The 142,907-nt window shown below is 43.7% G+C and overlaps 5 protein-coding genes and 1 pseudogene across 16 annotated transcripts; 3 read left to right on the top strand and 3 right to left on the bottom strand.

Moving 5' to 3' along the window:
- Nucleotides 1-717: 717 nt before the first annotated feature.
- Nucleotides 718-44,876, bottom strand: C4bpa (complement component 4 binding protein alpha). The gene is made up of 11 exons (XM_052736691.1): nucleotides 44,711-44,876; nucleotides 42,153-42,335; nucleotides 40,372-40,471; nucleotides 39,117-39,202; nucleotides 38,769-38,960; nucleotides 34,530-34,709; nucleotides 27,546-27,734; nucleotides 15,508-15,696; nucleotides 8,935-9,102; nucleotides 1,212-1,387; nucleotides 718-882 (listed from the first exon to the last, which is right to left on the bottom strand). The coding sequence occupies exons 1-11, from the start codon at nucleotides 44,874-44,876 to the stop codon at nucleotides 718-720; spliced, it is 1,794 nt and encodes a 597-aa protein (XP_052592651.1).
- On the top strand, nucleotides 4,018-4,950 carry LOC128109370 (high mobility group protein B1-like; annotated as a pseudogene).
- A 10,110-nt stretch (nucleotides 44,877-54,986) lies between the features above and the next one.
- On the bottom strand, nucleotides 54,987-66,082 carry C4bpb (complement component 4 binding protein beta). Its single transcript, XM_052736846.1, has 6 exons — nucleotides 63,977-66,082; nucleotides 63,283-63,453; nucleotides 61,618-61,794; nucleotides 60,914-61,007; nucleotides 55,725-55,851; nucleotides 54,987-55,190 (listed from the first exon to the last, which is right to left on the bottom strand). The coding sequence occupies exons 1-6, from the start codon at nucleotides 64,026-64,028 to the stop codon at nucleotides 55,035-55,037; spliced, it is 777 nt and encodes a 258-aa protein (XP_052592806.1). The 5' UTR covers nucleotides 64,029-66,082; the 3' UTR covers nucleotides 54,987-55,034.
- Nucleotides 66,083-66,267: 185 nt separating this feature from the next.
- On the bottom strand, nucleotides 66,268-92,858 carry Pfkfb2 (6-phosphofructo-2-kinase/fructose-2,6-biphosphatase 2). 8 transcript variants are annotated; one of them, XM_052736838.1, is made up of 17 exons: nucleotides 92,426-92,858; nucleotides 91,636-91,791; nucleotides 84,940-85,065; nucleotides 84,360-84,456; nucleotides 83,908-83,974; nucleotides 83,691-83,765; nucleotides 83,309-83,365; nucleotides 82,264-82,388; nucleotides 79,113-79,320; nucleotides 78,576-78,722; nucleotides 77,802-77,906; nucleotides 76,990-77,119; nucleotides 76,290-76,352; nucleotides 75,798-75,862; nucleotides 75,019-75,198; nucleotides 74,329-74,397; nucleotides 66,268-68,120 (listed from the first exon to the last, which is right to left on the bottom strand). In XM_052736838.1, exons 2-17 carry the CDS (start codon nucleotides 91,769-91,771, stop codon nucleotides 68,055-68,057), a joined length of 1,716 nt encoding a protein of 571 aa, XP_052592798.1. In that variant the 5' UTR covers nucleotides 91,772-91,791; nucleotides 92,426-92,858; the 3' UTR covers nucleotides 66,268-68,054. The 8 variants fall into 8 exon arrangements, 7 of the variants coding, with proteins under 7 accessions (XP_052592798.1, XP_052592799.1, XP_052592801.1 ...); XM_052736839.1 differs by having other exon boundaries at nucleotides 66,269-68,120; nucleotides 74,329-74,401; XM_052736836.1 differs by lacking the exon at nucleotides 66,268-68,120 and having other exon boundaries at nucleotides 69,304-74,397; nucleotides 92,426-92,490; nucleotides 92,755-92,858.
- A 281-nt stretch (nucleotides 92,859-93,139) lies between these two features.
- Nucleotides 93,140-101,271, top strand: Yod1 (YOD1 deubiquitinase). Of its 2 annotated transcripts, XM_052736845.1 has the most exons (3): nucleotides 93,140-93,383; nucleotides 93,872-94,956; nucleotides 95,809-101,271. In XM_052736845.1, the coding sequence occupies exons 2-3, from the start codon at nucleotides 94,608-94,610 to the stop codon at nucleotides 96,510-96,512; spliced, it is 1,053 nt and encodes a 350-aa protein (XP_052592805.1). In that variant the 5' UTR covers nucleotides 93,140-93,383; nucleotides 93,872-94,607; the 3' UTR covers nucleotides 96,513-101,271. The 2 variants fall into 2 exon arrangements, with proteins under 2 accessions (XP_052592805.1, XP_052592804.1); XM_052736844.1 differs by having other exon boundaries at nucleotides 93,140-94,956.
- On the top strand, nucleotides 94,849-121,630 carry CUNH1orf116 (chromosome unknown C1orf116 homolog). 4 transcript variants are annotated; one of them, XM_052736832.1, is made up of 4 exons: nucleotides 94,849-94,956; nucleotides 114,559-114,744; nucleotides 118,022-118,202; nucleotides 119,349-121,630. In XM_052736832.1, the coding sequence occupies exons 2-4, from the start codon at nucleotides 114,640-114,642 to the stop codon at nucleotides 120,875-120,877; spliced, it is 1,815 nt and encodes a 604-aa protein (XP_052592792.1). In that variant the 5' UTR covers nucleotides 94,849-94,956; nucleotides 114,559-114,639; the 3' UTR covers nucleotides 120,878-121,630. The 4 variants fall into 4 exon arrangements, with proteins under 4 accessions (XP_052592792.1, XP_052592795.1, XP_052592793.1 ...); XM_052736835.1 differs by having other exon boundaries at nucleotides 118,025-118,202; XM_052736833.1 differs by lacking the exon at nucleotides 94,849-94,956 and adding an exon at nucleotides 96,731-96,845.
- Nucleotides 121,631-142,907: the final 21,277 nt, after the last annotated feature.

Raw genomic sequence — 142,907 nt, forward strand, 5'->3', positions numbered from 1 at the left:
TGTTAGGGAAGAGGCTCCAGCCATGTTCATTCAATATCAATGAAAACGGTGATCAAATCAGACAAAAGACTTGAGAATGTGAAGATGGCTGATGTGGTCTTCATAGTCATCAATCCTTGGAACTTCCTTCTCTGGGGCTACAGTAAGGTCTGAGAGAATCTATGTGAGTTCCCTTCAAGGGGGGATGGTGGCTAACATGCGGCCTGAATGAAAGAGGGGCTTTTCACAGTTCAGAGGAGACTGGGTAGCCTTCAGTGGGTAGCCTGGACCGGGCTGGTTGTAGGGGGTGGAATAGGGGATGTTGGCAGTTACTAGGAACACTAAGGGGCTGGCTGATGTGCACACGTAAGACTGTGAGATGAGGCAGTCCACAGACACAATAGTGTGAGTGCACTAAAATGAATTTCGTACCTCATATTTTTAAATAAATGGGTTAGTTTTATACAGTAGTAAATGAATACAAGAGCAAAATTGATTTTGAATTGAAAATATGTGCACGTTGTATTCAGAAAAAGCAAATTTACGAGCCACAAGATGATTAATTATTTCATGAACTTAAAACATTATGCTTTAATGAATTATCCTAACCAGATATTTATTATCATGAACATTAGTGCCAAAGCGACCAGAGGTGCTAAGTGCAGGCGACCTGTTTTGGCACCGACGTCAGAAAGACAATGCCATGCTTCTTCCTCCTTCTTGAGGAGCTTCCAGTCATCACTCCAGGGTAGTTTGTGTTTCCTTGCTAATCTGTAGCTCTAATAGCTCAATCTCCCGAGACAGCTTGTAAATCTCCAGCGCCATTTTCACATCATTGGGATTTGGCAGACATTGCATCAACTTCTTGCCTGTGTACACATGCTCACAGTCTTTGGAGGCCTCCTGAAAGAGATGGAGGTTTGGGGCAGCAGTGAGTGACTCCAGATGATCGTTAAGAAATAGAGCAGCATTACCTTACACGGTCTTAAAAAAAAAAAAATAGGAGGCGGTACTCCTAGGTCTATGGAACTTCACTCTTGACAGGATTCAGTAGTTCATGTCCTCAAAGGAAAATAGGAAAATGTACTGTGCCAATTTACCAAATGACTTTGAGGAAAACACAGGTTCTCTGAATGACTTAGAAATGATTCACAAGTCATAGGTCAGCACTATTGGCTGGGAAGCCATCTTGGTGTTTGATGGCACAGAACTTCTTGATTTGTGCCACTTACCTGCTCACATTTGGGCAGCTCTGGGTACCAGGTTCCATTCTCTGAACAAGTGATACTTTGGGAACCTAGCATGGCAAAGCCAAAGTGACACTGGACGGTGATATTTTCAGATTCAACATATTGATCTTTGTTGGCAGACAGCAATCCATTCCTTATCTCTGGTTTCTGGCACAGAGCTATAATGAAAACATGTTTTAGATAATTGTGTCTGAGGAGAAAAACGTAATAGTCTGTAGTAAAGAGAAACAACTGATCTTGTGTGTAGTTTATTCTGCTTTCCATTCATTTTGTTAGCAAAATATTGATGAGCATTTTTCTTGAGCATAACAGTCTATGTATACTATACGACTTTGACTCAAGTCTCATGATTCTCCTGCTAAGTGAGTCTATTATTTTCCCATTTTGTGAAGAAGAAAACTCAGATACAAAGAAGGTAAGAACTTTTTTCATGGCTATAATGTTTAAATAACATGACAGGATAGTTGTAACAGTGTATATGACACCAGATTCTCTCTTGACACATTAACTCTTACTGTAAATAGTTGTGCAAGACTCTAATCATGAAGTTTTGATCTTCTGTGAGCAGAGGGGACAATTATGCCAAATAAATCACAAATTACCATGAATATAGTTATACTAATATTACATGAACGTAACCTAAGACCTAATCCTGACTCCTCCTGCTCCCTATAACCAATTGGCACTATGCTTTCTCAACACACCACATCTACACCATGGTAGGTGGAGCCTTGCAAAAGTTCTGAGGGTAAAACCTGTCACTCTGTTTGAAATTAGCCCAACAGAGACTGTGCTGATACCACAACAAGTTCTGTTGAACTTTTTACAGGCCCACAGGTGTAATTATAACATGTTTTGCTTCTATAATATTTCTTAAAACATATATAAGAAACTGAGAATATGAGCTGCCTCAAGAAGGCTGAAGTAGAAGGAAGTAATATTGTGCACGTTTTTCTGTGGTTTTGTATGGAATATCATCCGTTTATATTAGTTATTTAAAATAAGCAAAACTGACTCTACCAGAGACCATGCTGACTGCAAGACGTCTGGGTAGGCTGCCCTCCTCCAAACTCCCTCACTATCTCAGCATCCTTCCACCCTATCCCCAGTCCAGCATCCTCCTAGCTGCCATGCCACAGCCTCCAATCGGGGCAAAGACTCCCCTCTCTACCAGATACTGTACAGACTGAAGCAAGAAGTCCAGGTAAGCTGCCAGCCAACCAAACTCCCCTACTCTCTCACCCTCTTGGTGTCTCCCCACTCTGTCCCCAATCATGAGCCTTTCTAATCACTGTGTTCCATCCCCCAACTGGGGAAGAGACTTCCTGCTCTACCAGAGACCACAGTTGCTGCCAGAAGTCCAGCCTCCACTCCAGCCCCTGCTCAGCCACAGGCCACATTTACCAGAAGACAAGAGAAGAAATAGAAACCAAGGAACAACATCCATCCAACAAGGACTAACTCAGAAATTGTCACCTTGACCTACAATCACCCCAACCCCAGATGCCTAGATGTCAGAACACAATCAATAACAGCCAAGCAGTATGTCATGACCAGAGCCCAGCTATCCTATTACAGCAAGCCCTAAATACTCCAACACAGCTCAAGCACAGGGAAAAGGACCTGAAAACAAACTTTATGAAGATGATTGAGGTCCTTAAAAAGGAAATGAATAAATCCCTTAAAGAAAGCCAGGGAAAACAAACAAACAGTTCAAGGAAATGAATAAAACTGTTCAAGACCTGAAAATGGAAATGGAAGCAATAAAGAAAATACAAAATGAGGGAATTCTGGAAATGAAAAATCTAGGTAAGTGAACAGGAACCACCACGGATGCAAGCATCACCAACAGACTATAAGACATGGAAGAGAGAATCCCAGGCATAGAATATAATATATAGAAGAAATAGATACATCGGTCAAAGAAAACGTTAAATCTAAAAAGTTCCTGACACAAAACACTGGGAAATCTGAGACACTATGTAAAGACCAAGCCTAAGAATAATAGGAATACAAGAAGGAGAAGAATCCCAGTTCAAAGGCTCAGAAAATACTTTCAACAAAATCATAGAAGAAAAATTTCCTAACTTTAAGAAATATATATAGGTACAAGAAGCTTAAAGAACACCAAATAGATTAGACTAGAAAAGGAAATCCTCTCACCACATAATAAAATACTAAATATATAGAACAAAGAAAGAATACTAAAAGCTGCAAGAGAAAAAGAGCAAGTAATATATAAAGGTAGACCTATTAGAATTACACCTGATTTCTCAATGGAGACTCTAAAAGCCAGAAGGACCTGGACAGCTGTCCTGCAGACTCTAAGAGAAAACAGATGCAAGCCCAGATTATTACACCCAGCAAAAACTTTCAATCACCATATATAGAGAAAACAAGATATTCCATGATAAAGTCAAATTTCAACAATATCTATCCACAAATCCAGCCCTACAGAGGGTACTAGAAGGAAAACTCCAACCTGAGGAGGATAACTACACACTGAAAGCCATGGGAAATAATCTCACACCAGCAAAAGAGAGAGAGAGAGAGAGAGAGAGAGAGAAGCATACACACACACACACACACACACTCACTCACTCACTCACTCACTCACTTGTATACCATCATCAAAAACAGCAAAAAACACCCCAGGAATTACAGGAATTAACAATCATTGGTCATTGATATCTTTTGATATTAATGGGTTAAATTCCCCCAATTAAAAGACACAGACAGCGTCGGGGCAAGCGCGAGCCAGACGGGCACTGGGCGACTCTGTGCCTCGCGGAGGAAAATCAACTAAACATGGGCAAAGGAGATCCTAAGAAGCCAAGAGGCAAAATGTCCTTATATGCATTCTTTGTGCAAACTTGCCGGGAGGAACACAAGAAGAAGCACCCGGATGCTTCTGTCAACTTCTCAGAGTTCTTGAAGAAGTGCTCAGTATGGCAGAAGACCATGTCTGCTAAAGAAAAGGGGAAATTGGAAGACATGGCAAAGGCTGACAAGGCTCGTTATGAGAGAGAAATGAAAACCTACACTATCCCCCAAAAAGGGGAGACCAAAAATAAGTTCAAGGACCCCAATGCACCCAAGAGGCCCCCTTCGGCCTTCTTCTTGTTCTGTTCTGAGTATCACCCCAAAATCAGAGAGCACCCCGGCTTGTCCATCAGGGACGTGGCGAAGAAGCTGGGGGAGATGTGGAACAACACCGCTGCGGACGACAAGCAGCCCTACAAGAAGAAGGCTGGGTGAAGGAGAAGCATGAGAAGGATATTGCTGCCTACAGAGCTAAAGGAAAACCTAATGCAGCAAAGAAGGGGGTCGTCAAGACTGAAAAGACCAAGAAAAAGAAGGAAGAGGAAGATGAGGAGGAGGATGAAGAGGAAGACGAAGACGAAGATGAAGAAGGTGATGATGAATAAGTTGGTTCTAGCGCAGTTTTTTTTTCTTGTCTATAAAGCATTTAACCACCCTGTACACAACTCACTCCTTTTAAAGAAAAAAAATTGAAATGTAAGGCTGTGTAAGATTTGTTTTTAAACTGTACAGTGTCTTTTTTTGTATAGTTAACACACTACCGAATGTGTCTTTAAATAGCCCTGTCCTGGTGGTATTCTCAATAGCCACTAACCTTGCCTGGTACAGTCTGGGGGTTGTAAATAGACATGGAAATTTAAAGCAGGTTCTTGTTGGTGCACAGCACAAATTAGTTATATATGGGGACGGTAGGTTTTTTTGTTTTTATTTTTTTGTTTTTGTTTTTTTTTTTTCATCTTCAGTTGTCTCTGATGCAGCTTATTATGAAGATAATTGTTGTTCTGTTAACTGAATACCACTCTGTAATTGAAAAAAAAATTGCAACTGTTTTGTTGACATTCTGAGTGCTTCTAAGTAAATACAATTTTTTTATTAGTTAAAAAAAAGACACAGACTAATAGAGTGGATGTGCAAACAGGATCCATCCTTCTATATATACAAAAAACACACCTCAACATCAAAGATAGACATTACCTCAGAGTAAAGGGTTGGAAAACGATTTTTCAAGCAAATGGGCCTAAGAAACAAGCTGGTGTAGCCCTTCTAATATCTAACAAAATAGACTTCAAACCAAAATTAATCAAGAAGGATAGGGAAGGACTTATCAAAGGAAAAGTTCACCAAGATGGTATTTCAATTCTTAATATCTATGCCCTAAATGCAAGGGAACCCACTTTTGTAAAAGAAACATTACTAAAGCTTAAATCACACACTAACCTCCACACATTGATAGTGAGAGAGTTCAATACCCCACTCTCACCAACAGATAGGTCACCCAGACATAAAATAAACAGAAAAATACTGGAGTAAACAGATGTTATAAACAAAATGGACCTAACAGATATCTACAGAACATTTTACCCAAACATGAAAGAACATACCTTCTTCTCAGCACTTCATAGAACTTTCTCCAAAACTGACCACATACTGTGCCACAAAACAATTGAAACAGATACAAGAAAATTAAAATAACCCCCTGGGTCATATTAGACAACCACATATTAAAGCTGGATTTCAATAACAAGATAAACAACAGAAAGCCTACAAACTCATGGAAACTGAACAACTCTACTCAATGACTACTGGGTCAAGGCAGAAATAAAAAAAAAATTAAAGAGTTTCTAGAATTCAGTGAAAATGAATATACAACATACCCAATCTTATGGGACACAGTGAGAGCTGTTCTAAAAGGAAAGTTCATAGCACTAAGTGCCTGCATAAAGAAATTGGGGAGATCTCATACAACACACTGAAAACTATAACAAAAAGAAGCAAATGCACCTAAGAGGAGTAGATGGCAGGAAATAATCAAACTGAGGGCTGAAATCAACAAAATAGAAACAAAGAGCAATACAAAGAATCAATGAAACAAAGATTTGCTTCTTTGGGAAAATTAACAAGATAGACAAACCCTTATCCAAACTAACTAAAAGATAGAGAAATAATATCCAAATTAACAAAACCAGAAACAAAAAGGGGGTCATAACAACAGATACCAAGGAAATCCAAAGAATCATTAGGTCATACTTTAAAAACCTATACTCCACAAAACTGATAAATCTAAAAGAAATGGACAATTTTCTCAATAGATACTACTTAACAAAGTTAAATCAAGATCACAGAAACAATTTAAATAGACCTAAGGAAATAGAAGCAGTCATTAAAAGTCTCCCAAACTAAATAAATAAATAAATAAACAAAAAAACAGGGACCAGATAGTTTCTGTGCAGAATTATACCAGACTTTCAAAGAAGAGCTAACATCAATACTCTTCAAATTATTCCACAAAATAGAAACAGAAGGAACATTGCAAAAATTCATTCTATGAAACCATAGTCATCCTGATACCCAAACTACACAAAAAGAGCAACAAAGAAAGAGAATTATGGGTCAATTTCTCTATGAACATAGATGTAGAAATACTCAATAAAATACAGGCAAACTGAATCCAAGAACACACCAAAAAGATCATCCACTGTGACCACATAGGCTTCCTCCCAGAGATGTAGGGATGGTTCAACATATGAAAATCTGTCAATGTAATCCACCATATAAACAAATTGAAGGAAAGAAAAGCACATGATCATCTCATTATAAGGTGAAAAAGCCTTTGGCAAAATTCAACACCCCTCCATGATAAAACTCTTGTAAAGAGAGATGACCGTCCACACTAATGGAAGCCCATGAACTGTGGACTGGTGGCTGTGGAGCCCCCATGGAACTGGACTAGGCCCTCTGGATACGGAAGACGGTTGTTTGGCTCAAACTGCTTGGGGGGCACCCAGGCAGGGGGATCAGAATCTGTCCCTGGTGCATGGGCAGGCTTCTGGGAATCTGGTGCCTGTGGTGTGACGCCTTGCACAGCCTTGGTGCAGTGGGAAGGGGCTTGGACCTGCCTAGGCTCAGTGTGTGGGCTCTGCTGACTCCCCATGGGAGACCTTGATTTGGGGGATGTGGGACTGCAGGGTGGCTTGGGAGAGAGGGCTGGAGAGTGGGAGGAAGAGGGAAAATCTGTGGGTGGTATGTGGAGTGAGTAGAAAATTTCTTAATAAAGAAAAATGAAAAAAAAAAGTCTTGTAAAGAATAGGGATACAAAGGATATACCCCAACATAACAAAGGTATTTTTCAACAAGCCTATAGCCAACATCAAATTAAATGAAGAGAAACTCAAAGCAATTCCACTAAAATCAGGAACAAGATAAAGTTGTCCACTCTCTCCATATCTATTGAATATAGTATTTGAAGTTCTAGCTAGAGCAATAAGAGAACTACAGGGGATCAAGAGGACACAAATTGGAAAGAAAGAAGTCAAATGTCGCTACTTGCAGATGATGTGATAGTATCCATAAGGGAGATGCATGGGTCTCCTTGGGAAGGGGAAATAGAATAGATTTTGTGGGTGGACTAGGAGCAGGTGGGGATGGGAACAAGGAGGGATCAGGCAGGGAGAGGGGGTGAAGGGAGAGAGGCACTAGAAGAGATGACTGGAATTGGAGGACATTTGGGGGGCAGGTGATGTGGAAACCTAGTCCAGCAGAAACTCAGGAGTCTACGAGGGTGGCCCTAATGAGGACTCCTAGTAATGGAGGAATCAGAACCTGAACCAGCCATCCTCTATAACAAAGCAAGGCTTCCAGAGGTGGGATGGGGACACCAACCCAGCCATAAGACCTTCAACCTATACTCTATCTTGCCTTCAAGTTGTACTGGGGCAATGGAGGCACAGAACTTGTGGGAGTAGCCAACTAATGACTGGTCTAACTTGAGTTCCATGCCACAAGAGGGAGCCTATGCCTGACACTGCCTGGATGAGCAGGAATAGAGGCTAGATAGCCCAGGCTAGATAGATAGAAAAAAATCAATAAAATGATTCCCAAACATATTCTTATATGCTCATAAATTGGTGCCTGACCCAATTGAGTCATCAAAGAGGCTCCTATTGGCAGATGATGGGAGCAGATACAGAGACCTACAGCCAAACATTAGGTAGAGAGCCAAAATTGAAGATCTCCATCAGGTTCCTCCCCTTGTAGCTCCAGGAACCCTATGGAAGAGGAGGAGAAAGAAATGTAGGAGCCAGAGGGGTCAAGGACACCAGGAGAAATGGCTGACAGATATCAACTTAGCAAGACTCATAGGGGCTCACAGAGACTGAAGTGACAATCATGGAGCCTGCATGGGTCTGCACTAAGAACTCTGCATATATGTTATGGTTGTAGCTTGATATTTTTGTGGGGCTCCTAACAGTGGGAGGAGGGGTCTCTCTGTCTCTTTTGTCTGCTCATGAGATCCATTTCCTCTTACTGAGTTGCTTCACCCAACACTGATATGAGAATTTGTGCCTAGTCTTATCCAATCTTGTTATGCCAAATTTAATGGACATTCCTGGGAGGCCTGTTCATTTTTGAAGGAAAATGGAAGAGGAATCTGGAGGGTAGGGGAGGTAGGATTGGGGGTAGGAGGGATGGAAGAAGGGAAAACTGAGGTTGGAATGTATTAAAAACAAAAAATAGAAAAAGAAAGAAAAGAGAAATCATATAATTACAAGAAAAAAAATAATCAAATGTTTTGTCCTTCATCTGTCAGGGAATAATTTTGCTCTCCATTCCTGACAACAATTCTACCCATGTGGCCATGGAGTGGGAAGCGGGTGGAAGTTACCTTTACACTGTGGAGCTGCTGAGCTCCATTGTGAAAACAGGCAGGAGATATTTGCCTCTCCAACCAGTCTGTATCCTTTATCACACTGATATGTTGCCACAGTTGTGATGAAGTTACGAGATGTGGTGGTATAATGTCCATGGGCAATGTCTGGAGGAAATTTACAACCTGTATGATAAAACACAGGAGAGAAGGTGAGCCTGTAAAATATGTCAAACAGCACTTCCCAGGAGTTGTGCATCCTGGCTGATTCATTCTGTCTTTCTTTCCTCCCTGCCTGGAAGATCCCTGGACCAAAGCCATTCACTTGAATGACCTTGGAAGCCTCAGGTTCAGGAACTTGGAAGTCTCAAACTATCCACTGGTATAAGTTGGATGGTGAATAAGTTAAAGGCTTAGCTCCCAGATGACACTATCGGAAGGTGTTGGAAACTTTACTAGGTGGGGCCTCATGGGAGGTTCTTAGGTCACTAGAGGCTTTCTGGTTATGGAGACTGTGTGTTTCCAGCCCTCTCGTCTCTTCCTTTCCTCTCTGCCTCATGACTGGGAAAATAATTTCGCTCCAACTTACACTCTTGCCATGATGCATCACCTTTACACAAGTCTAAAGCAATGGATTCAACCTCTGACACTGTAAGCAGGCCCTCAATTAACTGTTTCCTTTTATAAGAGTTGCCTTGGTCATGGTGTCTCTTCACAGCAATAGACACCCCAACTAAGACAGTAAGACGCTTATATAACTAAATATGTTGAAATGGCCATTTTCATATTTCTATTAAATTCCCTGGCTTCTTCACTCCAAAGTTAGGATTTTGGAGACTTCAGTCTTCTCTTAACAACAGCTGAACCCTATGCGATAAACTTACTATAAAAGAATAATTCAGTTTTGAGTAAATGAAGTCACTGATTTAGCAAAGGCCTGTTTTTCTCCATCCGTATCAGAAAAGAGGCTAGGAACAGCATTGACACGATTGGAAACGTCAAGAGCATATGCTTCCAGCTTGGGTCTCGGGCTGGGATAACTCTCCTGCGTTCCTACAGTCAAGCAGCAGTTCTCCTCATGGGGGTCACCTAATATCATCTGCACGTCAGATATTTACATTACAATTCATAACAGTAGAAAAATTACAGTTATGAAGTAGCAGTGGGAATAGTTTTATGGTTGGGGGTCACCATAACATGAGGAACTGTATTAAGGGGTCGCAGCATTTGAAGGTATAAAGATATCTTGACAATCCAGATATCCATAGTACATTACATTGATCTAATATATTAATGGCATCATGCTAATTCTAGTGATAAACATGAAATGGCTAGCATGATGGTACTCCAATGTACAGAATATGAACATTCCAGGACTTGCCACACTGACAATTTTTTTACTTTCAAGGTTTAGTAACTATTAGGTATCCATTGAAGCCAAAGTCACATAACTTGCCACTTGCACATCCTACTATAAGGAAGGCACCAAGCAGTCCTTTCCAGACTCTAGAGGCAGTATAATCTTCACTTGGGAATATTGCTCTAAGCCCTATACTAGGTGACACGTGAGACTGCCAGGTTTGAGTGGTGCTTCTGTTTGGAAAGGAATGTTTAGCAGATCTGGGTGAGTCTATAGTGAAATCATGCTGATGCTAGTCTATAGGATTGGGCTTTGTGTGTTGAAGCTGGCTATAATAGGGAAATCTTCAAATGTTGGTGGGAAATGCACATCATAGGCTACAGAGGTCCTGAAGGAAAGATGTGCACTGCAGATGAGAATTACATGCTGATTGAAACACAAACCCTGGCATTTTACCATTTTACTTAGTCCTTAGACAAGGCTCCCAACCTTGGGTCAACTGACCATACAGCCAGAATCATTTGTCACGAGTGAGATCTGTCAAATGTATCAAGTTATAAAGCCGGACAAGTATCCATTATAAAATGGAAATGAAACATTCGGGATCAGACACTGGAAGAGTCTGACGACATTTCTGAAAATGCACCCCAGAAATCTCAGTCCCTACTGCTGCATGGGTGCCTTAGCTCACACTTCTGGCTACAGGATTCTCCACTCTAGCTCACGGGCAGGATGGGGAAAGGTCTCAGCATGATTCATGGATGGACGTTTTGCTCTGTGTGTACAAGTTGAAATGAATGGGGGTTCCATTAAACCCTGTCAGGGTCCTCTCAAAGGGGAGCCTTCCTGATAGGCCAAGCTGTAGGTAGCATGCCTGAAAAGAAGTGGCCCAAGAAGTGACTACATTCGGATTATTGAGATAGAGTGAAGGGTTTATCTGGCCAGATATCTGTAAGGAGAAAGATGGGAATACTGGGCACAATACTGAAATACTGGAATCCTAGCAGGGAAGCAGTCGACACACAGAGTGGGCAGGAAGGTTGAAGGTTTTCGTTGTGTGTGTTAACGGCAGCGCATCCCCTATTAAGAGGTGTTAAAGGACCGAGTAGATATCTACCAGTTAAAGTTGGATATCCCCTGTCATTGTCTTTTTTAACTCATGCAATCAAACAAGTAGAATCAGGGGATAGGAGAAGCACTTCATGGTGGTTGAGTGGAAGACACGCAGGGGCCAACAACATGGACTCCCATTCACCAAGACCAATCATCATTATGGACTTTCCAACATTCCATCAATGACGTCTTTGATAATGACACTGTGGCTGGAAGTAATCAAAAAGCCACAGTAGCAATTATCTTTATCAGACTCCTTCTACCCTGGAAGACTGTGATTTGTTTTGATAGGTAAATATTGCAGGAATGAGTTTGCCTTTCTTGACTGCTCAACCTCAATCTTAAGTACTTCCTTTAAGGACTACAGAGTAGACTGGTTAAACAATTAGAGGATGAGAGGACTAAGGACACGCAACCCCAAAATATGATTGCTGCATTGATCATTTAGAGACGAAGGCAACTTGAGAAACTAGCTGCAGAGAGGACTATCTAAACTGCCACTTTCCCACCTATAGCAAGCCATGAAATTTCCCTTGAGGAAGATACCGTCCTTGCACCAGCCCAAGAAAATATCAACAGAAATGGAGGCTGTTGCTGCTGCAATGTGCCTATACACTAAATTCTCTAAAATAACCCCTATGATCCACTAGCTTTACACCCCACATAGACCTCCCACTTATGGTAAACAGACTCTTCACTTGAGCCCAAAGATGCTTGGTAGATGCCTTTTATTCTAAAGCAGAATAAAGCCTGGCATCTCTGCCTCCATTTTCTAAAGGTATCTCCTTTGTTTGAACAGTTGAGGTCATGTTCCTGGTTGATTTGGCGTATGAGTCACATGCTGCAGTTTGAACATCAAGTATCTCCCTCAAAAAAGGTGCTGGATTTGAAGTTCTAGCTCCCAATACAACGGTGTTCAAATGGGGCTTTAAGGAAGCAATTGGATCATGAGGGTTCTGACTTCTTCAAGAGATTAATTCCATTTATAGATTCCTAATTTGATGGCATTTGGGTGAAGTAATGGAAAGGTTAGAAACTAGGGCCTAGTTGTCGGAGGTGGGACACTGTGGACATGTCTTTGAAGTATGTATCTTGTTCTATTCCCCTTCCTTCCAATATCTCTCTGCTTTCTGGCCACTGTGAAGTGTTCAGCTCTTCCCCACCATGATATTCCATTGCAACTTCATCATAGACTCAAAAGAATTGAACCAGCTGTCTTAGTGAGGGTTTCTATTGCTGTGATGAAATGCCATGACCAAAAAGCAAGTTGGGGAGGAAAGGGTTTATTTGGCTTACACTTCCACATTGCTGTTCATCACTGAAGGAAGTCAGGACAGGAATTCAAGCAGGGCAGATACTGAAGGCAGGAGCCGATGTAGAATTCCACAGAGGGGTGCTGCTTACTGGTTTGTTTCACATGGCTTGCTCAGCATGTTTATAGAACCCAGGACCACCAGCCCAGGATGGCATCACCCACAATGTACTGGATCCTCCTGCATTGATCACTAATTGAGAAAATGCCTTACAGCTAGTACACCAGTCAAACTAAGCGTAACCTGCTTCTATTGCCATGGCCAAAATAAATCTTCCCTTCTTTAAGCTGTTTCTCTCAGGTACTCATCTAGCAATAGTTAAAGTGTTAACCATTTAAGGGTCTGTCTAAGCCAGGCAGTAGTGGCACACGCCTTTAATCTCAGCATTCTGGAGGCAAAATAGAGGAAAAAGTCAGCAAAATGGATGAGAAAAAACAGCAGTATAAAAAAGCCAACAACATGGAAATAAATTCAGCAAATAAACTGGGATTTTTGAAAAACACAGAAATATAAATGAAAACCTCCACGGATCAAAGGAAAAACACAACGAAGGCACCACCAACTCCCACTTGACAAGCAGAAGACAGGATGTCAGGGAGAGAAGACAAGGTTGAGGGTTATCACATACGAACACAGATGAGAAGAAAAGGAAATGGTTGTGACAATAGCATCCAAGAACTCTGGGATGTGAGTGAGGGAACACACCTAAGAATCCACGGGCCAGGAGAAAGAACGGAGACAGATGCTGAAGGCATTGAGAATCTATTCAATGAAGTTAAAGCAGAAAGGTCTCAGATCTAGAGAAAGAAAAAAGCATTAAAATAAGAGGCATTTAGAAAGAAACGGAGATTCAAACATAAGATATGGCCCCTTCTATTACATACTATACTCATGATATGAAATATACAGAGCAAAGAGATAATATTAAAAGCTGGAAGGGAACAATGCCAACATACCTACAACAAAAGAAGCATCAGAAAAACATCAGGTCTTTTTTCACTCATCAAGTCTAAAAGTTGGGAAACTATGGAATGTTTCAAGCCCTGAAATCGGTACCTAATGATTATAACCAGCAAAGCCATTATTTCTGTTGAGTCTCTTACTCCTGCAATAAAACACCCTGACAAAAGCAACATAGGGTGGACGTCTCAGGGTTTTTATTGCTGTGAAGAGACACCACGACCATGGCAACTCTTACAAAGAAAACATGTAATTGAGGTGGCTCACTTACAGTTGCAAAGGTTCAGTCCATTTAACAGCATGATGGAGAGCATGGCAGCGTGCAGGCAGATGTGGTGCTGGAGGAGTAGCTGAGCGTCTTACATCTTGCAGGCAATAGGAGATGAACTGAAACCCTGGGCAGTATCCTGAGCATAGGAAACCTCAAAGCCTGCCCCCACAATGACACACTTCCTCCAACAAGGCCATGCATACTCCAACAAAGCCACACCTCCTAATAGTGTCACTCCCTGTAAGATTATGGGGCCAATTACATTCAAACTACCACAGTGGGATTATTTTTGTTCACAGTTCCAGGTCCATCACTGTGGAGAAGTAAGCAGCAGTAACTTGAAGCTGCTAGCCACATTACAGCCATAGTCAGGAAACAGAGGGGGGATTAAAACACACATGCACACTCAGATCATTCTCACCTTTTCATCAGTCCAGGGCCCAACCTATGAAATGGTACCCATACTCAAGGTAGGTCTTCTCATATCAATTAGCATGATTAAAATAGTCCCCACCACCACCCATGGCATATATACCAACAGGCCTACCTAATCTAGTCTGAGAGTCTCCTCTCAGGTGATTCTTGCTGACAATTAAAACTGACCATAACAGCTATCTTTTGAAACTGACAGAGAACAAAGGCTATTCCAAGTCAAGCACAAACTAAGGCAGTTAATACCACCACACTACTACCACAGAAGACACAAAAAGGAACTCTATACAGAGGAGGAAGACATTTTCAATGACAAGAGCACAGAAAACAATAAACACCACGAGAGAAATGGCTGAATGCAGGAGAGCTAGGAAGGAACCTGTCATGTCCAACAGAGTAAACAAACCCCTAAAACAAATAGAGGAGAACACAAAGAACAAACAGTAACTCAACCAACCAGAGAAACAACCAACATCACAGGAACTGGTCATTGTCCATTAATAATAACCTTCCACGTAAATGTTCTCAAATCATCCAGAGAAGGACAGACTCTGGCTGACTATTGATTGCAAAAATGAGATGCAACTTTCTGTGGTCTCCAAGAAACATTCAATGACTGAGAGTCAAAGTTTGAAAAAAGATTTATCCAGCAAGTGGAAACCAAAAATGAGGGAGAATAGCTATTCTGGTATCTGATAAAGTAGATTTCAAAACAAAATTGCATTAGAGATGAAGAAAATCACTAGTTTAGTGGAGGAAACAATGAAACAAAAAGAAAACAGGATTTCCTATGTAGTTCATCCTTGTCACTATGCTGCCCAAGCCAGCTTTGACCTTACATTTTCCCTGCATTTGGTCTCTTGATAAAACTTCCTTTAATGATCTCCACACTATTAATATAAAGAAACTCCGGGGCTGGAGAGGTGGCTCAGTGGTTAAGGTCACTGGCTGCTCTTCCAGAGGACCCAGATTCAATTCCCAGCACTCACATGGCAGCTCACACTGTGTGTAACCCCAGTTCCAGGGGATCTGACACCCTCAGACACATATGTAGGTAACACACCAATACACATAAAATAAATACATTTTTAAAAATTAAAAAAAAAGAAATTGTCCCCCAAAACAGTTCTATTCATTCTTACTCTGATCACATGATGGAGTTCTGGGATACCATGTGCCATCTGATTTGCAAGTAGACAAAAAGGTGCTACCATCATGGCATTTGTATGATACTGTGTCATCATGGAAATAAGTACAGCCATTCTCAGGATACTTTCTTGTATGTTGAATGACTCTAACATTCTTTGGGTCTGGTACTGGACAACATATCTCTAGAAAACAAAAATGGAGAATAAGGGTCAATGAAATCATCAAGAAGGAGTTTCTTACAGTTAATGACTCAATTTCTGCAACTCTGAAGAGAAGTTTGGGGCACAGAAAAGGAAATCCAAAAACTCAATTTCTACCTCCTGTAGAATTTCTTAAAAAAAAAAAAAAAAAAAAACTCAAGTCCAATGACTTCCTCCAAGTAAGCCTTTCTTTCATTGTTTGGTAATTTCAAACATGCATTTAATGTGTTTTAATCAATTCAACTCCAATTCTCTCCACAACAGTTGCTCCCCTAGCCCCTCTCAAATTCATATTTCTTTTTTTCAACACACTGAGTGCACTTGATGCTTCCAGTACATGCACAGGTGTAGGGCCATCTGCTAAAGCATGAGTAGCCTTCTGAGGCTGCATCCTGAACAAAACAACAAAAATTTGACTCTCCATTTCCTAGCAGCCTTCAATTGCTAACAGCTCTGTTTCCTGTCTCTAAATACAAGCAGAGGGCATACCTCTATTGCACCAGTGGGCATATCTTGCCAGGCCAGTGTTGGCAACAGTTCACAGCTGGATAATACTAATGATTGCCTTTCTCTCATCCCCTGCCTGGTAGTGTGCACATCACTTACAATACAATGAAAGATAGCCACTAGGGATAAAGCATCTAGGTTGATATAAACTTGATTTCTCCATATTCTATGACTGAAGTATGAGTGATGGCAATAACCTATAATTGTTAGGGGTCTTTGGCACCCCACTGATCAACACCTATTAAAGAAGTAACCGTATGTGGCACTGTGCTTTTTATTTAATAGCCTATGATGCCTGAGAGAGGCACTGTTGTCTGCAACCCCCATTACAGGGTAACTCCATTTAAACTCTTTATGTATGCATGTATGTATGTTTTTAGGAAGATTACAAAGTAATGGGTTTCCAAATGGCTTTTTAAAAAAAGTCTTTAGTGTCGTCTCTCCCCATACTTTCTCCTCTATCCTGCCCCCCCTCACCTTCCCATTTAACCTTTCCTATTCCACTATGCCCCATTTCCCTCATTATATCAACTGCATTTTTTTCTCCCTTCCATTGAAATATCATGCCGTAGACCCTTCCTATTTTATTAACTACTACGGGTACTACAATTTAAACATATATCTAAAGATACAAAGCCAGCATTCACATGTGAAAGAGAACATGCAATGCTTGTCTTTCTAGGTCTAGGTTACCTCACTCAGAATGATTTCAAGCTCCAGCAATTTACCTGAAAAAATTATTTTTCATAACAGCTGAATAATATTGCATTGCATAAACTTATCACATTTACATTATCCATCCATCAGTTGATGGACATTTGGGCTAGCTCCATTTCCTGACAATTGTGAATAGAGCAGCAATGAACACTGATGAGCGAGTATCTCTGTAGCAGGACTTGAGCCCTTTGAGTATATGCCCAAGAGTGGAATAGCTGGATCATATGGTAGAACTATTTCTAGCATATTGAATAATTTCCACACTGGTTTCAATAGTGGCTGTACCAGCTTGGACTCTAAGAATCAATGAGTAAGTATCCACTTTCCCCATGTTCACAGTAGCATTTGTTCTTATTCCTTATTCCTAATCTTAACCATTCTGACTTTGGTAAAATGGAACCACAAACTAGTTTAATTTGCCTAAAATTCCCTACGGATTTTGAACATTCTAAAAAATATTTTTCAGCCATTAGTATTTCTTCTTTTGAAACTCTGCTTAGTTCAATGTTGAAATTTTTAATTGTGTTGTTTGTTTTCTCTATGTGTTGGTTAGTTTTTGTCAATTTGACACAAACCTAGACATAGCTGGAAAGAAGGAACCTGTTATGGAATATTATTGTTACTCTGTAAAGATATGTTAGTTACATTTGTTTCTGCTGCCTTTGTTAATGATGTAAAGATGTGTTACATTTGTTTATGCTGCATTTAATTATGTAAAGATGTATTGCATTTGTTCCACCTTGCCTGCCTAAGGCACTTGATTGGTCTAATAAATAGCTGAATGGCCAATAGCTAGGCAGGAGGGTAGGTGGGGCTGGTGGGCAGAGAGAATAAGTAGGAGAAGAGAAGAGAATGAAAGGAGAATGAGGAGAGAATGGGAGAAAAGAGAGGGACATGATCAGGGCCAAAAGCCAGGCAGCCACCAAACAGATAGACATAAGAAGCAGTGAAAGTAAGATACACTGCTGTGGAATAATCCTTCTGTACACCGTGAAAATGTGTTGCTCTCATTATTAATAAAAAGCTGATTGGTTGATAGCTGGGCAGAATTTTCAGGGCAGAAAGAATGTTAAGAAGAAGAAGAAGGGCAGAGTCTAAAGAGTCTCAGGCCAAATGCAAAAAAAGCAACTTGAGAAGTTCATAGATGAGGTAAACTAGCCTTGGGGATGCACATAGATTAATAGAAATGGGTTCATTTAAGTTGTAAGAGCTGGCTAGAGACAAGCCTAAGCTATCGGCTGAGTATTTTTAATTAATATTAAGCCTCTTTGTGGTTATTGGGGAGTGGGCTGATGGGACAGAAAAGTCTATCTACAATATACAGAAGGAAAGAAAGGTAAAAATCCCTGAGGTAAAACATAGATGTAGAGAAACAGGTTAAGTTATAAGAGCTAGCAAGAAATGAGCCTAAGCTAAGGCTGAGCATTCATAACTAACAAGTCTCTGTGTCATGATTTGGGAGCTGGTTGGTGGCCCAAAAGAAAGCCTAGTACATTTGGTGTTCCAACATGGGGCAAGAATTTCCACAAGCCCTGAGATAGCTGAAGAAAAAAAAAAAGAAGCCAGTACACTAAGTAGAAACAGCAAGGTAAGTAAAAATGCCTGCTGCAGTGTGGGCACTGGCATCCCAGAGCTGGGACAATTGAATGCAGTTCGCAGTTAAAACATGGCTCTGGGCCAGTCTGACATGGACCCGAGTAGGAGGCGGGACCAGCCACCAGAGCCACTGGTGCAGGGCCTAGCCTCCCCTTGTCAATTTAAAGTTTGGCTCACACACCAGAGAACACTGCAAGTGCACAGCTGCAGGCACTTAGGAAAACAGGTTCAGACAGAGAAAACCTCTATGCAGGTTACAGTGTGTTTTAAAAATGTGCATAAGCTTAAGAAAAAGGGTATAGACGGTCATAGAAAAAAATTAAATAGTTTAAAAATAATAAAGTCTTTAAAGAAAGTAAAGTAATATGAAAAGGATAAGCCACGTAAAGGTGAAAAACACACAGAGAGTCATGATCCTGTATGATGTTGTGTTAACTTAGAATTTTTTGAATGCTAATAAGCAAATGACAGCTGCTGAGAGACATGAGATTTTAGGAGGGACTGGTGAATTAACCAGCCTACAGAGTTAACACAGCCTAGATACTTTAGGAATGCCTTAACTTTAAAATGGAACTCAAAAAATGTATTGCATTGGGGAAGAGGTTATATTTTTGTTTCTACAAGAAACAAAAGGCTGTGGATTCGTTCAAGGTTAATAGCAATCAGGTTTGATGGGGGAGACCCCCTGAAAATTCTGGCTATAGACATTAAAAAAATATAACTAGGAAAACTATAAGACAAGTGACCTATATTTTACCTGCTCAACAAAAAACAAAAGAAAAATCATCTTTGCCTGGCTTCTGTGTAATGCACAGTCCATATTTGTGTTAATGCAGATATGTATGTTACCTTTTAAAGTTTGTGTATTTTCAGACCAAGGGGACCAGACACCAATGAAAACAGGTGGCCCAGGTGACCCAGCCTCTCAGAGTGCATCTGTTGCAGTTTCCTCAGAGTTTCTGCATCCAGAACGGCTTCAAGACTGCTGGCTGAGACAGTCCAGCCTAACAGATTATTATCTAGCCAGGACTGCAGATAAGCCTTACACTTTCCCGTCACACAGAGACTGAACAACAAATATTATGGCTAGTTTTCTCAGGACTTGACCATTATCTCAATTTTCTCTGGTTCCCTAAGGATGCCATGGCCCACAGACAGCAGGAAACAATTTAGACAACAAAACACCCACATTCCCAGTAGGTGGGGTGAGTGACTTTTGGTCATTTGGTGGGCTATAGATGTTTGTCATTATTTAGAGAGAATATAGGATAAAAAGGACAACTACTAACCTCAAGTGTTTTACACTGAGGTTGTGGAATATTAATTTAAGATGTGTTACATTTGTTTATGATGTAGAACATTCATTTAATGATGCAAAGATGTGTTGCATTATTTTATGTTGCATTTATTTAACTCTATGAAGCTGTGTTACTGTGCCTGTCTAAAACACCTGATTGGTCTAATAAAGAGCTGAACAGCCAACAGCAAGGCAGGAAAAAGGATAGGTGGGGCTGGCAGGCAGAGAGAATAGATAAGAGGAGAAATGTAGGAGGAGCAAGATCAAAGAGTAAGAAAAGAAGGGGCCAGCCACCCAGCTACACAGCCAGGTATGGAATAAGAAGGAAAGAAAAGATATGGAAATAAAGAAAGGTAGAAGCCAAGAGGCAAAAGGTAGATAGGATAAATTAAGAAAAGCTGGCTAGAAACTAGCCAAGCTAAGTCCAGGCATTTATAAGAAAAAATAAACCTCCGTGTGTGATTATTTGGCAGGCCCCCAAAGAGTAAAGAGTAAAAACATCCAACTACACATTGGTATGGGCTTTGATATATTGATACAAATTTAAAGTTATTTTTGTTATACTGAATTTATGTTTTAACCCTTATTTGGGGTATTGTACCTATGCAGCTCATTTAAAAAAATGCAATGCATAATTAAGAAATGCAAGTTAATAGTTAGTCATCTATAATAATCAAACCTGTAGTCATGTTAGGAATGTTTTCAAAGTTAAACAGATATATTTTAGATAGATAGATGCTCTTCAAACACTTCAAAGACCTACAGAATATGGCATTTAAAATGTTTTGTTAACATTGGGCTTTTTATTGACAGTGAGATACGTTTGCTCCTGGCAGCACCAATTTCTTCAGAAAGGATGATGGGCATCAAAGAACTTCCATGTAGAGTTTGCTTTCAATTTGGCAAAGCTAGTCATTTGGGCAAGAAACTGTCTTTGCCTTGACTGCTGACAGTATACTGTCCAAACTATATATGCAGGACACAAAGGAAGTGACAGTCAAACTTTGCCAAAACAAAACAGGACAGTCCTTCAAAATTCCTGCTTCATAGAAAAGTCTGCCAGATATGCTAGGCCTGTGGGCTGAAGATTGGATGCTTCAACATTGCAGAGGAACCTTGGGTGACTTCTGTCCAGGTATCCAGCTGTCTCTGTTGCTTTGGAAGTGGCTTGAGTAAACTTTCTGTTTACTCAGGCAATATCATATCCTTCTGGGGTCTTTGATAGAGTTGAAGACTAGACAGTTATAGTTACAGTTTTCTTTAGTTATGATGAAAGATAAATTAGGTACAAAACTTTGGACTCACCAAGACAGGGTAAATAATGGAGTATTTTCTCTGCATTTGCCAAATACAAATGGACTGGATATTGTAAATGTAATCCTTACTTGATAATTGTTCTTGTTGTATATAGTTTTACTATGTCAAAATTAAAACCCTTCCCTTTTGTTTAGACAAAAAGAGGGAAATGTTGTGGAATATTATTTTAACTGTGTAAAGATGTGTTACATTTGTTTATGCTGGTACAGGAACCTCAGCTGAGGAATTGCCTCCATCAGATTGTCCTATGGGCATGTCTAGGAGCATTGTCTTGACTAATAATTGACGTGGGAGGATCCAGCCCACTGTGGGCAGTGCCACTCCTGGGCAGGTAATCTTGGGTTATATAAAAAAGCAAGTGGAACAAGCCATGAGGAGCAAGCTGGAAAGTAGAATTCCTCTGTGGTCACTGCTCCAATTCCTGACATGACTTCCTTCAATGATGGACTGTGACATAGAACTGTGATATAAATAAACCCTTTCCTCAAGTTTTCTATTGATCATAACATTTATAACAGCAATAGAAAGCAAACTAGGGTGCTCAGTGTTTTGTTTTTTAGTTCTTAGTATATTCTAGACATTAACCCTCTGTCAGATGAATGGCTGGTAAAGTTATCTTTCCATTCCATAGGCTGCCTCTTCATCCAAATGATGGTGTCCTTTGCTGTATAGCTTCCTAGTTTCATGAGGTCTCATCTATCAAGTGTTGGTATTGCTGCCTATACCACTGGAGGACTGTTCAGAAAGTCCTGTTCTGTGCATGTAAGCTGGAACATATTCACTGTTTTGCCCTTTAACAGAGTCAAGCTATCAGGTATTATTGAGATCCTTGATGCATCTGGAAATAAGAACTAAGGATCTGGGGCTGAAGAGATGGCTCAGTGGTTAAGAGCACTGACTGCTCTTTCAGAGGACCTGGGTTCATGTCCCAGCACCCACATGGCAGCTCACAACTGTCTGTAACTCCAAGATCTGACATCCTCACACAGTCATACATGCAGCAAAAACACCAATGCAAATAAAATAAAAATAAATTAAAAAAAAAAAAAAAGAACTAAGGATCTGGTGCCATTCCTCGACATGGAGTTATCCAGTTTGTCCAACACAGTTTGTTGAAGATACTGTCTTTTTGCCAATGTGTATTGTTGGTCTCTTTGTCAAAAATCAGAAGGTTTTAGGAGTGTGATCTTATATTTGAGTCTTCAGTTCTACTCTATTGGTCAATGTATCTGTTTTGATGCCAGTACCACGACGCATTCACTACTCATAGCTCCATGGTATAATTTGAAATCAGGGTTGTGATACCTCCAGTGATGTTTTTATCGGTCAGGATTCTTGGCTTTCCTGGAGCTTCTGTATTTCCTGTATTTCAATATGAATTTTGAGATTATGTTTTTGATTTCTACGAAGAATTGGAATTTTGATAAAGATTATATTGAATAATAGATTTTTTGGTAGGCTGGCCATTTAAATAATATTAATCTTACTATTCTATGAGCAAATGATATATTTCCATCTTCAGGTATATTCTTCAACTTCTTCCCTGTTTTAAATATTTCATTGTATGAGTTTTCAGTTCTTTCCTTAGATTTAGTCCAAGATATGTTTTGAGGCTATTAAGAATGGGATTGTTTCCCTAGTTTCTTTCTCAGTGTTTATCACTGGAATATAAGGCTACTGATTTTGTGAGTTCATTTTGTATCCTACAACTTTGCTGAATACACTTATCAGCTATAAGTGTTTTCACTGGAATCTTTAGAGTCTTTTATGTATAGGAATTGTATCATCTGCAAATAAGGACACTTTTTCCTACCCTATCCATGCTGCATGCCACAAGATTAGGCAGTGAGAGCTCAGCTGTTACTTAGAAGGCCAACTAACCAGGAACATGAATTCTGATGGAGGAAACCATCATGCAAGGCATTTTGGAGTTATTGCCTTCTGAATTGACAGCTGTTCTTGCTCTAAGATTTCTTGTGAAGCCATAGCTCTTCCCATCTGTTACAATTTTGGAATTTATTCCCACAGCTTAGCAGTGTTTTGATCATTCATTGGGCACAATTTCCCCTATGCATTGGTATATTTGGATGACTTTCCCCAGCTATGTGTAAAAGTAAGTCACATGGCCAAAAAACCTTTGTTTCTAACATCCAGATCTTTGTTCCATTTCCCAATATAAACTTAGAAGTCTGCCTTCCTGCAATTATTTGTATTGGCAAACAGTTGGTCAGTATTAGTGTCCAGGAAAAATGACCTTACTTAAGACATTCACAGATGCCTAAGGACAAGAATTACAACATGTCTGTAATTGTTGATTCACAGCCTTAGAGAAGATAGGGAACCAGCATACCCTGGTTTCACCTTGCCAGCAGATAAGGGAAATGCTTCCCCAAACTAACCTCACACTAACAAATTCTTAACTCTTTGTACTTACTTTCACCTCGGTTTATTAATTACCTTATTTTCTAGCCGCACTTAGGAATGTAGTATAACAGCACAAATTCCCTTCTTAGATTTTCCTATTGATTTAACTCTCTCCTTCATTTGACCCTGTTCCCTTTAAGACTTCACTGAGGCTTTTACAAGTCACTCCCACCTTGAGTCATAAAGAAAGCCTGACAGTCACTGCCTGGTTGTAGCTCTTAATCTGTTTTTATGACCTTGAAAAAAATCATTGCCAAAGAATTGCTGATTGTGAGTATATATAAACTTCAATCCTTATGGTAGCTGGAGAAGAGTAAAGAGACATGCAACAAAATACAGTATGAGCAGATTCATTTCTTCGCCCTCAAATCATTAGGTTTCCCTTGCTTGTTGTAATGTCTTTTTTGGACCCTGAAAGAGGCCTTTAGGGCTGGTACCTAAAGGACCTCGATACATCCATATGCCCCTTATCTCCTTCACTTGTCTTATTGTTTTAGCTAAGAGTTCCAGTGTACATTGGATATACATGGAGACAGTAGGAAGCCTGGTCTGCTTCCAGATATTAGTGGAAATGCTTTGGGTTCACCTCCATTTAGCATGGTGTGGACTGTGAGCATCTTGTATAATGCCTTTATGATATTGAGATATGCTTGCGAATCTCTAGTTTCTCCAGGGCTTTTATCATAAAGAGATGTTGAGTTCCTCAAAGATCTTTTCTATAGATACTGAGATGACCTCATGGTTTCTGGCCTTGAGTTTATTTACTGATGGATTGCATTTATTGTTACATATGTTGTACCATCTACTCATCTTTTGGATGAAACTAACTTGATCATGGTGGATTGATCATGGTGGATATGATCTTTAATTCAGTTTACAATTATTTTACTAAGCAATTTTGCATTTATGTTCATCATTGACCTATAATTTTACTTTTTCGTTGGGTTTTATCTGGTTCTGGTATCAGGATAATAGAAAATTAGTAAAAAAAAAAAAAAATGGAAGAGTTCCTTTATTTTCTATTATATAAGAATAATTTAGAGAATATTGTTATTACTTATTCTCTGAAGGGCTGGTAGAAAGAATTCTGTGCTGAATCTACCTGGCCCTAGTTTGTTTGTTTGTTTGTTTTGTTTTTTAGTTGAGAGTTTTTTTTTTTTAACTATTGATCCCATGTTCTTGGTTTTTATAGATCTTTTTAAATTATTTGCTTCATCTTGATTCAACTCTGGTTGGTGATATGCATCTAGAAATTCACCCCATTTCCTGTAGATTTTGCTATTGAGTGGAATATAGGTTTTTAAAATGTGGTTTTATGATCCTTTGAATTTCCTAAGTGTCTATTATGTTTCCCTTTTCATCTATGATTTTGTTAATTTGGGTCCTCTCTCTCTTTCTTTTTGTTGATTTGGATATAGGTTTGTCAATCTTAGAAGTCTCGTCAAGGAACCAATTGAGTCTTTGTATTGTTGTTTGTTTATTTGCTGTATTTTATTAATTTTGACCCTGGTTTATCTTTTCCATTCTACTATTTTGTGTGTGGTTTGTTCTCACTTGGCCATGGATTTTAGATGGAGCATTAAGTTATTAATTTGAGAGCTCTCAAAAAAACTCATGTAGGCACTTAGTACTATAAGGTACTCGCTTAAAATTTCTTCTATTGTGTTCCATAGATTTGACATATTGTGTTTCCATTTTCACTTACTTCTAGGAATTTTTAAGTTTCTCTTAATTTCTTTATTGACCCAATTACCATTCATTAGTGTGTATTTTAATTTCTGTGCATTTCTGTAGTTTTTAATTCCCATTGACATCCATCTTTATACTCTTGTTGCCCAACATAGAATGTTATTTCAATTTTTTATATTTGTTGAGACTTTCTTTATCTCCCACTCTTGAAGAAAGTTCTATGGCCTGCTGAGAAGAATAGGTATTCTTTAATGTATTCTATAGATGCCTGTTGGGTCTGTTTTATTTATGTCACTTAATTTTAATATCTCTTTGCTTAGTTTTTGTCTGGTTGACTGTCTATTGGTGAGAGTGAGGCCGTAAAGTCATCCACTATCACTGTTTTGATTAATCTGTAGTTTTAGGTCTAATAGTATTTCCTTTATGAAATTGGGTGTATCTAAATTTGGTGCATACATGGTCAGAATTCTAACAATCCCTTAGTAGATTTTCCTTTTATGAGTATGAAATGACCCTTTATTTCTTCTGACTAGTCTTTGTTGGAAGTTTATTTTGTCAGATAACAAAATAGCTGGCCCTGCTTGTTTTCTAGTTCCATTTTCTTGAGTACCCTTTCTCATCTTTTTACCCTAAGTTGGTATCTATCATTGAAAGCAGAGTGTGTTTCTTGGAGGCAGAAAAAAGATGGATCCCATTTTCTAACCCCATCTGTTAGTCTGTCTCTTTATTGGAAAATCAAGATCATTGATATTAAGAGCTGTTTGTAAACAGTGTTTTAATTCTTGACATTTTGTTGTGATGGTGGTGTTTTCTTAGACCTCTTTAGATTAATCATTCTGGAATTATTTATTTACTCATTATTACCTCTTGGTGTTTTTAATCCTTCTCTTGAGATGAAAGTATTCCTTTCGATGTCCACTGTAGAGACAGCATAGTGACCATAAATCATTGTAATGTGTTTTTACCATGAGACATCTTTGTTTCTCTTGATTATGACTGATACTTTTGCTAGGTATAGTAGTCTAGGTTAGTATGTGTTGTATTTCTGAACTTGTAGAACATCAGTTCAATCCCTTTTGCATTTTAAAATCTCCATTGAAAAATTAGCTGTTATTCTGATGGTCCTGTCTTTATTAAGTGATTTGGCCTTTCTTTTTTGCAGTTTCCAATATTCTTTGTTTCGCGTACTTAGGTTTTTTTAACTATAAAATGTCAAGGGAGTTTTATTTTCTGGTCCAGTCTAATTGGTGTTCTGTATGCCTCTTCTACCTTGATAGGCTCTCCTTAGATTTGGGGAAATTTTTTTCTATGATTTTGTTGAAACTATTTTCTGTCCCTTTGATGTGTGCTTCTTTTCTTCATCTAGACTTTGTTTATATGTTTGATCTTTTTATAGTAATTCCAGAGTTCCTGCATGTTCCATTCATTGGTCATTGATTTTTTTTTATCTTACATTTTCTTTGAGCAAATGATCCAATTCCTCTATCTTGTCTCTAAGCCCACTGACGCCCCACTGACAGGCCAATCAAAACCACTTCATGTTGTTGTGTGTATCCATTAATACATTTTCCAAATGTGATCCATAGCATAAAAATGCCCTGTAGTCTGAGTCTGTCTTTTTTACTGCAAAAATGACAAGCTTCTGCTAGATAGAAAAAAAATGAGGCAATTTTTCTTTCTTAGAAATTTTACTGAGGTCTATAAAATAGTAATTACTCACCTGAGCCCCTCTTTTGTTCCCACAAATAGAAAAAGAGGTAAAAAGGAGCAAGCCCCTTACTGCTGAGGTAAGAATTCTGGGTCAGGAGTTAGTACCTGTCTTCTTGAAGCAAGAACTCTGTTAGGTTGACATACCTGTGGCTCAACTATAAGACATATGCCAATTTGTAGGTTGTTGAATTCATAATGGTCTCATCAACTTTTTCATCTGCCAGAACCCCTAGACTTCACATGGGGGAGGAGGGACTATAGAATCTCATCATGACAAGTGTTGAGCTGAGTGCTGCACCCCAGATCCCCAATCAGTGACGTTGAAACATAAACCTGCATGCTGTCTGGCTTCTATATCTGTTTCTTTTGTTCATTTCTAAAGTGGCCTACAGAACGATTTATAATCTTAGCCCCTGAAACTTTATGACCACTTTTGATATTAAATAGCTTCTACTTTAGTTAAAATAGTGTATTCAAGCTTTATTCTAAGTGATAAAATTACACTCACATAAGGTATAAGGTCCAATCACTTAGATATTTAATACCCACACACGTTTGGGAAACCAGAACTCACCCTTGCATTCTTTGAACGGGCTCCAGGTGAAATCCTTCTGACAAATCACAGCCTGTCTTATAGCAGGCTCATAGCCAGGCTGGCAATTGTAGTATAACACAGTCCCAACCGGAAACAAGTCTTCTTTTGTTGGCTTGGAATTTCGTATCCAGGAAGCATGTGGAATGTCTGGTATATTAGTGCAACTATCTGCTCATAAAACAAGAACAAGAGAAAAGGACATGTATGGTGGTATTGTGTTCCCCAAAATATTGTGCACTCTAATAAACTTATCTGGGGTCAGAGACAGAACAGCCACAATATTAAACATAGAGGATAGGCAGTGGTAGCACACGCCTTTAATCCTAGCATTCCAGAAGCAGAAATCCATGTGTTCAAGGATACAACCAAGCATGGTGACTCACGCCTTTAATCCCAGGGAGTGATGGCAGAAAACAAAAAGGTATTTAAGGCATGAGGACCAGAAACTAGAAGCATTTTGGCTAGTTAAGCATTTGGCTGGTTAAGCTTTTAGGTTTTGAGTAGCACAGTTCAGCTGAAAGCCATTCGGATATGAGGATACAGAGGCTTCCAGTCTGAGGAAACAGAATCAGCTGAGGAATTGGCAAGGTGAGCTAGCTACGGCTTGTTCTGCATCTGATCTACCAGCATTGACCCCAATAACTGGCCTCAGGTTTGATTTTATTAATAAGACTCTTTAAGATTCATGCTACAGACATGGTTAATAGGGCCGCCATAGCCCTCAGAGAGCATGTCTCGTCAAAGGGTACCAACAGGAACTAATCTTCCATAGCTCACGTTGACCACACCAGAAAATGTATAAGGATGTTTGCCAAGATTGGCCCAGCACCTGACAGGTTCTCACCAAAGGCACTACCAACTGCTCTCTGTGTGCTGTACCAACCGCACTCAACAATTCTTTCTGTTGTACTTCAGACAGTTTCGTTTCTAAATTGAAGCATTAGGCTTGTTAAAAGAACATGGCAGGAAAACTATCAACAGCAAAAACTAACTGTATATGGTTTCTTGACTAGAGAAACTAAACAAAAGTCATTTCCCTCATCCAGGAAAACTTAGAACAAGAGCAAACAGAGCACTAACAATTTTGAGCCTAGGCTTTGAGGTCTTTCCTCTTCCCTTACCTGGTACTGTTAGTTTATAAGTAAGACACATTTATCTGCGGAGCTGATGTTCATTATGTTGTATCTCCAAACATTCACCATGGGATATAGAATAAAATCCTTCAGAAAGTACAGATTGACAGTCTTTAATATTCGTGGAGTTGTGCAGCTTTCTACACTGTCCAATTTCAGGATATCTTTATCATCTCATGAAGAAACCCCATGTTTTTAGTATTACTCCTACACTGAGCTTTTTAAATAAATGGAATCACACAATGTGTTTTCTTTCCCATTTTGTAGCTAGCTTCTTTTACTAGAAACCATACTCCAAAATTAATCCATGCCAGCATTTATCAGTACTTCGTTTTTATTCTGTATGATATTTCATTGTATAGCTCAACCAATTTATCACTATTGTCCCATGGATGGGTATTTGGGTTGCTGGCTGTTAAGAACAATGCTGCTCTGAACTTTCATGCAAAACCTTCTGTGTGGATATCTGATATCTGATAGATACTCAGGAAAATGACTGTGAATCATACAGTAACAGCATGCTCATACTTCAGAGGAACTGTTGAAATCATTTTCTAAAATGTCTGTAATAATTTAGATTCCTACCATCAGTGTATAGAGTTCTAATTTTTCCACAAATCTTGGTAACGACGTCAGGCTTTTTATAGAACCATTCTGATATTATTTATTATTGCTAAAAGACAATCTTTACAAGAAATAAGAGAGCAATTTGCTCTGGCTGGAGGCATACAGGAAAACATGAGCACAAGAAAGGTCATTGTGGCCGGGCGGTGGTGGCGCATGCCTTTAATCCCAGCACTTGGGAGGCAGAGCCAGGCGGATCTCTGTGAGTTCGAGGCCAGCCTGGGCTACCAAGTGAGTTCTAGGAAAGGCGCAAAGCTACACAGAGAAACCCTGTCTCGAAAAACCAAAAAAAAAAAAAAAAAAAAAAAAGGTCATTGTATAGATAATTAAGAAGTAAGAGGATGATACAATCATCCATCCCTAGTTAGCAATGGAGATGGGTTTGCAAGACTTCCAAAGACCCCTAGTCCATAGATGCTTAAGACTGTAGTATAAAATAACACAGTCTCTCCACATAGCCTACATACCTCCTCCTCCCACATACTTTAGCTACTGATTTGTCTATGATAATGTCAATATCAGTAAATACTGTTTCAGTAGAGTGTTTAGGAGCTATCAACAGAGAAAGAGTCTGTACATGTTTAGTACAGATACATTTTTTTTCAAATATTTTAAACCCACAGTTGATTGACTTCCCAGATGTGGAAACTGGATACAAAGAATCAAGTAAGCCCATTTCTTCTATACAACTGATTTTAAGGAGCATGCTATAAAAATGAAAAATAATCGAGTTATTAAGCATATGTAGAAATGTGCTATAGTTAACAATAATAGCACAGGGTGATATCTGTAGACAAAGACATATTTGACAATAAAAACAGCAGACATTAGCTGGAATCTACAGGAAGAAATGAAAAGTCTATGATAGAGTGTAGTAAAATTGCTTGCCCTCCGTGTGTAAAGACCTGGGTTTGGTCCCCAACTCAAGAACAATAAGGAGGTAGCTAGAGTGAGACTGCAAGCTATAAATACACAGTTATACTCTGTTTTTCTCTCCACAATCATAAATACATGAAACATAAAATTTTATAAAGTAGTAATCTTACCTGTGCTGTGGACATTGCTCTGTATGCTATGAATGTGTTGCTCTGATTGGTTAATAAATAAAATGCTGACTGGCCAGTAGCCAGGCAGGAAGTATGGACAGAACAAGCAGAGAAGAGAATTCTGGGAACAGGAAGGCTGAGTCAGGAGTCACCAGCCAGACACAGAGGAAGCAAGATGTGAAGGCAGAACTGGGAAAAGGTACCAAGCCATGTGGCTAAACATAAATAATAATTATGGGTTAATTTAACTATAAGATCTAGCTAGCAAGATGCCTGAGCCATTAGGCCAGACAGTTTTAATTAATATAAGCATCTGTGTGTTTACTTGGATCTGAGCAGCTGCAGGAGCCGGGTAGACACAGGAAAACTCCAGCTACATATCTGTTGTCTTGTTTCCAACAATATGGATGTGGAATGTTTCGTTGGATTGTGGGTTCATGCTTTTCTTTACTTTAACTCTATCTTCTCACTGCTGTGTGGCTTCCATCATCTCTAAATGAAAACCCTGATGCTAATTTTGTTGATGCTCTGTGTTTCTCTTGCTGCTTCCTCTCAAAAGCATTTTCTGGTTTTTTTACCTTTCAATATTTTCACATGGTATCTTCAGGATATATGAAAATGTAGCCTTCTTCAGTTCAAGTGAGATTCTTGGATGTATAGATTAAATATTTATGTCAAATTTGGAAATAGTTGATCATTTTTTTTCTCAGAATAATTTTCTCTTCCTTTGTCTCTCTTTTCCTTTTGAAATGCTTGTTACTATTTCTCTTGTGCACTGCTCCTCTTTTCTCCTTTTTTTCTTTCTATGCTACAAATCTCACAATCTCTCTTGCTTCTGTCTATAAAGTCAATTCTCTCTTCATCTTACTTGGGTTTATTATTGAGCTCCTCTCGTAAATTCTCCATTTATTTACTGTGTTTTTCAATTCTCAAACTTGCATTTCATTCTTAAAATAATTTATCTTTATTGGCGTTTCTGTTTGATAAGATATTGTCATAATACTTTCCTTTAATTCTTTAAAGAATGTTTCCTCTAGTTTTAAAACTTATTTATAAAAGCAATTTTGAAAATATTTTCTGTTTAGTCTTATATTTGGGCCAATTTAAGACAGCTTTTATTGCCACCATTTGCTTCATGTGAGTTACTCTTGGTGATTTCTTCATATCTGACCATTATTTCTTGAAAACTGGACATATAAAATAATAGTGATTTGAATACTCTTTTCCCCTCATCACTGTTGGAACTTGTTATTTTCCTTGTTTTCTTGTTTGTTTGTGTCTTGACTGGAGTGCGAATATGTGACATCTAATGACATAACACAGAAAGCACAGCCTTAAGCATCCACATAGTCTTCCTAACTACCTGGAACAACTAATTTTTCTCTTTGATTCTCTTATTGTACTTTTAGCTGATCTACCTCTGTAGTAGTATGTACAACGGCTAGCATTCAATATTATCTGATTGTCCCAGTGTATGGGTTTAAAAAAATCCCTGGAGGCATATATTACTTCATAGTCAGGCCCAATTAAAGTCAGGCTATTGGGGTGTAGGATGTTCAAAGTCTCTGAAGCCTGTTCTAAATCTACTCTAGAATATTCTTTTTTATTTGATTTTTGTTGTGTATATTAACTAGTCACAGTACTGCGCTATAGAAGGGAATTTTCACACAAGTGTATAGTATACACAGTGAGCAGATCCCCTCAAACCCCCTACTTCCCTTTTCTCATCCCTACCCTCCTGTTAGTCCCCTTTGGCCCCCTATTTCACTTCTACTTTTATGGCATATACTCACATGGGATTTTATGTATTGATATATAATTTGGAAATCAGAAATGAGAGAAAACATATGATGTTTGTCTTTCTGAGATTGGGCTTAATTCCCATAATGTGGTTATCTTGTGCTATAGACAGGAAGTGAAAAGACTAAGTCAGTTCCTTCACCAGAACCCTTTCTGTAGTGTAGGGGCTGTGAAATGGGAGAAGAGGTATGTCAGTAAGGAGTCCTACATTCAGCTGTACCCACCACCAAGTACACATAGTCTACAGCCCAGAGTCAAGAGAATGAAATCCATCAATATTTGTTTGTTTCCACGTCTATGAAATGGGGAAACTGGGGGTGATAGTTTGCTGGCTAACCTACTAGAATGTTTCCCTTCCAAGACGGAGCTGTTCAGAAACAGGAGGATACAATTGCTGCAGCTGCTTCACCTGGCTTCTCCATCCTATGCAGTAGAAGGTAGGTGGATGAACAGACCTGATGTCTGGCTGCTGACATCTGCTTAACATAAGCTTTTCACAGCATGGAACTTTAGAAAATTCACAAGATTCAATAACAGCCTATCCCACCCAACAGCAGATGAGAACTGCCATTTATGAGTTCACAGAAAGAGTTCTCAAAGAGTTGTTGTTGCTAGTTCAAGACAATGGCCTCTCAATATTTCTATCAAGTATCCATGGATTTGCTGCACAAATGCTTCTCAATTTGTTGTAACTCCTTTGAGTACTCTCCAAGATGCACTGAATGGTTTCTTTATTTATTTTGGTCAGTTTAATAGATGTTTCTCCAGGGTAGAGATCTACCCCACTACTTGTACCACTGTTACAGAAGTCTCCAAGATAAAGACTCATAATGCTTCATGAGTGTAAAACTAAGAATATCCTTATAAGGCATCAGAAGCCTCTTCCCCTTAACAGTTGTGTGACCTTGAGAAGTCACTTACCTTCTGAAAATGTTTCCTCATCTGCCAAATTAAGGCAATAATATTGCCTACACTTGGTTGATTGCTTTAATTCTTTTTATGAACCAAGGCTAGTTCCAACTTAACATTAGAACATTTATCACTATTGAAAAGATCCACAAGTTAATTGTTTTAGAGTGTCTAGGCCATATAACACTTTTGTACAAAATTAGAAAGGGACATTTTATTACCTGTCTTTCAAAAATCATTTTGCTAGCCAATTATCTATTAACTGCCAAAAATTAATGATATAAGTCTGTAGTGGTATTTGCTCCACCCATGACCTTGGGCTATATGGCCCAAAGGGAGCCTGATGTAACCAGACACTGGCTGACCTGGGAACTGAACCCAGGTCCTCTATAACATTAGTTAGTGCTCTTAACCACTGAGCCATCTCTCTCCTCACTCCAAGAGAATATTGGGCTTCTATGATACTCCGTTTGGAAGTTTATTTTCTTCTTGGCACAAAATGGCCTGCTGGGCAAAGAACTGCCCTTGCCTTGACTACTGACAGTATGAACGCTGTCCTTTCCAGATGAGTAGAAGACAAGGAAAAGCAACTACTGAACCTTGCCAATACAGGGTAAGATGGTCTTTCAAAATTCCTGCTTCTAACATTGGTCTGTCACATTTTCTAGGCCTGTAGCCAAAAATGGATGCCCCAACAGTGACTGCTTAGGCTGTCAGCTGTCTCTGTCAATTCTTGCAGTTTTCAGAAGTTGCTCACTTGCACTTTCTGTTTACTCAGGTAATATTATAGCCTTCTCAGGTCTTTGATGGGGTTGAAGACTAGATAATTATAGTTATAATCCTCTCATATCTTAGCTAAGAACATTTTAGATACTGAAGTTAGAATCTTCAGGATAGGACAGCTATTGGAGTAATCTCAGTAATTTGCCATTTACCTATGATCTGGACTTTTCTGACATTTACATGTGTTTCTTATTTGATGTTGTTTTGTTGGTTGTAGTTCCATTTTTGTTTATGTTATTACCCTTTGTTTTTCCTTGACAATACTTGATAATCATTCTTATTGTATATAGTTTGCATTAGGTTTAGAACCTTCTTATTTAGACGAAAAAGTGGAAAATTTTTAAGAGGTCACATACAACGGCAAGAAGCACCACCTCCTTCGGACCGTATAGCCCAAGGTCATGGGTGGAACAAATATCATTACATAAATATACTAATCTTCTATGTCTACAACATCAATGCTTCTCCTTAGGACTGGAGTGTGAATAACCATGTATGATAGATGACCTTGCAAGGAGTACTAAAGTCACCCTTCTTTCCAACAAGAAAACAAGATAACTATTACTAAACCAAATTTACATTTTTGTGATTCAGAATCTAGACATGAATGTATGTCCACACATTCTTTAGGTTCCAGACATTGAAAGTCTTTCATGGTCCATACTTACTGAGCTCACAGATTGGGGGAGGACTCCAGTTTCCATCAGCTCCACAGTGAATGAAACTGCTGCCTCTGAGGATGAACCCTTTCGTGCAGGTAATTCTAACAGAGTCTTTGTGTTTATAGGTAGTTCTAAATCCAGAAATAATTGTTCCATGTGAAATATCTGGTGGAGAACAGGTGATTCCTAAAGAATTATGAGAAAAGACAAGCAGATTTTAAAAGTTAAAGGGTATTGGGGCAATGGCTCAGTGAGTAAAGTGTACACAAAGACCTAAGTTCTAATCCCCAGAACCCATATAAAAATCCAGCATGGTAGCATACATCTATAGGCTCAGTGATCCTATAATAAGAGAGGAGACTTCCCTAATGCTGGAAGGACAGTCATCTTGGTGTATGCCGCTTTGAAACAAAGCCAGACACGGTAGTGTGCATCTTTAATCCCAGTCCCTGGGAGGCATACATAGTGAGACCCTGTCTCAGGGTGGAAGAGGGGCTGCCTCAAGGTCGAAGGTCACCACTAGCCTCCAAGGTTGTCCTCTGACCTCCACATGCGTACTATGACACTCGTGCACCTGTGCACGTACACGCATGTACACACACACACACACACACACACACACACACACACCACAGATAATTTGAGATCTAGGGATATAGCTTAGTGGAAGGGCACCTGCAACGCATGTATGAGGCCCTGGGTACCACAAAAAAAAAAATGTATCTTGGAAAATTAACATAAATAGTAGAAGGAACTTTATTGAAAAAGACAGGGGATGCCTCTGAAAAAGCCAGTGAAGAAGTCAGAATAAGAAAAAAAATAGACTTTATTTAGAAATAAAGAGCTTTAGATATCCACAAAATAATTGAAAAGGATGCCAGAAAAGAGCAGAGGTGGAAAAAGATCCTTGACACAGAGACCCTTGCCTCAGCTACTCAGTTCTCTGTGGAGAAGGGGAGCAGAAGGCACCCAGAAGCTAAGCCAGACAGAAAATCAGCAAGTCTGACTCTCAAGACAAGCTGAAAACCCTCGTAAGCCTCAGATCCAGCTGTAAGACAGGGATTCCTCTGGCAGATGGGGCTAGCCATGAAGAAAAGTCCCTTTTGTCACAGGACTAAATGACTTTGGAGGCAGCAGCAGAGCAGATACAATCTTGAAGGAAAATCTGTTCCTACAACTGAGCTACCCTATGGGCCTGAGGTAAATCAAACAAACAAAAACCAGCCCCAGGTTAGGGAGCCTTAGTCTGCTGCAGTCTCTAGAGAGGAGAAGCCCAGAGCAATTGTGCTTAAGAGAGGGATGAGTGAACAACTCTTCCAGCCCAGTGAACACAATGAAGGGATTTCCTACAGGCATGCCTGCGAGGCTGTCTTCCAGGTGACTCTGCTTCTGTCCAGCTGATGGTTAACACTAATCATCCCAGATCAAGATGAAAAACCTCAGAATCCCCTGCATAGCAGAAAGAAGTAAGATAATACTAAAAGCGGACAGCATCTACTCAATGGAAGGATAGCAGAAAATTTCCCAAATCTAGAGAAAAGATTTCAAATACAAGGGGCATTCAGAACCCAAAACAGACATGCCAAGAGAAGGACTCCCTCCAAAACATATCAGAGTCAAGATGTTAAAAATGGCCAAAGGGGGCCGGGCGGTGGTGGCGCACGCCTTTAATCCCAGCACTCGGGAGGCAGAGCCAGGCGGATCTCTGTGAGTTCGAGGCCAGCCTGGTCTCCAAAGCGAGTTCCAGGAAAGGTGCAAAGCTACACAGAGAAACCCTGTCTCGAAAAACCAAAAAAAAAAAAAAAAAAAAAAAAAAAAAAAAAAAAAAAAAAATGGCCAAAGGGTAAAAGTCAGGGGCTCAGTGGATTAAAAACACTTGCTGGCCAAGCCTTGACTACCTGAGTTCAATCCCAAAGACCCACATGGTGACTAATTTTCCTGATCAAAACAGACTTTAAAACCCCTCATTAAATTTTATAAGCCAAATCCAAAACCATATTAAAATGATCATATGCCACGACCAAGTTGGTATTATTCCAAAGATCCAATGTTGTTTCAACATAAGTAAATCAGTAAGGTAATATATTCAGCATATAAATAGACTTAAGTACAGAAATCACATGATCATCTCAACTGATACAGATAACACCTTCAACAAAGCCCAACATCTCTGCATGATAAAATTCCTGAAGAAAGTAGGAATAGAAGGCCCACACCTCAACATTGCAAAGGCTATAAACAACTAACCTATACGTGTGTGTGTGTGTGTGTGTGTGTGTGTGTGTGTGAGAGAGAGAGAGAGAGAGAGAGAGAGAGAGAGAGAGAGAGAGAGAGAGAGAGAGACACGGCTGGGGGGGATGGGAGGGGTGGGGGTGGGGATCTGCAAACACCACAGCCAGAAGAGTGTCAATCCACAGGGGGCAATCGGTTCAAAAGAACTGAGTGTAAGTGTTACAGCTCTGATAGAAAGGTATCCTGGCAGCCAGAAGCCAAGGGATACCACAAAGTCACACCACACAAAAAACCTCATACAAGAGATTTATTGGGAGGGGAAAAAACCAGGATGGTGGCTGGGACAAGAAACAGCAGCAAACAGAACAGGATTCAGGGCTTATACAGGGTTTCTTGGGAAGGGGGTGGAACTTTCCAGGGTGGAGATTGGTGGCTTTCAGGTCCAGAAATTGGGCTTTTACTCTGTAGTGTGGGGGTTGGGTCCAGCAGTTAGGACAGTTATTCTGTGAGTGGAACCTGGCAGTTAGAGGTCCTCAGGGGAAGGGCCTGGCCACTCACGTAGCTTGAGTGGCTTAATGCTCAGTAACTGCTGTTGACTCCAGGTAATTTATTTTAGGCATATTTAAGCACAGAACAATTTGGGGAAAAGTTTCCTTGTGGCAAATAACTTAATCCCACATGTGCAACAGAGACAAGGACATGACTGTCCTGAAACTCTTGTAAAGTACAAGTGCTTTCTTCCATAAAGACGGGTTCTATGGTTTAACAGAGTAAGTAGGCTCAAGGTAAACAATGCTCATGACAAGGATCTAGGGGGAAATAGTGCTATAGACTGGCTGAAATAAACAAGCTCAAGAGTCTTGGGGAATCGGTATGGCCTGGCCATACAGATAGTGCAGAGGTCACCAGGCTATTCACCGCATCCATTCCCAGCCTTCTGGGTGGAAAACAGGTTATACATGTCTCCCTTTGAAGAGACGACCCTGTACATTTGATACAAGGGGGGCTTGAGCTCCAAACACCTACTGTTTTGTTCACTATGGTGCAGGTAATGGAGGCATTGCCATGGAGCTTGAAGCGGGGATCGCATCTATAACTAATGGAGGAGCCATATGTGTACATGTCATCACCGCCACTGTGCCTCCCATTGCTGATGTCTGGAGGGGACCCACACTTGACAACTGAGAAATCAGTAGAAGAGAAAGAAATGTTCAGGGATTCCTGGTTTCCCTAATGCTTATATGTGAATATAAGTATCTACATGCTTCCAATACTATAGCCAACATCATACCAAATAGGAAAAATTAGAGTATTTCTTCTAAAATCTGTAATGAGACTCAGGTGCCTACTCTTGCTACTCTTACTCAATTGCAGTACTTGAAACCCTAGCTAGAGCAATAAGACAAGAATAAGAAATAAAGGAATGCAAATAGTAAAGGAAAAAGTCCAAGTATTCCTGTTTGCAGATGGCATGCCCTATAATTTTTTTTTAAAAATTAAAGACTTCATCAGAAAACTCTTAGATTTGATAAATACTCTAGTTCAAAAATAGGATATAAGAACACATACATATTACTAGTTCTGAATAAAAGGTGGCAATATAGTCACTCCCAGCCAAAGGATAGAATTTATTTTTCTTTCTTCTACTAAAGAAATTAGAAAAATATATTTCCAGATGGAAATGCCATGCGACCAAAGAACCTGGACTGCTGAGCTCTATTCTAAGTTGTTGGCATGTCTAGGATGCTCTCCAGGGAAGGTTGTCTGACTGTAGCCAACACCTTTGAACAGACTATAGATGAATGAGAAATTCTTACTTTACCAAATCACTGTGATATGGTGTTATTTGCCACTCTAATGCATTGAATATCTCTTAGCCAAATAATAGATGCACACACACACCCATTCATTTATCTTGAAATTGTTCTACTTCCCACAATAAATTCCCCTTCTTTTTTCTTCTAAGCAAAGCATATGTGAACAATTGAAAGCAGAATTAGCACTGGGACTTACTTTCACAAGTAGGGGGGCTTGAGCTCCAAACACCTACTGTTTTGTTCACTACGGTGCAGGTAATGGAGGCATTGCCACGGAGCTTGAAGCGGGGATCGCATCTATAGCTAATGGAGGAGCCATATGTGTACATGTCATCACCGCCACTGTGCCTCCCATTGCTGATGTCTGGAGGGGACCCACACTTGACAACTGAGAAATCAGTAGAAGAGAAAGAAATGTTCAGGGATGGGCGTGATAACAATTCTTGCAAATGTATGTGGAGGGTTCAAGTGTCAGGAAGGACACACAGAATCATTCCCTAACACAGTTCTGCTTATAGCCAAGTCAAAAAGATTCTTTACTTACTTACACATTGTGGGAGAGGATCGCTCCAGGCAACTCCTTTACTTTGGATCTCACAATAACTAGTGGATGAGCCAACTAAGATATATCTAGACAAGAGAAGGTCAAAGATTTTAATGGAATTCCCACTTTAAATAAAGTTGTGTAAAGGTGATCAAACAGATAATAAAATGAAGAAACGATGTTTTCTCAGCTAAGGAGTCATCATGGAGGGTTTTGGGGAGAGAGGGACAAAGTATAATACCATATGTTTGAGGATGCCTGATAAACCCGTTTCTTTGTGTATTAAAGATTAAAAGTCAAAAAGTTTAGTGACACATATGTACAAAAATGTCATAATGGAACTCATCACTCTGTATGCTAACTTTAAAACTTAATTCGATGGGCGGTGGTGGCATGCGCCTTTAATCCCAGCACTCAGGAGGCAGAGCCAGATGGATCTCTGTGAGTTTGAGGCCAGCCTAGTCTACAGAGTGAGTTCTAGGAAAGGCGCAAAGCTACACAGAGAAACCCTGTCTCGAAAAAAATAAATAAAACTTAATTCAATGTTTTAAAAAATCATCACACATTGTAGTAGGAGAAAATACTTCAAAATGCATTTCAAGTGACAGTTACAAATGATCTACATATTTAAATTAATGCGCACATTAAGATTGTACATTACATAGCAGTGAAAAATCGAACCATATAAAACAAGCATAAAAAGTCCTATAAAAACAAATAAGAGGCCTGAAAGATGGCTCAGCGATTAAGAACCCTTTCAAAGGACTAGAGTATGTTCCCTAACATCTACCTAAATTCACAGAAATCCAGCTGTGTCTGCCTCCTAAGTATAGGAGTAAAGGTTTGCATCATTAAACCCAGCAGGTTTCAGGGGTTTTTTTTTTACATTGTTTATTCTTGAGAATTTCACACACACATTGTATACAATGAAATATAGTCATATACATTGCTATTTCCTCTTCCACCTTCCCTTTGTAAAAAGCTTAAACATGACCTAAATTTGTTATCAGAAAAGGGAAATATAAGAACATGTGCTAGTATCTTGGCTTGTATTTGAATGAGGAAACACTACAAAGATACAAAAGAAATTGGTAAAAGTAAATTCTTTCGTTTAAATATAGGAAGGAATAGGGTACATGGAGAATGGGTAGAAGTGAGAATTCTTAATATATACTCTTAATATCACTTTAAATTTTGAATATAGCTCTTTTTTTAAAGTTAACTTGTAATTATTTCTAAATTACCTTACACTCACCCTTCTGAGCAGCTGAATTCTACCTGTGATCCAAAGGAGAAATCTGTCTTGACTTCCACTTGTCCATTCCGTAATTCTCCTGGATTCCTGCACGATTTTTCTAGAGGAAAATTAAAATGATGGTTAAGTGGTCCCACCATTCACAGATGCAACCATTGGAAACTTAACAGACCTAAGTCTACCTCCACATTCAGAAAGACCTACCTGTCTAGAGTCACATTTATCTCTGAATCTGACACACTGAATTTTTGTTCTGGAGAGAAGATTCACACAAATTTTGATCTCTTTTAATCACCCTGGTGTATTTTAGCAAGAATCATTTTCTTGATTATAAAAGGGAACAAAAAAGAGAAAGCAGACATTGCATGTCATTACTCTTGGGGACTGTGCAGAATGTATGCCCTGCTCACAGTGAATTAGCTCCTCTTCCAAGTCCACAAAATACTTTATTTTATGCATGATTTTACTTAATTTTTAAATTAGTATACAAAATAGTGGGTTTCATTATGACACTTTCATGTAGGGATAGCATTTTATTTTAGTCATATTCACCAGCCATTGTGGTCACCTTCTTTCCCCTAATATATGTATGTATTTATATATTGTGTGTGTGTACGTATGTATGTATATGCATGTTTTTTTTAAATTCCAGATTCTGTGTATAAAAGCAATGCTCACCATGTGTTTGAGGTAAGATTGCTACTTTCTGGCCATTTAACCCCCAGAATATTTTATCATTATTATTATCATTACTATTTTTATTGTTGTTGTTGTTATTGCCATTTGGGGGTTGGCTACAGGCTGCATGTGGAGCTCAGAGGACAATTCCGGAGGGTCAGTTCTCTCCTTCCACCTTTACACAAGTTCCAGGGATGAACCTCAGGTCCCCTTCACCCGCTAACCCATCCTACTAGCCCCAACATTTTTCTTTCTTTCTTTCTTTTCTTTTCTTTTTGTTTTTGAGACATGGTCTGTCACTATGTAGCCCTGGCGGGCCTAAAAATCGCTGTGTAGACCAGGCTGGCCTCCAGCTCAAAGAGGTCCTTGCTTGCCTCTGCTTCCCAAGTGCTGGGATTAAAGGTGTTCACTATCTCACATCAGGCCTTAGTCCCAATATTTATTTAAAGAAGTACCAGGTGAGTTACTGAAAACTTAGTTAGGGTTACTATTGCTGTGATGAAACACCATGACCAAAGCAACTTGAGGAGGAAAGAATTTATTTAGCTTATGCTTTCACATCACAGTCCATCATTGAAGGAAGTCAGAACAGGAACTCAAGCAGGGCCAAGACCTGGAGGCAGGAGCTGAAGCAGAGGCCGTGGAAGAGTGCTGCTTACTGGCCTGCTCCTCATGGCTTAGTAAGTCTGCTTTGTTATAGAACCCAGGACCACCAACCCAGGGATGGAACAACCCACAGTGGACTGGGCCCTCCCCCATCAATCACCAATTAATAAAATGCCCTTCAGGCTTGTCTAGAGTCTGATCTTATGGAGACATTTTCTCAACTGAGGCTCCCTCTTCTCTAATGACTCTAGCTTGTGTGAAGTTGACATAAAACTAACCAGCATAGTATACTGATCTTCATTGCAATTAGCTTATTTCTTATTTTTGTTTTGTTTTATTCTGCTTTTCAGAAGATTTATACATATGTACATTCAAATCGCTAGTTGATGAATTCACTAGTTCCTTAGTGACTTAAGATTCAGTAATTATATAACCCGAGACACTGTTCTGACACTGATAAATACACAGGTGAGAAAAAAATGAATGTTGACACTTACTGACACAGGCGATATCAATCTGCCATTTCCCATCAGGTTTACAGTAAACAATCTGGTTTGAAGACGCTCTACTGTAGCCAGGACGGCAACTGTATTTCAGGGAAGTTGAGCTTTCGAAGTCTGTCTGGTTCATCTCACTTACTGGCATGGCATCAGGTAAATCAGGAGGTGGACCACATTTACCTAGACACCAAGAGGACAGCAACACTAAATGTCATACCTAAGACACAGCATCTTAGCGTTTCAGTGCTATAATTGTAGAGGGAAAACAGTTCTTTCCTCCTCTAATAAAAAAAAAATCATAAATGTACTATTCTCCTGTGTCATGAGTTCATGAGAGATGTACACATATGTCTGTTGATAAATGATAATAACAATGATGATAAAAGGAATACATTTTATCTCTTCTCCACTATATAAAATAATTTTTCTAAAAAGGAGACAGTCATAAATTTCATCAGCCTATATTACCCATCTCTGCTCAGAAAGCATCTATGAAAAGCCAAAAATTGCTACAAATTTGCCTTAAGAGAAACATACTGTTTCATTTGAACTGACATGACAAGCCAGACATGGTGATGTGTAAGAAAGATTATGAATTCAAGTCCAGCCTGGATGGTATAGAAGAGAAAGCATAGAATTCTTGAGACATAAAAATCTTAATCCTACTTTCCCTATTAAAAATGAATAGTGTATAGTATATAGCATATTGATACAAATTTAAAGTTATTTTTACAATGTATATACATATTTCTACTCTTATTTAAGGTATTGTACCTATGCAGTTCATTTAAAAATGTAAGGTAAAGTTCTAGTTTTTGAAAGCTATTATTATGAACTATTTACAACAATCAAGAAACAGGTCAGTAGTTAGTCATCTATAACAATCAAATCTGTAGATGTGTTAGGTATGTTTTTAAGATCATATAGAGATATATTTTAGATAGATAAGTGGTTTTCAAACACTTCAAAGGCCTATGGAATATGGCATTTAAAATGTTTTGTTAATCTAAGGTTTTTCATGACAATGAGAAACATCTGCTCCTGGCAGCACCAATTTATTTCAGAGATGATGGGCATTGAAGAAACTCCTTAGGGAGTTTGCTTTTATTGTGGCAATGTTAGGCCCTGGGCAAAGAAACTGTTCTTGCCTTTGACTGCTGGCAATGTGCTGTGCATACTGAATGTGAAGGACACACAGGAAAAAGACTGTTGAACTTTGCCCAAACAAGGCAGGACAGTCCTTCAAAATTCCTGCTTCACAGAAGAGTCTGCCAGATATTCTGCAGGACACAGAGGAAAGCAACTGACAAACTTTGTCAGTACAAGGCAGAACTGTCCTTCAAATTTCCTGCTTCACTGAAAAGTTTGCCAGATATTCTGGGCCTGTAGGCTGAAGATGGATGCCCCAACATTGCAGAGGAACACTGGGTGACTGTCCAGGCAGCCAAATGTCTCTGTTGTTAGATAATATTACATCTTTCTGGGTCTTGGATGGAGTTGAAGACTAGATAGTTATAGTTGCGGTTTTTCTAAGTTATGATAGAAAGTAAGTTAGGTGTAAAACTTTGGATTCACTAAGATAGGATAGATAATGCATTATTTTCTCTGAATATGGACAGAATATTTTAAATGTAATTCTTACTTGATAACTGTTTTTGTTGTGTATAGTTTTACCATGTTAAAGTTAAAACCTTCCTTTTTATTTAGACAAAAGGGGGAAATGTTGTAGAATATTATTTTAAGGTGTGTTACTTTTGTTTATGTTGTATTTGTTTAACTCTGTGAAATCTGTGTTACTTTGTCTCTCTAAACCACCTGATGGTCTAATAAAGAGCTGAATGGGGAATAACAAAGCAGGAAAAAGGGTAGGCAAGGCTAGTAGGCAGACAGAATATATAAAAGAAGAAGTCTGGGAGGAAAATAAGAAGTATCCAGAGAAGGAAGAAGACTCTAGGAGCCAGCCACCCAGCCATACAACAGTCATGGAGCAAGATTTACAGATGTGCCAGGCGGTGGTGGCACACGCCTTTAATCCCAGCACTCGGGAGGCAGAGGCAGGTGGATCTCTGTGAGTTTGAGGCCAGCTGGTCTCCAAAGCGAGTTCCAGGAAAGGTGCAAAGCTACACAGAGAAACCCTGTCTCGAAAAACCAAAAAAAAAAAAGATTTACAGATGTAAGAAGCCCAGAGGCAAAAGACAGATGGAATAATTTAAATTAAGGAAAGTTGGAAAGAAACAAGCCAAGCTAAGGCCGGGCAATTATGAGTAAGAATAAGCCTCCATGTGTGATTTATTTGGTAGCTGGGTGGCACCCCTCCCCGCCCCCCATAATGGTTTGCTCCTCATTTCTCCATTCCAGACCAATCCCAAGCCATGAAATGTGTTTAATCACTGTTAGACAACATAGGTTTATTTCAAAACCTAGAAACACCTAGCTCCAGATGGCAAAATAAATCCTTTGTTGCTGAAACTGGATCTCCACTAGCTTAACTATCTCATCCAAAGTCTTGTAAGTAACTCTTGGTTGTCCATCTGGACATTTTGCCTACTACTCACCAAAAACAGCAACCCAGAGAGCAGCAATGACGGTCATTTGGAACAAAGTTGGGTCAGAGACTCTCCAGAGCCGAGAGAAGGGCCAGGCCACAGCATCCCTGTCTCTATGAAGCCTCCCATGTGGAGCTCTCGTGGGGCGCATAGCCTGCAGATGCTTTGCCCACATTGGTTCTGCCAGGAAACCTGGGTTTAATAAGCAACCGTTTAATCTACTTGTCACAAAGCATTGGGATAAATGCTACAATTTCCACCTCTTCAAGGAAGTGACAGCCTAGATGGGAAGAAGAGAGGCGAGTAAGGATGTTACCATGAGAAACAACAAGGACTCGCCTCTGCAAAGACCACTGTGGGAAGAGAAATTCATTCCAAGTGGGGAGAGGAAGTGAATTTGCAAAGGAGGATATATCTGAGCAGTGTTTTGTGAAGCCAGAGAATAAATTCAGGTCAGCTGGGAGCAGAAGACAGTGTTTCAACTTTGCAAATCAAGAGACCCCCTCCTCTCTCCTAGTCTCTTATACTAGACACCTGACCCTGTTGGTTATTCAGAATGTAGACACATATTAAAGACTGAAGAGCTAGCATGCACATATAAGAGAAAACACACAATATTTGTCTTTTGGGGTCTAGGTTACTTAGCTCAGGATGATTCCTTTTTCTAGCTTCATCTGTTTACCTGTGAATTTCATAATGTTATCTTCCTTAACAGCTGAGTAATATTGAATTGTGTAAATGATTCACATTTTCACTATTCATTCACCAGTTGATGGACATCTAAGCTATCTCCAATTTCTGGCTATTATGAATAGAGCAGCAATGAACATAAATGAATAAGTATCTCTGCAGAGGGATGTCGAGTCCTTTGGGTGTATGCCCAAAAGTGGAGTAGCAAGATCTTGTGGTAGATCGGTTTTCAGTTTTTGAGGACCCTCCACACTGATTTCCACAATGACTGTATCTGTGTGGACTCCCACCAGCAAGGAATAAGTTTTCCGCTTTCCTCACCAGCATGAGCTGCCATTTGTTTATTGATCTTGGCCATTCTGACTGGAGTAAGACAAAACCTCAAAGTTGTTTCAATTTCCATTTCCTGATAGCTACAGACGTTGAACATTTCTTCGTTTCTCAACTATTTGTGTTTGATCTTTTGGGACCTTTCTGCTTACTTTTCTGCTTAGTTCTGTACCCCATTTTTAATTGGATTATTTATTTTCTTGATGCTCAGGGCTTTTTAAAATTCTTCTTGTAGTCTAGATACTCGCCTTCCAGCCGATGTATAACTGGTAAAGATTCCTGAAAGAGGGTGTCTTTCTTCTTCATTCTATAGGGGTTGCTTTGCCCAAACAATGGTGCCCTTTGCTATATAGAAGCATTCTAACCTCATGAGGTCCTATTTATTAAGTGTTGGTCTTAGTGCCTGTGCTATCAGCATCCTGTTCAAATAGTCCTTTCCTGTGCCAATATGTTCAAACCTATACAACATAGTCCTAAGGATAGACAAAAGGAAAGCTAGAACAGGAGGACCAAATGGAGAGGGGAACGGGAAAGCAGGGTACGGGGGGAATATGGGGAGTGACAACTAATGTTAAAGGCCATTTGAAAAATTCTATGGAAACATGCTACTGTAGAAGCTTCCTAAAAATATTTACATTTATGAAAGGAATTTAAGTAGAGTCACCATATAATGGGGGAGACAATGCCCCAAGTAGACATCTTATGCCACCAAATATCACAAGCTACATCTAAGGCTATTGGCTGCTTTCCACCTGATGGTGAGTTCCCATTTCTGAAGACAGCAACATTTATGTCATCAAACATAGAAAAATGAGCTCATGCCTAACTCGAAGCTTCACCCTTGCTAACTAGCATTCGTGGTACTAGAAAGTATTCTGCACACTAGCGGAGAAGAAAAGTGATCAGCAATACCACCCAGATACAAACTCTGAGACTTACAACAGAGAACTGCCTGCAGGATACACTGGTACATAGTGACACAAATGTCACCAGAGTAAACAACCACTTTTCTTAAATCGGATTTAAGGCCCGCTCCATGAGATGGAACCCAGATATGGCACTGCTACATTGGCCAAGAACTTGAGATTAGATAGGTCATGGGCCTAAAAGAAAACCTATTACTATCATTCTGCTAAATGAACATAACAATAAAATGACCCCTAATGATATCGAAATACCCATAGATTAGTACCTCACTCAATCTTCATCAGAGAAGTGTCTTCTTGCAGTAGATTGGAATTAACACAGACACCCCAAACTGGACAATGTGTAGAAAGTGAGAGGCTTCAAAGCATTCAGTCCTAAATGAGATGTCGTCATCAAACCCCTCCCCTCAAAACTCAAGGATCTATGAAGAAGAGGAGGTGGAAAGATTGTAAGAGCCAGAGGTGGTAGACGATTCTAAGGAAATAGTGGCTTCCATACACAACTCTTAACTTTTTAACTTTAAAAAAAAATAATATGCATAATGTAACTCCATGTATAAATATACAAATATAGTTTGGGTTTGTTTTGTTTTGATTAGGTTTGGTTTTTCAAGATAGGGTTTCTCTGTGTAGCCCTGGCTGTCCTGGAATTCACTCTGTAGACCAGGCTGACCTCGAACTCAGAGATCTACCTGCCTCTGCCTCCTGAATGCTGAGATTAAAGGCATGTGTCACCACCTAGCAAAGTGTTAGGACAGAAAGATTGGCAGAGTCAAGGGATCAAGGAGTTTACCGTGGGGTTGTAACTAGTAACATCAGAAGCTATACCAGTCAAACCCACCAACATGACCTCCCAAACATGAGCTGAACAAGGAGGACGCCAATGAATATACAAAACCAGATGGGGAGAGCTCATAGGGCCTTGATTCTACACACGAAGAACTATAGACAACTTAGGAAAGCTGGGAGGAAGAGAGGTGGTCTTCTCCAGGGAAGAACCACAGCAACTGGTTGTCCAGTGCCAAACGTTCAGCCCTGAAAACACACATACAAGTAACATTATGTGAACTGAACAGGTTATATTTAGGAATATACGGTCGCAATCAGAATTAACGAAAAAAGAGGTCATACATTTGAAATAGAGCAAGAAAGGATGCATGAGAGGATTTGGAGGGAGGAAAGGGAATGGGAAAGTGTAATTAAGTTATAATCTCAAAAATAAAAAAGATAGAACACAGAGGTGTATCTCATAAGGACCTGATGACCAGCTTTACCCACAACCCCCGACCCAAGTGATCAGTAGCTCACTGACCTGCAGTAGCAGAGGAAATGACTCTGTGATGATGCCTTGATCTCTACTGTACTAGTTTCTCCCAAGATGACAGTTGATCACAATATCCTAAAGGCAGCCAGTAATTGCTCCACCAAAAAGTCCCTGGATTCTCCCCACACAAGTGGTCCTTGGATTCTACCCACGCAGGTGGCTGGTCATAGGCAGGTAAATAAAGATGGACAGGGAGAAACTCTCCTCTGTCCCAGTAAATGATTAACAAACTGGAGCAGTGGTATTTGCCTAATCTCCTTCCTCACCAGCCCGCAGTCTTGATCATGTGTTGCAATTATTTATTTTCTTCTCTGCCAACCATTTCCCCTAAGTTAGAAGGGTGATTGGAATTAGATGCCAGAATGTTCCCTTTTTTTTCATAATCATAAGAGTTATGCAACACAAAATCCAACCAGCCTAGAAACCTTGAGAAGTTCAGACCCACTCCAACCCAAGGGATCCTTTTCCCGGGACACTAGGCCCAGGGACATTCAGGGATCCCAGGTCTGGGGGCCTTGCTCTTTGCTTGTCTCCATGAGGTACAAGGAGGTACAACAGATACAGAATGTATCTTTTTAATTGGATTTCTGTTGTGTGATAATGTGCCTAGAACATACTCAGAGCTCAACAAATGTTGACAATAATCCACCAGCAGGCACCAAACGGTCTCAGAAGCTGACCTCACACCGATTACCACTCAGAAGAATGCGATAGAGAGGCTAGCAGTGTTAGACATCACATAAATCTACAAATAATGTCAAACCCTGACACGGCCCATTTAATCTGTTAATCCTAAAGTTTCAGATTTGTGTGCCCAAAAGACTGCTATTGAAAAGCAGTTCTGGACCAGTGAGATGGCTCATTGGGCAAATGTGCATGTTGCCAAGCCTAATGACCTGAGTGTCACCCCCAGCATGAACCAACTCTGATGACCACATGTTTGCCATGCCATGAATGCTCCCCATATAAATTAATAAATGTAAAAAAAAAATTAGTTCTTACCAGATGTAGTGGTACGAGCTTGTAATTGTAGCACTTAGGAGACTGAGGCAGGAGGATTAGGAACTCAAGATCAGCCTGGGCTATATATAAGATCCTGTCTAGGAAATCAAGGGCTGGAGATGTTGCTCGGTGGTAGAGCACTTGTCTAACATGTACAAGGTCCTTGGGTTTGATCAGCACAGCAAAAAAGAAAAAAATTCTTGGTGGTTTCATAATTTATTTTCTGTAATAAACACTAATGGCACCCCAAAATGAGCTCGTCAGGGAAGTTTGACAGGGATGTGAGATTTTAGGATGGGCCTTAAATGATAATCACAAATTACTAGATGAAAATGAGAAGGATATTGGAGGTAAAGAAAGCACAGCCACTTCACAGAGCTCAGAGACTCACTTAGTTTGATAAGAATCGGAACAAAGGACAATTCTACAAAGTCCTGAAAGTTGAATTAGAGGAAATAACACCTTTAAAGTTCACCCTTCAAAGCATCATTTCCAGTGTGTTCCAGCTCTTCGCTCTGTTCTCTGCTGTGGTGGGCGCGGAGCCTCCCCTCCGAGGAGAGCTTGTCTTACTCCGAACAGACCCTTTGGCCTTCTCTTTTACTGCGACCCATTCTGTATTAGTTTTGTCCATGCCATTCTTTTCCCGCTCCTGTCAATGCCAACTTAAAGAGATGGTTCTTCTTTTCTCCATGTTCACTTTGTCTCTTACTCCAATGTGTTCCTGCAGTCTTGCCACAACTTCAACCCCCCTTTCCTTCTTTCATGGGATGCTGCACTTCTCAAGAACGAAGCCTTTGCAAGTTCAAATGTCTTCCATTTATTTCTTATAATTTCTGTGAAGTCTTTAACATTGCCAAACATTTCCATTCTAAACCATTCTTCCCTCTTTGACTCCTGTGAGCGTGCTGTCAACTTGGCCAAAGTTAGAATCATCTGGGCATGTCTGTGGGGGATTATCTTGATTATGTTAATTACGGTGGGAAGACCTGGGCACCACAGGTGACACCATTCCCTCGGCAGGGGGTACTGGGTGATAAAAGACAATGACAGCACATGCATGCATTCATTGTCCTCTTCTGACTGAGACCATAATATGATCAGCTACTTCAAGCTCATGAAGTCTTTAATCTCCTGTCATGATGGACTGTAATTGTGATCTAAAAAATAAAAAACAAAAAGCCCGAAGTTTTCTTTGGAAAGGGTATTTATCACTGCAACAGGAGAAGCTTAAGACAGCTCCCACAATTAACCCTAAACTCTCCTGATTCTTTGAATTTCTCTTAAATTTTTAATAACTCCTTTTCCTCTCTCATCCATAAACATAAATACATTTCATTCCCTTCTCCTTTTTTTATTATTTTATTGTTTAGATGTAGCCCTGGCTGGCCTGGAACTCATAGACCAGGCTGGTCTCTGCTGTGCCTAGCTCTTTTCCTTACTAAAGAAACAAAACAAACAAAAACCTCTTCACTTTAATGAACTTATCTATTCTCATCTTTTAAATACCCCCAGTAGGAGGACCACTCCATAGTATATCATTGTCTTCGATTACTTTCCTAAGTTCTGTTCACATTATTGTTAGCTGTGCAATATAGTCAAATACCTCACACACAGCACATCTAAAAAGAGAACTCTGGGTCCTCAAGAAAGGAATTTCAGGGCTGCTTTTGAATACTTCTTCCCTAATAAAATCAGTCCACAAGTTATTTTGACATAAGTATCCCACAGCTCTCATTCTCTCTGTTTCATTTGAATTTCCTCTGCCATGAGAATAGTTGAGACCATCAGTATCTTTTGTGTGGATGTCTCGGTCTGTTTTCTGTTTCTGTCACAGAATGCCCAAGACAGGTGCCTTATAAAGAACAGAGATTTCCTTCTTATGTCTCTGGAGACTTAAGTCTAAAACCGAAGGGCCTGCTTCTGACAAGGGCTTTGTGGCTGCCTTGTCCCACAGTAGGAGGTGAAGGACAAAAGGACAGGCAGGACAAAAGGACAAGCATGAGGCAAAGAAGGAATGGAACTGAACTCGATTATTTTGTCAGGTCTCCTGTGGTGACTAATACACTCCGTACCAATTTGGTACCAATCCATTCCGAGGACACTAATCCGTAAACCCTAATCAGCTCCTGCACTGGATAGTTTTATGTCAGCTTGACATAAGGTAAAGCAGCGATTCTCAACCTCCCTAACGCTGCGACCCTTTAACACAGTTCTCATGTTACGGTGACCCTCAACCATAAAATTATGTGTTGCTACTTCATAATTAATTTTGCTACTGTTATCAATCGTAATGTAAATTTCTGATATGCACAATATCTGAAATGCAACCCCTGTGAAAGGGTTATTGGACACCCCCAAAGAGGTCATGACATGTTGAGAACTGCTGAGCTAAAGTTATCTGAGAGGAGGGAACCTCAATTAATAAAATGCTTCCTTATGATGGGGCCGTAGGCAAGCCTGTAGGGCATTTCTTAGTGATCAATGGGGGAGGTCCCAGCCCATTTTGGGTGGTGCCATTTCTGGTCTGGTGGTCCTGCGTTCTATAAGAAAGCAGGCTGAGCAAGCCAAGAGGAGAAAGCCAGCAAGCCACACTCCTCCGTGGCCTCTGTACGAATTCCAGCCTCCAGGTTCCAGATCTGCTTGAGTTCCTGTCCTGACTTCCTTCAGTGATAAACTACAAAGTGGTAGTGTAAGCCAAATAAACCCTTTCCTTCCCAACTTGTTTTTGGTCATGGTGTTTCATCACAGCAATAGAAACCCCATTGGAGTAGTCTCCAACACGAACTTTGGGGAACACACTTGAACCACTGCAGTAACCCTTTACTGGTTTCTCCATCTCAACCATTTTCCACCTCGACCCATGCATGCTACAGATGATTTTCCTCACCACTGTGAGAACTCATTCTCTGTGGTGTTCTCATCTCACTCCTTGAAAGCCCTGTGTATCCTGCCTAACAAAAGAAGTGCAAGTTCTCTGACAGACGTTTTAAAACTCTCTGATAGCTGGATTTAAGCAACCTTCCTATCCTTCACCATTGCTCATGTTTCACTCAAGCCAACCCAAGTTACATGCTATTGCCTAAACACGTTCCATGTTTCTTGCATCTCAGCGGCCCTTTCTGGAAAAAAAAGCAAATCAAAGCTTCACTTGAAGACATTAAAGTGCCTTAGGCAAGCCTTCGGGTTCCTGTATCTTTAAGTAAGGAGAAGAAAAGGCACACATGTCACTGCACCATCCCAGACCAAAGGGTTGTCACGGTGTGATTGTTTATGTTCTGACAAATACAGCTTGCCTGGAGATCAGAGGGTGGAGCCAGCCACTGGTTAACCATAGAGGCCAGGCAGCAGTGGCTCACACTTAATCTTTAATCTCAACGCTGGAGGCGGAGAGAGGAAGTGATAAGGTGAGGAGGAGACAGAAGCTGAAGACGTAAGAAGTCACTGGTGGCTGCTCCTCTGCTTCTCTGAACTTTCAGATTATTGCCATGATATCTGGTTTTTATTGACAGGATTAATTAGGTTCTTGCTTCACATGGTGATGAGGGGCTGGGAGTCATCCACTTTTTTGTTTGCTTTTTTTTTTTTTTTCTTTTTGAGACAGGGTTTCTCCGTGTAGTTTTGGAGCCTGTCCTGGAACTCAACTGTGTAGCCCAGGCTAGCCTCGAACTCACAGAGATCGGCCTGCCTCCGCCTCCTGTGAGCAAGGATTAAAGGCATGCTCCACCACTGCCCTGCTTTTGAGTTATCCAAAAGGCAGTAACAGTATTATCACATGAGGTTTAGAAACCTGGCTTCATAAACCAGATGTAAAGAAGAGTCTGGGGCCTAATTCGACTTCTGTCACAATGGGTCATTTTACTTATTTTTATCTTGTTGGAAACATTTTAGTGTTCTTAATAATTCTTTGAGAATTTCACATGGTATATTTTTATAGTATTTTCCCATCCTCCAACTCCTAATTCCCCCCGACCCACAAGACTTCATGTTCTTTCGCTTTAAAAAAAAGTGCCAGGCCATAGTGGCACACAATTTTCATCTCAGCCTTCATGAAGCAGAATCATGTGGTGATGTATTGTGTTCCCCAACATACTGTGTCTTCCAATAAAGTTTACCTGAGGATCAGAGGCAAAAGCCAGCCACTATATAGAAGTCAGGCAATGGTAGCACACGACTTTAATCCTATCACTTGGCAGGCAGATATCTGTCTGGATCTCTGTGAGTTCAAGGCCACATTGGGAACAGAGCCAGGCATGGTGGCACACGCCTTAAATTCCAACACTAGTTAACCATGGAGGTCTGTACAGACAACAGGAAGTGACAGAGCCAGCTGGGCAGGAAGAGGAAGTGATGGAGCTGGACAGAGAGAGCAAATCAGATGGCAGAACAGCAAGGCATATAAGCGTGGGTAGACAGGAAGTAGCTTGCGTTTGGAAGCTGCAGAGTTGGTGAGGTGAGGTTCCCTGTGGCTTTCCCTATTTCCGTGATCTCTCAGGTTTTCACCCCTATATCTGGCTCTGTGTTTTTTATTTAATAAGACCGTTTAGAAATTCGTCTACAGAAGCAGGTGGATCTCTGGGAATTCAAGGCTAGACTGGAGTATAGAGAGAGTTCCAGGACAGCCAGGGCTACACCATAGAAACCCCATCTCCAAAAACAAAAAAGGAAAGGAAAAAATTTACTAAAACCATGGAGTTTGATTTGTGTTGACTAACTCTTCCTGAACATGGGGCCTGCCCTGGAATGTGGCTGATACACCAATGTTACTCCTTTAAAGAGAAGTGATATTCCCTTTCCCAGCAGCTATTAGTTGAGAATAGCTTATTAGCTAGGGGCAGGGCTGTGGCCACTTCCTGTCCTCCGTGCTGGGATGTTTTCCTGTTTGAGTCTGTGCAGGTCCTGGCGTTCTGTCACAGTTTCTGTGAGGTCACATGTGCGTCTTTCCTACTGTGTCTGGAAAATGCTGTGTCCTTAACGTCATCTACCACCTCTAGCTTTTAAACATTTCCACCCTCTCTTCTGCATAACTCCAAGTTTTAAGGGTCGTGGTGTGATGAAAAAAAAAAATCCCATTCAGAGCTGAGCAATTCCAAAGTCTCTACTCTGCATATTGTCCAATTGTCTCTGTCTAAATTATCACCTACTGCAAGAAGGTCCTCTGATGAGTGTTGAGTGATGCACTGATACATGGATATGGCAGTATGTCATTAGGAGTCATTTTATTGCTATGTTCCTTTTGCAGAATCATAATGGTACATTTCCCCTAGGACCTATGACCTCTCTAGTCTCAAGGTCTTGGCCACTTACACGGTGTCGGGGATGGGTTCCATCTCATGAAGAAGGCCTTGAAGCCAATCAAAAAGTGGTTGGTTACTCCCCCAGCATTTGTACCACTGTTGTGCCAATGGGCAGAGCTTGTACGTGGATCATTATTATAGCTTGCAGCATCATAGCTGAAGGTAATTAATGATTACTTTTCTCCTCTGGTAGCATGTATAGAACCTCCCAGCACTGTGAATACTACCCAGAAGGGATGAAACTTCCAGTTGAATACCAGATAAGATTTCTCCATGTGGTATGTCCTAAGTATGTGGTGTCTTCAGCAATAGGGACTTACTATCAAGTTGTCAGAAACAATAATCAATAGCATTGGCAATAATCTTTGGTGCTTGAGAGGTGTATGGGGCTCAGTAGGTAACTTTAAAGATGTAATTGTTGTAAGTATATTTTTCCAGATTGAAAGGTTAGTTCCTATCTCAGAAAATTTTGACTTAAAATTCATGTCTCATGTGAGGTACATTCAGATCAGATGCATGGTTTCTTATTTCCCTCACAGCCAAAGAATGAATCTCTACATTCTCCATTAGCATGTTGTCAACTCTGGTCTGAACCCGATAACCACCAGAGCTGGCCCTTCTACATTCTTAGTAAAATTCCCACACATGCCCCCAAAGCACACATCAGTTGTATGGCCACATGACCTTGCATTTCAGCTCAGTAAGGAATGACCTGCAAGCACCTTCAGAAGCTGTTTATTCACAGGGTATTTCTGTTTCCATCTTGCTTAGCTATGATATTTCAGTAAAATATCTGCCTTCAGCTTAGTTTTCTTCATCTCCAGGGAATACTTCAGTTCTTCCATGGTTACTCCACTTTCCTTCAGTCTTCTCACAAAGCTCTCTGTGGCACCACAAAGGTCCTCAATCTCCCGAAAGGCAAGCTAAGGGAAGAAAAACCTTTAAAGTTACAACCAGGGGGCTGAGATTCAGTTCTCTACTCTGAAACCACTAAGCTGCAAACCCAGGGAACGTTCACGTGGATCTGAGCCCTCAATGTCATCAGTCATTTACATTTTCTGGTTTAAATATATAATCATTAATATTTCTCCAAGAATAAATACAGGCCAAAGTGAGTCCGAAGGAAAACAAATGTGTTCAGAATGTGTTGGAATCTAGAACTGGATCAGCTTCTCACAGTGGCCAGTACTTCCAGATCCCAGGCACTGAGTATAATTATATACCTTCTTTTATATGCTGAATGAGGCAATACATCCCATAAGAAGGTTTTGTGAGGTGTTTGTGATGATGAATGTGAATGTTATCTAGAAATGTGAGTTGGCATTTTATGAGACCCCCCTTCTGCGATCAGGTCAAGGTTACCCAGAAATGAACAGATATCCACTAAGCATATGCCAAGAGTAAAGTCAGGCCCGAGACTGCAGCTAAGAACAAAACGGATAACAGCCCCTACTTACAATTGCTTTCTCAAGTGCAATCTGTTCAGCAGGTCTAGGGGCTTCCTGAACGGGCTCACAGGTAGGATAGGAACTGCTCCACTCCCCATCAATGCATTGCAGCTTCCGTGTGCCCCCTAAACGGTACCTGGAGATGTCAGAACAACGCTTAGCCTCCGCATCTTCTAGGCTGAGCAATGGAGACTGGTTTTGTGTAGCTGTATTTCAGTGTTTCAATCTGCGATCAAATCCACCTTCCTGCCCCCTGAGCCTTAGTGTCCTCTTAAGTTATCTCATTCTAACAAAACAGCTATGAAGCAAAACAGCTCTCCTGAAATGGGGGGCAGACCCAAGGGATGAGTCAACCCAGATTAACATGGCGGAAAGTAAAAACTTCAGAGCCAGTGTGTTTTGGGGGGACGGGTGAGGGAAGAAGTGTTTGACCAATCATAACCTAAACAGGCATCTGTATTAAGCTCTAAAATGCAGGTACAGGTGAATGGGATAAATGAAGGCAGTGGTGTGTGATCAGAAAAGCAAAAGGTGATTCAAAACTGACAAGTGGGACCTAAAGGCTGAAGAAGGTACATGACCCAGATTAAAGCAAGAGAAAGAAAGGGAGGGAACCCCTTCAAGGAGGGAGACCAGTCCATCTGAAGGAGGGTTAGTCCTTATTACAATGCTTTAAGGGTCCAAACTCTAAATCATTACATTTCTGATTTTTTTGTTTAAGGTTTCTGCTCTTGGATTCTGTGGGAAATATCCCATTATCTGTATCTGAGGCAGTTAGAGCAACCCCATTCTTGCAGATGTTCTGCAGACTGTAGGCATACCTGTTGATGGAGGGGGCGGGGTTTAACTGGCCATTTCTCTCCTTTGAAGACAGGAAAACAGAGAAGGAATATAAGGCCTGGTAGACAAGCAGACCAGGCCCATGAGAAGTTCGTTACTGCAGCGTTGAGTACTAGAATCCATTTTCCCTCTGCTCCCTCTGTATATAGATGCTGCTCTGCCTGTAAACATGGTGCAGATCCCTGTTTTCTGGCCTGATGCTACCAAGGATTGCTTGATAATAAAAGATGTCCAAACTCCCATGGAGTCTGCTGATTTCTTCCTTTGGTATCTTCAAATAGTTGTCACCCCTAAAGCCTCTGAGGCCTTCCTGGTGAGAGAGTTTTCATAAAACTAGCCTTGTCAGCAGAATTCCAAAAGGGAATTCTGGGTATGAGCAAATTCTGGGTGTGGACATGGGTTCTGCCAGGGAAACCCTAGGCTGGCCAGAGCCACCTATGTGATTTGATGTGTCCCCATTCTGTGACTTGTGGGAAGCTCCCTGTGAGTATGTGCGCGCCTCAAAAGTCCAAGAAAGATTGCTAGCCAAGTTGAAGGCAACCAACAAATCAGTGTGGGAAAACTGAGTGGCCACTGCTGCCAATGCAAGACAATCATGTTGGCTCAAAGAAGCCATCGAGAAGGAAATAACAGGCTGGAGAGGTGGCTCTAAGGTTAAGAGCACTGACTGCTCTTCCAAAGGACCCGGGTTCAATTCCCAGCACCCACATGGCAGCTCAACACTGTCTGTAACTCCGGTTCCAGGGGACCCGACCGCCTCACACAGACATACATGCAGTCAAAACACTAATGTTCATAAAATAAAAATAAATAAAATTTGCCAGGCAGTGGTGGCTCACGCCTTTAATCCCAACACTTGGGAGGCAGAGGCAGGCGGATCTCTGTGAGAGTTTGAGGCCAGCCTGGTCTACAGAGCGAGATCCAGGACAGCCAGGGCTACACAGAGAAACCCTGTCTCGCAAAACCAAAATAAATAGATAGACAGACAGACAGACAGATAGATAGATAAATGATAAAGAAGGAAATAACACGAGCTCATGAGTGGAAAGATCATAGGGAGAACTAAAGTTAGAAAGAGATGCCAGAGTGGCATAAGTCAACAGCAAAGACACTTCAGCAAAGAAGCTTGAGCTAGCAGATGAGCGTTCACAAGTATGACTCTGCAGCAGACTACCAAGACACAGACAACCTAATGTGGAGATCCCCTGACGATAAGGACTCACACCATCTGCCTGTATCCCCCTAAGACACCCCTCCACTCCTCTAGAGGTAGTGGAACTGAGAGCCAAGTCCAATCAAAAACAGAGTGTGTGCCTCCTACTGAGACTGTGGGACACGAAGGCTGGTGGCATCTCTCCAGTACTGGGGCAGCTGTCATAGTCAGCCACCACAAGGTAATGCGGAGTACTGGCGGCATGGTTAACGACTGTCACTAGACATGCTTGGTCCAACTCTAAAGACAACCCCATGCCAAGTGAAATATAGACACCCGTGGAGGAATTGCAGTCATTCTGGAATGAAACACACAATGTGTGTGGTGACTTTTTCTGGTGCTTACAATGACGTGTACAGTAGAGATGAGAGATGGCATCTTGCACTGGGTACCTCCAGTCAGGTCTGAGCTCTGATATCCAGAAGGTTGCTATGCTATGCCAACAATACTAGAAGGCTCAGATGGTGACAGATTCAGTGGAGAGGAAGACAAACTACAGGGGTGTGCTGTACTCAGAATAAGTAAACACAGAAGCGGGGTGAAAGAGTCATGCAGAGTGGCCCAGGGAGCCTCCCAAATGCAAGCAGCCCCAATTAAACTCAGTGGGTGTCCCCCAACACAGCAGGAATATGAGGGAAACTTGTTGGAAAGAAGGAATTGGGTGGAACTGGGTGAGAGATGAGTGAAAGGAGGCAATGGGGGGGGGGGCATGAAAATGACCAAAATACATTATTTACATGTATGAAATTGTCAGGCAAGAATACGTTTTTAAAAAAAGAGACAAGCAGCCAAATTTGGACAATAAAACTTTGGAAATCACTCCCTTAAGAAAAGATTCCAAGCCCGGCGGTAGTGGTGCACGCCTTTAATCCCAGCACTCGGCAGGCAGAGCCAGGCGGATCTCTGTGAGTTCGAGGCCAGCCTGGGCTACCAAGTGAGTTCTAGGAAAGGCGCAAAGCTACACAGAGAAACCCTGTTTTGAAAAAAATAAATAAATTTAAAAAAAAATGCTACTTTAGGGTTGGGGATTTAGCTCAGTGGTAGAGCACTTGCCTAGCAAGCACAAGGCCCTGGGTTCGATCTTCAGCTCCAAAAAAAAAAGAAAAGATTCCAACTCCTATTCCTGAAAAGACAGTGTGTACCTTTAGAACTCCAGAATAGGCACCCGTGTGTGTGTGAGGGAATAAAAGGGAAAATCTGGGCCCATCCTCCAGCTGGAAATGCCATGAGAAACAAGGCTTCCCCTGAGCCAGACAGTACAGTGAGCCCCTGGTTCTGGAGAAAACAGTGAACAGACACTTGTTCCCAGGCTCCACGTCCCTGAAACAGGCTCCTCATACAGAGTTGGCTACATATTGGTCCCTGTAACACAGAAAGAGTCACAATGCAGACAGCTCCAGGTGCCAAAAATACACAGATCTGGAACTCCAGAGGAGTTTCAGAACCATTTAGCAGGAACTGAGAACTCTGGTGGACAAACAGTCCCAGTTCTCACTTTAAGTCTGGGGCATATGCCCCCAAAGGTCTATGCCATAACCCTGAATATATTGTGAGAGTAGATGTATCATGGGGAAAGTTCTTGCAAACTACCATGGAAACAGGTGCATGACAAACAAACATGTCTTGGCCATAAAGCCAATCTCGAGAAACCACACCAGTGACTCCACTGACGCCAAGGCCATCTACCAGTACTTTCTAAAGGTATGGGGGAGCACCAAGAGATCACAGAAACAATCCATGAACTGGGGAAGGTAAACATCACAATGCTTGTGTGTAATCCCTTTAATTCATTGTCATCCCCTATCCAGGGACCTGATAGGACCCAGCTTAAGATAGCTGGTTACCGGGAACATTAAATAAGTTGTATTTGGCTATACTTAACACTGTTAAAGTCTTGGAAATACAACTGGGCCATCACCATTGTGCTCTATGTACTGGATTTGTCCAGTGATTTCTTCAGCTCTGATATAGTAGTTGAAAGGCAAGAATATTTCGCCTTTCATCTGGGAAAGCCATCAGTGGACTTTCACCATGGTTCTCCAGGGTTATTTACACAGTCTCACAATATGCCATGGGATAACAATATCTGACCTAGAGGAATGGACTGAAACCAACAACTGGTCAAATATTGCATTACACTGAGGAGACATTAATCCAAACAAGGTCCAAGGACCTGGATTGTTTATGAAATATTTGAGTGTTGTCTGTTACAATAAAATGAAAGTATTGCCACAAATATAACAGACAAGGCACAGGCTTTCCTCCTTTTCTACATGGGTAAGAGCACACAGAAATCTGCAGGGCTGATTTGATACTAGAGGGCTTCCATCCCAACGTCTGGCCCCTCCCACTTAAGGCCACTCTACAATTCAAATACAAAGGAAGGTATGGGACAGTCAGAAGCTCATTCCACAGTGTTCAAGGAAGCAAAACAAACTGTGGACCAAGTACAGGCTATGTAGATAGTTCACACACGATAAGGTGCTATCCATGCATGTGTCTGTGGAAAAATAAGGGTGTACTACTTATGAAGTCTTAATAGCCACAGAACCCATTGGCCTAGAAGCTGTTGTCAAGATACTGACCACTCACCCACTGGAGGCTAGATGTGTTAGCGGTAGACCCACCCACAGTCGGGTACAGCACTGATAACTGTAGCAGTTAGAATAAGTGAGAATATCTTAGATATGTAGATAGCACATTCTCCCTCAGAAGAGAACTCCAACAGTGTGGATACCCCCATTAACCATCAAATAGAATACTTTCACTAGGGTGGTGGTCTGAAAAAGATGTCCCCCACAGTCTCCATCCCTTGAATACTTCATTCCTAGTTAGTGGCACTGTTCGGGGAGGGATGCCCTTGTTGGAGGAAGTGTGTCACTGGAGGGGTGCTATGAGAATTGAAAGACTCATGCTCTCTGCTAAGTGCTTGCAGTTCGAGATGTGAGCCCCCTGCTTGCTGCTCCCCAGCCACCCTGCACCTGCTGTCATGCTCCCTGTCATGATAGTCATGGACTCTTATCCCTCAGGAACCATCAACCCAAATCAACCCTTCCTTGTACACGTTGTCTTGGCTGTGGTGTTTTATCACGGCAATAGAAAAGGAACTGCCCCAACTGGGATATAAAGGGTACTCTACGCTTACCTGTCTTCACAGTAATAAGTAACAACAGACCCCGAAGTGAAAGATTCTCCTTCAAAGTAGCCATGGCTAGGAATCTCAGGAGGGTCACAGTCTCCTAAGGGGAAGACGACCTGGAGTGAGATTTGTGGGAGCCGGGTACAATCAACAGGATAGTACACTGTGTGTGCTCTACAGTCCGCCATCTTCACGTTGGTACAAGTGAGAGCCGGGAGCATGCTTTCCACCCATTCTTTCTCGTGAAAATCAGAATTGTCCATGGAAAAGACTCTTTCCCCAGCTCATCCCCCTGAGTTACAAGGAACCAACCGGGAATCCTTTCTGACTGGCAGAGCTCCAGGAACGGAGCTACACACTGTAGGGCTGCCAACCTAATTTGCAAAAGAAGGCAAATTAGGGTGGAAGCTGTGGCTCAGCCGGTAGAGTGTCTGCCTAGCATGCATGAAGCCCTGGGTTCAAGCACCAGCGTCGGATAACAGGAATGGTGGCACACCAATAATCCCAGCATTCCTGAAGTGGAGGCAGGAGGATCAGAAGTTGGGAGAGGAGGGGAGGGAAGAGGAAAAAAAGAACAATTAAAGTTTGTGTCGTAGGGGAAGGAAAAGTAATTCACAAGACAGAAGGTGAAGGTTTTATTCTGGTTTATACACTAATATGGCACCAAAAAGCAATTTTAACCCAGAGTGACAATACTAATCAGTACTTACTACTTCGGCATATGGGCAAGGAAGGTGCCCAGGTGTGGTCCTCTAGGCACTGGCTCCAATTGCTTCCCTTGAGAATGTAACCATCATTGCACTTAAACACGATTTTGTCACTTGCATTCACAGGCCCAGAATAATTGATCCTGCCATTTTCCAGTACAGGCTCGGGACAGTGGCCCACTGGAGAAGAGAACAGTCAGTGCTCTACAAGGCTAGAATGGAGTAAAAGTCACGCTTCCCCAAGCTTCAGAAAGATAATAGTAACTCGGTACTTAATGGTGCATATATATCTAAGAGGATAGGTTTATCATATCTAAGAGGATATGATTATCAAACCATACCCATGCAGGATGAGAAAAGGCCAAGGTACCATAACAGTGGACAAAAAGGAATGGGGTCTGTTGTGTGGAAATTTCCTCCAAAGCTCCTTAAGACCGACGACCTTCAAAAGAAGGCTCATTAAGACTCTGGAAGTTCTAAAGGGAAAAAGACTCAGCAAGAAAACAGCTAAGAAGCCTCAGGAACTTCCTGAATCTGACTAGATTCACAAGGTTCTTCCCTCCCTAAGGTTACACAAGCAACAAGGACTGCTGGGAGCTGCTCAGACCAGCTGAGTGGCCTGGAAGAGATTTTTTTTTTCAACCTGTTTAGCTCGCCTGCAAGTTGTACAGAGAGCTGCAGGTTCCCAGCTTTTGTGAGCCATCATAAATGCCGGGGTGGGCTTTCGATAATGCGGCCGGCCGTCTTTGAGTCAGTCCGGCTCCTGTTAAGTAAGCCCTCACCCCTAGTTCTGTAAATAACCCCAATAAACTCACTGATTCACCAAGCTGGACTTCAGCAGTATCCTTAACTTTGGTCTGCCATTAATTCCCTATCTGGAATGGTAGACATTTTTCATGGGATAGTGTTACAAACATGGTCATGTATAAGAATGATATGATTGACAACCGGACTACACATCATGAAGGGCGTAACTAGCTATTACCAGTAGCATGTCCACTATACTGCTACGGTGAACACGGTTCAAACATCTTAAGCCTATGTTTCAAGCTTTCCTTTTCTTTCACGTAGCCAAATATATACTTACTCATGTCTTTCTTTCTTTCTTCTTATGTATTTTAATTATTTCTTTCTTGTTGAAAATCAGGGGTCAATGGAGAGGGATGTAAATTTTTTTCACATGGAAGAAACTTCAAAATGTCATGTATACATAAAATTAACACAGCTTATTAGAAAGTATAATAACAAACTGATCTGGAAGAATTATGCTCTGTCATTGTAGAAGATAAGATAACATAATGAGTTTTGCTACCTGGAGCAAGCCACTTTAATCTCACTTATCAGATATGTAAATTGAGAATACAGTTTCTCCTAATTTAAAAGTAACATGATGGACAGGCATGGGTGATGTGCCTGGAATCCCAGCACTGGCAGAGAGGTTGTAAGTTCCAAGGCACTAGGGGCTACATATCAAATTCCAGGCCAACATGATGGGCTACGGTAGCAAGGTCCTGTCTCTGAAGCACCTGGGAGAGATGGAGAATAGCTTCTTAGAAATTGAGTTGTTTTTATTTGTTTGTTTGTTTTTACAATTTTAACATGGCCTACGGGACGCAGGATATAATAGAATATAGGAGATGTCGATGTGAACAGAAAAACCAAACTCACAGCGGCACTCAGGGGAGGAGCCCTCCCATTCCTCTGAGAGACTGAGGGCCAAAGACTGCTCTCCCACCAGGTGGTAGCCTTTGATACAAAGGTACACCCCCATAATCTGTCCTTCTTCTTCCTTTGCAACGAACACACTGTTGTCCACTGGAGGAACTTCCGAACAGCTCTCTGTTGGAAAGACAACAGAGAACAGAATCGTGTGGCATATCACTGGCTGTAAGGGCACCCCGCTGAATTCCTCCCGCCAAGTCTCTGGGGAACTAATCCTCTCACACTGTGTCCTCTCTCTCCCATTGCATGTACATCCCAATCCTCATTCTCCAGGAATTTCTGAAGTTACGTTTCCAAGCAGATCATAGGCACTGTAGTCAAACTCAACCACAAGTTATCCATTCCTGAACAAGCAATTCCTTCCTAAGTATCAGTCCTAGAGTTTTCAATAGTTGGCATCTCAGGATTTTGAAATTGTCACTTTTTGGGGTCCCAGAATAAAAAGAGCAAATCAGCAATGACCATCAGAAGAAGCAAGATCACCACTAATATATACTAGGTCCCCCATGAGTATAGAGCATATTCCATAATTGAGAACTTCTAATAAATATTATAAATGTAAATTTCATTAAAACTGTATACAGAATGCCTCTTAAACCACAAATTGACATGAGCTATCTTGTAAGGAAATCACACTTACCATCTAAGGCAGAAATCAGCCACATCAGACAGCACACAACCCAACAGAGCATTTGGCGAGCAGTTACTTGACCCAGAGTGAAATTAAACCGTGATTTAGATCAAAAGCCCTTCTAACCTCTTAGGATCAGAACTTCTAGAGAAGTTCTATCTTCCTCCTGGAACAGACGTGAAAAAGAAAAGCCCTTCCTGTAACAGGGAAGAACGGACGGCAGGAAGAAGACAGTGCAGTCCGTGGCTCTGCACCACAAACGATGATTAGAGAGCTGCCAGATTTAAACTTTTAAGAAATTTCCCAGTTTCTAGAAATGCAAACCAGTTGACCAGTCACTTTAAACTGCAGGTTTATCCTTCCCCAACAGGCATGGGCCAAATGGTCCTCCACGACCTTGACTTCTGTCAATATTTGCCAGTGTTTTTACAGTCCACTGCCTACAGCTCTCTCCAGCTCTGGGGGCTGAAGACGGGGTGCTGATCGATGGTGCTTTCCCAGTGAAGAGCAAACTGAGTGTCACCTCCTCCCTCCTTTTCTAAATCCTCTTCTGTGCCAGGAATAGTACTGACAGGCAGAGAAGATAACGTAAGCTGGGAATGAGCGCACCAAAGACACAAAGGCAGAAGCTGAGTTTATCAGACAGACTTCAGTACCACCACAGTGGGAAAGACACGAGAGAGGCCAAGTCTACCCAGAGGCCACTGAAGGGGCGGCTTTGATCTGGTGGTAGGAGTTTCATGGGCAGTCAGCCAGTGTTTCAATGTTACAGTGTTCTGGAAGAAGTAAAGCATTGTTAGAAGCAATGACAGTCTTCAGCCTTGAGTCAGAAATAGCTCAACACAACCACCTGTCTCGAGCCGGCATCCACATTTTATAGCTAGAGTTCATTATCAATAACTCTGATAGCGGTCTTCCTTGGAGGCAGCAGTGGCCTTGCTCTGAGCCAAAGCAGTCTTGTTTTGAATGCCTCAGTACATTCATCCATACCAGATCAGTTTCCACATTAGCCACCTCAGGCCCATGCTCAGCACTGAAGACTGGAAGTTCAAGTACTACCGGGAAACTAAGAATTTCTTTTTGGGTTCTTAATCTAGTTGATAAAAGAATTTTAAAACAGAGTCAGAAGGAAACTTGCAAATGATTTTATTAGAGTTTGCAGGAAAGAACAACAGAATAGGCAAGCCTGCAAACCCTGGCAGCTGCCATGAGGAGCGAGGTGGTGAAGAGGAGGAAATAAAGCCATGTAGTACGCAATGGAGGTTGGAGGTTGGCAAGCAGCCGCATTGGGACTGGGGTTGGGGTACTTAAGAGAAAGAATGAGAAATCCCAGAGTGCCTACTTCTACTTTGGGCTGATTGGAAAGAAAGAAGGAAGGGAAAGGTGTACGTTTCTGAAAGCAGAGGGCCTCTGCAGTGTTGCCCAAGGGAAGCACTCTCTGCCCGAAGAAGCTTCTGGAAGGACATCACCTCATTATCAGTTTACAGCTACCTCTTCCTGGATGCTGCTCGATTTTATTAATTATTCTTTCCTCTCCTTAACATGGCATCAAGTAAATCAGATTTCCTGGGGTGACTTGGGGTGGGGGAGTGGCGGGATCCTGGCCAGGTGATTGACCAGTCTAGCTGGTTAACTCTTAAAAGAAAATAGCGTTATGTTTTGAGAGGCTTAGAATGTCAGCTCTCCACCCAGGAACAGAGGTAAAGCTTAGACCCTGCTTTTTTGAGCAGGAGGAAGTAGCCTTACCTAACAGAGCTCAACAATGACTTTGCCTTTTCATACAGTAATTTAAATCCTATGGTGCTTGCCTTTCTAGTGTTACCAAAGAAGCAAGAAATGGGCTCAAAATTCCACCAGGAGGGAAGGGCCCATCTTCAAAGGCCTCCAAGGCTATTAATACCATCCCCCAACTTAAGAAGGTACATTTAACCTGCTTGTCTGTGGCTTCCCAGAACGGGACTGAGTCGTCACCTGGCAATCAAGCGGCAGTCATTAAATACTTGTACACCAATGAACGAATGTCTAGCCTAGTAACAATGCATGGCTGTAACAATGCCACGGACTTTGAAATGCTAGAGGAACTTGATCGACACACCAACAGCTGGAAACATAGCTAACACTTGATAACTTCAGAATCAGTTCTTTCAAAACTTTCAAGCACATTTTGGAAAATACTAATACTATGTGCATCCGTAATGTACCAAATGATGTCTTTTTGTGTATGAATTGAAAATTTCATTGCACCTTTTAATTAAAAATAACTTTATTTTATTACAAAAGCAGTTTATGTAACTCAGATATTTCAGCATGGTTTTACTATCCAAGAGAGAACTTTTCTCCAGAGAAATACATTTCTTGGTTTATAATAAAATTAATGAAAAAAATGTTAGAAATGCACTATCATAACATAGTTATCATTCTTTTACACACACAGGTATTTATGCTCTACAAATTTAACCTAAGGTAATACTATGGACATTTGGCTTAGGATTCAAGTCACCTACACAGCTAACAGAACACAGAACACAGATGACATTCTGATTAAATACATGCAAAATCCTCACACACAATAAATAGCTTCATAAAAATACCATCTGACCATTGGAAAGGAGTGTACTTCAATACAGAAATCAGCCCGTACCACAAGAACAAAAGCCTTGTAGTACAGCATGCTGCAAGCAGCCAAGGGACATTCCCTACACTAAGCAGAGCAAGGTGTCTTCCTCCAGGTGATATGTATATAAAGTAAGCTGCAAGGTGGGAGACACTGAACTGCCCGCAGTTCACCACATCCTACTTAGGTAACCGTCTCCAGTACTGTCCACGATATATAAAAGAACCATGTAGAAAAAGCTGTATTTCATGACTTTTCTTGCTACAATCTTTCTGCCCAAGAAGTGAGCATTTCAAGTGAAAAGGAAATAAACAAAAACAAAGTGAAAAAACACCAGATTCTACTTGGGAGGTAATATATACTTGTGGCTTCTGCATTCTTCTTCAGGATCAACACAATAGAAGAGCATTCGTAGTGACGGAGTGTACACTTTTGACACTCAGTGATCTAGGAACAGTAATCTGACTCATCTGGGAGGGGCATCCACTCACTGATGCATAGAGGCCATGCTCCATCTGTCAAGTGTCACGGGGGACCAGCTGATCACAGTAGTGACAGCTAGATCAGAGGCCCCCCATCACAGGACCACTGCTTTTACAGTCAGAGCCACAGCTTTCCCAGACACCATATCAACGAGACAGATGTGAGGGCCATGTCTGCCTCTGCCTATTTATTATCAAGAAGCCATCTTTATTTCCTGGTGGGATGGAGATGGTCCGACCTAGCCTTCATTCTCAACCCCTCAGGAGGCACTGAATCCGTCCTCTCCGGCTATGTGAAGCACAAGCCTCAGAGAGAAAACATACTAGCTACAAACGAAGGTAAAGGCTGGTCCCCTTTGGGGAAGTCTGGCAGCCAGACCCTGCACCAAAGAGTATGGAACAAGAAAAACTTCTCTAACTGAAAAGGGAGCCATGGATACTACTCTTCTGTCACCAGGGAAGAGGCACTTCAGAGCTGAGCTCCTGACGCCCTCCATTTACCTGGTCGTATGTCTCATTTCCCACACTGCCAGAGGTACCGGCTAGTACTCAGACTGCACTTCAGCCTGTTCACCTCCAACGGATGCAATGGGCAGCTCTCACTGAGCAGGAAGGGCTTCCTGAAGCTCATCCTCACCTAGAAACCGATTCTAAAGCAGTACATTTGCATGTTAGGGAAACCCCCAGCTAACGATGCAGGCAGCAGTCACAGGTAGAATATTGAATGCCTAAGTAGAATGGCATTTGCAAATTCCACAAAGACATAAGAACTAACTCGTTCAGGCTGTTAAAGATTTTTGAGGCACAGTGTAGTAATAATCCTGGTTAGGCATGAAGGGAAGAAACGTATGAAGGTTTTCCAGGCCTCAGTTTTGGTAGCCTCAAATGAGAAGTTCCCACTTAATTTCCTGTTCTAGCCTCAGTGATGCTGGCATCCCAGGCTTTTTAGTAGATCCAGTTCCTCGGAGAGGTCTGGCTCAGCCTCACACCATCAGGAGAGCAATGTGAGGGATGCCATGGAGGGGCGTCTATGCTCAGCCAGAACAGTATCCACTTCCTAGGAGTCAGAAAGAGAAGCAAAGCCATTATACCACAGCCAGATGCCCAAAGAAAAGTGAGAATCCATCCCCAACCCCAACTGTTCGTCACCACATCCCCACATCCACACACATGTGAGGACACACTGGTATGCCTACACACACCTTGACCTGGGGACTCAGGTAAACATTAATGGCCTAGCCATTTAATGGCTTCTTTCCCAGAGAAGCTGACCTTATGACAATAACAAGGTATGTGTCTGTTTCAGAACTGGACTGTAAGTTACATATCTAAGATACAAAGCAGAGATAGGTTGGATCTCTGTGGTAATACAGGCTACATCAGCCAAGAGAACACACACACACACACACATACACACACACACACACACACACACACACAGAGTAGCAATGAAGTCACATGCTATAGGGCTTCTGAGGAGGGTCCCAACTGTTATGGTTACCCCAGTCCACCCTGAAACCAGTAGCCAGAGCAGATCAACTTCTTCCCATGAACTGGTATTGAACATTTACCTTGTAAGAAATTCTTTTCCTTAGAAAGTTTGCTTCTCAAGTATTAAATGTACCTATGAATCCAATCACCTAGTGATCTTGTTAAAATCCTGGTTTAGTAGGTTTGGAAGGAAGCCTCTGATTCTGAATTACTAATGAGCTCTGAGTCCCTGCTGGCGCAATGTGGGATAAGGCAAGAGAACAGTGGATACCCATTGGTATCTTCTGCTCCAGGAGAAATTGAGTACTATCTGATACCATTGGCTGAAGTCTGCTTGGAAACAGACAGGATGTATTTTAGAAACAACAGCCCGGTAAATTTTGAAAGACCTCCCAAATTTTTCTTTACAATAGATAACAGAAGCTCCGTGTAGTGTGGTCTATTGCAGTTCTTAATTCTTGCACAGGTACCAGAAGGTGCAAGTGACTGACAACTAAAGTTGATGTACTACCAAGCATGTCCTTCCCACCTTCCCCCAGAAGGAGGTGGAAGAGAGCCATGCCCATGACCCTAGACGCCAGGCATTCTGAGAACGTCTAGTGGTTTGCTAAGTCTCAGCTTGTCTAGCATGAGGCAGTGTTAGAAGACAGTGGATGGGAAGAACAACTCAGAATACAAACCAAATAATAATAATAATAATAATAATAATAATAATAATAATAATAGTAATAAAACCAGAAGCCTTCTGATACGGTCAAGTTACTCAACAACTTTATTAACCCATTCTATACAGACATGCACATAAAACACATTTTGAATACAATTATATACACTTTAAATGGACCCAACGCAGTATTTCATTATCAGTTATCATGAGAATAAATCAGAATGCTACTAAGGATTGACATCCCCACTTTCAGCAGACCTGTGCCTAAGAAATCTGCAATAAAATTCTGTTATTGGGCTTCCTAAGTTCAGCCCACGTTAATCCAGACCAGCAGTGTTCGGCCCTCTCTATTTCACACCCCAATCCAGACCAGCAGTGCTCAGCCCCTCTATATCACACTCCCAATTCAGACCAGCAGTGCTCGGCCCTCTCTATATCACACCCCCAATCCAGACCAGCAGTGCTCGGCCCTCTCTATATCACACCCCCAATCCAGACCAGCAGTGCTCGGCCCTCTCTATATCACACCCCCAATCCAGACCAGCAATGCTCGGCCCTCTCTATATCACACCCCCAATCCAGACCAGCAATGCTCGGCCCTCTCTATATCACACCCCCAATCCAGACCAGCAGTGCTCGGCCCTCTCTGTATCACACTCCCCAATCCAGACCAGCAGTGCTCGGCCCTCTCTGTATCACACTCCCCATTGGTGATAGGCCCTTTGCCACAGAAAAGTCACCACATCTGAGTAAGTTGACCTTGTTGCCTCAACAACAACAAAAAACTACACACCATTCAGAAGTTTCTTGAAAAAGTGAGTCACATGAATATTAGTCACACACCCAGTGAAAGGCTTAAGAAAAGAAATACTCTGAGTCACTCTTGAGATCAGTTTTTGAATGCACATTTCCCTTTGTGTAAGATTAAGGCCAAACACACAGCAGACTAAAAACAGCAGCATTCTCAGTGAGAGTACATGACAGCATAGTATGAGGAGACATTAGGTTCAGAAATGGATGGTAAAAAGGAAGTCCTACCCTGAAGCAGGGGACTGGATGAAATAACTTCAAGTAAAGTCACAACTTCATTGTTACTGTACTTCTGTAACTCACAACTCTTATAGCATTACCTTAGCTAGGATCACAAAATGCCATACAAGTAATCTACAACATCATCTTTTAAAAAATAATGAGAAGTTGGCCACTATTACACAATAATTATCTATGAAAAGTCATAGTGTACAGAACTTCTCCATAAAGGAAACAAGTATAATATCCAGTTCCTTTCTTAAAGGACGTGTGTAATAGGTGGGGAATTATAGTGATGTAAACAGACTACCAATCAGGACAATGAGAAATGAGAGACAGTTGGCAAACAGACCTCTCGTCTTCTGGACACTATAAAACAAAATTCTCAGCCACACTTCTGATGTGTGTCCACCACCTCTAGGGAAAAGTCAAGATCTTGCACGGCAGTCCTGCTACCTGGCTCAACTGTTACATATTACATAGTTTTAAAATAAAAATGCTTTAAAACACAAACAAGTAAAAATGAATACAAGGAAAACTGGGTAATTTACTAAAACTTCAACAAACAGAACATTCTTCTGAGACTAGCAAGGGCAGGGGGATGTGCGTGAAACCCCATCACTAGGAGCTACCTCAGGCACCTGACGTGCTTCCCCGTTCACTGGCCACTCTAAACACTAAAGAGCTTCTCTGGAACTCAGATGACACCTGTCCCAGAAGAATCCTCAGGCAGGCTTATTCCCTAACAATCATACTGTTTTCTCAAATGAGGGGCCTGGGGGATCAACTGTGGTTTTCAAAGAGGATTACTCAGATCCTTGCCTGAAATGCTCAACCATTTAATGGTCTAGGAACACAATCCTGCTGCATCCCTAACTGACTTCTTAGGAACCAGGAACTTAGGAACATATAGCATAACGCCTGTCTAAAAATTATGAAATGGTTCCTTTACCAAGAGAAAAGGTCCTACATCAATGATCAGTAAGCGCTAAATTCTAGTTTGGAAACAAGACGGGACAGTAGTGGTTCTTTAACTCTCTTCTAGATTTCTCTCTCCAATCCATGGCCTGACTTTCTCACTCAGTGTTGTTTTCGTTTTCCCCAGGACTGGGGATTGAACCCAGGGCCTCCTGCGTGCTAGGCAAGTACTCTACCACTGAGCTACAACTCCCACCATTCTTCGGGGTTTCAACTTCCATTCAGCTTTGAGTTTAAAAATAACTAACTAACTAAATAAATAAATAAATAAATACAGACTATTACTTTCTCTTCCATTTTACACAGGTAGATTCAAGTCTTCACCTATTCCCTCCACAGCAAAACTGAAAGCCTCGATACAGGTACAAGTCACCTTTTCTTGGTAGGGGCTTGTGATACAGACACAGGCACAGCAGGGTCATCTCCCACCCCTAAGTAACAAGGCGGGAAGATGAGAAGTGGAACTTCCCTCAGCTCTGGAGTAAGGGCACTTTCCACTGTTTTCCTGCTTCCCCTGCTCAGCTCCTCTGAAGGATCTTGCTCTAAAAGGTGAAGGATGTTGAAACCCTGCTGCTTTTCAGCTCCAACTTCCACTCCTTGTTATCCAGGGATAACAAGACTTCCCCAGCTCTTCTTGCACCAGGAGTGAACTAACAGGGAAGCCGGGAGAGCGAGGAGCGGACTGAGTCAGAATGACGGTTCAGCGAAGCGCCCCTGAAGACGGTATTTACAACAAGCTAGCTCAAGTGGTCAGCAACGGCTCCTCTTGGAGCCTAGATCCTTAGTTGTTGGACCAGTGTTCTTCCTCTTCCCACTCAGTAGCTCTGAATTACTCTTACCTGGCAGCAGGAGAAAGGACTGGATGCCAATTTAGACCAGAGCTGCTAATAACTCAACAGGAGACAAAGGAACCATGTAAAAGTACCAGACATACCGCCGAGACCACAACTCATCCTCACACTGTGGGAGAGGACATCCCAAACCTCTGGGGTCTCATAGCCGTAGAGCCAGAAAACAGTCCGAAGACAGGCTATCCTCTCCTCCTATGTCAGCTCTCCCAGCCTGTTTGATTCTTTTGATAATCCATTCACCAATTACATCCTCTGTCTTCTTAAATTTTATTTCTAGTATCTTATACATGAGTACTGTATTCTAGCCCTCCTGCTTCCCGTCCAACTCCGCCAACATTTCCCTACTCTCTTTCCAGGTCATAATCTCTTCTAGTTAATTGTACATGTATACACATGTACGCAGAAAAACCTCCTCAATCAAGGCTGCTGAGAGAGAGAGAGACTCAGTTTCCTCCAGGAATAAGCCTTCCCCCGCATAGGCTATCCAGTCCCAGTTGGCCCGCCCTCACACGCATACATGCCTGGCCTCCTAAGGGTTGGTTGGTTGTTGTATTGTCTGTAATATCCAGGGCAAGGAAACGGAGAATGTTTGTTCTGTTTTGTCTTTCTGCATGTGTTTTCCTCACCAAGGCTAGTGTCCACAAACAAAGGTCCAGAGGGGACAAGGAGCACTGCCTAACAGGAATTCCCAGTGTCATTGTCTTGGATGAGTTTCAGGAATCCAGGCAGCCTCTGAAACTGACTCAAGTATTCTCTAAAGGATGGATGGGTAAAGGACTCAAGGCCAGAAGTCAGCCGCCTGTGATGATCACCTCCATCAGGCTCCATCTCCATGTACCTTCACCTTGCCTACATTCTCAGTGTGGATCCAAGGGTACGTGTTTAAGTCAGTAATGTGCTGCAATCCCCCTGTGATGCCAAGGTAAAAGATGGGACTAGAACACCTTTCTAACAAAGCAGCCTGCCTTTGAGGGGGTAACTCATTCAAAACTGTGCTCTGTCCCAGCATCAGAACCAAGAATTCACAATTTCCAGTCTGATACATTCTTGCCTAAGATACCAATATATTGGCATTTTTCTATTCAGCTTAATAAAATGGGATTTATGTGTATTTGTATGTCTATGTATATATAAGCTACATATACGAAGTACCTGGACAGCGGGGAGAGAGCACCAGATCCCCTGAAGCTCGAGTTACAGGCTGCTTGCTGTAAGCCCCTCATCATGAATGCCAGGGACCATGGTCTAGACCTCTGGAAGAGCAGCATGTGCTCTCTCTGAACGGCTGAGACATCTCCCCAGCCCCTCAAATGGCCTCTCAACCTGGGACTGACTCTTAGTGGACTGACCACTAAGGAAGTAATTTAAACACCCACAGATCTAGGCTCCAAACCCAGAGATTTTGAGGCAGTACTCAGCCTGACTCAAGGGAACCCAAGCATGCATGTATTTCAAAACTTCTACAGCACAGTCCAAGGACTGTTTCGGATAAGAATCATTCAAAAAGCTTTCTATCACAAGACAAAGTCTCATAGAAAATTGCTAACTTTCGCTCACCAGCTGGCCCCACAAGACCAGCTGAGAGATAGGGAGTCCCCTGTCTCTTCTGAAAAATCTCAGGAGACCTTTAGATCTGTCCCTTAGGAAAGTGTACACGGGTGAACTGGTTCTGAGCTCAGCAGACAAGGCCCTGGGGCCAAGGCAGAGAGAATCTCTTTTAAGCAAGTAATAGACACATAGAAACTTCCAAGAGCCAAACTTCAGGAGACTCCTTGGAATACTGAGATAGCTTTCCAATACCAACAAAATGCCCCAATAAGAGGCTAAATTCATTATCAAAACTTTCATGCTCAAAAAATAATTTTTCATGTAAAAACTTAGCTTAAGGAAATTATTCTAAAAAGTATGATGAGCAGCTTTACTGAATTTACTGAACACCCTGCCTTTTGCCTGGAGAAATTCACGGCTCAATGGTAGATCGGGGTGCTTTTAAACAGCCCCAAAGACCATGGGCTGCAGGAAAGCTACTGGAATTCAAAGAAACTGAGCACCACAGGACAAAATGTCTGAACTGTGAATCTGTAAGATCTGGACTTCACCCCAGCCCCAGCCCACTCCACACCAGCAAAGGACTGTCTGCTCCTCCAGTGAGTAACACAAACCAAAACATGTCCACAGCCTTAGAGCCAGCTCCCCAGGGCAGCAAAAACTTCGGATTGTTTCTCAGGAAAAGAGGCAAGAGCTCTCACCCTATGTCCACTTGCAAACTCCAGGGCTTTCTGTGGATGGTCTGCAGCCTGGGCTGACCCTTGCAGGACCTGGCTGGAGAGGAAGGGAGAAGGGAAGGGAAAGACTCCCAGTGCAGATCCAGACCCACCTGCAGACCCACAGCACCAATGGGGCTTAGACCCCTATCAACCATCCGTTCCTTTAAGACACCACAATGCCATGCACCACACCAGACAACCCAAAGAGAAGCTATAAGACATGGAGTTAAGTAAGGAGTGTAAGGACAGATTAAAAGGACACAGGTAAAGGACAAATGGGGTTTTTTTATCTCCCTCTATTCAGCACTCCCTCCCAAGCTACTCCCCACCCCACCCCACCCCCACACACACACCTCACAGAGACATTAGTGGGTCAGACATGAGGAGGCAGAAGAACCAAGTCCATGACTCATGCTTGGCTCCTCTTCCTTCAGACCATCCCATCTGGGAACCTGTCCTCAAAAGACCCAACTTGCCATCTTGCCCCCGGCTGAGGTGTTTACACTAGAGAATGGTTAAGGCTGCTCTGCACACGCATGAGCTCATAGTCCACGTTCAGATTAATGTTGGGACAGGAGCAGGGTGAAGTTAAAGGACGTCTTGTTGATTAGTGGCAAGGGCAAGAGACCAAAGCTGGAGGGAGACACACAGTTACACCACCGGAATGCTGACTTGGGTCTTCGGCTGGTCCGCCCCTTCTTGCATGTCCAGGGCACGGAGAGGGCTGAGGGGCTTGAGGGGCCGGCTCCCAACACTGTAATTTCTCGGACGCCTTATTGTGTTCGAACTGGACAGAGGCGTAAAGCTGTTCCTTCTCATCCTTACAGGGGTTTGGCTCTTGGGGAAGTTGTGCTGATTGGAAATGGAGGGATACCACATACATGAAAGCCATACCAAACCTTACCCATAGAGGTCACACAATGCTCCTGAGCATAACCGCTCTTCCTCCTGCTTCTCTACACACAGGACCGAGCAGGGCATAGTCTGGGCCCACAGCCCCAGAGGAATAAAAGGGTCATCACAGGGGAAGATCCCTGGGTACCACGTTGAAGAGCAGTAAAGGAGCCAACAAAGGCGGTTGCTTAAGTCCACACAGGTTGCCAAGAGCAGACCAAGGAGCTGACTGGCAGCTCCTGACTATACTGGTAATGACCCCTTAGATCCTGCTTTGTAAATGGAGACTTCCCTGGGGGTGCAGCAAGGGAATTCGTACATTTCACTTCAGCCAAACCCTTTCTATATTGAACTCGATTCCCAGGAGCTAACTTTCAGGGCTACGATTCATGAAAGAGATACTCACTTAAAAACTAAAAATCCCTTCCATCTTTCCCTGTTGGAAGTGAGGAGACCATGACAGGCCACGAATTCTGGCTTTGTTTCTCTTTATAAAAGAAACCCAAGCCTCTTGACGACAATGATTCAAAGATTCAAGGTGACTAGGAAATACTTACAGTTGGCCTGTCACGATGTGTGTCCACAGCCTCCACATTCAGTTTAATTGTTTCCACTTTGCAACCTGAAAATAAAAAACAAACCAGGAGAGAAAAGCTGTCAGAGCCGGGCATGGTGGCTCACTCCTGAAACCCCAGTACTTGGAGGCTGAGGCAGGTGAACTGCCATGAGTTCCACACTACCTGGAGTTCCAGGCTAGACCCAACTAATCCCAAAAACAAAACAAAATAAAACCAAGCACAAGAAATAAACTACCAACAAGGAGGGGGTGGGGGTAGAGAGGAGGAGAGAAAAGCCACCAAGAAGCAGCTCAAAGAAAACTCTTCAGTCTCAGCATGGTCGAGCATACACTGGGGCATGCATACATGTACTCCAGAGGAACACACGTGCATATGCTCTTTTCAAGCGGAAGCTACTAACAGAACATCCCTGACACATATATCCTGATGTTCCTGAGATCCCACCTCTCACCAGCTCAAGCTCATAGTTACCATAGGCCACAGGAGTAAGTTTGAAGATGGTGTGGAGAGGGCACCTCAAGTATGGTAACTCATCTGAAAGACAAAAAGACCCGGGGAGGGAAGTCTTAGTATTAAGGAATACGGTCATTTGAGGAAAAGAGAATCTAAGGGCCCATGAGCTTTCTTTACCCTGACCATCACCTAGAGTGGCACAGCTTTTCCCCTAAAGTCAGAAAATTGGCAGGTCCAAAGAAGCCACCCAAGCTACCGAGTGGTAAGGAAGGAAACAAGGGCCAGTGTAGATCTGAAATGCATGAAAAAAGAGATGCAAGGCTTCAAGCAGCCTAAGGACTGGGGAAAGACAGGCCAGAGGAGCACTTCCTACTGCTTTTCTAAAACTGCTCTATTCCCACTCGCAAAGGGTGAAGACAGTCCTAATAAACCACCCACAATAATTAGACAGACAAACTGGACTGTTCAAGTCCCCGCCTTGACGCTGCCAGTAAGGTCGGCTGGAGGTGACCCTTTCGGCAGGCCAGGCAGCATCCAATCAGCCATCCTCCACTGCCAGCTTTGGGAGCGGCAGACTCAAGTGAGCAAGCGGTGGGCCGACAGCGGCTGGGAGCTCCACATGAGTGGAAGAAAAGGGGAGCCGGTAGTCAAGAACCCGTCACCACCACGTCCAGCCTTGTCCCTGTGTGTGTGTGTTATCCCCTCCACCAAACAGCACCTGCGCCTTTATCCAGGAAGTAGGCCAGGAGACAGCGCATGACAGCTTGGTGGGAGATGACGAGGATGTTGCCCTGACGCTCCAGCTCCATGATGACAGGCTCCAGTCGCTGCACCAGGTCCTGGTATGACTTCGGGAGAAGTGAGGAGAGCTGGTAAGAGGCCAGGTGCACGCTAGCAGCCAAGCTGGTGGCTAAGTTCCAGACTCAAGAGACTACTCTGGCGGGGGAGGCATAGTGCTTCTCTGCTGCCTAACTGCCCAGCCCTGGCTTCCTAAGAACATCCTGATCTTTCAAAAGCAATTATTTAGACCAAAAACCACCGTTCAAGAAATGCAATTTATTTCTCTTTTCCTCAGAGACATTAATAGGCAGTGTGTAGAGCAACAAAAGAGTTCTAGAAGGTTCCTGAACCTCTGCCCTTACATTTCATTTACCCTTGCCACGCACACCCTAGGGTAGAAAGCCATTTCAAAAAGGACAGTGCCTAAAACATGGTAAAGGAAGTAACTCACGCCCTGTACTTACTTAAGTGACTCTATCTGCCTGTAGGAGTGGAGGAGAGGGAAGAGAAGGGAAAAAGTAACAAGATCACATTCATTCTCTAACATTCTCAGCACAAAAGGGATCTTGTCACCCTGTCCCCTAGGGATCTTAGAAAGTTAACAAAATGTAAAGCTGACTGTCTAAGCTGAATTAAACAGCAGGACCAAAGGCAGGGTAAGAAGGGATTCCTAGGTCACCCTTTCTCCTCCCCTTGAGAAAAGTGCCCAGCAAAGCACTAGACAGCTACTCCACGTCAGTGAAGCCTCACCTCCCCACCAGGATATCGATACAGGTACTTCTCTTGATCCCGAAGTGCAAATTCCTCGGGGTACCGCTTCTCAATCTCCGCATACGTCATTTCCTCGCACACGCCCTGCAAGAGCCATAGCAGCGTCAGGACGTGTGACGCCCACGCTCTCCCCATCCCAGACGAGGACGGTGACACTGAGGAACACCAGTGCCTCACTATGTGTGGAGGCCACGTGCTGAGGCCGGCCTTCCGCGTATTGCACCTATTTGTGGCCAAAGTCAGCTGTCACAGGTGGAAAGAGACGCGTCTAAGCTGACCTGTCAGCTCAATATTTGGGACGCTGAGAGGCAGGACGATCATGAGTTCCAGGCCGGCCAACCTGGGCTAGAATGAGCCCTGGTATCAATAAAAACAAAAAGAAATATGTATCTGGGCTAAGCAATACAGAATGCCAAGGAAAATTTGGGGAAAGACTTTCCCAGAACTGCTGGCTGAATGATCAAAGCAAGTAGTACAGGACTGAGTGATTAGGAGCTTCCCTCTCCTAGCAGGGAAACAAAATGAGTCCTTGTTAGCGCCACTCGATACAAGCAGCAGTGACTCAGTTAGAGACTGGTGTCCTGCCTTGGGCTCAGGTATGAGAAGAGCCCTGAGGAGGAGGAGTTGACCTTTTTCTCGCCTAACCTCTGAAATGGCCAGATTCCGACTCCTCAGTTTCTAGGTGACGATTCTGGTTTTCTAAGTTACCCAGGCTGTAACCTCTGAGAGTGTCAATCAGGAACGCTGACTCACAGCATCGATCTCATTTAGTATTTTCCACTGCTCATAGGTCACCCCAAGACACTCAGCAGTCTGAATAGTCCTCTTCAACTGGCTCGTCCACACTTTGAGGTCCTGGATCTCCTGGTCCTCCAGAAACTTCTTCAAAGCCTGAGCAAACTGGGGTTTGGAAAAAAAAAAAAAAGCTAAACAAAGAAAACCCACCATACCCCACACACAATACACACAGAGACTACTAGCCATGGTCAAACTATAAACCCAAGAGGAAATGAAATTCAGTTGGAGGGACTCTGTGTCACATCACAAATAGTGCCCTGTAATTTCCTGATGGCTGAATGATCACAGCAGAAAGGGTCTCAAGTGACCCACACTCTAATCCAGAGTTACGAGCAGTAAGCAGAGAACGTCCTCCTCAGCCCTTGCCTGGCTGTGTGACACCACAGCCTAAGCCCCAATGGGATTTAAGCAGGAGGGGATAAAACAGATGACCTCCAGCATGCCCTTCTAACTCTAAGCGTAGGAAATCCAGCCTGCTGGCTAACTACTCACCTGCTTTCCTCGAAGTGAAAGGCCGGAGTCACCCCCAATCTTCCCCAGAAGATTGAAGTCGCTCTCTCCATGCCGGCAAAGGTAGATTGTGCGAGGCTGGACATGGATGTTCATAAGGTAGTAGACAATTTTACTCTGGATGTAGTCCTGGACTCTGTTGACCAGAAATCTCTGGCCTACATTTATCACCTTGATGAAAGACAGATCCCTGGGATAGGGCAGAAAGAAGGAATTCCACGGTAAGAAAATCTGAGACGAGGAGTGAGGTGGGCAGGGAGCAAGGCTGTCGGCCCCGGCCGACAACCCCAGCACTTAGGAGCTAAGGCAGGAGGGGCTCGAGTTCGACCCTGACTCAAGACAAATGAACCAATAAAACGTATGGGGAGAATGATTTGTACACTGCCACATTTACAGAACAACCAAATGCTAAGAGATAGATTACATCTTCAAATGAAGACGGCATACAACTGACTGAACTTCCAGCAAGTACGGACTATCCCCGGTGTCCATCCTGCGCCATGCCTATGTGCAAGTGTGGGAAACACAATTCAGGCTTCCCAGAGCTAGACTAAGCGACTTGAAGATTTTGCTAAATTCAAAATTTGGTGAGACACATGTGGGCCCCCCATGATGTGGTCAAAATCCAGACAGAGCATGGCAACTCCAGGGGGTGAGGGGGGTGAGGAAGGAAAAAACCAGAGTGCCTGCTACACCCTGCACCACCTAATCAACCTCTCTCAAAGACACTGCCACTAACTATTTGCTTTGTAACCATGGGATTTTTCTTAAAATTAGAGTAATATGAGCTTATTCCAAACAATGATCAGGAGAAAATGATACAATAAGGTAAGTCACCCACTGACCTACCACCAGAGATAAAAATCTATAAACATACATTCTTATAAACATAAATATCTCTGTAGAATGCTTTTCTACAAAGGAATTTGAGAGACTGAAGGTATCTTCTTATGCCATATCTGGGGCAGTGCCTTTCAGCCACTTCTTACGGAAATGCTTCTAAATACTTGTATTCTGGGAAATCCATTTGAAGAAAATGAAAGCTCAAAACATTAATGAGATAACTCCAGTGACTTAATCCTGGGCTGTGCACATGGCTGGTTTTGATAATCAGCATGACTGGATTAAGAACTGCCTAGGGCACTAGAGACACACCTCTGGGTATGTCTGTGAGGGTGTTCCCACAGAAGACTAAATAAGGGCGCAACCCTCCCCCTGACTACAGACAGCAGCATCTCATGGTCTAGAGGGTCCTGGGCCGAATAAAGAGAGAAGAGGGAGAGAGGCATGGGGGTTCACACCTGTAATCTCAGCACTGAGATTGCCCTGAGCTCAAGGCTATCCTAGAATACACAGTGAGATCTTGACTCAAAAACTGGGGGGAGAGGGGAAAGTAAGCCAGAGGAGCACAACCGTTCTGCTTCCTGAGCCTCTGAAGCATGAGCAAGCAGCAGCCTTCCACCCCCATGGGGCGGGAGGCAGTCCTGCTCCCACGCTGTCCCCACACGGTGCTGCTGTACCTGCTGAACACTAAACCAAAACAAACGTCCCTCCCGAGTTCCTGATGCCAGGTGTTCTGTCACAGCGATGAGAAATGAGTGGATAGAACACTATTTCTTGGAAATACAATCGTAGCACTACAGAGGGAGAAGCACAAGGGTCAGGGGTTCAAGGTCATCCTGTTACATAGTAAGTTAAAGGCCAGCATGGACTCCTTGAGACTGTCTCAAAAACTCAAAACAAAACACACTATTTCATAAGGCAATGTTCCCACAGGTTTCCATACATACACTGCCTTTCTGCAACATGGACTTAACATGTCACTATACCCGACACCAGGCCAATCAGTCTGTATTCTATGCCTCACTGCCAGGAGACATTACCACAGTCAGAATGGCTAACATTGATCAGACATTTCTCCTTCTGTCAGGCAGCATCCCTGAGTTCATGTGATATATATGTAACAAGCACATATACTAAAATACAGATTATATATGGTAAACTTCAACACTGATGACATACCTCTAAGAGATACCCTATAGCATTATAGTCCAGATTTACTGAATCTGGAGCAGTGCTTTGTAACTAGAGACGATTTGGGTCCCTGGGAGACATTTGGTAATAGCTAAAAACATTTCCGCTGTCACAGCTTGGAGGTGTTTCTGGTACCTAGTGGACAGAGGTCATGGAGACTGCTACACATATTAGAGTACACAGAGTAGCCCCTATAACAAAGAATTCCACAGTTCAAAATGTCACTAATGCTTAGATGGAAAACCTTGCTCTAGAGCAGTGGTTCTCAACCTTCCTAATGCTGAGACTCCTTAATACAATTCTTTATGTTGTGACCCCAAACATAAAATTTTCGTTGCTACTTCATAACTGTAATTTTGCTAGTTATGAATCATAATATAAAATCTGACATGCAGGATATCTGATACACAATCCCTAAAAAAGGTCATTCTAACCCCAAAGGGGTTCCCAACCCACAGGTTGAGAACCACTGCTCTAGAGATTAGAAAAGAAAAACTGATGAGGGGAAATATGGTTAAGTACGGTTAGGTAAAACACACAACCCACATAAATATCTGTGCTGGGTAGGTTAATGTCAACTTAACACAAGCTAAAGTCATCTGAGAGTAGGGAACCTCAATTGAGAAAATGCCTCCAGAAGATGAGGCTGCAGGGCATTTTCTGAATTAGTGATTGATGGGGAAGGTCCAGCACATTGTAGTTGGTACCATCCCTGGGCTGGTGGTACTGGGTTCTATAAGAAAGTAGGCTGAGCAAGCCATGAGGAGCAAGCCTGTAAGCAGTACCCTTCCATGGTTTCTGCATCAGCTCCTGCCTCCAGGTTCCTGTCCTGCCTGAGTTCCTGTCCTGACTTCTCTCAGTGATGGACTACAGTGTGGAAACATAAGCCAAATAAACCCTTTCTTCCCCAGTTTGCTTTTGGTCATTGTGCTTAACACAGCAATGGTAACCTAACTAAGACAATATCACAACAAAAACCTTGTTCTGTGAAATGACGTAAACAGCATAAGTTTAGATTACCAGGAAGAATTCGAGACCAACAGGGAGAAAGACACTTTTCCTCCTGCCTCAACCCTCAGATCATGGTGTTGAACCTTACTTATCATAGTTGTCTGGGTCAAGGGGCTGGTAAGTGACTTTGTAGCACTCAATTCTCTTCAGGAAGTCCTCCATCACATTCTCCCTATTCCTTTCAGGATAGTCAGGGCTTGACACTTTTACCTCCTGAAATCACAGGAACATAAGGGCCCGGTCAGAATTCTGTTCTTAACAGCCCTCCTACAAATAGCCACTGCTAAAAACAGAAGAAGTCCATAAAAACAGCTTTCACTAGAGTACTGGCATTCCCCGTTCACTGAACACTCCCATCCTGTCCTGTGACCCTGGCAACCAAGAAAGGGAAGACAACTGGGGAGTCATGTGCCTGCCTTCTGGCCAAGGGACAGAGGGAGTCATGCAGCTAACGCTGCTTCTAAGCCCTGAGCCCTTTATGTATTTGCCTAAAAACACAGAATGGGCTCCAATTTTCCCCTACTGCTTCTCAGCACAGAGGATGTGACCCGGTATTTGACTTAGGGGTCACTGCCTCTTCCTCAAATAAAGTAACTCCAGCTCCTATGATGTGAAGGCACCTCTGGGAGAGCATACCAAGATGCCTATGGGCACAGAACCAAACAACCTACCCAGTGAGCACTGGCTGGTGCTGTGCCCCACAGGGCACTGGGGTGCAATATTCAATGCTGATCGTAACATTAGATGATACTGAATCAACAACCTTCCTAGGAGGTGGCTGAACAAGAAAAAGAAGTCTAATCTGGCACAACACTTAGGTCTCCCCATCGGGTAATGTCAGAACACAAAGCCAGGGCTCCCAGCCTAAGCTGTTCCCCATTCAGCAACTCATTTCTACTGTATTCTCCACAAACCCAGGTTCTCTTCCCAAGAGAAGATTTCAAAGGTACAAAATGCTCCCAGATAAAGAAGATCTCTGTGTTTTCTTCTTTCACTACCCAGAGTTCTCTCTCTCTCTCTCTCTCTCTCTCTCTCTCTCTCTCTCTCTCTCTCTCTCTCTCACTAAGGAGAGCAACAGACACAGAGAGACTGAGACTGACTGACTGACTAACGGTAACAGGGATGACACTCACCAGAATATTGGCAGCAATGACATCAGGATCATCACAGACAGATTCCACAAAGAATACCTGGCCATGGAGCGAAGGCGTGATAATCATGTCAAAAATGCCAGATTGTTAACTGAAAGCACATACTCACCCATCCCACCCAACTACCATATCTTCAGGATCTCCTTATGAAGTGCCCCCAACCCTGCCTTACAGGTTAAATAAAGGCCAGAGAAAGGATCTAAACAAAAACACTCAAAGATAGGCCTAGGCCCCAAGTGGACACAATAGATATCCTACCTAATCTTGTGGTCACCAGAGTCAAAGGGACCTACATCCCCATCTCTCCATCCTAGCTCCCCACCTCCACTCCTCCCTTCTCTTCCAACATAGGGTCAGAGCCCACCTTGAAGGCATTCTGCTCAGCAAAATTCAAAATCATGTCCCTCCTCTCCCGAGTGGTATTGGTAGCATCGAACACCTAGGCAGAGAGCACACCAAGCAAATGACCGGGAAGAGAAAAATGAAACACGGCCCAAGGCTGACTCCTTGGTTACTCAGGTGGGGCTGAGTAGCCAGGACGCTGGAAGAGTGGGGATGAAGGGGCAGCGGACACGGCTTACCGCAATCTGCCCACTCTCTTCAGTAAAATAGGCCTTTACATCCTCCAGTGCTACCAGAGCACACTGTCTGCCAGGAGAAAAAGGAAATCGGTGAAAAGATCTAAGAGCAAACAAGGGCGGAGACACACACAGTTGTACTGCCCACTCAATTTCTTTCTGGTTATGCTCCCCCTAACTAAGTCTTTCAACTTTCCCATGGAAGTTTGCACACCCTCCTACAACTTCCTCCGTGTCCAGTTTCTAGGCCGCATACCCCTTTAGACATCACGCAAAAGCATCTTCTACAGCCCTGTCTGCTACCCACCCACCCAAGCTGATCTTTCAATCTAATCATATGCATTAAAATGCTCCCAAGATATTTCCTGAGAAAAACTGGACCCTAACACACTCAGTCTCACAACTGCCCAGAAACAGCTGACTTAGGCCAGGCCTTGAAAAAGAAAAAGACTCACTTGCGGATCTTCATAGCCTCTTCGTTGTCATGCCGAAAGAAGTCGTAAGACTTATAGGACTTGACCGCTTCACGCCGATATACCCCGAGGTTAAACACTGCAGCAAAAACAATACAACGGCCCCACTAAAGGAGACTTCTTGGCCTAACAGAGTGGCCAGTGGGATGGAAAAAGCACCATGCATGTTGGAAACAATACCAAACCAAGACAAGCTGGGTTCAAGTCCTGACTTAGGTGAAGAACGTGGGCAAGCTGAAGCTGAGCATCTGTCTCCTCGGCTACTGTCTCACCAGGGTATCATTAAGGTTCAGAACATGACACATGTGCCATGAGTTATGAGGCAGCACATTCTCACTGAATTCTGACTACTTCTACCAAAGGCATTCTATCAAAACTAGGATGGTCTGCCTAGGCCTGCAGGAGACATGGCTGCGGACAACAAATCCAGGGAACGAGGAAGCAATCTTTATCTTTACCAGAAGTATTAGAGGACCTCGATGCTAGCAAGATTAAGTCTCTCAGAGGCCTGTGGGGCCCTGGAACTAATCAACTCCCTTCCCGAGGAAGGGCCTGCACCTACCTTTGGTGGGTACCCCAATCCAGTTGAGGTAGCGTGTTAGTTTCTTGGACACATAAGTCTTCCCCCGGGCTGGCAAACCAATCATAACGATGAGAGTTGGGGAGTTGGTCATGTAGGAGGCCCATGCTGAAAGGAAGGGAGACAGGCAAGGCTTAAGTGACGACACGACACGTCCCATGAGGTTTATGTCCAGATGAGGAACTCCGTAGTCATCATCTCATTTAGTCCTCACAAGCCTACTGGGCAAAGGTCCAGGAAGGGTGAGAAGGCAAACTGAGGCGACAGAGTTAAAGGGTCATGCAGACTTCCATAAAGAACCCACGCCCAGGCATTTTTTCCCAAGTCTTCATTCAGAGAGGTTCCCAAGAGGGAAAGACACAGTAAAGATTTGGAAGAGACAGAATGATTAATAACATTGTAGCTATGATTCTATTCACCCCAAACCAGACTGACTTTAAAATAGGTCCCACAGAGTATCTCCCTTGAGGATCCCACCCATCCCTCCAGAGCCACAGGCAAGATGTTGATGGTCTCTGCAAAAAAAATCCCTGCCTCAAGCTATTTTGGCCACCACACTCAGGTCATGAACTCCTCCCCCACTTAATTTCTAAACCACAGCCCCATTCGGTAGCCAAAGCCTACAGGAGAAAGGTCTGAATAGACTCCATAAAGGTTCAGGCTCAAGCACAAGGACATGGAGGCCTGCCTGCCTCAAGAGCTCATATAAAGGTAGAATGACTGGTAAGCAGGACAGTTGGTGGTGCTGACCTCTCCATAGCAACTAACTTCTCTCAGGAGTGTTCCTTCGCAAGTATAGGTTTCACTGGGCTGGTGGGCTTAGACAGTCTGTGACTCGTACGGCACAAAATCAGTCCAGTGTAGATGTGCCATTGGAATCCAGACCTGTGCGCCCCAGTTTTTCTCCCTAACAAGAGGCCTGTTTCAGTTCACTCACAGAACTGGCTCCTCCCTGTGCATGCTGCCACCAAGCAGGGGTGGAGAAAAGACCTGCATTTGTACCTGATCAAGCCTTTCTTGAAGCCAAGACCCAAGCTGACATCACCAGGGACAGCTCAGGCTGCAGGCTCTCTCCATGGCTAAAGACAAGCAAAGGAAGAAAAGCACCTGGACCATCTGCGTCTAGCACCTTTCTCCGAAGGGACCCCGCAACAAGTGTCACCTGATGGTGTCAATGACACTCTGAGGCTAAGCATCTTTGAGGCTGCAGTGAGGTTGTTCTCACTGTGCCAGAAACTAAGGCACCGGGGCATTTCCCCACACATGTGCACTGACGGTCTGCATCCTCAAGACCTGAGATCATTAGAATGTCATGTGCACTGACGGTCTGCATCCTCAAGACCTGAGATCATTAGAATGTCATGTGCATTGCTGGTGTGACACCTCCCCGTCTGCAGGATCATGGGAAGAAATATCCTAAAAGGGAGATGTGGCCCCACCATGATTTGGGACGACAAAGGCACCCACCTAATAGTTCAGAACCTGCTGGGCTGCTTCCTGCCTTGAAGACGCCCATTTCAATCTCCTTAGTGTCTTTACTTTGTTTAGCTTTGCTAAATAAACTTCTGTTTAAGCATTCTATTAACTGTCTCTATGAATTCTTTCCTTCGGAAAGAATTAGGAGACCACCCACCGAGAATCCAAGCCCTGCTGCACAGGGAAATTGCTGACTCTGGACAGGAGCTCCACCAAGATAGGTCATGGAGCAGCAAAAGCATTTTTCATCTCTATCCACACAAGGAGCTAAGAAACAAGTAAACAACACCTGGTGGCCTCTGTGGGCATTAGTCCCTGAGCACTGACCCCAGGAGGCAACAGGCCCGCCTGGCAACAGGTCCCAGCAGTAAAATCCCCCCCCAACCCTCCACCCCTAAGTTTTCATGGTCTCCAGCTTATCACATACTCCTCTGGATATGTGATGATGTGGCTCATTAGCTGCACTTACAGGCCTCTCTGTCCACATCTTCTAGCCCATTAGGCACTTCCGCCAATGGTACTGTTACCCTCCCTGAAGTTTAGAACAAAGCATGCTTAGGAGCTACTCTGAGAGAAACCCGGGAGTAGCTGTTCTGTGTTCACCATGCTGGACAGAGAAAGCTAGAAAGCTAACAACAAAAGCTAACAGGGTTGGGCCACGGGCACTCCATATTCCTACTCTTCAGCATCACTCTTCCAGCCTCAGCCTAGATCACACACACACACACACACACACACACACACACACACACACACACACACACCTGCTATAACCAGGGCTTCTCACTTTCTGGGGAAAACAAAAACAAAAACTCAAATAATACTTCCTATCTCAAACTGCCAGGCTGGTAGAACTGGGAACTTTGTTCCTATCTGTCAAAGGAAAAGCACCACCTGAGTGTGAACGGGAAGGCACTTCACACCGATTGACCTAGAGATACGTAACGCCATCTCTTGACATACATGGAAAACTGTTCCAATCCTGAAATCCTTTTGTCTTTTTTATGCAGAGTTAAACTTGCTTTATCCAGCTTCAATTCATCTCTCTTTATCAGCATGCTTAGTGAAAACGAGAGCTTGAGAGTTTCTTTCACAGAAATGGAAAAACGAAATCCCAGAGAACGTATGAGCATGGCCCACAGGACCACAGAAGAAAGTCAAGGTCAGGCTTCCCCACCACATTACTGATCTCATGACTGCCCATTCAGCCTTATCTGCTGGTTCTTGGCCATCACATTAGCACATAACAAAAGGTCCCATGGAAAACATGACTGTGTTCTCCAAGCTTATCTGGAAGGATGTCTAGGAGAGAAATGGTTCTTGGTCTCCTCACGGTCAAGGACTTTTTCCATTATCCACATTAAACAGGCCCAGTATTTTGAATATGAAACCCATAAAACATTATCATTATTGTTATCTTAATGTTATTCATTAAAAAACTATAAAATCTGATCATCTACTGCTGTTTGACTGATGAGCATGAAATAATCAGTTGGAAGAACTGCACCCAAACACTAAGAAAACTGAGGTTTCTGGTAGGCAGTGCAGCCTTGGTCAGTTATAGGCAACCTCCAGCAAATACATCTTGAGGCCCAGAAACTTCACAGAACATATTACAACATGGTGGAGGGCTCCCACTGGGTCTGTCATGCTCCTTTACGTCTGTAGGAAATGCTGTTGACATGAGCATGCAGACTCATAAAGTTGCTCACTGAAGCGTTCTTTGTGACAGTGAAAAGTTTTAAACAATTATCAGGCGAGATTCACACAATGGAGAATGAGGTCAACGTGGATTTACCAACATGTAAAAAATAAACAAGAGTCCAAAGTATAATACATACTTAAAAATGAAATGGCAACAGAACAGACTATGTATATCATGAGTCTACCTATGTTTGGTAATGGGATACACCAGAACTAAACATCCAAAAGAAGTGATGTTAGCAGAGATAAGAGAGATTGGAAGAGATTTTACTTTCCATGTTTTCTTTTGTAATTATTTGAGTTTCCTAAGCATGCATTACTTTTGTATTTAGGGGAAAATATACTTGTCTTCTCCAGATCTACTCAAAATATTTTAAAAATAAATAAAAGAAACCAAAACATGAGAAAGGAAAAAAAGACTTAGTAAGGAAAGCATATAGGTCCCTCGTTTCCTGCTCTCAGAGACCCCTGAAACCACTCACCTGGGTCCCTTAAAAGGACCCCAGCCGGTACACCCACAACCCCACACCAGGAACATCTCAAGTCCCAGGAAGGCTCCTGAGGTCTTCGCTCCTTACAGTCATTCTTTGGCTTGAAGTGAAGCCCTGTCGCTTCCCAGACTCAAAGTTCGCTCGCAGGGGTGAGGAGCAGCAAGGAGACAGCAGCTGAGCTATAAATAAAGCAACACAGGCAGGCGGCGAGTCTGTAACAAGGGACCTTCTCCACACGATGTGGAGTGGGTGAGTCTGGGTCAACCAACCTAGGAATGACATCTACCGTTCAGGGAGGTTTTTAAAAAGGACACGGTAACCAAGCAGAAAAGGTGCCTATGACTCTACTCTCATTAGGAGGATGGATCCGAACAAGCAAACAGTCAAGTCTCTGTGCACAGCACACAAAAAAACAAAACAGAACTAATACTCTCCTGAGGATCTCACAATCTCAGTCCTACCACGAGGTAAAAAAAGTTGGGTACATAAATGACAACTCAGAGCCCTTCAGTTGGGTAGAAAAAGCAGTTTTAAAAGGGTAGAGATTAAGCCGGGCGGTGGTGGCGCACGCCTTTAATCCCAGCACTCGGGAGGCAGAGCCAGGCGGATCTCTGTGAGTTCGAGGCCAGCCTGGGCTACCAAGTGAGTTCCAGGAAAGGCGCAAAGCTACACAGGGAAACCCTGTCTCGAAAAACCAAAAAAAAAAAAAAAAAAAAAAAAAAAAGGGTAGAGATTAAGGCCGGGTGGTGGTGGTGCACGCCTTTAATCCCAGCACTCAGGAGGCAGAGGCAGGCGGATCTCTGTGAGTTCGAGGCCAGCCTGGGCTACAGAGTGAGTTCCAGGAAAGGTGCAAAGCTACACAGAGAAACCCTGTCTCGAAAAAACAAAAAAAAGGTTAGAGATTAGAAAAGAAAAGCTATGGCCAGGAGCAGGGGTGAGTCTAGAAATCCTCAACAAGACCTAGGATTATGCTCCTTAATCAAAAGCCCTCCGGTGGAAGAGCTATGAGAGGGTTAGGAAGGCAGGCAGGAGAAGCAGCCAGCTGGAGAGGCAGAGCTAGGAGGGCCGAGAACGTGAACCAGCTGGCTGTGACGTCGTCCACCCCATCCCTCTCCACTGTCGTGTGGATTACATACCCTAGTACCAGGAGCACGTTCCCTTTAAGAGGACCACACTGGATCAGAACATGTGAGTTATAATACTGTCAAACAATAGAAAACCTTCTTCACTGAAAAAGTAAAGGGCTCTTAAATTATGAGGTATTGCCAGCACCTGAGTATCATACTACTTATATGTATTGTTTCAAGAGTAAATACAAAAAGTAGAGTTACTTGTGAAAAATTATACACAGCAGCTAGTTCCAACATTCGTCTGAGTGCTTGTCTGCATTTTCTTATTTAATTCTCACCTCGCTCCCAGGAGAACAACCTTAGTATCTCCACTTTATAACAGAGTAAACTAGGTTAAGAGTGGCGGTGTACATCTGGAATCCTAGCACTCTGGATCTAAGGCAAGAAAGTCACATTTAATGCTGATCTGGGCCACACAGTGGGCCACTGTCAGGGGAAAGAAAAGAGAAGGGGTCATAGGGGACAGAGGGAAGGGAGGCTTGATTCTTTAAAAAAAAAAGAGTAAACTGGGGGAGAGAGAGGTTAAGCAAATTGCTCAAGGGCGCACAGCTAGGAAACAGGAAAACCACTGTTGAAACCCAGGTAGTCCCAATGAAGGGTCTACAATTAAGCAAGCATCTTGCCACCTAGTTTACTCACGAGACAGTTTGCCCTCCGTACTGACTTCCTGCCCTAACCACAGAGGTGTGCCAAGCTCAGTACTACACCCGCATCTATCCAGGACATGTGTCATGGACACCACATAAAAGAGCATGAAATGAACAAGAGCATGACCCCATGACGGAGCCTCTGGGGTAGACTCTGAACACATCCAGTACCTGGTCTCAACTGACCACCCACCTCCTTTCACCCACCCACATGCAGAAGCACTTTTTACTCAACTGGAAGGGTTTCAACAAAACGGTGTATTCCACAAGGAAGACCAAGCATGCTAAAACTCTTCTGAGGGTTCTAGAAACATCTGACGGCCAATGCCCCAGACTTTTAGGGAACTCTAGAACCTTGCCTAGGAATGTAAAGTCGGGGGAACATTCCCCTGCTACCATAGCTGCCCTCTCTGCACTTATGTGAAGGAATCTACAAAATGCAAGGCTAGCCCTGTAAGAACGTAAGGACCCAAGACACCAAGATTCACATGTCAGGGCTCGTTCCCCTTAGGCCTGGAGGTACAGGATGAGTACTAGCTTCTACCTGCAACTCCTGGTTGCTTGCTTTTTGGGGACAAGGTCTCGAGTAGTCCAGGCTTACTCTGAACTAAGTATGTGTAGCTGAGCCCAACTTTGAACTCCTGATGCTCACCAGGGCTTGGATTACGGGTGTGGACCACCCTGCCTGGCTTCTGCCCGCAGTTTAGTGTCACCGATCTAGAACACAGTCCAAGAGATTAAGGGAAACAGAGAGTGACAGGCCCAGATTAATCCTGCACCTTGACACTCTGCCATCGTACGTACATAAGAACTTGTTCTAGTTTCCAACATCAGGCAAGTGCTCCCATGGCCAACGAAAGCAGCAAGAAACTCTGGGCCACACAGCAGTCAGGCTCCAAAGACACATTTCAACAAGCCTACTTGTTTGGGACAGGAAATTGCCCGCTTTGTAGACTCTGTTTGAAATCCTATGTCATGTCAGACACAGTGGCGCACATGTGTACTCCAAGAGGCTAACATAGGAGAATTGCCTGAGTCACAGGGTGGCCTGGGTTACACAGCAGGTACCCAGCAAGCCAGGGCTCTGGAGTAAAACCCCGTCACAAAATAAATAAAATGTACGTTGCCATGCCCAAGAATTACTGTTCACTCCCACAGAGCAAGGGAGTCTGGGATACAAAGACATTTCCAGGACAAAGAGGGAGCAGCCTTCACTCTATCAGAACTCACAGCATTTCTTCCCTGCTTTCCGAAGGTTGGAGGCATGAGGTTTACAGCTGCTGCTGCTGCTGCTGCTGCTGCTGCTGCTGCTGCTGCTGCTGCTGCTGCTTCTGTGTTCTGTGCAAGATGAACTATCCCCAGACATGGTAGTTCTTCAGAAGGCACCTGGGAAAAGAGAGAGAAGAAAATACAAGTGCTACAAGCAAGGAGCCCCTAGAAGATTCAGGGCCAGCCTCTCCCTCCCAATTCACAGCCACTTGCTCTAGGATAAGTCACAAACCTGATTCTTCACCTACAGAGCTGCACTCCAACTTTGCACGTATTTGCTGACCTTGTTCACATTCATCTACCTCAAATCCAGCACGCTTTCCAACAGTCTTTTAATGAAGCATATTTTCCTATCATGATCACTTCATTTTGTTTTACAGAACTGACAAAGATAACCGACTAAAAAGTGCTTGTCCGAGCTTCTTGACCTCACGTTCTAGTTTTAAGAATATGGGAGGAACAGAGGTGGCAATCACAAGTGAGGTGCAGGTGAGAATAAGTCAAGTGCGTTATCAAGAAAGCAATCTCAATCCAAAGGTAAAACTCAGTCTTGAAAAGAGAAAAAAAAAGAGAGAGAGAGAGAAAGAAAGAATGGGAACGGTGGTGAGAAGGACAGGGGCAGAAACATGTCCTCTAGAAGAAGGAAGATGTAACGGGTCTGAGATCTCCCTAGCACGTTCTGTTCTCCAGTGTTCTCCATTCTCAAGCCTCCCTCCCTACCCCCGGGGCTCAGCGGAAGAGTATGACTTACCTGCAAAATAAGCCTTGGGTCCTAATATCAATTAGGTAGGAGGGACCGAGTTTCACTTCTGAAACCTAGATAGATACCAAGGAGCTCAAGACAAAAGGTTCTATTAAAAAAAGAAAAGAAGAAAAGCCTTGCACTGCTCCTCGCCTAATTCACCAAATTCAGTACAAATTCACCAGCTGCAGCTCCAGCGTCCCCGAAGGTCTGCCCGCCCAGGAGTGCCAGGGGAGAGCTACACTTCCCGAAAGGGCTAAGCACCATCGCTCTGCACCTTCACCGCGCCCGCGCGCAGCACCCCATCCTCGCGTCCGGACGGCTCGACTCTCGCTCACCCTATTCGACCTGCCCTATTCGTCCTCCGGGCTGTGGACCGGGTGTCGCCACCGGAGCGCCGCGAACCAGACCTGGCAGATTGACTGAAGTCTGGGCTCCCCGGCTGGAACGGGGGGGGGGGGGGGGGGGGGGGAATCACGTGTCCGCTTGGCTCCGCCCACCAGCGCGTCAGCCCTCACCTGGAGGCAGGCTGAACCAATGAAGCACCTGCAGGGCAGGAGGCGGGCTCCTAGGGAGGCGGACCTGCCTCTGGGAGGACCTGTGATCGCCTAGGGCAGCCGGCTCCCAGACCAGCCGACACAGTGAGGCTTGGTGGCATCGTTGCTTGGGAACCAATCGAGCTGGAGGCGGGGTTAATAAGAAGCTTTACCTTATTTTTTTCTTTTTCTCGCGAGACCTATTTGACTGACATCTTGAGTGGGAGTGTCTGGTGAAAACGCAGATTAACGCCTTCACTCCCGAATCCCGGCTAGGCTTGGTTGTCCCCCAAAGTCTCCCCGGAGGTAGACAATTTGCTTTTAAAGATGCCTCACTGGCTACCAGGGTGCAAGAGCTGACTACGACTTATGGTCAGATCCTGGAACCTTAAGCCAACCATGCTCGGAACCCGGAGCTTCCCTGGACCCAGGTGACTTCTCCAGGTCACTCCAAACCACGTTCCTTTATTTCCTCCTACGACCCCGACCCAGACTCTGTTATCTGTGGTCATCTGGAAGCACCAGGGAGGGAAACTGCACCCGCTCCTGGTGTGGGGGGTGGAGAGGAAAGGATTTGCTGTAATCGATTCATAGGTAGAGGCTGTTGCAATGGGTTTTACACGTCCCAAAACTACTTTTCCAAGTTACCCCAGCACACCGTTGGGGCTTGATTCGAGGGACAGTCCCGTGGGGGCGGGGGATGGGAGGGGAGGGGAGGGTGGCTGCTGTAGCTAAAGTATGAAAAATGAAAAAACGAGTGCTGCTTTTATTTATTTCTTCTTTACCGAGGAGTCAGGGTCATCTTCCAGACAGTCCAGTATGCGTTTTACAACCTCAGCGTGTTATCGCATGCTATAAACTCGGTCATTAGCTGGCGTTTACTGCACACTTTTTTTTTGTTGTTGTTGTTGTGTTCAAGGCAGTCTCGGACTCTCAGCACACCAAGCTGGAAACTGGCTAGTGTGTCTGGCTGGTATGCCTCTTCTTCCCCGTCTTCCGTCACACCTGGGCCACAGTGAGGACTTTGTTGTACCCCAGGGCGGGAATGAAGTGTCTTCCTGTTTTGGGTACCAGGAATCGAACTGGAATCCGGATGACAGGAGTCAGTCCTCTCGGACTCTGGCACCACCTGAGGGAGGCAATCAATCGCCCTAGGCACGGCTTGCTGACCTCATACAGTCTGAGGTGGCAGATGGACGCTTGCAAGTTCGTCTCACCCACCGAGGAGTCCGGCCGGGCAGTCTGGGCCTCGATGAATCAGTCCGGTGCGGTCTCTGACGGAGGGGCAGGTCCTGTGACCTATCCTGGCATCTGTTTACCCTTCCCAACTATGAGTCTGCTTTTCCTGCTGCTGGAAGGGCGGCTGCGGCGGCGGCGGCGGCGGCGGCTTTCATCATTTCCGACCTCCCTGCAAGGTGACATTCTGCTCTGCTAGGCTCGGGCACCCCTTCCCCGCCCTCCTCCCTGGAGCATAAATGCTTGCGGGCGCGCAGGGCGCCTCACCGCAGCGCCCCGGAAAAGCCCGCCGACCTCCAGCCACTCCACTCAAGCCGCCCTTGTCGCTTTAAGAGTCGGCGCTTTAAGGAGGGCCGAGGCCGGTTCCCTTAACCGAGCTGTCGCGAGAAGCAGCGCCGCCGCAGCGGCTACCTCTCGCGATGTTTGGCGGCGCGAAAGGCGGCCATTTTGGGGTCCCCCCCGCTGGTGGCTCCGGCGGCGGCGGCGGCGGCGGCGGCGTCTCCCCGGCGGCGGCTGGGACCAAAGCTGGCCCCGCAGGAGGAGGCCGGCCGGCCGACACGATGTGGCGGCTCCGCTGCAAGGCCAAGGGTGGCACCCACGTTCTGCAGGGGCTGTCCTGTCGGACCCGCTTACGGGAACTTCAGGGCCAGATCGCCGCCGTCACCGGGATCGCTCCGGGCAGTCAGCGCATCCTCGTCGGCTACCCGCCCGAGTGCCTGGATCTCAGCGACCGGGACACAATGCTTGGGGACCTGCCCATCCATTCAGGTACGGGCACCGGCTGGGGCCGGGGAAGTCCTGGAGGACGTTGAGGGGAGAAGAGTGGAGCCAGTAAGGCGAGGTGCCGGTGGGCCCGCTGGGGGCTTCGAGGACCGGAGGCCCGGGAAGGCAGGGGCAAGTGTCAAGTCCTTTACGCGTGCTTGAGAGCAAAGCCTTGAAGTTCCCGACTCCCCAAGCCTGCTTCCAGGTCAACCTTGGGACCATCTCATTTATTTTGTTTTCTCTGCTTTCCCAAAGGACAGCAGGACCCTTTTCCCCTGATACGGTGGGTGGTTCTTTTTCCCTATCCTGATCAGCAGGCCGGCAGTCGAGATACCGATTTTGTCTAAAACTGCTTTTCCCCTTTGTTGATTTGTTTTTATAGTTGTTTTGTGTACACTTACCTTGATCTGTGTGAACTGTAGAGTTTTGTTCCCAGTGTTAAAACTCGAACATCGGTGTTGACCATTAGAAACTTTCTGTTCTGTGTCAAGACCCCCCTCTAAACATCAAATGGTGTAGTCATGCCAAGTGCAAGGAGAACACCCTGGTGACCTACCTAGTCTGTGGTGAACAGCCGAAGGATTCCCGTTTTTAAATGAAGAATATAGGAGATTTTGTTTTTTCAACTTACCTTTTTACATAAAGGTTTTTGTCTTTAAGTTGGGATGCGACAGTGAACTAAAAACACAAACAAAACTTAGGTGTTACTGGTCTCTTGTTTACAAAGCCTTGTTCTCCTAGGTAACCCACTTTATGCTTGAACTCATTTGGCTCCTAATTTACCAAGTTGGCTAATAACCCCCCCCCTCGCCCCCCTGTAACTTCTCTGCAGTTCTGGATTTGTTTTATTTTTGACAGGTGACATGCTGATTGTTGAAGAAGACCACACCAGACCAAAAGCTTCACCTGCATTTTCCAAACACGGTGCTCCTAGCTATGTTAGGGAAGCTCTGCCTGTGCTTACCAGAACCGCAGTCCCGGCAGACAACTCTTGCCTCTTTACCAGTGTGTACTATGTCGTTGAAGGAGGAGTCTTGAATCCATCTTGTGCCCCTGACATGAGATGCCTCATAGCACAAATTGTAGCAAGCGATCCAGACTTCTATAGTGAGGCAATCCTGGGGAAAACAAACGAGGAGTATTGTGAGTGGATCAAAAGGGATGACACTTGGGGGGGAGCCATTGAGATATCCATCCTGTCTAAGTTTTATCAATGTGAAATATGTGTAGTGGATACACAGACCGTCAGAATTGATCGTTTTGGGGAAGATGCGGGGTATACCAAAAGGGTGCTGCTCATCTACGATGGCATCCACTATGACCCGCTTCAGCGTAACTTCCCCGATCCAGATACACCGCCTCTGACCATTTTCTCCTCAAATGATGATATCGTTCTTGTACAAGCCCTGGAGTTAGCTGATGAAGCTAGAAGAAAGAGACAGTTTACTGATGTAAACCGCTTCACCCTGAGATGCATGGTGTGTCAGAAGGGGTTAACTGGACAAGCAGAAGCAAGGGACCATGCCAAGGAGACAGGCCATACCAACTTTGGAGAGGTGTGATGTGTTCATGATAAGAGTTGGAGCCTACTACCTCACAGATCCAGAAGGCTCTGGGTTTTCCAATAAGCTATTCATAACCCTACAGAATAGAAGAACACAGTGCTTGGACCATCCTTTTAACTTAACCAGTATGACTGACACTGGAAATCCTTGTTAAGATTAAAATTAGTGTGCAAGTTTACAGATGTGTGGCTACACTAGTGGCATGCCCTCTTCCTACTAGGGTGACGGAATAGGTGGCTTGGGCCACTGCTGATGCTGACCTGAAGACTGGATTCTATTATAACCAGCACCCAGCGGCTTTAACTTATAGAAGAAAGCATCCTATTTTAGGTAATGTGGAAAGCCTTGCGGAGGGTCACTGGACATACACCGCAGTGTCTCCAGTAGTTGATTCCTTTTAATAACTCTGAGTGAGTTAGTAGTTTCTAAATTCTGAATCGATTCATCCAATGAAGACACTCAGAATTGTCAAAATTTTTTATATTGCAATTTGGTAGACTTTATAAGTGTATCTAACAACTTATAAGTGCATAAAAAGCAATTTTACAGGGATTCGTGTGTTCCTGGAGAATGTTATCTAAAACAGGAATGGGGTCCTGTTGGAGAGTTCTAGTGTATAGAAGTGGAATGTATAAGGGGGAAAGGTGCCTGACGCAGCTTCCTGAAGCTTTAAAAGACCGTTGGCCTCTTGTTTTAATGCAATTCACTGTTGGTGTTTCTCACATTAGATACATTTTTTAAATGAAGCAGGGTATGCCTTTTTAATTGCTAATTTATTTTAGAATTCAAGAAGTATCTTGAAATTGTGGTTTCTGGTTGTTTTTTTTTTTTCTTGTGCTGTTTTACATATAAGTTTGTCTGAGGGGATTTAATTCCTTCAGCTGTTTGCTGAAAGCACTTCTTACAAACAAGTCTTCCTCTAAAGTGTCAATGGTATGCTTTTGATTGATTTCATAGATAACAGTGTTCAAAGCTCCACTTTGATCTTTTGGATAGTCCACATTTCTGCAAGTTAGTACTCTGTTTACCTGTGATCTTTGACTTTCAGTTTTTAAATAATTGGTTGGGTTTGTTTCACTTCCAAAATATAAAAAGTTTTAAAATCTTTGCCTTATGCAGCTCTCTCAGAATACTGCTACCTAGTGACAGATATGTAGCCATTTGCTTGATGGATTGATCCTCAAGGCACACCCACTCAAACTTAGCTTCACTATAGAATCTTCCAGGTAAAGTCTTCTACCTCTTAATTCTTCTAAAGATCAGGGATCTTTAAGTTCCAATGTGGTGTGTATTCTGTCATACAATGTAAAGAGGCATACTGTTGTGAAGTTTTGTTATCTTGATCTCATTTAAGTAGCTCAGACAACCATCGGTGTACTTTAAAGCACTTCCATCTTTTCCCATGTATCTTAGCAAATGTTTTCAAATTAAGGACAACCCTTAGCCTTTTACTAGGCAATGGTAACCATATAAAATGAAGGAATATTAAAGTGAACAGTTCAGAGAGAAACTTTGTTCCTTTAAGGAACAGTTGGACAATTCACAAAGTATGCTTCAGTCATCAGATGACATTCTTTCTTGCTTTGAGACAGGGTCTCCCTATGTGTTTCTGGCTGGCCTGGAATTTGCTATATAGACCAGTCTCCTCAAACTTGAAGTAATCCTTCTGCCTCAGCCTCCTGAGTGTTGAGATAACAAGCAGGGACCACCATACCTGGCCAGATGGCTTTTCTTGAATACCCTTTGTGCACATAGCCAGTCAGGCAATGTCATATAAATTGAAAATACTTAATTTTTGTTTTTTTACTGAGCCTTAAAGGTAGCATGAGTGAGCTTAGGACACTGAACATTTGGCATTTGTGACATGTGCAAATGATTTCACAAAAGTCTCTTTGGTCCAGATAATTTTTTTTATCTCTTTTATTTCCTCTATAAAATATTTAATTTAAAACTGTACATTAAAAATGTAACACTGGGTAACATCCATCAAATCGAGTTTTATGCATCATATTTATAAAGTTTGCCTTCCTGTACCACTTGAGCATCCATATTCAATGTTTCTAAAATTTTGGATCCAGAAGTTTGTTCATGCAACAAGTATTTATTGAATAACTTATAATGTGTCAGGCATGTTCTATTTTTTGAAGATAAATTCCTGTCATTTTAAAACTAAGTCTATGTTATCTACAGAGAAGGATTAGTTTAGTAAATGTAAAGAAAAGAATGAGTACTGGCGTCTTAAAAATCAAACTCTTCGTTCTAAGTGTTTTTTATACATCTTGTTTAGTATTTATTTAGGGGTTCCTTCTTGCCCTATTTTATCTTTTACCTGATTTGTCCAGTTGCCAGGTAGACACTGAGAGTCAAAGGGCTGTCAAAAGGGCTTTTTAATGATTTGCTGACATGAAAACTGGTTTTAGAGTAGTAGTCTGGTTGTAGAACATTCAAGGTGAAGCATTATATGCAAATTATTTCATTATTAATTTATGTTCAGTATAAATACAAGCTAGTAAGCCTCATAGAATTTAAAGGATTTGTTGTTGTTTTGTATTTTTTCCTGTGCTTATTAAGCTCTTGAAATTATTTATTAATGTGAGTAAACTCATTTTGAGAATTTGGAAAGATCTGTGAATTTAGTTGTACCCTAACTAAAAGCAACTTCGTGCTAATGAACCCCTTCGTGGTGTTCAGTTGTTGTCTGTCCTCCAGGAGTTTCTTTTTTAGTTCAAATGAGACAGTCTATGTTAGTGTGAGAGGGTAGTAGTGGTAGAAAAACAATTACACTTTGCCCTACTACTCCATTCTTCCCTCCCTCTTCTTTGGATTAAAGATTCAGTGTGCTTTTATGAAGATGCCCTCCCTAGTCATGGTATTAGTCCAAATGAATGTCCCTGGGAGTTTTGTGATGTGACAGCCATATGAAGACATCCGGATGTTACCACGTCTTTTGTTAGTGATTCATGGTTGGTTTCTTAATTGCTCTCTATGAATGAGAAATGGACATAAACAAATGGTTAATGGCCAACTTAGCCCTGTTGTTAGGAACTAATACCATTATGCCATTTGAATATCCTGTCGAGTTCAAGTCCCAGAAAACAATCCAAAGATAGCATTCCTTCCCTACCTTTATAGCCCCTAACTGTTGATGCCTAACTTGCTTGTCTTCTAGCTTCTTCCTTCAAGCTGCCCTAGTTGATTTTCCGTCCTTTTGGAAAATGTACGGTAGGCTGTATGTGAAATTAAGCAACAGTGATCCATATATACACATTATATAACACACGTTATATATTAAAAATCAGGTGGCCTTCTTAAATTTACGTATACTAAGAATTACATTTTTCATGTGTTGAAACCTTATTTTTGCAGCACTTTAAAAATCAGAGAATAAAAGTTTACGTAGCCTTCTAGAGATCTTGAAGACAGGAAAGATACAGCCTTGAGCTGCTACCCATCAGTTATTACCATAAGTAATTATTGTATCTTATGCTAAAGTCTAATTTCAGTCACTCTTAGGAGAATGGTCTGTACCCTAACATATGAAATGTCACTTCTGTAATGTGATTGTTGTCACTTGTTTTACAGTATTCAAATTTTGTTTACACCATAGAGTTTTTAAAAGAGTAGATTCATGAAACCTTTCATTTTTAAGTAAGCATATTTTAGGGAAATTGATTTTTGAGTAAGATATGCAAGCAATATTTGTAAACCTGAAGGAACACTTGATTTGAATAAGCTAGTTTGTTTCTCATAGTGATAGGCACCAAACCAGGGCTTTGTGCTTGCTCACTGATCAGCATCCCCGGCCCCAGGTTTTTTCCTTAATAACCATTGTAATATGTCAGCACATCCAACTCAATGAATGTAAGATGGTCTTGATTGTGGTCAAGTTTTTTTCTTCAAAAATTAGTTAGCATTTTGTTTACAGTGCTTTAAATATTTCATTTGGAAAACAAAGTATTATGTTGGTACTGAATTATGGGGTCTTTACATCTTAATTTAATAGGAAAAAGTACTACTAAAAAGGAAATGTATATGGCCATGAATGTAAGCATTTTGCATGGCACACTTTTTTGCTTTTGTTTCTGAACACATTGACCTGTACGTAGGAATTTTAAGTATGGTAAAGGTATATGATTTGGTTAAGTTATAGGTAAAGAGGTTAAGAATTTCTACTGAGATGTTGTGACTTGGCACCAGAACTGGTATAGAATGTTTAGTTGAGTATAATCCCTAAGTTACTTAAAGGATAATGGTTTCCAGTTCACATTTCATGCCATTCAGGACTCAAGGTGTCACAGGAAATATATACCAAATTAATTTTTCCATAAGAATGCCTAATAAGTACATATAGCTTGTCAAAATGATATGAAATGAAAAATAGTCTATAGTGATTGTATTAACACAGTAGAGGCAGAGCTCCTTAAATAAGAAAACAGCCATAAAGCCTGAATACAGAGCTCTAGAACATAATTGCAAAGGGGCCAAACAGAAAAAGAGTTGTTTTTTTGGGCATAAGAAAATGTGTTCTTAGTGAAGATGGACAGTATTGCTTTCAAAATGTTCCCTTGTCTACTTGCTAGCAAGTTTTCAAAGTTCGTGCACTGCTGCTATCTGGAAGATGTCTAACTTTATTTAATACAACTCATGATTTTGCCTTTGTTATTAAGATGCATTAATTTTATTTATGACATGTGATTTTTCAATATCTAAATGTATGAAGTGACTTGTTTTAAAGGAATAAATGAAGTGAAAACATTGTTGTGTGAGCATATTTTGGGGTCAGGGCAAAGAGCCAGTGAAGAATACTACACTCAAGTTACATATTACCAACCCAGACCACAGCTTGGATTTGTGTACCTGATTCCCACACCCTTTGAGTAGTTAAGTGTTTCTCTTTTCTGATGCCAAAAGTCATTCAAAATTTCTCTACACTGACTAAATTTCTTTCTAAATCCCCTGAAGTTTAAATTCAGTAACCTTTGCTAGTGGATTGTTTAAATGGAAAGGTCAAGTGTACCTGTTTTTACTAGAATAGGATCTGGATAGACTTACATCTGTTTGAAAATGGTAGCTTCTCTATAATTTTTAAGTGTCAGCAGTTAAACACTAGAAACCCTGGGGTCGTTAAGGTTGGCCAGAGCTTGGGTTTTCTAACTTGACCTATGTCTACAAATACAACCCACAAGATACTGACAAGAATAGAAAGAAATGGGTGCTTTAATATTTTTTAAAAACTCAAATACTGTGATGTCTCCTGCATTATGGGAATGATACTAGAAGTCAGTTGGTCTCTTACTATCTTGAAAAGTATTTTAATACCAGCTATAAAATAATTACAAAAGAACCTCTTCCTCCTTTCAAATGGTATTATGATATTACACACACACACACACACACACACACAAAAAAAATCAGTTTTTTTTTCCCCTCTTATCCTGTTAAAGTTTGGAAAGGTGAGTTTTAGATATGGTAGAAGCTGCAAAGCAGGACATCCATTTGTGACAGATGCACTTTTTGAATTGATAAAGATCTTATATCTCCAAACCTGAAATAAGGCAATCAAGAAACAGAAGGTCCACAAATACACTTTGTTTTGAAGTTTTGTTCTGATCCGAATGTCTTTTGTCTCTCTTGCAATGGCACCAAGTACCAGCCTAGATTGAGTAACTAAATGTGACAATAACTATAAATTGGATGCGTTGCTGCTCACTTCAGGTTAATAGCATACTGGGGTTTTAACCTACACTGGGTATAGCCCTTGTTCTCTTGTTCTGTTCAGCTGTCACAAGTACCACTCAGCCTGTCAGCATGTCAGCTACTCAGTCTGGAATAGACATCTCCGGAAGAAACATGGTCCCAAGTGTCAGGCACAACACACCATACCTACCCTTTCCCTGTTCCAGGCCTGGTAATTTACCAAATTCTTTATTACCTTTTTGGTTCTTCATTACTGCAGCAGGAGGCTCATTTGAGTTACTTGGCTCAACATTTCTAGAAGTGAATGCCTGGAAGATTACCTTTCTTATGATTATCAACACCACTGCCTTGAAACTTAAGCGGAGGATGGGTTATAACTTGAAAATGGTAGGTGGAGGAAGAGGAGAAAAGAGTAGAATTTGTCAGTTTGGGATGTAGAGTGTTCCAGAAAGAAAAGTCCTTAGCAAGTAACATGAACATACCTATCACAATTCTCATTCATCCTTGTGGATATTGTATTGAAATATCTACCCAAATTGTAGGCAAAATTTCACAGATACTAGAATTCCACACTTTTTTTTTTTTTTTTTTTTTTTTTTTTGGTTTTTCGAGACAGGGTTTCTCTGTAGTTTTGGTACCAGTGCTGGATCTCGATCTGTAGACCAGGCTGGCCTCAAACTCACGGAGATCCACCTGGCTCTGCCTCCCAAGTGCTGGGATTGATGGCGTGTGCCACCACCACCCAGCAGAATTCCACACTTTTATGAATGAAACTGCTTCCTACTGGGGCTAGGAAATCAATGCTCCCTATAGTCTTTATTGAATTACTTTTTCCACAGCATGACTATTACAGGAGAAACCAATCAGATTCTTTTTTGTTTTTTTTTTTGTTGTTGTTGTTTTTTCGGGACAGGGTTTCTCCGTGTAGCTTTGATGCTTTTGCTGGAACTCACTTTGTAGCCCAAGCTGGCCTCGAACTCAGAAATCCGCCTACCTCTGCCTCCCGAGTGCTGGGATTAAAGGCGTGCGCCACCACTGCCCAGCCCAATCCAATTCTTAAACCTTCAGAATATGGGACAGACTGAATTATGACCTTTTGCAAAAGTGCCCTCCCTCTAGGTTCATTTAATATCAAAACATCCGGTTTGTGGTTTTGTTTGGGGTGGCTTTGTTTTGTCTTCCTTAAAGAGTCTCACTGTGTAATCTAGGTGGGCTCCAGCTTGAGAACCTCGTTGAGTTTGTCCTCATTTCCTAAGTGCAAAGATTATAGGCATGTACTATCGTGCCTGCCTCCGGTTTTGACTTTCTTACTCTTAAAATGAAAACTGAGAAAATGATTTTTGTCTAAGAGAAGCTAAGTTATTTCAAGTAAGCTGCTAAATCCTTCCTAAATTCTACTTCTTGGGCGTGGAGTCACATATCTCAGGATTACAAAAAAATGGAGATGCATTGAGTGAGCATTCTTGAATGGTACAGTTGTGTCAAACTGCCCTGGTTGCTAGATGCACTGGAAGGAAAAATAAAGACAGTGCTGTAAAGGAACTAGAATGTAGGTTCCATGAAGAAAATAATGGGGTGGGAACAGCAAATTAAAATTGGTGAGTCTGCGAGAGCCTTTTAGAAAACATGGTATTAGGGATGAAAGCTAAACTAGACGTCGTAATTAGTCCTTTAAAGAGTAGGAAGAGCATCCGAACTAGGAAGTGGCAGCATCTGTGAACTCTGTACTGTGAGGGAGATGGAAGTATTTCCCTGTCTGGTCACAGTACAAATGAGGGAAGAGGAAAATAGATGCTTTTAGAAGTGGGCAAAGACCTAGATTTGTGCTGGCTTTGGCTATCTTAAGCCCTTATTCCGTGTGTGTGTGTGTGTGTGTGTGTGTGTGTGTGTGTGTGTGAAGGAAATAGACATTGACCTTGTTTGTTGTAGAGTGGCTGAAAGGACATAAAAACATTCCAGTGAATCATCAGATCTTTGTCTCAAACGAATTTTATTAGCTCTTAACTGGGAAGTCCAAGAACTTTTGACATGACTAGAAACAGCTTCAAATAAAGTCTTTGACTCTTACAAACATATCATCATCGTTGTGGAACTTTTTAAATACTAGAAAGAGAGAAGGGCCTAACATTTAGAATCAAATATGTTGGAGGCTCTTCGACAGCAATACTGGAAGCCAACAGAAGGTAACTTAAAACTGTGTGAGCAGCCACTCAAGTACAGAGATAACAATAAAGTTCTTTTCAGGCATACCAGAGTTTAAGCATTTATCCTTTGGAAATTAATAAAACCTGCTGTGCCAAGAGAAGAGCGCTAACACAAAAAAGAAGGTCTACACTCCAAATAACTCAACAGAAAATGGATTTCTCCCAGTTATTTGATGAAGATAACAAAATGACAGCCATTGACCAGCTTACAGAACGCTCTTCCCCAAACTGATGCAGGTCTGGAGTCTGAAGCAAATTTTTCTTCAGGATGAAATTAATAGAAAACAATGTATATGTGAGTGTACTGAGAGGAAATTACATAGTGGATCTGGGTGAAGGGTCCAGAGATACATAGAAAAGTGAGTATGTTGTATCTAATAGCTCAGCTGCCAACAGTTGTGTGATAATAGGAAACTGAGTGAGTGTGTGTGTGTGTGTGTGTGTGTGTGTGTGTGTGTGCGTGTGTGTGTGTGTGAGAGAGAGAGAGAGAGAGAGAGAGAGAGAGAGAGAGAGAGAGAGAGAGAGAGAAGAATATAAAGGTGAGAATGTGGGCATAGATGTGATAGGAACGAACAGATTTCCTCAGCAGGTGGGCTAGAGAATCCTCCGAAAAGAAATAGGGAAGAACCTACTCCTGGACACTACTTAGCAATTAAGTAGTGTCAGAAACTAAAGTCTACTTTAGTATATGGCTTAGTTTCCATCCATATTAGGCTTAGTAAGACTCATCCTTTGATGAGAGCTTGGCGGCTTATTAGCTGTGGCCTATTCTAGAATTTATAGCCAAGTTATACTCTTGAACCCATTCCTAGTCTTTCCTTATTTAGGATCAGCTCTGCATTCCGCAGCCTCTACTTAACTGTAAACGTTTCCTTTCTGCCAGTATCTCAGAGGTCACACTTAGAGCCCCAGCACATATCACCACGAAGGGATGGGGCACCAGGTGTTTCCTGAGAGTAAAGCAACAATCTTCCTTCAAGAGAAAGGAAGGAGGACACTGACCAGTAGAGTGTGCATGAGTAGGAAGAGTTTGGATGGAGGCCCACAGCTGGTCTGCAGTCTGACTTTGTAAGGAACCCCAAGGAGCCAGTGTTATTTGTTTTGACTTCAAGTGAGTGTGGATGTGTGTGCACACACCTGCCCATACTTGGGTCACCTAAGTGACTGCCTCTCACTGAGTCAGGCTGACTGAGGAGGGAATGATAAAGCGGACTTTAACTTAAAGGAGGTCACTGTACTACAGCAGGGACAAGGACTATGGCGATCGAGTCCTGGAAGCCGATCTGTAATTGGGTGTCAGAATCAGATCATCAAACAAGAATTCATTTCCAACTCTCAGCAATATCTCTCCAGACACAAATGACGTACATCGACCATCAAGCTTGATTTCAGGTAGTTCTGACTTGGGGGTCTTCCCTTGTCTGTAGTCCAGGCCACCTTCTTAGTTCACTTAGAACCTTGGAGGTTCATATGTTTCCAAACAAAAAGTAAAGCAAAGCAAAACCATGCTCAATTCCAGAGAAAATAATTAAGGCAATGGAGAGCAAGAAAGACCAGAGTTAGGATAGTAGTTTATTTCAACCAGGACATATGTATGCTTTGAGGAATGGGGAGAGGAGCTGAGGCTTATATGTAATGTTTTATAACTGAGTAGTAGACAGCAGGGTGCTGTGCTCAGGTACCTGAAATATTTCCCAAGATGAGTGTCTAGGGTGAAAGAGAAAATAAAAGGATTATTTTATTTAAAAGTCACCTGGGAAAAGATAGGGAACTCTCCCAATTATTCTAATTTTATTATAAGTTGAAAAATTGCCTGTTTGCAGTCTTTTTGGAGATTGAATTTTTGCTTGTATTTTAAGCAAATGTGTAAATCCCTCATCTATATAAACCTGGATCAAATCCAGCAAGCGACTCCAGCCGTGGGTGGAGCTCCAGTTGCAATGCATTGATGTGGAGATCCCTTCCTGTTTTCTCAGTATCATGACATCACATATGTTTGATGATGTGTTAGAAACAGAGGTCAGAGCCCTGAAGATCTTAGTCATCTGTGACCCATATGATGCTGACAGGGTACTGGGTTGTCCCAAGCTTTCTCAGAGTTCCTTCCACATTATTTCTCATCTTGGCCCCGGGATAATTTAGTTATTTCCCTCCCACCTATGACCACAGGGAAAAGATGGAAACCATGTGTCATCCTAGAAAACATATGAACATCTATCTGCAAGTCAGAAATGAAATAGAGAATGACACAAATTGTTAGAATTAAGGATGCAAGTTATGTTTGCACTTAATGCTTCCCACTGGGGATTTTTTTTCCAAAATATAGGCAGACTGGGATCATACTGGTGCCTGTCAACTGTGATGGTTGATATTGTCAGTTTGACTGTACAGGAAATAAATGGTGAGGTCCCTCTTCAATACGAGCTGAATTCAGAGCTCTGTGGTCACAAATGAGCACAAAGCACTAGGCCCTCTCTCCCCTAGCTGCCTGCTGGTGCCTACTTGTCTAGGAACTCTGAGAGCTGGAAGGTGACAGCTATGTGACCATAGCTGAGTCCACCAACAGAAACTAAGGCATTCTCAAGCCCCAAGATATTCATTTGATAAGGCTTTGGTTTATCTCAAACCAATAGAACAGGGAATTTGGGAGGAGTCCAAGCTGGAAGAGAATAAAGATGGTAACTCTGGGTACCAGCACATAGGAAAAAGCCAGAATTACACAAAAGCAGGGACTTTACACACCACTGTTCCCTGCCAAAATGCCATGGCAACTGTTCTTTCTGTCGCTACACTAGTATATTAAAAACTGTTTCATTTCACTAGTGTCTTGAAATTGTTTTTGCAGAGTGAGGGTCTTGCTTCTTGAACCAGGATCTAAACTCATGTAGGAAACATGCCTCTGTGCATACCTGTGAGATTTTATCTAGATTAGGTTAATTGAGTTGGGAACACACACACACCCAACCCCCATCCCCACCTCTCCACCCTCCCCATACTAAATGCTGGCAGGACAGTTCCAATGACTGGGGTCCTGGAGGACTGAATAAAAAGGAGGAAGTAAGTTGACCACTTGTGATTTCTGCTTCCTGACTGGACAAGTCGTCTAACCTCCCTATGAAGTGTGGATAGTAACAATGCTTTTAAGTTGAAGCAAAAATTAAATAAGACATGAAAATGTTTAACATAATACCCAACACACAGCAAGTGCTTAAATTGAGCAATCCTTGCATGATTGATTCTGAGTTTCCTTTTTGCCCTTTTACTGCCAGCAAGTGAAATACCTTTAAAGTGGATAGTTCTTAGGGATAAGCTACCTTCAGGGAACTAAGGCCACTTCTGGACAGAAGTCCCGCCTGGCATGAGCAGCCTCTACCTGGAGGAAGATTGCTTCCTGAAAGCAAGAGATTCCTCCCATACACACCAAACATCTCCCCACAAGAGAAGTACTTGCTAGACTGGTGGGGAGCTGACTTTGCATGTACAATATGTCCATTGCCACCTTCTCTAAGCAACCAAAAGGGGCCAGAGACCCAAATGACAGAGTTCAAGTTCTCTCCTTTCTGGCGGTTGGTTCTAGCATTTGTTGTTGTTGTTGTTGTTGTTGTTGTTGTTGTTGTTGTTTAAATCCGGAAAAGGACTTCCTAGAGGAGGGAGAGAAGTTGGTTCTATTTCCCCAGAAGGAAAAAGGTCAGGACTGCCCGTCAGCAAGACCCGGGAAATGGGTGACTCAGCTCCATCCCTAACCTGGAGATCCCTGAGCCTCCTCTGGACAGGAAACTGTCCCTGGCTGAGCAGTTAGTTAGAAAAGTCGGTTACAAAACTAGACACCAGTCTACAGAGCGAGATCCAGGACAGGCACCAAAACTACAAGGAGAAACCCTGTCTCGAAAAAAAACAAAAGAAAAAAAGAAAACAAAACTAGCCATCAGAATGGTAGCCTGGAGAATACTTCCAGCTTCCAGTGGAGGAAGGCTGATCTAAACAGGAAACCCGGTTCTCAGCAGGCCCATAGAAATGCACAGTGGCCAGCCGGACGGTTGTGTTCCTTTCAAGAAGGAAAATCAAGCACCACTGGCCTACTTCCACCCCGCCAAACTCCTTTCTCTCTCCATTCTCAGCTCAAACCAGCGCTTGCCTTCTACTACTTCTACCCCCCCCCCTTTTTTTTTTTAAAGCTCTCTATTGGCTCTAAGCCAAAAAGAAGGCGGGGGCGGGAGGTGATTGGCTAAGGCAGAGAAGCACCACCCACTCATTCCCCTCCGGAGTCCTCCCTGACTGAACAGCTGGAATGAGGAGTAGGGAGAGAAGCTAGGATTGGCCGAAAGTCAGCAGCAGGGTGTGTCCAGGCAGCACAGATGAAGCATTTACCTGTCTAGGTAAGTCAGGGGGAGGTCAAAAGAAGAAAACTGTAGGAGACGCGGCAGACAGGCAAGCCGGCTCCATCTCTGCCCTTTGGAATAGAAGGGTATTCCTTCCTTCTCCTCAGACCCCAGCCCAGAGAAGGTGAGTCAATCACTGACCAATTCTTGCTTATTCTGCAGCAAAGGAAGGGATCTTAAGGGGAGGCTACAGGGCTGTGCTGGGGAGTGCTGCAAGAGTGTCCCTTTACATCCAACCTGGGGTTTTCATCTCTTGCTCAAGTCTCTCAGGCAGCCTAAGATTAAGCCAGATGAGGTTTTTCTCCCCCCAGAGTTGAAATATTTTTCATGAAGGACTGGAGAACATCTCTTCCATTTACTTATTTAAGTTACATAAGAATATTGTACAAACAGAAACCAGAGCCAGGCATGCTGGTACGCACCTATAATCATAGTACTCAGAAGGCTGAGACTGGAGGATGGAAAGTATGAAATCAGGCTACTGGGCTATACAGCAAGTTCCAGGCCAGTCTGTCATACCTGGCAAGACCTGTCTCAAAGGAAAAAAAAATTTTTTTGTTTAGAATTTAGAAATTTTTATCTCTGAACAACTAAGATCAAGTAATGATTTTGACTTCAAAATTTTTTTTTGGAGCTGTGGATCGAACCCAGGGCTAGGCAAGTGCTCTACCACTGAGCTAAACTCCCAACCCCCAAGTAATGATTTTGAAAGTGAGTAATTGGAGCAGAGGGGGTCAAAATGGTGAGGAGGGTCATGTAGGTGAGCCAGGTACCTCAGTTTTCCATTTCATTTTGAAAGGAAGCTCTCCCATGACTCAATGTCTATCTTTATTTAACTAAAGGGTGCAGTGTGTGTGTGTATTGGGAGATAATGGTGCACTCTGTGCAGATATGTAAAGCCTAGAGTGAGCTGGATTGTTTGCTTTGGGAATGGAGGTTTGGAAACGTTGAGAAAACTCCAACTCAGGCTAGCATTTCATCTTTGGAAAACCCACAGGTAAGCTAGCTCAGATTCAGTTCACGTAGGGTCTCCTCTCTGACTTTACCTGTTAATAGCTATAGAGCCTGGAAAACAGAAAGTTACCTGGCCATGCTGGGCCTCACCCACATTTTATTTCATTGCGGCATACCAAGCCTAACCAGATTGCCAAGTGGGGCTCAGGCCGAGGTGATGCCGCAAAGTCCTTAGAGAGGAGAACCAGACCGGGTGGAGGTTTTTCTTTGCACTTCTTCAAGTGTCCCAGCTGACAAAATAGTGAAGCCACTGTACCTGCCTAAGGAAGCAGCATATGGAAATCCAGTCGGAAGAGTGCATAAACTATCATCATCATGGGGGGTGTGTGTGTGACATGCAGCTGCTAACTTGACCTTCTGCAGAGAAAAGGGGGCGTGAAAAGACATCAGCACATAGCCCTAGGGCAGTGGTTCTCAACCTCCCTAACGCCCTGATCCTTTAATACAGTTCCTCATGTTATGGTGACCCCAAACATAAAATTTTTTTCATTGCTACTTCATAACTGTAATTCTGCTACTGTTATAAGTGTCATGTAAATATTTTTTGGAGACAGAGGTTTGCCAAAGGGCTCACAACACATAGGTTGAAGACCATTGCCCTGGATGAATATATTGAGTTTCTGGTCGTGAATGCTGGAGCTTTAAATGTTATCTTCCTCTACCCCATAGAGTCAGCCTGCTTCACTCACTGAAGGCTATCATAGGCGGCAAACATCAACAGTAAGGTCACAGGGGTCACCTGCAACGTCTAACAAGGCTCTTCTGTGCAGATGTATTTCTACCAAGCCCCTCCCACAAAGCACTGGTCCGAGAGACCAGTACGGATGGTATAAATTGCAGTCTTTCTGGAGCTACCGTTCTGTTTTCCGGGTATTCTCCAGCCAAGGCGCATGCTGAGTCAACTGAAAGAGAGCCCCTAGCCTAAGAGCAGCATTCCTCTGTGACTCTGGGCTGAGTTCTTAGGAGATAGGAGGGTGTGCTCACGGGAGAGGATGTTGAGGAGGCCTGGATCTATTCAGAAGGTCTGATTCAGATAGCCTAGAATGGTGCTCAAGCCCTCTCCACACCCACTGCTTTGGATGCCAGGGCTCTGTATGCCTTTTATTTACTCTCTTGCAAGGCTTGGCTAGTTTTAGAGAAGTAGTTAATATTTAATGTGCCTTTGGATAGGAGGCCCTGACTATAGGCTGTGCACATTTCTTAGCTTGTTCCCTTTACCCGTAAGTCTCCAAAAGAGGCCAAGGGTGAAAAGATACCAAACTTTCACCTTGAGTGCTTTGCTTGTTTCTCGGGTTTCTTATCAGGCAGAAATGCCGAGAGTTTCGATTGCTGCCCTGATACAGCCCACAAGTTTCAAGGTTATACATTTGGTAGAAGGAAAGAGCACGTGTAGGTTAGGCCGGGCCGGGGATGGAGAGAGGTGGGAGAAGAAGAGGTGTTTTCGGCTCAGATGGTCTGGGTCAGAGAACTGGGTGTGGAGATAGGGGTCCAGCAACTGATCGCTCGCTCGTCCTGAGATTATGTGGCACCGACAGCATCGCCTGCTGTTTTTTTACTTGTGTCTGTTGTCAGGATAACCAACTGACCTAGAAATGCAAAGCTGAACCAGATAATGCACAGGATTTAAGGTACGACGTAGAAGAGAAGGGGACCTTTGGACTTTTGGTAGCAGAGTGGCCAATGACCCTTGAGTGTGCTGACATCTAGTCAGTCTTGAGATGTCTTCTGTAGGGTGAGGCATTCCTACTTCACTTAGGAATTTGGGAAGACCCCCAGTTTTCTCAGCTGTGAAAGGAAGAAAATGCTACCAGACTCTCCTGAAGATCCTATTGGCATGTCTGAGAGCGCTTTGTAGCAGCAGCATGCAGATGGTGTGAAGCAGAGCTGTGCCCACTATACCTCCTCAGCTGCTTCTGGTGTAGAAATGAGAGTGCAGTGGGCTTCCCAGGCAGGAACCAGAAGCCAGCGACCCACAGGACAGCCTGAAGCACACACGGAGGAACAAAAGTAGCAATTTTCTCTGAAAGTAAGAGGCACCACCACACCCATTTGGAGAAAATATCCCATTCATTGTAATGAGTCACCTTAAAGATTTATTACTCGTTAAACATGGAAAATTGGAGCCAAAAATAGCCCCTTGAATCCACACTGACCCCTTGAAAATAATGGTTTTTGTCTTATACAGTGCCTATTGGGTGCTCACAAATGATAATCTAAACAAACATTCTCCAAATTCTTCTGAGTCACTTACTCTAGGGGAAATAAAATATTATGGAAAAGCTTACAGTGGTGTGTTCAAGCCAAGAAGAAGCCTCCATCCAAGTAGTTCACCCAATAGGCTTATTCAGACAGCATTGTTTTTTAAATTAAGTTAGCTCTTCGACAGTTCCAGACATGTATAGAATTTATTCCGGTTGCTCTCTCCCACGGCCTTCCTTACTTTCCTCCTACCCCGTCACCCTCTCCTCTTCCCTACCTGTCCCTTTCCCGCTCTCCCAGATTCATGACTTGGGACTCTGTTGTGTGGCCCATTTAGTTTATTCAGGGCCATCTTTGTGACCAATGGTGGGATCACCAAGGGGTACACTGAATTCATGCTCCCTTTTTCCCTGAATCTATCCCTAGGAAACAGCTCAGCAGTGAGGGATAGGGCCCTGAGTCTCTCCTCCATCCTTGCTTGGCTGTTGGTGGGCCCATTCTTGTGCAAACCCAGTGCAGTCTTCAGAAGTTGTTGAGAGGTCATGGTTACGTGGATATGCCATGCCTAGATGGTGACATTTCACACACACACACACACACACACACACACACACACACACACACACACGCACCCCTACCGCATTTCTGGCTCACTCAGTCTTTCTACCCACTCTTCCACAATATTCCCTGAGCCTCGGTGGGGCAGTATGAATGTCTTGTTTAGGACTGAACACCCCTGTTGCCTACACTCAGCACTGTGTGCAGACATGTTTCTGCAGACAGCAGTTCTGAGTGGCCTTGTGGAATGTTAGGAATAGTGATTGTCTGAACCTGGACAATCACTAAGGAAACACATAGCTAAGATTACTAAAGTTAGTCTACAAGAGGTCTTGAGCTTCTGTCTCTTTGGGTTTGGGATGTTGAGGAACTGACCTCATGGAGAAATCCTAGAGCTACCCCACACAGTATTGATTAGCATAGGGCTTCTTTGTTGTCCCTTCCCTTCTGGGCTGTTCCTCATTTCCTGAGAGGCTCTGAACCCTATATGACTCAGGACCTTCTCTCTCCCGAGCATCCTGCTCATCCTTCCATGCCCTATTTACGGGTCTCTCCTAAGCAGGGGAGGAGCCTTGTGAGGCCTTGCCTTACCCTTGCCAGTGTGACCAGGTTGGAAGACTGATTCACCTCACTGAGCCCAAAGCTCACACTGGCACTGGCACAACTATGGGCAGAGAAATGTGTATACTGGCATCTAAGCCCCAAGTCCCCAGATCTCAAATAAAGCATACTGTCTCAGGACAATTTACCTTCTATTGGGAGAGTAGCAGAAATGATTAAAATACAGTATAGTGTTACAAGCAAAATATAGATTTGAATCATATAAAATTTATTGTAATTCTAGCTCGCCCCTAACTTTCTTTTGTTCATAATTCTTTAAAATTTTCATTTTCCATAAGAAGAGTCGCTCGTGACCTGCCCTTCTCTGGCAGACTGTTTCCCACAAACAGATGTGAACAATCCTTGGGAAGCCCAGTAGCAGAGATGAGGTGGTTCATTGCTTTGGTTTGGTTTTTGCTATTACTATTGCCACAATGAACTTGAACTATTTCTCCCCATAGAAGCTGGGGTCGAGAGGAGCTCCGCTGGACATTTTTCTTGTTCATTTGACGTAGTCTAGGGAACTTCACTGCGAATGCGTAAATGGCAGAATACAAGTGTCGTGTGGGGAAAGTGGGACCGCTCTCAACCACTGCAGGTGCCATGAGCCCAGGGCAGAAAGATAACTTCAGCCCACTTGGTGCCAGTGTCATGTGTATGATATTATTAACAGTGATTGCAGCTGACATTATTGGGCATAAACTGTACTACATAGGCTGTTCCATTTTTCCTATTCTCATAATAACTCTGAGAAGTACATTATTAAGGGCCCTGTTCCTTCTCTCAAGCCTGTAATTCCCCATTTAGACAGAACCCTTCTCTCCAAAACTCTTGTTCCCTGTGCTTGGATTTAATCTGGTCTGAGATGACTCTTGTCTGATTCTTATAGGAATAATAGTAGTTATCCTTTTAATTTACTTGCTGATTATCTGCTACCAACAGAGCTGTGTGTGCTAACTGGCCTCTCCTTTAATCCTTACACTAATCATATTTAACAAGTAATTTGCCTAAAATCAACTAACTAAGTGGTTCAACTAGGATTTGAACCCAGAACCCAAGCCCTCAACCTTGTAATTTGTATTGGGTTGCATAATGAAATTACAAGTTAAACTCCTTGCTCCATAGAGGGAAAAAAAATTAGCTAAGAGGAAGACTCGAACCTCTTTCCTGAGTAGCCTGCATCTCTGTTCCCTGAATCCATCCTTCTGCATGCATTTGAACCAGCTTAGGTGTCCCTCCATGCAGACTGGGGGTGGTGTTCAGACAGGACCGTCCATGGCCCCCTTCCAACTCTGTGCTTGCTTGGTATCTTGCTGCCATAAAGCCCCAGGGCCTGAGCAGTGCTTTGCCACAGGCTCTGCTCACACGTGGCTTTGATTGTTCTCTTTTCAGGCCCAGCTTGGGACATTCTTCACTTCCATTCACTTCCCCTCTGGGAGTCCCTTTCACCACCCCTGCGCCTTGCTTCAGGTGATGCCCAAGAGGGAGCTTTGGCCAGCAGGGTCGTGCTCAGAACCTGTGACCCACATCGGCAGCTGTGACAGCATGATGAGCACCACCTCCACCCGCTCTGGATCTGTATGTACTCTCTCCCTCTTGCAACCTGGCCTGCTCTGCATCCCCGCCCCCTCTGCATCCCCGCCCCACCCTGCCCTGCCCTGGCCTGCTGTGCCACCCACCATCACTCACTACACCTTCTCTTTCATCTTCTGCACCAGGGAGTGAATCACAGGATTCTTGCTGCTTCTGAGTCACCTCCGTGTCTAGAGAGAATTGGGTGGGACAACCTCAGAGAGCAATAGGATCAATACCCAACCACCCCCATTTTCATTAGATTAAAGGGCTTAGGTGGAGAAAAGGAGCAAGCACTTAGGTCATGGTGGAAACTGGAAGGTAGATTCTTGTAGCACATGGACTCAAAATTCTCTGCAATGAATAGCATGGCTTCGGTTTTCCACAAACAAACAAAACAAAACAAAAACAAACAAACAAACAAACCAAAGAGAATGGAGTAACTGGGACCCTTATGGAGCTGAACACATCCAGATTCCCTCCTTAGAAGCCATACTACCTTGGGCATATCATCAATTTCTCTACACTTCAGTCTCCTCAGTTTGGGGTTGTTTGTTAGTTAGTTTGTTTGTTTGTGGTTGAGACACTGGCTTGTGATCTCACTTCATTGCCCTGGCAAACATGTCAACCAGGCTGGCTTTGAACTCACAGAGAACCACCTATCTGTGACTCCCAAGTGCTGAAATTAAAGTTGTACACCACCACACTGAGCTAGTCTCCTCAGTTTTCAAATAGGGAAAATATTAACCCCTAATGTTAATGGTTCTTGGAGGGAGTAATAAGATGTGTTTGTTGTATGATTTTTCCTGGGGAGGCATGACAGGGCACAGACAGACCAAAGAGATGATTCCTAATATGGAGAGTTACTTACAGGAGCATGGGTGACTCTCGGCATGGGTGACAGCTTCAAACCTATATCCCTGTTGCTCCCTGACCAACTTGCAGATAATCTCACAAAGAATCTCTCTCTCTTTCTCTCTCTCTCCCTCTCTCCTCTCCCCTCCCCCTGCATTTGTCTACTACCTACATAACCTTGGGGAGGGGCCATGTGAATCTTGGAGCTTTCTGAGATCCCTGAGTAGTCTGAGTTTTATCAGCTGTCTGAGTCTTATATGTTTCCCCCAAAAGGGAGTGTCTGGGGTTAGAGGACAGCTAAGCAGCGTTAAACAGCGTTTAGAAAGCTAGGGCTAGGGTGCTGCCCAACAGTAGACTGATTACCTAGTGTCTACAAGCCCTGAGTTCCATCCCCAGTGCTTCATAAAATAAGAGACGAAAAAAAGCTTTTCTTGAGGAATATATTGGCACACACCCAGTCTCATCACCTGGGAAGCTAAGGTAGGGAGATCATGTTCTCCGCCAGCCTGTGCTCTATAGTAAAACGTGGGCTAAATGAAAAGGGTTCATGAAATGGCTCAGGAGATGAAGGAAGAGTTCTATTCTCAGAATCCACATGGCACAAAGAAAAATCTGACTCTTGCGTGTTTCCTCTGACCTCTATACACTCAGTAGCACACACATGCCCACAAACAAACACATATAAAATAAATAATAAAAATTTTAAATAATAAAGTAATAAAGCACTTAAAATTTACCTCTATGTAGAAAATAAATGGTCCTCTATGTACAGAGATAGAACTGTCTGAAATCACAATGCTTAGCTGTTTATGAGAACATGTAATAAGCTATATTTTTTTCTGGACATGATTTTAAATTCTGGGTGTTATAAGGTTGGGGTGAAGGAGTAAATATGCCTTATATCCAAGGTTAGCATTCCTTTGCTGTTTATCATTGTAACGAAGGGTATGACTTTACTGTATAAGAGAATTTAAACTGTGGCTGGAGATGTAGCTCAGGGGAAGTGTTTGCCCTGCAAGCACCGAGTTCTGGGTTAGATCCCAGATAATGCAAAACAAAACAAAACAAAACAAAACAAAAACCCCAGTTGCTTACCAGGTGGAGAGAGGTGAATCAGAAATTCAAGGCCATCCTCTACTACATAGCAAGTTCAGGGCCAGCATAGGCTGCAAGAGACCTGGTCTCAAAAAAAAAAAAAAAAGAAAGGAAAAAAGGTGGGTGGTAGTGGTGTACTCCTTTGATCCTTTAATCCCAGCACTCATGAGGCAGAGCAGGTGGATCTCTGAGTTCAAGGACAGCCTGGTCTAAAGAGAGATTTCCAGGATAGCCAGGGTTACAGAGAAAACCCGTCTTGAAAAAACAAAAACAAACAAACAAAAAGGAAAGGGGTTATGAAAGGTTTCTACCAAATGTTAGTATTTAATATCATTGATGGGCTTGTTGGTTGGTTGGTTGGTTGGTTTGGAGACAGGGTCATCCTGGGACTCAATAGTGTGCCCACCACACCCGGATGGAAAAGGCAAAGTGTTTGCAGTAGATGCAAATTTTCTCTTTGACATAGAGGCTGGGAACACAAAGACAGTGTCCTACTTCTTACTGCGGACACCAGTGTGAACGCTCACATTCCATTGGCTAATCTATAAAGGAGAAATCCAGAGGGCAGTGATGAAGAGCTTTATTCAAGGAACTCCCAGAGCTATTTGGGCAAGGCTCCCTTGGTACGCAAGCCCAGGCATTTGACGGTGACTTTCGGGTCAGGCAAGACTGGCAGGGTTATTTAACAACCTCTTCCCTGCTCCCCAAGATATGTCTAGGACTATCCGGCAACCTTCCCCAGCAATCTTGGTGAGTCTGGACAGTAAGTGCTGAAGTGTCGCAAACGTTAGGAAGAGGGGTGGAAATGCCGAGAGAAAGCTCAGACCAAATGTCACACATCCCTGTAGCTCCTTTTGGTTTTCACTTAGCTGCTGGTGGCACCGGCCTGCCAGGTAGCAGCTGAGAGGAGGCAGAAGTGCTTTGAAAAGTTACAGGCAATACAGTGGAATTTTAGCCATGTTGTTACCCATACAGTTCAGAATTAGATGGGAGACATACTTGTTGAAATATGGTTGAAGATCACGTGGAACCAGGGTGAAAACCCGGGGCTGCTTCTGATCTGGGCCGCGAAGCGTTCTGCTTACTCAGGACTAAGCAGTAGAAAGGCCCTTGCCGTCCATCTGCCTGCCTACCCAGCCTTCAGAACTGGTTCCTGGTGGCTCTGGCCTGCCAGTCCTCCTCGGCACCTACTGTTGCAGGGAGCAGTTCCACAGGTTGGCAGAGCAGAACCAGGGAAAGGTTGCCAGCTTCACAGTACTCTTCCCCCCAGCAGAGTGGGTCTCCTCGGGGTCTCGGGGTCCCGGGGTCCCCCACCTCACATTCCTTCTCCCAGCAGAGTGACAACAGCTACGACTTCCTGTCTGCCGAAGAGAAGGAGTGTCTGCTCTTCCTGGAGAAGACCATTGGCTCCCTGGAGGCTGAAGCTGACAGTGGACTCTCCACGGACGAGTCAGAGCCAGCCACCAGTCCTGGAAGTTTCCGAGCACTACCCATCACCCAGCAGGCTCCCCAGGGTAAGAGACTGTCTAGGGAGGCAACTCTCAGAAGACCAGTGTCTCCTTCTGAACACTCTCCACCTTGCTTGCCCTCTGCAGGAAGCGCCCAGGCAGAAGGAGCCCTGCAGTCTCCTAGCCAGACTAAAGCCTTGTCTCCAGAGGGAAGGGGTGGGGGTGGGGGACTCCTGAGAAGCCAGCTTCAGGTGACTTTCTATGAAGTAACAGAGGCCTAGGAGGGAAAGGGGTTTGGCTAGCTCCCCTCCTGTCAGGGAAGAACTCAAAAAGAGATATGATACTGCATGTAGGGAGGAGTCCGAGAGGCCTAAGTAATTGGCCCAGGAGAGAATGATTCAGCACAGGGAGCTAATCTGGGTGACCCAGAGAACAAGACTGGGGGAGATAAGAGTGTCCCAGCAGCACCTGGCACCTTGAGGCCCCTGTTTAGAGACAGCAGAAAGACAGTGGAGTTCCAATGCAGTAGAAGAGGATGGGATGGCACACAGGTGTTGAGGACTGTGTCCCAGGGTAAACAGAAAATATTGCCACTATGGGCAATCCCACTGGCACCGTTTATTCCTTCAGCAAATACTTATAAATACTTTACACAGCCTTTGGCCCTCCACTTAGACAGAGTAGAAGTTAGAAACTTCATGTACCCTGAGGCTAATTCACCGAGCCCAGTGGACCTCACATACCTGCCGAGATCACTAAGCAAGATACCATGGCACTCACTGGTACAAGGCACTACGCTACCACAGAATCATCCAGGCTCTCACAGAAAGTGAAAGCAGAGTGCCAAAGCATGTCCAGTTGACAGCAAGAGCTTCCTTCCACTGGGCTCAGTTACCTGGGATCCATGAGATAGCGTGAAGACCATCTTCAAGTCTCTCCCTGACTTTGAGGCATGCCTAGAAGGTGGGGAGAGCCTGAGATAAGACTTTGAAGCAACTCAGAAGTGATGTCTTCCAACCATTCTGAAAAGTCAATTCCCAGTCAAAAAGAACCTGTCGTTTTTGATCTACACGTCCTCGTGACCCGCAGGAAATGGTGCTGCCCTGTTAAAAGCAGGCAGAGTCAGACAAACCCCATTCGTGGGGGAGTGTGTGCTTTCCGCTCAGTAGCAGCATTCTCCCTCTGCTCACTCTTCTCCCCTCTTCTCTCCAGTCCCCACAGGAAACCCAGAGGTGAGAGGCACTCAGCAAGTGCCAGCACCAAAGAGAGAGGCCCACTCCTCTGGTCCTCCTGAGTCTCCCGGTCTGGGCCTCAGGTCCGGTTCCTACAGCCTTCCCAGAAACCTTCACTTTGGCAGAAGCCAGAACCTCAGGGAAAGTGCCACCCAGACGAACAGCCACGGATCTGAAACACCTGAGGTGTTAGCAGAGCCTGAGAAAGGGCGGACCAGCCAGAGCACTCAGCCCATCCAGCCCATCCAGCCGCCAGCCCCATCCCAGCAGACTACCCTTGACCTGAGCACAGTTCTCATTCCCCCACCAGAGGCTTTCCAAGACATTAGGCCAAGACAAAGCGGGGAAGAGAGCCCACCTGAAGAGCTAGGAGAGAAGAGACACACGCCACAGGCTGGTACTCTGCTCAGCTCCCAGAAGAAAGAGGAAATATCTTCGGAAACTATGTCCCATAAAGCCACTGAGAAAGGCCGGACAGGAGGTCCACAACAGCCACAGCTGCCTCCTGCCCAGTCATCTCAGAACATAAGAGCTGAAGAGGCTCCCCTGCCATCAGAAGTCAAGCCAAATATCCAACAGGCTCCCCTCACGGCCTCCAAGCCCCGCAGGCTGCCTCCTAATATCGTACTGAAGAGCAGCCGCAGCAGTTTCCACAGCCACCCCCAGAATTGGCTGTCCAATCACACCGAGGCTGCAGACTCTGTCCCTGTCCCTTCTTCCCTGCAGGAACAAAAGAAAGCCCGCAGAGAGGCTCTGGAAAAGCTAGGGCTGCCCCAGGACCAAGATGATCCCAGCCTACTTGTGAAACATCCAAGTACCCTCAAAGTCAAGGAGGCTCAGGCTCAGAGCCCTTCCCAGGCCCAGGCCGTGGTTCAGCACACGCCTCCAACCACGGTCCCAGGGGCTGCTTCTGCTGCAGGGAAAACGTCCCCAGGGAAGGCTGTCACTCCAATGGCCTCTTCGGGCAAGAGGATTCCTGCCCAGGAGACCCCTCCAGGGAAGGTTGCAGCTGCCAAGTCTATGCCCATTCCTATCCCTAAGGCCTCAAAGGAAAACAGTTCCCTGACACGGCCCAAGCCTGATCCACGGCTGACCCTCCAGGAAAGTAGCATCCCTGGCCTGAGGCAGATAAACTTCAAGTCCAATACCCTGGAGCGTTCAGGCGTGGGGTTGAGCAGCTATCTCTCAGCAGCGGAGAAAGACCCCAAATGCCAAACCAGTACATCGCTGGGAAAGAGCCCCATCTTGGGCAAGGCTTCACCCAGCATCTTGCGTAACTCCCGGCCCCGGCCTGCCTCCTTGGGCATGGGAAAGGACTTTGCAGAAATCCAGGGGGGCAAATTGGTTGGCCTGGAGCAGGGCCAGCGCTCCCAGCAGCTCTCCTTCAAAGGACAGAGCCACGACAAGCTTCCTCGCCCGCCCTGTGTCAGTGTCAAGATATCCCCAAAGGGCATCCCTGATGGACACAGGAGGGAGGCTCTAAAGAAGCTGGGACTGCTGAAGGAGTAGCCAGGCCACCGGCATAGCCAGCACCAACCCACCAGAAGAGACTGGCTCTACCTAGAGCCTTTGCGGCCTCCCAGCCCGGCATCTTCCCCGTCTGGGGTGGAGAAGGAAGAGGCTTGAGTCCAAGCATCTGTTTGTACTCAGAGCAGTTGTGCTGTTCAGTACTGACAGAGATCATTCTAAAGACGAGTCTCACAGGAGCGGGAGGGAGAAGGAGAGAGAAGCCTTACATATCACCGACACGGTTTATGTAACACGAAGAGCCACTGCTCAAAACTCTGTTCTTGGTTGAGATTTTACACGTATAAAGTTCAGCCTGTCCCAGAACTGAGTGGAATAGAGTCCAGGGAGACGTGGACCTGAGAAGTAAGGTTGGATGAGACAAAGGATGAATTAAAAATTTAAAAGATGGATTACGTTGTACACGTGACTATGGTCACATGGGCTGTGGGATGAGTTTCCGCAGTGAATGGAGACTGGCTCCTGTATGCCATGCCTTTCTCTCTCTCAGGGTCTTCTGGAAATGGCCTGAGGCCAAGGGGAGCTGATTCAGTATCTCTTACCCACTGCCTTTCCCTGTCGCTTCTTGCAGGGTAGGACATATCCCTGTCTCTGGATCTCATAGTTCACTGATAGCAGGAGGCACTCCCAAGTCTGAGAAAGCTGGGTAAATGGCACACACTCCTCCATTTCTACCTGGAAGAATCCATGTCATGGGCTTGAAGAATAAAATAATAAACTGTGCCATGGCCTGTGGCTCTGAAGTCCCCGTTCTTCCTGCCTTCTGTCTCCCTGGCTGGTTTCAGGGCAGGTCAACACTGAGCTGGAAGCCCAGCCCAGTGGCTTTATGAATACAGAATTGTTCCTGAACCTCTCCCTGGCTATTCAAAAGTCTTCAGGTTTCCAGGGGCCTGGAGAGGTAGCTCCATGGTTAAGAGTGTGTGAGGCTCTGGCAGAGAACCAAAGTTCAATTCCCAGTACCCACTCAAAACTGCATACAACTCCAGTTCCAGCTCCAGGGGATGCAGCACCCTCTTCTGGCCTCCAAGGACTCCTGCACTCACTTGTACATACTCATATACAGGCACACACTTAACATTTTATGAGGGCTTTTTTTTTTTTTAAGGAAGTTTTCAGGTTCTTTCAGTTCCAGTGATGGAAACTCAGCACACGCAGACACAGAGACTATTAGAATGGAGGGAAATCGTAGAAAAGCTCCCTCCAGCTGCATCAAATTCATTCTGCCATTTAGTAACAGCTGAAGCTGGACCCCAGGACTTGAAATACACACATGGAACAGCTCACCCAATGCAGCTGTCAGGTCAGTCAGATTACCACTCCACACGGCCTCCTCAGCCATCGTTCTAGGCCCTTCAGAACTCTAAAGCGTCTTCCAAAACACCAGGATTAATATTTAGAAGAATATGTGATGCTGTTTATTTTTTCTTTAACAAGGGGGTATGTTGTAACTCATTCTTAATCATTCTTCCTCCCAATTTCCCAACAAGTTGTGTATGTCTTGAGTGAAATGGGTGAGTCTTGTGGCCTAATTGAGCAGGCATGGCCAGCCACGACCCTCTTTTCCTTTCAGTGGTATATCCTGTGATGACTGAGCCAGCGGTAGTGGAGATGCCCAGAAGGGGCGAGCAGACAAGCGACTGCTGCTGGAAAGATGCCCCTTAGTCCTGTCATCTCGGGCCGGTGTCCTTAGGGACCCGTTGCCGTCAATGATCAAAACTTCTGGAATGATGAGACGGCTAGGATTAAGGGCAGCAGATGACTCCACCCCATCACGGTATGTGGGGTGTGGGTGTGGCAGTTTCTGTGTGAACTCTTACACACCCCCACATACTCACACACCCAAATGTCTGCTACCTGCTTCCCAGCTCCAGCTGAAGACCTGATCTCTCAGAGGTGGTGAGGACTCCCACATTGGCTAAGCTCTGTCATTACAGGCTCCCAAAAGGCAGAAGGCCGATTCTAGAGGACTAACTTGACCTGCTCTGTGTGTTTCAAGACTCAAGTTGGTTCCCTATTCATTCACTGAATGATTAAGAGAGAGCCATGAGTTAAACCTCAATTAATACTGAGGCTTAATGGGAGTCTGGGAACAACACAAGGCTGGCTTTGTGCTGGTCAGAAGTGCCACCTTTTCCATCTCCATCCACGAGAAAGAAAAGTTCACACTCATAGCACCCGGAGCCACAGACAGTCTGCACCTGCACCTCTGGATCTTCACCACAGTGACAGGCCCATTCCACCATTCTCTTTGTGTGGACAACCCCCTTCTGTTTAATCAGAAGATCTATGTTTCCCCATATGCTTGTTTTTCAGAGGATATTCTATTTAAAAGAGCTAAGGAGAGCCTAAGGTAAATGTTTGCCACACCAGCATGAGGGTCTGAGTTCAACTCCCTGCACTCACATAAAACACACACACACACACACACACACACACACACACACACACACACACACAGAGGGGGCAGGGGCATGGTGGTACATGCTTATAATCTCAGTTCTGGGGAGACAAAGACAGGAGGATTTCTGGGGCTTTCTGAGAGACCCTGTCCCAAAAAACAAAGGTGGAATCCTCCACATACACCCATATATCCTCTCTGTGTGTGTATGTCTCTGTCCGTCTGTCTATCTATCTATCATCTATCTTTCTCTCTCTCTCTCTCTCTCTCTCTCTCTCTCTCTCTCTCTCTCTCTCTCTCTCACACACACACACACACACACACACACACACACACACACACACACACACAGAAGGGAAGAGAGGATGTTTTTCAGGATGCAAGAATATCAATCCAAACCTGACCCTCTTCATTTTGAAGAGGGACAGAAAGGTCCAGTGAGGACATCCCTCTCCCCGAAGGTGATGCTCCACCCAATTGATTGACTGGTCTATCCTCTTGTACCCAGATAGGAAGGCGTTCCCTTCATCATCTTGCATTGGTGGGGTGGGAGGTGGGAGTGGGTTAAGAGCTTTTCAAGAGATTTTGTGTAAGAGATTGTAAGATTTTAAAAGCCAAACTGACTATTCGACTTTACTTGGGACTTAAAGTCTGCCATATCCCACCAGTCTTGCTGCTGCTGGGTGCAAGCCATCTAACAAATATAGAAGTAAGCCATCTAACAAATATAGAAGTAAGCTTCCCCCAAGCCTGGCGCAGTGGGCTATGTGTCCCCTAGATGTATGGATAGCTGCCTCTCTGAGTCACCACTCACATGCTTCCCTGGCAGCACCCTATTGTGATTGCAGAGGGGCCCAGCAGGCCTACGTGCCAGCTTACTCGGAAGTCTGGACCGACCCACTCAGCTCTCTGCTTCCCTACAGTGGAAGTACAGTTTGGCAGAAGCTACCCCATGACCTGTGGGTAGGCAGTTGTGCAAACATTCGTGTGTGTTTATGGGAGGAAAGGTAGGTTAAAGATGGGGTGTACAGGCTCTCACTGATGTGCTGAGTCTGACCTGGAAATGAAGGGTGAAGATATGTGGGTGCGGGAAGGCGTCCTTCTCGCTTCCATGGCTTCCATGGTTGCATGTGCGGGCAGAATCAGAACGTGAAGCTTCAGTCTCATAGATCCAGGATGAACAGGTGAAATTATGTCCATTTCCACCATTCTATGCAGGATTGCAGATATAATGCTTCTCTGAAATTTTTATCTCTCGGTGACTATGGGACACACAAACCCATGCTCAAATTTAATATTCATTTTAGAACAATCAAGTAGCCTGAGGGTGTCACTTCTGAATCTTATCATTTTTGTAAGTGAAATGGGGGTAGTACTACCCAGCTGTTTAAGATGATCAGGATAAACAGAGCACACTGTCCTAGGGACACTCAACAGTCTTAGCAACTCAATAAACCATAGATGGAAATTCCTCTTTCTCAGAGGAGAATACAAGTTTGGAAGCCAAGTGCTCAGGAAACTAAATTCTGCAAGGAACTGGCAACATTTGAAGTCCAAAGTAGTCCAGTCTTCTTCGGCTCACTCTCCAGGTGATACAACTGCACCCACATTTTGTTTCCTGGAGACGGAAAAGGAAAGGATCCGCATGAATCTGCTGTTTATATCGTGTCGAGACTGAGCCTGATGCTTCCTGCTTCTCAGTTTTCAAGACCAGCTTCCTTGCTTGCCAGTCTTATGCTGTCTGTGACCAGACTGTCAACTTCTTCATGTTCCTGCTAACTTACGCACCAGCAAGGAAGTGTGCCCAAAGCAAGAGATAGAAGCTAAAAATGTTTTGAGGTTCCTGGAACACTTTGTAAAACTAAGATTAGCATCTCCCTGGCACAGATCAGCTGCTAGTTTGGAAGAGTGAGGAGTGCATGGGATGAGCTCTCTCACCCTCTCTGCTGTGGGGATCCGGTGGATTACAGCAGCCGTCACCACCATCACAGTCACCACTGACACCGAGCACACGCAGGAGTTAAAGACAGGCTCATAAACTGGGTAGGAGAAGCAGACTAGGTCCGTTACAGCGCTGAAACGTGTCTGCTTTTTCACATCACCAGTCTGCTTCCGGTCCCCACCCACACAGGAACCAGGAGGATATTTGTCCCATTGCACTAGTTTTCACTGTAAGAAAGGGGCGCCTGAGAAAATGCACACATATTTGTACAAGAGGCTTATGTAATAGAAAGTATAAGAGCAAACTAAAAACTGATATGATTGATCACCTACAGAGATCAAGCAGGGAAGCCATGGAAATAAGGGGGAGTGGGAGCAGAGAGATGGGAATTCACTGGTATGCCTTTCTACATAGTTCAAACTTGAAAACCTTGGTGACATTTCACATAATCACCAAATAACAAGCAAGCAAACCAACACTCAGTGTGGGTAGAGAGAGAAGTGGAATCCAAAATGGACTACAATAGAAGACATTAATGTAACTGTGTTAGGAATCATATCAAGGGGCAGGGACTAGAAAGTAGGAAGTTTGTCCAGGAAGATGGCTCAGTGGGTAAGAGCACGTGTTCTGCAAGCCTGAGGACCTGAGTTCAGATCCCCAACACCCAAATAAAAGCCCTATGTCTGTAACCCATAGCGTTGGGGGTTACAAAAACAGGTAGATCCTGAGAGCCTGCTGGCCAGCCAGTGTGGGAGAGCAGCCCCCACACTTATTTACCCCAGGAACTCTTGAGGATTGAGGGATAAGAGACTTAGAGAGTTAAGAAGCAGAGAGAAAACACAGGATAGACTCGGTGGGCCTGAAAACTTATCCAAAAGGGTCCAGAGCTTTATTCCAAAGGGCTATTTATAACAGTGCCAAGGGGTGGAGCAGAGGACCTCCCCCTTGCTAGTTACAGTCACCTGGTACCCAGGCCCGTGGTCCAATCAACCCCCCATGCAGTCCTGCTAGGTACAGCCTCTAGGAAACCTAGTGGGCTCCAACAAGCCTGCAAGCTTCTAATTCAGCAAGAGACCTTGTCTTAAGGCAATAAAGTGGAGAGTATCACCTTACTGTACCCCACACACATACATGAGCATACACAAACTCGAGCATGCATACACATGTGCACACACACGAGTGTACACATACACAAATGAGCCTAAACACATACATACCATATTTTGACTATGCTTTTTTTTCAAAGAAAGACAGACACTATTTCATAAATGTGTGTCTCACATTTATGGCTTAGAGTTCTTAAAGCACGGGGGCTGGAGAGATGGTTCAGTGGTTAAGAGTACTGACTGCTCTTCCAGAGGACCCAGGTTCAATTCCCAGCACCCACATGACAGTTCACAACTGTCTGTAACTCCAAGATCTGACATCCTCACATAGACATACAAGCAGGTAATACACCAATGCAAATAAAGTAAAAATAAATAAATTTAAAAAAGAATCCGGGCGGTGGTGGCGCACGCCTTTAATCCCAGCACTCGGGAGGCAGAGCCAGGCGGATCTCTGTGAGTTCGAGGCCAGCCTGGTCTCCAAAGCGAGTTCCAGGAAAGGCGCAAAGCTACACAGAGAAACCCTGTCTCGAAAAACCAAAAAAAAAAAATAAAATAAAATAAAAATAAATAAATTTAAAAAAGAATTCTTAAAGTACTTTCTGTGTATTAGAGGAGTGAATAAGTGTGTTATGAATAAAGAAGCCAAATTTATCACTGCTGGGAAAGGGAGCTAGAAATTCTAAAACAGAGACTAGAACGAACTCTGTGAGCTGGTGTGGAATTGGAGGCATCATTAACTTGTGGGTAGGTGGGAGACAGATAGACAGACAGACACATGATAGATAATTATAGACAAAGATGTATATGCATATATTTGGATATCTTTCCTAGTTCTCTCCCCTGAAATCATCTGGGAACGAAAAAGATCTCCCCCAGGGCTGTGAACACATCTAACACCCAAACCTTAATTTCTCAATACCTTTTCCTACCAGAGGAAGCAAAAAGTCTTTGGAGAGTTCTCCACCAGTGCAGAGAGAAGACAAATGAGCTTGAAATGTCTTATGCTACCAAAAAGTAAAGAAATAATCAAAAAGTGACAGTGGCATGTTGGAAGAATATCAGAGCAACACAAAGTTCTCTTAGCTAAACATGAAAGATGTTGAGCAACAAATAAATGGAATTTATGGATTATACTACCTGGAATAAACATAAATACTAGTGATTCCATATTGATAAAAATAAATAGATTCATAAATAATTAAGTCTTGAAAAGGAGACATGTAGCCGGGCGGTGGTGGCGCACGCCTTTAATCCCAGCACTCGGGAGGCAGAGCCAGGCGGATCTCTGTGAGTTCGAGGCCAGCCTGGGCTACCAAGTGAGTTCTAGGAAAGGCGCAAAGCTACACAGAGAAACCCTGTCTCGAAAAAACCAAAAAAAAAAAGAAAAAAGAAAAAAAAAAGAAAAGGAGACATGCTACAATTCTGATAAATAAAAGCAGGATGACTGACCGCAATAAAAGAAGCATAATTTAGAAAATATTACAGGCTGGGCAGTGGTGGTGCACACCTTTAATTCCAGCACTCGGGAGGCAGAGACAGGTGGATCTCTATGAGTTTGAGGCCAGCTTTGTCTACAAAACGAGTTCCAGGAAACGTGCAAAGCTACACAGAGAAACCCTGTCTCGGAAAAAAGAAAGAAAGAAAGAAAGAAAGAAAGAAAGAAAGAAAGAAAGAAAGAAAGAAAGAAAGAAAGAAAGAGAGGGAGGGAGGGAGGGAGGGAGGGAGGGAGGGAGGGAGGGAGGGAGAGAAAGAAAAATAAAAAAGAAAATAAACGCTTATTGTTGGGTGCTGAAACCCACAGAAGAAAATACAATGAGATATTGGTATAATCTCAAAGCGTGTCTCTACAAAACAACAACAAAAACATATTACTAACCAGTCATAGTAGTGCCCACCTTTAACCCTAGCACTTTAGAAGCAGAGGCAGGCAAAGCTTTGTGAGTTTGAAGTTAGCCTCATCGCCATAGCAAGTCACAGGCCAGCCAGCGCTACCTAATGAGACCTTGTCTCAAAAACAACAAACAAAATTATTATGAAGAAAAATAGTATCTGTGCAAAGAAATGCTTAGCAGATATGTTTAACTCAGTGATCATCAAGAGTTAATACTTTTGTGTCATTCTTGCTAAAAAAATAAAAATTAAAAAAAAATTTCACAATCTGACTTTAGCGTGAGAAAACATCAAACAAACACAAACTTGGAGACAGTCCACAAAAGTATTGGCCTGTGTTCTTCAAAAACACCATGGCCTTGAAAACTGAAGCCTCAGGGAATCATCATGTGTTGGAGGAGACAAGAGACACAACACTTGAATGCAATGTGTGATCGTGGATTGGATCTTGCACCAGAAACAGACACGCTGATATGATAACACGACCTTGGAAGATGCTAGCATTTGGGAAAACTGGGTGAAGACTATGTGAGAATTCATGCTATGTTTGCAAGTTTTGTATATTTTCAATATCAATGTTTTGGTTTTTTGCAACTTTCTGTAAATTAAATATTATCACAAAATAGTTTTAAATTTTCAAAAGAGAAAGCTGAAATAGTCATGGCCTGCTTCCCCACTACTCTTAGGATGCAAACCAAAATATTTTTCTAAATTATATCTATTTATTTATTTGTGCTATGCATATGCCATGGGATATACAAGGAAGTAAGAGGACACTTTAGGGACTGAACTCAGGTCATCAGACTTGGCAGCAAGCACCTTACTTCCCAGAGCCATCTCACTGACCCCAGACCAAAAATCCTCAACACAGACTCCAAGCTTTCTCAGCTCCAGCATAGATGGCCCCAGTCCATCCCTGTAACCTTCCTTTTCCTTCTGAGTTATAACCACCTTCTAATTCATAGAACTGGATGCCTCCTCCAAAAGCATTTGCTCATAATTATTTTGCTAACATCAATGCCTCTGTTAGACAGAGCTCCATAGGATGGGGAAGCAACATTGTACGACATACCATCCCCCTTGCTCAGCACTCAGTATGAAATGGGCACTCAGTGACATCTATTGAGTAGCACGTAACTAAACAGAGTGCTACAAAACCCCATCATTCCTAAAATTCAAACAAAAGGCAGGGCACTTTTGAATCTCCAAGTCTCGGGTGCAACTTTTTCATTTTTGTTTGAGACAGAGTCTCATTCTGTAGCCCAGGCTGGCCTTAAACTTGTAATAATCCTGCATCAGTCTCTTCACTGGGATTGCAGATGTGTGCTACCATGCCTGGTTTGTTTGTTTTTTTGTTTTTTGGTTTTTTTTTAATGATGCAACCAATTCACACTAGGACTTGTCATGTGGGAGGTAACCAGGTGGTCCCAGTGGTCATCTTGTAAGTTAGTCTTGGTATACAAAAGTGTAGACATTGCCTCAACCTAGGGTCTTGTGTTGCTAGGAAAAGTCCTAACCAGCAATGTTAATAGCAACTCTGTGGGCCCATGCTTAGAGTTGTGAGAGGCAGCAGAGTATAGTTCAAGTGGACAGACTGAGTTGTATCTTGAGAATTTTAATGAAAAAGGCCCATGTGTTAAAGGCTTAGTCTCTAGCCTGGTGCTATTAGGAAAATGTGAGCACTTGAAGGGGCTTTAAACCACTGAGAGGCTGCCCTTGAAGTTGACTGTGAGACCCAAGCCCCATTCTGGCTCTGCCATTCTTGCTCTGTATTGCTCCCCAGTCATAAAAGGGGTTATTTTGATCCACTACATGTTCCCTATCGTTACCATCCAACCCCACCACCAAAGGCCTGAAAGAAAAATAGCCCAATTGCTGGAGCCTTTAAAACTAAAGCTAGAAAAGAAGCTTTTATCTTTATAAATTGACTATTCCAGTTATTTTGTTACAGCAGCAAAACTGAATGTTATAGCCATTTTGTAGACTAAGAAGCTAAGAAATGAAGAGATTAGGAGGCTTACTTCCACAAGTGACAACTAACAAGCTACCTGGCCTTGAGCTCTGTCTTTTAAACAAACTCCTTAAAATTGTGTCTTCTCAACAGACGATGTCCATCATCTTCTCAACAGGCAAATATTGTCTAACTCAGTGTAGGTGGTTCAGTAGGAAAGGCCTCTTGAAAATCACTCCTATGGTTACTCCGCTCTGATGACCTGGGACATCAGGATATGAGTATACATTTTGTCAGTGTCTGGAAATACCACCTCCATTCTTGAGCATAGATGATGAGACTTTGTGGAGGAATGTGGAACCAGAGCAGGCCAACTCAGGAGTGAGAGAGAACCACCTGAGGGTGGTCCTTAGCCAGATGGGCCTACTGGACCTACCGCACTCTGGGTCCAGTTCATGAGTCTTGGGGCTAATTTAGGAAGAACAAGACTTCTAACCTCTCACTGTCCTGCTGTCTTTCAGCTGGAACTCTCCATCATGAACCCTCCAAGAGCACATGAAAGCATACAGAAAGACAGCCTAGGAGAAGGTGTGGTGTGAGCATTCTACTCACTGATACATGATGTCCCCGGAAGTCCAAACCGGTATTTAATTAAACCAGTGAAGGCCAGGGTGAAGATAGCAATTCTAAATGCATTTACAATGCTAACTAGCCTCTTAGAGAATGATGGGATATAAAGATAAAGGAGAAAGAGGAGTTCAGAATGACACCGGCATTGCTCTCCTGGACAAGTGGATGGAAATTAGAGAGGTGCTGTAGTGGTTTTACCAGGGGGCTCCACCTGGGCTATGTTGAATGCGGAACTGCTGTACAACTACTGGATGGCACGGCCCCTAGGGTCATATGGAAGGAAGACATCATAACAACCACCACCAAAACCGGAAGACAGTTGTCTGTGGGCAAGGGTGACATTGTCAAAAGGGGGATGAAAGTGGTGTCCTGGGTGGATCTCAGTCCCTGACGTCAGAAGGTCGGTAAAGAAAGAGAAGCTCACGGGAAGTCGGTGCTGGAATAAATCTTGAACAGACTTGGCCAGACCCTGACCAAGGGACTGTGTTCCCCTAAGGCTTGCTGAAATCCCCTGCCCCCATGTTGAAACTCCAGCCCCTTCCCCCTCACTAGCATTACCTAACTCAGTCACCCACTATCACCCGCATCCTGATAACCAGGGCAAGGCAGTTCCTAAAGATAAGACAGCCTTGTCTGGGCAAACAAGTCCTGGAGGGAGAGCCTGGGGACCGGCATGTAACTCCCTGCAGCTGGGTTAACTTCCCACTCTCCACCCCCCACACAAACTCCAAGTGCCTCTTCCCTTTTCACAGACACCCCTTTCCTGCTGTGCCTACCTCCATCCCTGAGTCTCTTTCTGCCTCTGTCTCTCCAGCGGCCTCTGAAATCTGACATCCGGAACCTGTCTCTCATTTTGATATAATCACTGCTGTGCTTAGACTCCCTCAGACTGAAAAACTGACAGCAGTCAAACTGAGTATGATGGTGTACGTCTATAATCCAGTTACTTGAGAAGCCGAGGCAGGAGGATCACAAGTTTAAGGCCTTTCTGAGCTACAGGGTGAGTTCAAGGCCAACCTGGGGACTTAGTGAGACCCTGTCTCAAAATAAAAAGTTCAAGCTAGGTGGTGGTGGTGCCCACCTTCAATCTCAGCGCTCAAGAGGCAGAGGCAGGTGGATCTCTGTGAGTTCAAGACCAGCCTGATCTACAAAGTGAGTTCCAGGACACCCAGGGCTACAGAGTGAAACCTTATCTCAAAAAAACAAAAATAAATAAATAATTTTTTTTAAAAAAAAAAGTTAAAAATGGTTGGAGATGTAGCTCAGTGGCAATGTACTTGCCTAGTATGTGTGAGGCCCTGAGTCTGCAGCACACACACACACACACACACACACACACACACACACGCACACATACACACCAATCAAACCAAGCAAAAGAAAAAAAATTAAAAATCCTCCTTAGCTTCACATTCTCAAAAGCATGATTGTCCACTAGACCACTAGAACTTTCCCTAATGATAAAAACACACTGTACCTGTTCCGCCCAGGTGAGTATCCATTAGCTACGTGGAGCTACATTTTAGGAAATGTGACTAGTTCTCTTTACTAGGGACCACACTTGTAACTTAAAGTTGTTGAGATTTTATTTGTGTGTGTGTGTGTGTGTGTGTGTGTGTGTGTGTGTGTGTGTGTGTGTGTGTGTGTGTAGTATGTGCACTTGAGTGCAGGTGCCCAGAAAGGATGGAAGAGGGTATCATAGCCTCTGAATCTGGAGTTACACATGATTGTGAGCCACCTGACGTGGGTTCTGGGAGCTGAACTAGTGTCCTCTACAAGAGCAAAAAGCACCGAAATTCAAGTTTTCATGTGGGTGTGGTGTGTGCGACACTGGACTCTGGTCAACCTGCTGTGCTCTGCCTGAAGATGCTTTGTGACCCTCACTCGCTGTCCCCTCTTCCACACGTCTGTGTTTCCTAAGAGCCCTACAGCTGAGTGTCCGAGTCACTGATGATGCCCGTTAGGGCGGATTTGGTCGCCCTCCTTCCTGGGTTCCGCTGTGGTTCGGGTTTATTGTTTGTTTTTCTCTCAGCGGTCTTTGACACCGTTGGCAACCTCTTTGCCAGCTTGTCCTCTCGGATTCCAGAAAGATGTTCCCATACGTTCTCCTTTCAGTACATCAAGTGTGCACCAGCCCTGAGACTCGGCACCAGCATCTCTTCTGTGGGAATTCTCTTGCCCTGTCTTTGTAAAATATATATATATATTTTCTTTATTGATTCTTTGGGAATTTCACATCATGGATCCCAATTCCACTCACCTCCCAGTCCTCCCATATCTGCCCCTCATCCTTGTATCATCCCCCCAAAAGAAAATTTTTTTAAAAATTAAGACCAAAACAAAACAAAAAACAAAAAAATCCGTCTTCACTCCTCTACCTTTCCCGCCTCTCCAATACCTCTTCATCCGTCCTGGTGACACTGAGAGCCTCAATGTGTCACACGGTACACCCTTTTGTCTAATCAGCCTTACTTGCAAATGTTCATTGCAATGAGTCATTGGTCTGGTTCAAGGCCTCTGGTTTCTGGTCCACCATCATCACTGGGCCCTCACCAAAACTCCTCTCAGATATCCCAAAACCTCCCCTAGTCATGGAGATCCTGCGGGTATCTTTCCACAGAACCAGTCCCTTCACAACTCCAGCAAAATGTAGATGGGGTAGATGTTAGGGTTGGCCAACCCAAGGCCCTGGACATGGGCCTGTGTGGCAGCTGAGTTGGTCAGTCCAGGCCACTGGAGCCACCCCACTCAGGCAAGGGGTGGAGCCAGCTCTTCTATACCCATGCCATCAGGGCTAGTTCTCCCATGCCAGTGGTGAGGGATTGGGCCATCTCTCCCAAGTGCAGGGGGCCAGCTCTCTCATGAGGGTCAGGGTCAGCAAAGGGAGGGGCTGGCCCAGCATGGCCCTCTGATTTTATCACACACGGTTCCTATGGCCCCCAGTGGTAACATGGACTGTAGACATCAATACAGACCCTGGCTGCAGTAGGACCAGGGACCTAGACATGCCCTCAGCTACAGCTCTGGCCCAGTTGTCACTATGGCACTGAGTAGCAGCACAGGCCACTCTGCTCTGTATGGCCCCTGATGTAGCATGGCTGTCGGGCACCAACACGGTCTCAGGTGGCTGACCAGACCTCAGGCATCCACATGGCCCTCAGTGGCAACAGGAACCACCAAGGTCAAATCAGACCCTGGCTGCTATAGGGCCACAGACCCAGACATTGGCCTCAGCAGCAGCTCTGTCCCATACCTCGCCAAGGCGCCGGGTGGCAGTGCTGGCCACTCAGATTGATATGGCCCCTGTGGCAGCGTGGCCCTCAGATACCAACATAGCCACTGGTGGCAGTCCAGACACTGGGCATCTTTGTGGCCTTTGGTGGCAACATGGGCCATGGGTGTCAGTGTAGACCCTTGCTGCAGTAGGACCACAGACCCAGACATGACCCTTGGCAGCAGCCCAGCCCCAGATATCACCATGGCCCCAGGTGACAAGCTGGCCGCCCACACTAGCCTATTCCTCACTGCCTACACTTTTTCAGTTCTGCCTCTTTCCACGGCACAAGAACCATTCTGCTTCTCTTCCTCTCCCACTTCTCCACCACACATTTGCTCATCATAATGGTATCTACCCACCCCATACTGCCTGTGGTAGAAGCCAGGCAGGCCTGTGGATGTCTTCCTGCCTGCCCATGCCTTGAGGACCCAAGCGGGCCTGTGGATGCCTTCCTGTCTGCCCATGCCTTGAGGACCCAGGCAGGCCTGTGGATGTCTTCCTGCCCATGCCTTGAGGACCCAGGCTGGCCTGTGGATGCCTTCCTGCCTGCCCATGCCTTGAGGACCCAGGCTGGCCTGTGGGTGGCTTCCAACTCATCTGAGCAGAATGGCATCTCCCTATCTTTTTAATAGCCAGCTCCTTATCATTCTTCAAATCTCTGGTTAAATTTCAAACCTCCAGAAAGTCTTTGCTGGGTGTTTAATCTAATGGCTTTGCTTTCACTGTATCACCCCTCTGCTTCTCTATACAGCACTCCCCACAATCTTATCTCTCCTTATTTATTATCTGGTTGTTTTATTTACTTCCTCTTTCTATAGACCAAATATAAATACTATGAAAACAAAGACTTTGCAGAAGAATTCTTGGCACGTAACAAGTATTCAGCAAATATTTGTTTAATGACTAGATGAAGGTGTTCTCTAGGACAATCTAAAAGAGGATGTGGTCAACAATAGAAATGCCGTAGACACATGAGATACAACAAAAACATTTCTGGGGCGTGTGAGTGTGGGCATTAAGAAGTAACTAATAATCTCAGCCAAACTGTTTCAGACGAGAAGCTCAGTTTGGTTTGGTTTTTTTGAGGCGAGGTGTTGCTATGTAGCCCAGGTAAGCCTAGAATTCACACTCCTCTCCACCTTGGTTCCCAACACTAGTGTGGCGCTTGTGCGCACCAGCTCAGTGGAGAGGTGAGCATGGGCAGTTAACTTAAGCATGTTGCAAAATCAATGAGCATAGCATTAATTTAGCTAACTAAAAAGGGAGAGAGAAAGCCGGGGAAATTGACAGTTGTTAACCAAGGATCTAGGGAGCTTTAAAAAAAAACAAATAGATTTAACTTGATGATGTGCTAGAAGGAAAGGGTCAGTAAAGGGAAAAAAAATAGAATTATGCGAAAAAATCATAATGAGAAGGAGGCTCTTGAACGAAAGCAGAAGAGACATAATCTAGTAAACAAAAATGAGTTCTTGGGAAAAGTCAGCACCTTCTCCAGGGCTGGGAGGAAGAGCCCATGGACAGACTCAGAAGAAAAGGAATGCGTCAGGAAAGAGGAAGAAGTGACAGGAGCTTCCTCCCAACAGGTTGCCTTTTCCCTTTTAATCTGAAAGGTCCTGTGACCTGCTGAAAGTAAGGACACTGGGGACAAGATAGAGAGCTTGATGGGAAGTCAGGTGTGACGACAGGTCTCTCATCGAAGCTACTTTGAAGGCTGAGGCAGGAGGATCATGAGTTCAAGTCCTGCCTGGGCTACAGAGTGAGTTTGAGATGAGCTTGGGCAACTTAGTGAGACTCAAAATGAATAAACAGAGAGATGGAGAGAGAGAGAGAGAGAGGCTCAGTGGTAGAGTACTTGCTTAGCATGTACAAGGCCTTAGGTTTAATTCTTGGTCACACACGCACACACACACACAGAGCACTAGATGCCTCAGCAGACAGTGTCTTACTGCCAAGCCTGAGTTCTATCCCCAGCACTTACACAACCCCCACGAGTTGTCCCTCTGACCATCTCTGACACAACTAAATAACAAATTCATAAATAAAGCATAATATGAAGACCTTGGTAAGAGAGAGAGCTTAGAGGAGTCATGGTGAGTAGGAATGAGAAATACTTAGTTTAGAACACTGACCAAAAAAAAAAAAAGCTTGGAAACAGTAAGGGTGACCTTTGCACTCTTCAGAGCAAGGACAATCAATTCCGTGTAGATGTACTGAGCTATGCATCTCTCTCAGCGGCTCTGAAGGAGGCCCCTCACTCATCATTCAGTAGTTATCAGCAAATCATCACAAGATAAGTGCTCTACACGGCCGTCAGATTTCCTGCATAATCAAGTGAATTTTCTGCTTTCTTTGTGTATTTGCAGAACGTGCAAGATCCCCTGGCCTCCTGTCAGTGCTTAAAGCAAAAGTGTGTGAAAACTCAGTATGTGTACTTGAAAAGTAGTCAGGCATGGTGTTGGGTTTACACGGAAACCTACTTCAGAAATGGCCTGGAATGCAGAGCAAACACACACACACACACACACACACACACACACACACACACACACACCCCTCCCTTCTATCATCCCAGATCTGGGAAGCTGGGAAGTGTCCTGAGCAGGGGGTGAAAGGGGCTGCACCACACACTGAGGCTGGACTGGAGTGACTGCCTAGTGACAGTCGATCTGAGAAGTCTACTATGGAATCCTTCGGTCAGCGCAGGCCAAGGTCCAGCCTGGTAGAAACAGTGTTGCTCTAGGTCCCACAGGCTGAGTGTAAACACTTCTCACCCAGGAGTTCAATTCTCAGAAAGGAGAACCGAGGACTACAGAGGGGAAGGCAGGTGACTGAGGAGGCTCAAAACTCTCCTGCTTCTTAAAGCAGGACCAGCCTTCCAGCTTGGAGGACTCCTGCAGAGCGCACTTACGGGGGAGGCCGGGGAAGCTACTGAGCTGCAGAGACCACAGTCGCCAGAGGCAGCCTGGGGTTGACTCTTCTTTCTCTGCTGTTGCTCCTTCCTTGTACTGGCTTAATCTGTCCTCCACACAGGTCTTTCCAACACCGTCCTTGGGAGAGGTGTGGCAAGAATCAGGGCACAGCAAACACTGAAAGAACGGGGTGTCCTGCATTCTGGTTACAAGTGCAAGGACGGGAGGTCTCGGGTGAAGTCTGGCCGCCAGAGAGCATTCCGATGAGGGACACCAAGTCCCAGTGGGCACTCAGACCTGAGGGGTGAGGACTAGAGGGAGAGCAGGTGGGGCTGATAAAAAAGGAATGTGAGTAAGAGTGGATGATACTGAAGTCCATTTTGAAGGAGAAAGTCCTCAGCCTGAGGGTAAAAGGGAAATAGAATCTGCTTTCCTGTAGGAGAAAGGAAAGTTGTTCAATTCGTCACAGGTGGACGAATGCATCAAATCACATCAGCCAGTCTCAGGGTCTCCATTCACAGCTGGATTCCTAACATCAGGTCTGAGGCCACAAACCAAAGTAGAGGCTCTGGTAGGACTCCAACATCTGGACAGAGTCCCAGCAGGGAAGTGACAATGGCCTAACATTCTGCTCAGACAACAGAGACCCCTTGAGAGGAACCTCAGCTGACACACTCTTCCTCTCCACAAATAAGGATTGACTCTATACAGGCAAGCAAGGCCAGGAGGCAATGGTGAGGAAAGGGCCCTGTCCTCTCACAGAATGTGCTTGGACAGTGGGGGTGCCACCTGGACTCTGACCCCTTATCTGCTTCTGTTAATCTCCCCTGATAAGGCTTCATGTTACTCAGCGTTTTTATCTGGCTCTGAATGAAGAGCAGCTTGAGCCATGTGAGTGCAAGGGATGAGTAGGGACTTGCATCAGCACTGGGGATGCCATTACACACACACACACACACACACACACACCCCACATACACACACACTATACTCCACACACATACACACACACATTATGCTCCACACACATACCATACACATACCACACCACACACACGTACACACACACTATACTCCCTCCACATATATACCACACCACATAGACACACACATCATATCACACCATATGCCATACACACACACACACCCCTCATCCAACATACACCATAGACCATACACACAAACCACATACCACACATACTCTGTAAAACCAGACACACACCACACACACATATACCCTACCCCTTACACACAAACACACTTGCACGAAGGCCTTTCCCAGATGAATCCCTTAGCATGCATTCTAGATTTCCATTTTTCTCTGAACAGTATTTCCCTGTGACTGTTATTTAAGCTCCTAACCTTTCCAAACAAGAAAGTAGGAGGCCGCAAGAAGATGGCCGTGATAAAGACAGAACAATGCAGAAAATGGGGTGAGAAGGCCTGTGTGCAGGTCTGTAGAGGAAGCAGATAAAGGAATCTGCTTCAGAGGGTTCTCGGGCCAGTGGGGCCAGCACTGCTCAACATCCTGGTCCCTGAGGGCTTTGGAGTCCCCACTCCAAGGCTGACATCAACCTCTAGCCTACACACACACACACACACACACACACACACACACACCCCACAAATGAAGTTATCTAAATCTAAGAGCACAGAAATGTTACTTTCTCGGTCCCTTGGATGTCACCAGCAGCTGCTTTGCTGCTCCAGCACATTTTGGGACATGGTTTTCCTCCTTTCGGGAAACAGAGGCATCGGGACACAGCCAGAAGCCATCCTTGCAGCCGATGGAAGAAGAGGATCAATGAGATCCCAACACTGGGGAGGGGAGAAGAGAACTCAGACGACAAGCAATGAGTCTCGCCGTTCTCTTTCTTGGCTGGGAAGAAGAGAGTAAAGAGGGGTCCGAAGGGCTGCGTCAGAGGTAGACGCTTCTCTCAGAACATGTGAGGAGGCTGAGCAGCTTCCTGGCTCCAAGCCTGAGGAGCTGTAGGTGAGGAGAGGCCATGGCAAGTTGCTCATGGGAAGGTAGAATCTGATGGAGAGAAGGTGGGGGTATGTAGACTAACTTACATGCCCAACCTAGAGAGATGAGGCCTTGCATTTCCTAAGAGGAATGTCCTCATCAAAACCCAAGGACATCAGTAGTCCACTTTGGCCAGTTCCATGGGATGCTCCCCACAACGAAACCAAGCATCCAGAGAGAGGCATAGTGGTCCAAACCCAGGAGGCATATGGAGAGAAAGACCTCAGACCAGCAAGGTGCTCCATCCTGGCTCCTCACCTGGTCCCCCTTAGGGGTACCCTCACCCCATGCCTAGCCTCTGCTAATGTTGTCCTCCAGGGGCCTCTGCTTTCTGAAACCAGGGTCCAGGCCAGGTGGTAGAAGCTCTACTTCCATCACCAGATGTCTGGCTGAACCAAAGCTGGGATTATTTCCAAAGGATTTTTACAGAAAATTACAAGAAATATGGACTTCCAAAGCAAGAAAGTGGAGGGTCCATGAAGTACAAATCTTCCAAGCCCAGATTCCTTGCCCACATTGTCATAGACTGAGTGTCAGGAGTCCTTGGCCATCGTTAATTGGCAATAGTTGGTTAATAACTAATTAGAAGTGTCACAGTCAGGAGGAGTGGGTGATGACAGGCATGGGTGCAGGCACACATGCTCAGCAAGTGTGTTCATCAAATCCCAAGTGAGCAAGGGTCGCCTGTGTCCTCTGACTCCGAGTCAGTCGTGGATCAAGCTGCCTGCCACCGTTCTACCCTTGGATAGCAGCCATCTCTTCCTCTAGCCCAGCAATCCTCTGTAACCAAACACATCTGGTCGGTCTCCCTGGGGTCTGGAAGACAGGGAAGATGGGATTTCAAACGGATTTTACTCTTCAGAGGAGACAGTGAAAATGGCCCCAGGTTAAGAGGCTGATGCAAAGGCCCAAAGTGATCCGCCAGAGCCCAGCTCACCTGGCACCCACCCAGGCTGGCCTGCTGCCCTCCCCACATCTGCTGGGACTTAGCTTTGGAGTCAGCACTCCTTGTGGCTCCAGGCTGGACACTCCTTCCATGCTTGACCCTTCACTGCCGCTGACCTCATTGGTAATTAGTCCGAGCAGGGCCCAGAGATAGACATACTCATCTTAGTTCTAAAGCCTTTCTATACTCAAAACCACCACTCCACTGCTGCTTCATCTCCCACTGTCTGTGTACCCCACTGCCCCGCTGCTTCAGTTTCCCACTGTGTACCCCACCACCCCGCTGCTTCATCTCCCACTAACTGTGTACCCAGTCCAGTGGACCTTATAACCCAAGGGAAGCTGGCAGGACTTAGATGCAAAACACAAACGTTAGCGGGGATTCCTGTCTAGGGAAATGACTGTGAACAAGTTACTCCACCTCTCTAAACTCCAATTTCTTTATGTGCTCGACAGGGAGAATATTTTCTTAAGATTTGTTTATTTATTTTATGTGCATTGGTGTTTTGCCTGCAAGTATGTCTGTGTGAGGGAGTTGGATCCCCTGGAACTGGAGTTACAGAGAGGTGTGAGCTGCCATGTGGGTGCTGGGAATTGAACCCAGGTCCTCTGGAAGAGCAGCCAGTGCTCTTAACCATGAAGCCATCTTTCCAGCCCCATCAGGAACAATAAATAATATACGGCATTCGTTGTTGTTGAGAAGATCAAATGAGATGACTTTTCGAAAGCGCCTACAAGCCAGGCGGTGCTGGTGCACGCCTTTAATCCCAGCACTCGGGAGGCAGAGCCAGGTGGATCTCTATGAGTTTGAGGCCAGCCTGGGCTACAGAGCAAGTTCCAGGACAGGCACCAAAACTACACAGAGAAACCTTGTCTTAAAACAAAACAAAACAAAACAAAAAAACAAAAACAAAAAACAAAAAGAAAGCCCCTACCCTACAACGCAGACCACAAATACACTGCTCTTTCCCTCCCTTATTCCCTCCCCTCTCTGCCATGCCTTCCTTTCCCTCTGTGCTGTTTCCCACAATCCCCCTCCCCCAACAACATTCCTAGACTGCTCTCTCCTGAAGTTCCCCTTGTGCCAGCCAGCTCCAGCGGTGGTAAATCTTGAATGGACCCCATTGCCAAGTCCAGTGGCATCTCTGTCTGCCCTGAGGGCCCTCCAGCTTGCCCTGTGCTTCAGACTTCCCCAGCTGTTCTTCAGAACACAGGTGGTGAGGTGGTCTCTCCGATGGCTTGCTCCGCTCCCCTCTTCCATCCTCTCATTCTCGGGGTGCCCTTTCCTATCTCTAGCCTCAGGCTTCCTTCCGTACTCAGGGATCTCTCTACTCAGAGATTTCCGGTTTCACCTACTGGCCATGCCAACAACATGAAACCATGCCCTTACGTTGTTTACTGTGCCATTATCTTTCTCTTATCCACTTTCCTGAATGGTCCTTGAAGGCGAACCGGAGCCTCCTATTTCCTTGAGTTCCCTAGTAGACCAGGAGAACTGGGAAGGAGCTCTGAATTAGGTCTGAACTCACACCTCTAGACCTGGAACCTAGTTCTTGCTCTAGCATCCACCAAATTGGAGAACGTCGTGTTTCTCAGCTAGAAAGGAATCGTTCAACTTCATCAGAGGATTTCTCTGTCCTTTGAGTAAAACGTTTACTGAACACATACTCTGCCAGGCAGGCCTGTGCTTTCCAAATGTATGAGCTCATCTAGATCATTCCAAATCTCAATGTAAGGAGTGGGTGTGCTACGAATGTAGAAAGAGTGTGAGAGCCAGAGATGGTGGAGGACTACAGTGTAGCAGGATGGTCTGGATGTAACAGGGTAGATGTACACAAGAACTCCCAGCAGCTGTGACCACAAATACAGGACCTGGACAAGCTAAGTCAGACGAAATCCTAAATGGAGGAGGAAGAGAGAGGTGGCTACCAACCCTATCCCTGATTAAGGAGTTATTGGTAATTAATAATTGTCAAGAGAGGGAGAGTTAGTTTTTCTTTAAGGGCGTAGTACCCAGTGGGTCAAACACACTTCAGTGGGTGGCCACACACTCAGGGGTATCTAGGCAGCACTAATTGAACTCAATGGCTTGAAAAAAACGATGACATAAAGTTGAGTGGGTAGGAAAGGGAGTAGATCCGGGAGGAGTCAGAAGAGGGGATACATATAACCAAGAAACAAAGTGTGAAATTCTCAAAGAATTTATACATGTACACACACACACACACACACACACACACACACACACACACACACACACACACACGGTGGCTTTAGCCCTGGAATGTCAAACTCTGACAGGAAGTATATGGAAATTAAACAAATTAACTAAGAGTGTATGTGGAGGTCTAGCATATTGGACACATAGAGGTACCTACCTAGTAAGTCTTTGCTGAGTCTGGGTCCTTGATCCTCAGTAGGACCCAACTGACTCGCATACACACAGCAGCAGAGATGCTAAAGTGAGGAGAGCTACAGTGAGCTTGGCCCTTCACGGAGCATTCATTTTCGCACACCATGAGATTGGCATCTCATCAATAGCATCTGCTTCGTGCACTTGTGACAAATACAGTAAGGGTATAGTGTGGGGCACGGGGCACGCACGTAAGGACCTAATGTGGGATAGAGTGTGTGGGTAGAGGACTCTAATGTGGGATAGAGTGTGTGGGTAGAGGACTCTGAAAAAGGACGCTGGACTCCTCCTGGAATAATACAAATGGAAACAATGTGTAGAAAGGACCTGGAGGTGGGAGAGCTCCACTAGGCTGTGGGAGGGGCAGGAGCAAAGGTGTGAGGCAGGGAAGCCAGGGTCCTTGCCGAGAACTGGAGCTTGGCTTGCCAAGCAGTCCGAAGATGGAGCAGAGTAAGGCTGCCTGTGAGCCTTGTTGACCATGTCTAGAATTCTGATGTGACATCCAGTGGGAGCTGATAGCTG

This window comes from Peromyscus californicus, unplaced genomic scaffold (genome assembly GCF_007827085.1).
Source record: "Peromyscus californicus insignis strain IS unplaced genomic scaffold, ASM782708v3 Scaffold_14__1_contigs__length_90479793_seg_2, whole genome shotgun sequence".
Taxonomy (NCBI): Eukaryota; Metazoa; Chordata; class Mammalia; order Rodentia; family Cricetidae; genus Peromyscus; species Peromyscus californicus.

What these genes read in the sequence shown, in the direction of transcription:
- C4bpa (XM_052736691.1), bottom strand. Translation starts at nt 44,876, where the DNA reads ATGTGGGCAAAGCATCTGCAGGCTATGCGCCCCACGAGAGCTCCACAT. An exon ending in TCCCCCAATCTGTGAGCTCA is followed by an intron (nt 27,735 to 34,529) that starts GTAAGTATGGAC and finishes TTTTATGAGCAG; the next exon opens with ATAGTTGCACTAATATACCA. An exon ending in AGCTGCCCAAATGTGAGCAG is followed by an intron (nt 883 to 1,211) that starts GTAAGTGGCACA and finishes CATCTCTTTCAG; the next exon opens with GAGGCCTCCAAAGACTGTGA.
- C4bpb (XM_052736846.1), bottom strand. Translation starts at nt 64,028, where the DNA reads ATGCTCTGTTGGGTTGTGTGCTGTCTGATGTGGCTGATTTCTGCCTTA. An exon ending in GCTGATTTCTGCCTTAGATG is followed by an intron (nt 63,454 to 63,976) that starts GTAAGTGTGATT and finishes TCTTTCCAACAG; the next exon opens with AGAGCTGTTCGGAAGTTCCT. An exon ending in CTTGCCCATATGCCGAAGTA is followed by an intron (nt 61,008 to 61,617) that starts GTAAGTACTGAT and finishes TCTTCCCCTTAG; the next exon opens with GAGACTGTGACCCTCCTGAG.
- Pfkfb2 (XM_052736837.1), bottom strand. Translation starts at nt 91,771, where the DNA reads ATGTCTGGGGATAGTTCATCTTGCACAGAACACAGAAGCAGCAGCAGC. An exon ending in ATCGATATCCTGGTGGGGAG is followed by an intron (nt 77,120 to 77,801) that starts GTGAGGCTTCAC and finishes CTTCTCCCGAAG; the next exon opens with TCATACCAGGACCTGGTGCA. An exon ending in CGGACCAGCCGAAGACCCAA is followed by an intron (nt 74,398 to 75,018) that starts GTCAGCATTCCG and finishes CTCTCCAGCCAG; the next exon opens with GTCCTGCAAGGGTCAGCCCA.
- Yod1 (XM_052736844.1), top strand. Translation starts at nt 94,608, where the DNA reads ATGTTTGGCGGCGCGAAAGGCGGCCATTTTGGGGTCCCCCCCGCTGGT. An exon ending in GGACCTGCCCATCCATTCAG is followed by an intron (nt 94,957 to 95,808) that starts GTACGGGCACCG and finishes TATTTTTGACAG; the next exon opens with GTGACATGCTGATTGTTGAA.
- CUNH1orf116 (XM_052736832.1), top strand. Translation starts at nt 114,640, where the DNA reads ATGCCCAAGAGGGAGCTTTGGCCAGCAGGGTCGTGCTCAGAACCTGTG. An exon ending in CCTCCACCCGCTCTGGATCT is followed by an intron (nt 114,745 to 118,021) that starts GTATGTACTCTC and finishes TCCTTCTCCCAG; the next exon opens with CAGAGTGACAACAGCTACGA. An exon ending in CACCCAGCAGGCTCCCCAGG is followed by an intron (nt 118,203 to 119,348) that starts GTAAGAGACTGT and finishes TCTTCTCTCCAG; the next exon opens with TCCCCACAGGAAACCCAGAG.